The 144,179-nt window shown below is 39.4% G+C and overlaps 1 protein-coding gene across 1 annotated transcript; it reads left to right on the top strand.

Moving 5' to 3' along the window:
• Nucleotides 1–8,402: 8,402 nt before the first annotated feature.
• Nucleotides 8,403–76,488, top strand: cass4 (Cas scaffold protein family member 4). Its single transcript, XM_039735611.1, has 7 exons — nt 8,403–8,524; nt 43,100–43,540; nt 63,250–63,360; nt 63,552–63,680; nt 70,128–71,507; nt 73,360–73,443; nt 75,787–76,488. The coding sequence occupies exons 1-7, from the start codon at nt 8,519–8,521 to the stop codon at nt 76,201–76,203; spliced, it is 2,568 nt and encodes an 855-aa protein (XP_039591545.1). The 5' UTR covers nt 8,403–8,518; the 3' UTR covers nt 76,204–76,488.
• Nucleotides 76,489–144,179: the final 67,691 nt, after the last annotated feature.

Here is a 144,179-nt window from a genome sequence, read left to right on the forward strand (position 1 = left end):
TTTTATTCTCTTCCTTCATCTTTTCTAATAGCAGCTTTTTCACACCTACTCTCACGTTTTAACCTCTCTGATAAATTCAGCATTAAACAGCAGACTGAAATAGGTGAAATAGAGAGACGGCTAGCAGGCCATTTCAACAAGCATATTGACGCCGTTAAGATCAAAGCCTATTGCAAAACACTTCACATCCATTGATCATAAGCACACTGGTCTTTCTCTTTGTGTTCTTTCACAGAGCTTCACAAATACTTTTCAAGGAAAACGGAAGAATCGAATCTCATTCTCAGCCTAACATCACATCTTTCTCAAGGTCTTAATGACCAACTAACTTTTTAACTTCTTCCTTCATCTTCTCTAATGGTAGTGTCATTTTCCCCATCAATCTACACTCAATAGCCCATGAAGATCAAGTGAAAACTTTTTTTCTGAAAAGCTAGGAAATGTATTATATATTATAAACTAAAATCTCTTATTTATGCAAGTATTCATATACTTAATTCACTAATTTGTAAAATCCCCTTTAGCATCAATTAAAGTTTTGATTCTTCTTTAGTAAGTCGCTACAAGCTTTGCACACCTACCTGGCAAACCCTCTCAAGCTCCATTAGATTAATAATAATAATAATTCTTTGCATTTATATAGCGCTTTTCTCACTACTCAAAGCGCTCAGCAATTGCAGGTTAAGGGCCTTGCTCAAGGGCCCAACAGAGCAGGGTTCCTATTGGCATTTACGGGATTCAGATCGGCAACCTTCCAATTGCCAGTGTAGATCCCTAGCCTCAGAGCTAGTGTCTGTAAACTGCCATCTTCAGGTCTCTCCACACATGCTCTATGGGGTTTCATTCTGGGCTTTGCCTAGGCTACTCAAGGACAGTCATAAACCTGTCTCGAAGTCACTCCAGCATTCTCTTGGCTGTACAGTATGCTTCAGTTCATTGTTGCACTGAAAGCTGAACCATCACTGCAGTCTGAGGTCTCATGCACTCTGGAACAAGTTTTCTTCAAGAACCTGTCTTTTTTTGTCTGCATTCATCCTGCCTCAATTATGACCAGTCCCCATTTCCCTGCTACTAAGTAGCACCCCCATAGCATAATGCTCCCACCACCTTTAAATGCCGTTTGGCAAGAAACCAGGTTGGAGTCAGTCACTCTGCCATAAACACCTGATTGATGAGATGTTGAGATGGCCTCCCTTTCAACAGGTTCTCCCATCTCTGCAGAGCATCTCTGAAGTTATGACCATTGGGTTCTTCATCACTCCCCTGACCGAGGCCCTTCTTTCACAGGTACTTACTGTACATATATATATACGCAGTATGAAATTTATGATGTTGTGATGTTCATTATTTTTTGTTTGTGAGTTGTAGGTATTGTATGGTTACTAGCCTGTGGGCTTGGAAGAATTTCATTCTGCGGTGTACATATGACAAGAAACTTGAACATGACAAAACAATTTAAAATCTACCTAATCCAGTTTAGGATTGTGAGGGTTATGGGGGAGGAGGAAAGGGGTCCACCCATGCACTCATCTCCCCTCATACAAGGGATAAACTTGAACTTACAATCAGCACTAACTTAATACCATTTATGAGCATAAGCATTCTACTGGAGTAAGGTGAAACGTTTAAAAAAAACCAATATAATGTTTTTAATTGACTTAATGGCACAAGGTAACCTCAATGTAATGTACAGTGCAATAATCCAAAGCATTCCTGTAATCAACTAGCACCTTATCAAGGGTGGGCTTGTGCTTGTATTCAGTTCTGCCTAGATAGTCTTTGGTTTAAGAGGGCCGGAAAATGGAGAGATGAAATAACCAAAACATAACACAACATTTTTGAACTTATTTAATCCAACGTAGGGTCTCAGAGGAGTAGAGCCTATCCCACCAACACCAAGGTCAAAGTAGCAACCAAGCCAGAACAGGATGCCAGTTCCTTACATGGCCCACTTATACATGAATCAGATTGGGCAAATTTTCAGTTCCAGTTGACCACATAGTTCCTTGAGGATGTGGGAAGAAAATTGGAGTATTTGGTGCAAAGTGTTAAAAGCATACACACGTCATGCAGATAGTGACCAGACCTTGATATTGAACCCAAGATGTTGGATCTGTACTGGACTTTTTAGTTAGTGATCTTGAAATAAAAGACATCTAAAAATATTACGATGTCTGTACTGTGGTTGGACATCAATTGATATTGCATGGAAAACAGAGGTTGTTAAACTCTTATTAAGAATTGAATATTTTGTGTTTATTTCATTTACCCAATACTATTAGCACGCAGAGAATTATGTCAGCCTGCTCCAGATCTGTCCTTATAATCTACCCTGAGAGGAAGTTCGGCATGACATCAGTTTTTTTGATTACTCACAGGACATGCAGATGGAGTCTTGCCAGAGGGAAATTTCTCTTCATGCCATTTCACTTGATCTGCATGGAGTGAGGTGGCTGATGAAGCACAAATATTTATGGTCAGAGTGACTTCACTCAATTTTGACACTGTCTATGTCATGCTATAAACAGTTTCTTATAATTTTTCAATTTCTTTGAATTGAAAGAAACTTATAAGAAAAACAAAAAGAAAACAGTAGAATTCAAACTTTCATATAAAAACAGTTTCCTGAATTACATGCTTGAATGGCTTAGAGATCCTTTGTCACAAAATGTGGTAGTCTGCCATTGTGATCATTGGGCACCTACGCCCTTCTTGTCTGCTTGTTCTGGTTGGGAGGGCCATCCACTTCCAAAGACTTTGGACTCCCTGATATTTTTTTTTTAAGTTTTCAGTGTCTCTGCCTAATTACAGTTGAACAACAAACTTGTTGGTACAGCTATTTGCTCCTGGTGGGGGTCTCTTCCTTGACTTGCAGGTTTGGAACCTCATGCAGTGTATGAATTAGTTTAAGCAGATTTGAGAATATATGTTTTTCTCCAAAAAGCATTCAAATATACTGATTTCTGAGTAATGGATCTATTTAGTGTTATCATACAGTTTTAGTTACTTTTGTACTTGTTTTAAAGTGTAATTTTCTCCTCAGTAAATTTGCTTTATTTAACTAATAATATTTAAACAATAATAATAATTAAATTCAGCATACCATGCTTCACAAAAACTGAGAATAACACCCTTCCATCCATCCATTTTCTTAACCGCTTACCCAGGGCACACTTAGCTGGAGCCTTTTCTAGCAATCATCAGGTGGAAGGCAGGAACAGCTTCATCATATGGTAAACACACACATACACACTTAAATTATTACGCATTATACAGCCAAGGCACTGATGTGCTAGAAATTTTCTATTTCATTTGGCTTTCACATCTATAATAAATCTCTATATCTTTTGCAGGTAAAAATATAAACAGATGCTAGTAAGATTTGCTTCTGAAGTAATAATAATAATAATAATCAATCAATCAATATTTAAAACGAATAAATGAATGAGGTGTGCATAGTAAATTAAAAGTTGCTATAAGCTATTTAATCTGCAAGTGATTCTGTGAAGAAAAATTGTAATTGTGTGGTCACACCATACAGAATGGATAATGAATTCAAAGTTGGAAACAAAATCGCAAATCAAAAAATAAAGGGTCAAAATCCCAATGTCCCCAGGGTTAGCCTAAATGCTGAGAATTGCTTAAGTGACACAGATATGACTTCTTTTCATTAGCACATCTGAAAAAGTCAGACAAGACTCCTTTGCATTGTAGATACCAACTCTTTCTTTCTCTCTCTCTCTCTCTATATATATATATATACTGCTCACAAAAATTAGAGGAACACTTTAAAGAAACACATTAGATACATCAGATCTCAATATGAAGTTAAATATCTATACAAATAACGACAGGGCAATGTCTTAGGAACAAAAGGATGCCAAGTCTTTTAATGGAAATAAAAGTTTTCTGCCTACAGAGGGCTCAATTGTGTAGACACCCTAAAATCAGAGTGAAATGAAGATGTGGCAGGCTAGTCCATTTTTTCAAAAACTTAATTTCTGCTACTCAAAATGCTTTTCAGTATCTTGTGTGGCCCCCACGAGCTGGTATGCATGCTTGACAACGTCGGGGCATGCTCCTAATGAGACGACGGATGGTGTCTTGTGGCACTTCCTCCCAGATCTGTATGAGGGCATCCCTGAGCTGTTGTACAGTCTGAGGAGCAACCTGGCGGCGCCTAATGGACTGAAACATAATGTCCCACAGATGTTCTATTGGGTTTAAGTCAGGGGATCGTGAAGGCCATTCAATTGTTTCAATTCCTTCATCCTCCAGGTACTGCCTGCATACTCTTGCCACATGAGGCCGGGCATTGTCGTGCATTAGGAGGAAACCAGGACCTACTGCACCAGCGTAGGGACTGACAATGGGTCCAAGGATTTCATCCTGATACCTAATGGCAGTCAAGATGCCGTTGTCTAGCCTGTAGAGGTCTGTGAGTCGCTCCACGGATATGCCTCCAAGATCATCACTGACCCACCACCAAACCAGTCATGCTAAACGATGTTACAGGCAGCATAATATTCTCCAGGGCTTCTCCTGACCCTTTCACGTCTTTCACATATACTCAGGGTGAACCTGCTCTCATCTGTGAAAAGCACAGGACGCCAGTGGTGGACCTGCCAATTCTGGTATTCTATGGCAAATGCCAATTGAGCTCCCTGGTGCTGTGCAGTGAGCACAGGGCGCAGTAGACATTTGGGCCCTCAGGCAACCCTCATGAAGTCTGTTTCTGATTGTTTGGTCAGAGACATTCACACCAGTGGCCTGTAGGAGGTCATTTTGTAGGTCTCTGGCAGTGCTCATCCTGTTCCTCCTTGCCCAAAGGAGCAGATACTGGTCCTGCTGATGGGTTATGGACCTTCTATGGCCCTCTCCAGCTCTCCTAGAGTACCTGCTTGTCTCCTAGAATCTCCTCCATGCCCTTGAGACTGTGCAGGGAGACACAGCAAACCTTCTGGCAATGACACGTATTGATGTGTCATCCTGGAGAAGTTGGACTACCTGTGCAACCTCTGTAGGGTCCAGGTATCGCCTCATGCTACCAGTAGTGACACTGACTGTAGCCAAATGCAAAACTAGTGAAGAAACAGTCAGAAAAGATGAGGAGGGAAAAATGTCAGTGGCCTCCACCTGTTAAACCATTCCTGTTTTGGGGTCATCTCATTGTTGCCCCTCTAGTGCATCTGTTGTTAATTTCATTAACACCACAGCAGCTGAAACTGATTAACAACCCCCTCTGCTACTTAACTGACCAGATTAATATCCCATAAGTTTCATTGACTTTATGCTATACTCTGATTAAAAAGTGTTTCTTTAATTCTTTTGAGCAGTATATATATATATATATATATAATGTCACATTAAATGACTTTTGTCAGATTTCACTATATTATGACTAGTCAAAAACATGACTGAAAGTACTTGCCTATGTCACATTTACCGAACAATCTTCCAGCACTATTGTGCTCACCCCTTTTTCTGACAGCCAGTAGCATCTCCTGCTTGATAAACCCGGAACTTTACAAAGGATTAACTGCTGCAGCAAATTCAGCAGGAATCTTGGCCCATTTCTTTTCTATTTCCCCCTTTGTTGTGGTATGTAAAACAGTAAACATCAGACAGACAAGCTTCTCTACGTTCTGGTGCTGTACAAAGGTTCTTTCTTTTACTTTTTTCTATTTTGTTTTAGTACCTAAAACATGAGACATCAGACAGATGACCTTCTCTTCCATTTGCGAAGCTGAAAATATGTGAGTTTCTTATTCCTTGTCATAGCATTCTGTGCATCATGCTTCCAGATGAGCATTCATTGGTTATCGGCACTCATGCACACAGAGCCCAACCCTCCAACTAAAGAGAAAATCAAACCTTTTTGACTATATCATAGGCATTCATAGATTAATTGATCTTGATCACTGGGCATGTCCCATCCGGCAATCAGCTTCATGGGAGCACGTAACAACTGCCTAAGACACAAATCAGGTTATGTAAATGAAGGCTTCAACTGAAAATTGCTGGAAAAGTCACATAATGTGATAAAGGCTGCTTCATCTTAATACTGGTAGGTGAGGGGTGAAAAAATCAGTCTGGCCAAAGTGCCAGTCCAAAAGGTGGCTCATGCACATGTTATTTTAATGACATGCATGTTATGATTGGAGATTCTAAATTTGTCCTGTGAGACTGTACATGTGAGTAGACTTAACAATGAACCATCCAGCTTTGGTATCTGTTTGTGTCACATGCTATGGATAAGCTCCATTCCCTTAACTGGTTTAAGTGAGTTTGAGAATGTAACATTATATTAAATTTAACAAATATAATAATGAACATGAAATAAATGTGAGCATATAAGAATGTAATTTGAAGTGACAAATAGAAATTGAAACCCCTGCCTTTTTCTACTTGTGGTATATCAGTCAGGTCTCATAGTCACGGAAGCATAAAATAAACCAAGAATTTGTCTTAATTATAGCATCCACTTTGCATATCAATTATTTTGGGGGACTGGCATTTCTTTCCCTGTGCCCCATTTAAAGAGACAGACTGAAAACCTGGCCTCAGGCCTTTGTGTTTTGGGTTGTCTGGGAAACACCACCCATCTACCAAAGTATTTGCATGCATGCATAGAAATTGAGCAGTGTTGGCCAAAGAGTGGTAAAGAGGACTATTAGTGATCACAATTTAGAATATTTCACAAAATTATATAAATACTTGAAGAAAATACAATATACCACTGCTTAAAATAATGATGGAAAATTCAGATGACTTATGTATGTGGTCTGGTAATATCTGATTTGTTTCCTTACTATAATAAATCTTATAAGATAGATAGATAGATAGATAGATAGATAGATAGATAGATAGATAGATAGATAGATAGATAGATAGATAGATAGATAGATAGATAGATAGTACAAAAAAATATCAGCAGAAAGTATATAATGTGTTTTTCTGCATTAAAGGAAAGTATTATTGCCATGCAATCTTTATTTATTTTATATTATAGATAAGGGGCAATAAAGGAAAATATTAATCAACTGGTGGAGGGAAAATTGCAACAATTAACATCAATGCCATCTATTTAGCTATTACAACAAACACGAATTCATCCACTGTGCTGCATGTACCCCCATCTTTCTCATGATATTTAACTGTACAATTTACTGCATCTGTCTTTATTGCCTGCACAAAGTGCTCTCAATTCTCAACAGGGGAAGAGAGTTGTGGTGACTTAATAAGAGCTCTGTGCATGCAGAATGTGCTAAATAGCTGTGTGGAAAATTGGATTAAGCGGGTTCAGTAAATGGATTGATGAATTTACTGTATATATAATATCGCAATTTACAGTATTCATGTACATTAATCAGACAGTCCATCAATCCTTTAAACTTGCTTATCCAGAGGTAGGAGAAGCTGCTAGGCATTTTCCATCCATTCATCCTCCAACCCGCTATATCCTAACACAGGGTCACGGGGTTTGCTGGAGGCAATCCCAGCCAGCACAGGGCACAAGGTAGGAACAAACCCCAGACAGTCCACCACAGGGCACACACACCCACACACCAACACACACTAGGGACAATTTAGGATCGCCAATGCACCCAACCTGCATGTCTTTGGACATGAAACCGGAGCACCCGGAGGAAAACCACCAGACACGAGGAGAACATGCAAACTCCACGCAGGGAGGACCGGGAAGAGAACCCAGGTCTCCTTACTGCGAGGCAGTATCAGTACCACTGCGCCACCGTGTGCTAGGCGTTTTGAAATTTGAATTGTCTAAACTGGAGAATATGACCCTTTCAAGGTGTTCAACAATCATAGGTGTTTGATTTTAACAGGCCATACACGTACATGTGTATCAGATATATTGATGGCTATTCTGAGTTTGTAACAACTTTGTGAGTGAATTTAATGCTTAGGTGTTTGAAATAGTATTGTATGCATTACTTAGTGTGACACTCAGTCTTGGGGATGATGATGATGTGTTATTCTTAAAGCAAGAATGTGTACTGGAAACATGTGACGGTCGTGTGCGCTGTTAACCGTTGACTTCTACTCGGTGTCGATGAATCACTCCGAAATCTTCCGTGCAGTCATGCTGAGCAGCTACTAGTGTGCCCGTATGAGTAAGACCCCCAACATGCGGAGTCAGTGATATGGTGTGATGTGTACACATGTACGCGTAAAATCTGTCTGAGGAGTAGTCTCCTTGAAGTCCATCCAGTCTTAGAGAGAAGATACATCCGTAAGCTTGAGAGCTGAGCGGCGAGTGTTAAGTATACGCTTCAGAGCGAGTGCTCTTGCCCATGGAACTGGGCGTGTCCATAGGACCAAGCAACCAATGGAACGCTTGTCATTTTAATATTCTACACACCCCTCACCTCACTGTGTGCACGGCTGACTTGGAAGCGTAGACTCGCCTAGATGCCGAGAGCGAACGGCAGAGTACAAGCTATGTGCGATTCGTAGAACAAACCGCGAAACAAGCGAGCTAGCGAGCGGCGAAGACATGGAGGTAAGGGCGAGACGTCTCGCACGGTTACTATTCCCGCTTATCAAGAAATATTCCATGTTGCTTTTCTTAACTTTCTGCATTTGTTTTGATCTGAAACACCGTGTTATGCAGTAATAAGAATAACATAGAGTACAGAGCAAGTGTTGTTTTGTGATTTTGTGCACGGTAGGAATAAAGTCAACCCATGTCATTCATGTTGTCGGGAATGAGGTTACGTTTTATTATTTTCATTAGAAGTGTACAAAGTGGTGATGTTTACGAGTTTTACATTATTTCGTTGCTTTATTGATACATGTTATCACACGGTGTATTGGTATCTCTTTTTGTATTTGTGGTATTCATTTTCTCTGCAGTTTTATGTTGGTTAATTTTGTTAACAATTAATTTTGTCAATTATATTTTGCGCTGCCAGCAAAGCAGCTTGCTTGCTTGTTAGAATGTTTACTCAGGTTGCCTGTTGTTTCGTGTTCGCCCTCGTTTCTGAAGCCTTGTTTTTAAGTTCTCTTCTGTAGAGTTTATTGGACCATATCGAAAGTTTCAACATTTCACGCAGGCACAGTCAAAAGTGTTCGCTTTAGCGTGCAGCGGTATCTTGAGAGGAGTTAGGGGGGCGTTTCATCCCCGCCTCAGACGGGGCTACTTGACAGAAAGGTGTACAGTACGTTGTTCCTTAGTAAACAAAGGAAAATAACATCCCAGTTTTCAGTTACACCTAACATTGGACACCGTCAGTTTGCTTATTATCTGGATCAGTTCATTCACTGAGACAAAGTACTGTGTGTGAAATAGCACAGTCATTTTTAAAAGAATAATAGGGATAAGCCTAATTCTGATAAGGCTTAATAATAATACCTTTTAGATAAGCATTGATAGCAGCCAACTGCATTGTCACATTTTCTGCAGTTTTGTAAAACTGATATATTTTTGTGTTTGTGACGATTCCTGATTGAACAATGTAGAAGAGCTTAATGAAGTATTAATTCAAATTTTTCAACTGTGCCTTTTGTACAGTTGTAATGCCTGTTTAATATGTATTGAATGTTTTGAAGCATTGGTGGGATACTGGCTAAAATGAATGGTTTAAAAGTAATCATTTGAAAACTCGTAATTAGATTAACAGTCACCCCATTTTTATGGCAGTTCTAATTTTGGACAAGTGCAGCCATTTGTTAACTGCACTCTTAAACATAAAGGTTTCTTCAGAGTGATGTCTTGTGTCTTGGAGAAACCACATCAAGACCATCTAATTGAATGGTCTAGAGGGCCATTATTTATTTAGATCTGTAACGGGAACCATAAATTGCCAATGAATAGATGATAACAAATTAGTGAAATACCAACGAGTTCCTGAGGACTCTTTCTTCATACAATAACACAAGCTAAGTTCAGGTTTTCTGGATCTGTCAGAAGCTAGGCAGCCTACTATACATTAAAGATGTCCATTTTGTTCAACCAGTAGGAACCCTCAAAGCTCAAAGGCCCAGTTTCATATGCAAAGAACCCTTCCCCGAATGAAGTTGGACTTTGTCAAGCAATGGATTAGTGAGAAACCACACAGATCCAGTATAGTGCCGTTTAAGAAGAAGTGTGTAGATGAGGCCATCATTGTTAATGTAAATGTGGTTCAGGTTCTTTTTAATGCCAAAGTTAACTAGAGCATATGGAAGTACTGATACTTCCGTCGAAATTATTAACAGTTTAACTGTCCCTGTTACTTAATGCATAAAGAAATATATTACCATCTATTTTCTGGACCCATAATGGCACCCAAAGGCCCGAGGCAGAAAGCAAATATGAATGGATACCCTCAACACCTATTCGTACGGCATCAGATTTATTTGCTAATCTGCCTAATCTGTGTGTGTGTTTAAAATGTGAGAAAAAATTAGATTAGCTAGAGAAAGCCCACAGGGGCATGCGTAGACCACACATATCATAACTCAGGAGCAGTGGAGCTGCAGTGTATAGTAGCAGTGGTAAACACAGCAGCACAATCTGCAACAAAAAGACAAAGTGTTCAAACCATTCTTCTTTCAAAAGTACCCAGAATGTTAGAAAAAAAAGAAATCAAAAGAATTTGGAATAAAATCAAGAAAAGGCACAGATTACAGTAGAATTGTAGTGGGACAGCAGTTCATCTACTTTGTACAAAAGTCAGAATATGTCAACATCTCCAATCTTGGTAATGCAGGTGATCCTAAATTCACCTGCTGGACATGAAGGGTGTTGTTCAGAGAAGATGCCAATAAGACTGTGACAGCTGTGAATAAATATTACCATAACTGACCAGAGAGAATCTGCCAATATGCTAGTGATAGGCCAGTCATTGCACAAATATGACATCTGTAAAACAGTGACTAGAAAAAAAACAATTTGACAGCTGACAAAGTAGATGTAAAACCCTGCCAGTAAATCTAAAAATGGAATATGGTGCACTCTGAAAAGATTGGAAGAATACTGTTTGGTCAAGTAAAGCAAGAATTGAACTAATATTCCCAAATATAAGAGTAAATAACACTCGATAAGACATCATCCATGTAAAACTTTGTGATTATAATAATAATAATAATACATTTTATTTATATAGCACCTTTCCCATGCTCAAGGCACTTACAGATGGCAAAAAGTCATGTATTTGGAAAGTTGCTTATTGGCAGAGAGAAGAAATCTTCTGAAAATGGAAAGAAAATGTATGGTTAAAAAATAAAACAGGTATATCCCATAGGAAAATTGCCACACTTTGTAAAAATCTTGGTTTCTTCTTTCAGCATGGCCATGTCCATAATGCACAGCAAATACAATATTAAGTGTCTTAGAAACAAGCAAGCATAAGTCCCAAGAGTAATTCAGTAAAAGACAAGATTTGGATCTCAATGTCTTTGTCCACCAGTGACTGAATTAATCCTGAACTAGCTCGTCACTAACAGTGGACATATTACTCAGTCCAGAGGAGCAGGTTGATGTTTACTCTTTGAACAAAAGTGAGCTAAGGCACTTCATTTTTAGAATATTATTGGGTGATACTTTTCCAGGAAATGGCTGAATGGAATTTCTGTTTTGTTTTCTTTCCACGTTGTCTGTATGTGATGGTTACTTAAAAATTAAAAATGGTTATAGTAAATCTGCCATGCATATATCCTAAGCTAAAAATGGGAAACCTGCAAAACATTTTCAGGATGTATCAACTGAGTACTTAACTTCTTTGGCATTGTTGGCTCAATGGCTAATTGTTATGCTGTGGTTGAAGAAAACCCACTTTAAACTACAATGTCAGACACCCACTGTATCATTTCATCACATCATCACTTACAAGTGATGTCTTCCAAATACTCATTTCAAAACTGGAAAAGGAGAAAATAACAGGACACAAGCTAACATAGATGTGTACATAAAACAATAGCTGCCAGGATCTTCGCATAAACTATTTCTAAAAAAAAATATCAATCAACACATTATACTTGTTTTTTAGTGGATCCTGTTTTTACTTTTGATAGGCTATGTATGTATATATTGAGGGAGGAGTTCTTATAGTTCTCCCATATCTTAGCACCTGTTGTTAAGTTGCAGTCATCGCAGGAAAGGCACTTAACAAGAAAATGATGTTAATAAATTAAACATTGAGCTATTTTTTACAAAATGATCTTGTGTTTTCTTTACTGTCTTTCAAAGAAGGCTGCATTACTCACCAATATAAAATACAAGACATGATCTCGTTTCACATTAAGTCGTTGTCAGGATGGCAATACACATTGACAGAACAATCAGTTGCTGTTACAAAGGTATGACAGTCTGCTTAAGGCTATGCATTGTGCTGTCTTGAATAGTGACCATGAACTGCAGAATATACATTTAAAATCCCGAATAGTGGAAGGGACATTTTGAAACCCAGACATATAATATGTTTTGTCATGGAATTACACCAGTATCCATCTGAGGTCAAACATTTTGCCCTATGGTAACTACTGGTGGTTAGCCGCTAACTTGCAATGCCTGGATTACAAAGGCCCTTAGTAGCAGCTCCTTCTACGCTGTACTACAGTAGAAGAACATATATTTTCAGGCACACAGAGATTACCTGTAAGCACTGCAAGTGAAGAACTTCCTGGTGACATTAGCTGAGATCTGAGATCACCCTCCTTTTGATGTATGGCAAAACCACTGCAATCTGCTCATTCACAGTGCAAATCATGCCAATTACGCTAAGTATTTTGACATACAGCTACACCACAATCTGTCCTGGGTCACACATTTTGCAGTGGGTATTGCTGGTGGTCAGCCTTAAACCTGCAATACCTATACTAAAAAGGTTCTCAGAAGCAGCACATTCTACACTGAGCTGTAACAAAACTCTTATCCTTCGGAGTGCAGACTGCAAGTGGAGTTCTCTCTCTCTCTCTCCTACTCAGGACCCACCTTTCTCCACAGCATTTCCTAGTAGTACAAAGGGACAAATTTTGAAATTTGCAAACAGTAGGATTAAACTTGGAAATCATGTGAGGTTTGCCCTCCTGCAGCCCCTTCTAATGGCCATATGTGTGCCTACAGTCCTGAACCCCCACCTTTTCATTAAAAGGACAGACAAACTCCAAGTTATCTACTCATTATGTTTTGCTCTGTGCAGTCCCCCCATTATAAAACTGTCTCTTTATGGCTGGCAATGGATACATTTTGCTGATATAACAATGCAAAATGTTTTCAGTCTTTCTGATTCTCTGCCTTCATGCAGTTGAAAGTTTGGTCCAGCTAAGTCTCCTTTCAACCAAAAAAAAAAAAATCATTATATGTATAAATTGTGAGGTTTCTGAACTCTTTTAGGCCCCCCTTCCAATGGGACGCCACAACAAAGTGCGTCCCAAAGTGTGATTGCTGCATCTGTGGGAGATTGCTTGTCCATTACCAAGGCAACAGCAGGCTCACAGCACTGCAGTGGAGCACATCGTGGTCGCACTATAAGCGCCTGTCATCAATGGGTGATGCAAGGGACATTATAATTGCAGGGAACAGTATTACTTGGCCACAACCTTGCCTGTATGCTATGTCTGTGTATAGGCGAGTGGTAGATCCCTCTTCAGTAAATATCTGTGCTGTTCCTGTTTCAAGCTGAATAAAGCTGGTTTTGATCAAAATACTGAGTCTCATCCTTTTGGAGTGCAAGACAGGGACTCACATCTCACACGTCACAATATTAGAATATTAGAACACTCTAGACGAGAACAGGCCATTGAGCCCAACAAAGCTCGCCAGTCCTATCCACTTATTTCCTCCAAGAAAACATCAAGTCGAGTTTTGAAAATCCCTAACGTCTTACTCTCTACCACACTACTTGGTAGCTTATTCCAAGCATCCAGCATCTAGATTGTTCTGGATAAGAAATTATTTTGAGCATGTAAAGAAAAACTTCCTGAGGGATGCTTAATGTTTGATGAGAACAGGCCATTCAGCCCAACAAATTTACCCTTCTAACAAGTTTCCAACTGTGTCCCTATGGTTCTCTGTTCCTAATGTTTGTGATGAACTCACTCATTTTAAAATATAAGTCTCGATCCACTGTACTTATTCCCTTCATAATTTTAAACACTTCAATCATGTCACCTCTTAAATCTTCTCAGCTCTTTTAATCTTTCCTCATTACTCAACCCCCGTAGACCTGGAAACAGCCTAGTCGCTCTTCTCTGGACCTTTTCTAGCGCTGCTATGTCCTTTTTGTAGCCTGGAGACCAAAACTGCACACAGTACTCAAGATGAGGTCTCACCATTGTGGTTGAGCATAACCTCCTTGAACTTGTACTCCACAGATCATGCTTTATAACCTAACATTCTGTTAGCCTTCTTAATGGCTTCTGAACACTGTTGGGAAGTTGATAGCAACTTAACAATTTTAGTCTTTGCATCTGCACTCTTCCAAAATACTGAGAATTGTATTATATTATGGACACTTGACCCTAGTGGTTCAATCACCTCTACACCCTCAATTCTATCCTGATTATTACAAATACTAAATCCAGACAGGCTTCACCCCGTGTTGGTGCTTTAACATGCTGTGTTAAAAAACAGTCACTGATTACTTCTAAAAACTCCTGCTCTTGTGCTCCTCCATCTGCAAGGTTATCCCAGTTAATATTTGGATAATTAAAGTCCCCCATGACTATAATATCCCCCTGTAAACTTGCCTTTTTGATATTACTAAAAAGATGTGTGTTGAAATTACTGTCTGAATTGGGTGGTCTATAACACACTCCTAAAATAAGACCTCTTTCCCTAATATTTTCCAGCCACATGTCCTCACTGATGGGGCTCATCATCCAACTGAAGAGTTCTTACATTTAAACCCTGTTTGGCATAAACAGCAACCCCACCTCCTTTTCTGTTCTGTCTATCCTTCCTAAAAAATGTGTATCCCTCTATGTTACACTCATCCACATCTTGTTATTTAGCCAGGTTTCCGTTATTGCTATAATATCATAATTATGCTCTGCCACATACAACTCCGACTCACTTACCTTATTTTTGATACTTCTAGCATTAAGGGAAGCGATTTTTAATGTGTTACTCCTTCTACATTTACGTGTTTGCTTAGAATTTACGTTACTATGCATTTTTATTTCTACACCATTGTTTGTTCTTCCATGTATAGATCTAAATCTGGCCTGTCCTAAACTCCCTGCCCCCCCCCATTCCCTAGTTTAAACAATCCTCGACTAGCCTACACATACGCCTCCCCAATACATTGGTGCCCCTCCAGTTCAGATGTAACCTGTCACGGCGGAACAGGTCCCATCTGTTCCAAAAGGAGTCCCAATACCCCATAAACCTATACCCTTCTACCCTGCACCAAGATTTGAGCCATAATAAACTGGCGAAGGTAATGAAAGCTTGCACTGTGTGAGCCTTTCTTCTCATGGACTGGATATCATAGTTACCATGATAGTATGAACAGAGGTATTTATATAATTTTATTGAAGTATTTTTGGGTTAGAGTGATAATTTGAAACTTCCTCATAAATAATTGTGCAAGTGTAAATCTGTCATGTGAACTTATTAAGAACATTGCAGGATAGACACATATGACAACAGTTCAGATATCGTAAGGGACATAGATCATGTAATGTAAATTACAGAATACAGAAGATGGCAATTGGCAATTGAAAATACAAAGGGAATTAAATATGTTATGCCTTCAATGAAGCAATATTAAATAAATGCATATTTCAATGCATTTGAAATAGATTGAAGTAAGCCTGAATGGTGTGCATATGTTTAATTTTTTAGAACAGATTTTTCTAATTTTAGGGAAATAAACAGTCCTAACTACAGGGTCACGGGGGTCTGCTGGAACCAATTTTACAAAACAAGATCAAGATAAAAAATAGTGTATAGGCAGAACTTAAACCAATAGGTAACAGACATGCTACTCTCTGCTCCATTCTGTAGCCGCCTTATTCTGGAACAAAGATCACCCTTTTAGACTAATAGATGAATTTCTTAGGTGTTTTTCACAATTAAACATTTTAGTGAGGTTTAAGTTTTCTGGGCCTCCATGCCATGAGATTGTGGTGTTTTTTTCATAGGTTGTAAATGCTCAAAAATTTCTTTCATAGGTTGTAAATGGTCAAAAATTTCTTAGCAGTCATTTAGTGAGAAATGTGTAGCTTCAGTTCTTTTTATCAGGGAGCATTGTCTTGTTAATTTATTCATGTGTTATTTTAATCATTATGGATACTACAGATTAATAATAGACTGTACCAGTAAACACTGCTCTTAAGTTCTGTGTCAACCCGTCAGGAATGCTTTACATAAGTTGGAAACTCAAAGAATACAATTATGCTTTACATAACATCAGGTGGTCATGTGAGTGTATATTGTTTCTGCCATTGCAGCAGGACCAAAGACTGTGGTGGTGATTTGCCTCATTGTGCATTTTTCAAGTAAAGCAAACAAACATGGGAGTCCAGGGCTTCTGGTATTAAACAGGACACAGACAACAACAACATTTATTCATATAGCATGTTTTCATACAAATGATGTACAGTAGCTCAAAGTGCAGAACAGATAGTTCACTACTGCAAAATATACAAGCTCCAGATTTTGATAAAGGTGTTAGTTGTACTTATGGTAAAAATATGGTATATGAAGACACAATATTCACTATACATCTATTGTGTTCATGTGCTTCCTTTACATTAAGTAATTTCATACCATTGCAGTCTCTTTAGGACCATCTTTTAGACTGTTCTGCTATGCATGCATATTGACACTTTTAGGCCCATAAAGAGCCTAATGTAGGTGATGCTATTGTTTTATAGAGTTGTTCAGGTGAGATGTTTCTTGATTTGCATTCTTTTCAACATCTTGCATAAAGTTATTGATAAGCGTCCAGCTGTACTACAGTCCTACTGCAGCTCAAATCCAATAATTTCTCAAGCTTCTAATCATGTGATCCATTACCAAATACTGACTGGAATAGCATTTTCCAAACTACTTTTAAAAATACCTTGGTTGTTATGAGCATCAAACATATAAGAAATATAAAAATAACTTTACAGTGGTTAAGCCCAATGAAGCCATATTCTCTGATAGTGGCCTTCGGTTTTTGGAATTTGTGGGATGGTATGATGTGAAGCTGTAATACACCTGACAGTTACCTGGGATGTTTCTATTTGATGGCCTTATGTAATGACTTCATTATGGAAACATAGGTTTTTCCCGTTATGGTTGGTTTGTGTGGTATGTATTCCAAAAGCAGAACACCCTTTGTATTCCAGAAAACTTGTCATCATGACTTTACTGGTCTACTGCTGCACACAAAATATCTTGTTTGATTTCATGGTCATGGTGGTGAACCCACATTTCATTCCCAGTAACAATTCATGAGAAAACGTCAATGGAATTTTCTCCAAGAATATCCAAGTTTCCCTGGTGACATTCTTTCTGATCCAGTGTCAGCAATTGGGGAACCTATTGGGAGCTGACCTTTGACATCATCAGTTGAGTTTGGATAATTGTGGAAAATGTGCCAGTTGAAGTGACTAGTTCATGGGCTATAACATTAGCCCTGACATAAAGATCTTCCATAATAATGGATTACATTTTTTACAACATTTCCTATTGACTCCCTATGCCATTTAAATTGCTTGGTTCAAAACATCACCTAGTAGTAGAAAGGTGCATCATCACCAGGCGCAACAGTGAACCTCTCATGAATTTCCTGTGTTTTTTTCTCCTCATTTGTAAGTAATTTAATGATGGAACAATGCTCCAATTTGTCAATTTCTGCATAGACTTGCAGGTTGATGTGTTTGCAATGCCTTCTCTCTGAGTGCTTGCTATGAAATGACTTTAAATTGCATGTGTGGCATTCCAAGACATCACCTGATCTTCAATGACAATTTCAGATCTGTACCACAACTACAGCACATGATACTCAGGTAGTTAAATTATTGAACACTCCTCTAGTACATTCAAGTGCAGGTATAGTATGTTTACATGGTATGTCTAAATATATGCCTTTGTATTCTCAAACGTGAAGAATGTGCATGTTCATTCATTCATTCATTCATGCAAGAGAGAAAAATGTTCCTCTTCCAGGATCACTCTGAAGGCAGGTTGAACCAGATATAAGGGGAGAAAGACTGAGTAATCACAAGTTTTTTTTTTTACATGGAATTTTTATGGCAGAATTATATCATGTATTTGCCCCATCTTACTTTTTTGTATATACCAGTTGCAGTGATGTGGTGTGATTTAGTTTTTTCTTTTTTACTCCAGTTATTTAAAAAATCTTTGTTGGCATAGTTCATTAAAATTTTTTCGTTTTCTAATTTTTCCTCATTTTGCAGGCACATATTATGCAGCCAATTAATTATCTCCATCCTTCAGGTTGAAATGACTGCTAGCTTTAAGTAGCTCACACAATGAGACTGTGTAAGAGAAAGCAGTAAATTTTATCCACTGTATCTAAGGCTGCTTCCTGTGGAGTTAAACACATCTCTTATAACGTAACTGCCACATATGTGCTGAGCGCTCCTCCATGTGCAGTTACTTAACTGGCCTTTACTTTGAATATGCAACAAATTGTGATGCATATCTGAATTCCCTTTGGGATAAGTAATGGAGGCTTTGTATTAAAGGTTAAGTAATACAGAGATTATATTCCAATAGACAAACAGAACTAATGAATGAAAATCCTAAAAAGCAGTTAAAGTCAATCAGAGCTGCTCATAGGAGTTACCGAGTCCACATTTTACTTCCAAAGTAGTGCCCACCAATCCTTTGCAATTTTCATTTGTTTGCATTTTTGGTAGTACAGATTTTGTACTTTTAGGACATCAAACCATTAACTTGAAGTCAGTTGACTATTGGCAGTTAATCATAGAACCTATAGAAACATTAGAGTTAGAGGCAGCATTTTTAATTTTTTTTTTTTTACCTGTGAATACCAAACCAGATTTGTTAGTATGAAGTGAACAGATAGATAGATACTTTATTAATCCCAAGGGGAAATTCATATAATCCAGCAGCATCATACTGATACAAAAAACAAAACAAACAAAAAGAAAATATTATATTTAAGAGTAATAAAAATGCATGTAAAAACAGACAATAACTTTGAATCATGTTAGCATTTACTCCCCCGGGTGGAATTGAAGAGTTGCATAGTGTGGGGGAGGAACAATCTCCTCAGTCTGTCAGTGGAGCAAGACAGTGACAAAAGTCTGTCACTGCAACTACTCCTCTGCCTGGAGATGACACTGTTAAGTGGATTCATGATTGACAGGAGTTTGCTTAGTGCCTGTCGCTCTGCTACAGATGTTATTCATCTTAACCCCGGAATAAATTATTTGAATGCATACTGTTTTCTTTTAATGTTTATTTTTAATTTTTTAGGGAAATAGATACTATATGTCAGTGTGTATTATCAAGAAGACAGTATGAGAATTGCTATAAACAGAGATATCTCTTTGAAACATGACAAAGTAAAAGCAATATATCTGTAATTATGAGCTGGATTACTTTAGTTTCCTCATTAGGCAGTCATCCGTTTACAAGTAAATGAGAATTGTTGCATAACAAAAAAGATTGTGAGATTAGTAATCACATGAACTAACAGCATTATTGTGTTTGTTGGCACTAGTAATTTCAGTCATTTTTCATATAGTAATACATAAAAAATATGGAAACCCATCGGATACTGACTTTTGACATCATCAATGAGCATGAATGATTGTGGAAACTGTACTGCAATTGCAAATTATATTTTTTATACAACATCGAAATTCTTTGCCATGTAAAATTATTATCTTTCCAAAATGTCTTCATGTATTAAAGCAAACTATTTACAAGCATTTGCAAAACACAGGTTTGCTTTCATGCTACTGGAAGGTGCAAGTTGTTTACAATCAGACACATATAATTTATCCAACAGCTAGCATGCAGCCGAATTAGATGGTGTGCAGTTAGAATAAACTGAGGTTTTGGGGTCAAATCCATGATGATTTTACAATTCAGGACCCTTGTGTGGCATAATATCCTAACAGCTGCACAAGTAACTTACACCAGTATGATTTTATAATTAGGTATTTCTTACTGTTTTGGTATACTGCATTCTTTTGGAATAATGACCTATTTTTTGTAATTACTGTTGAACTCATCATTAACTTCAGCTAAACATCTGAATAACAGACCTTAGGGCCTTTCCTCTGTTGACTTTGCCATTAAAATGGGTGGCACTGGGCTGTTCTCATGATTCTGTCAGCCATCTTGTGTCCAGTCCTTATTGATGTATTTCTTTAAGGTGGTGGAAGGAATAAAATTACAGTTAGCCTTCACTATAGTTACTTCTGTTAGTTTATTTATATAAGAAAACCTTTCCAAAGCCATATGGAAAATTATCACTATTTAGAAATTAGTTGTCAATGGTTAATTTGTGGATATGTCCTAGAAGGTGACATTAGACAGTCGCCTCAATCCAGAAAGATTAAATTACAATTTCTATTTCTTTATTACTTGTCTTTAAATAACACAACCTTGGTTTTCTTTACATGGAGATGTAGGCTATGGTTCCATTAACTTTATCAGGTCTATTTTATGATCATGTGTATTTTCAGTTGTCATAACGATGATATTGACAGATGATTTGTAAATGTCTCTTAACACTAGAATTACCAGAGCCTACGAAAAAACTTGTAGATCCGTCCCACCTTAAATCGCTTCTCATCTCTTGTCCTTGTTCAGTTATATTTGTATCTTTTGTGAAAGTGTTTCTTTGATATTTGGACTTCAGGCTTAACACATTATAAACGTCATGTCTATATTTTTTCAATTATTACTAAAACATGAAAAACGTTTCTTTTATAACGATGTGTTTACATAGATCGTTTTAGAAATACATGTGTTCCAAATAACGATATAGTATTTGTAAAAGGTGTGATTTTGCTTGACTTCTCACTCTATACAACTCCAAGCAACTGACATGCAGGTAAACAGATGAGCTGAGAAAACTGTGTGCCGGTGGGGGATGTGATAGCAGACTGCTTGCTGCTTATCAACACATTTAAAGGACAAAAGACACTGACGGAGAGGTGAGAAGTGATTTAAGGTGGGACGGATCTCCGGGTTTTTTCGAAGGCTCTCGTAATTCTAGTGTTAAGTATCAAATTTAGTATCAGTCATACCATGTCAGTATAACTCTGCATAGTTGATTCTTGGAACTAGAGTAATGTCTATGATTGCCATTGTTGCTCCTTAATATTCATAATAGAGTTGTTCTAACCAAGGTGATTTGTGCCCTGGCACAGTGTTTTAACCAACCTGGTAGAGGAGTGAGGGGAAGTGAGTCTTTCTAAATGTAGAGGATGATAATGTGACATGTTTGCAGAACAAGAACTGTTGTCATCTGCCATTCATTGACAGCCTCCTGTTTCACAATAAAGCTGACGCAGACTGTATGTCTTACATGTTCCTCTTTCCGCTTTCTTATATATATATATACACAGTATCTGTATATGAGAAACACAAACTAATATAATATAAGATTTTGAGCACTGAATGGTGATCCCCATGTAACTGTAAAATAACAAAAGCTATTCAATTTTTAGTTAGTCAGAATGTCTTTTCAAACATGGAGGTACTGCCGGTTATGAAGTCACTGAGGCAGAAAGGCCGGGTCCAGGAGCCCCAAGACCAAAAGTGATGCCATATGCCCTCAAGATGTTGTTTTCCAGAAATGCATAGGGAAGGAAAAGAGGAAGTGTTGGAAGGCAGCATTAATGCTCGACATGTGGTGGAATTACAAGTTTCCAAGCCTTGAAGGTAAAAAATTAAAGGAACATTTTTTAATCCGAGTATAGCATCAAGTCAATGAATCTTCTGGGCTATTGATCTGGTCAGTTAAGTAGCAGAGGGGGTTGTTAATCAGTTTCAGCTGCTTTAGTGTAAATGAAATTAACAACAGGTGCACTAGTGGGGCAACAATGAGACGACCCACAAAACAGGTCACAGGTGGAGCCCACTGACATTTTTCATTCCTCATCTTTTCTGCCTGTTTTTTCACTAGTTTTGTATCTGGCTATGGTCAGTGTCACTACTGGTAGCATGAGGTGATACCTGGGCCCCACAGAGGTTGCACAGGTAGTCCAACTTCTCCAGGATGGCACATCAAAACGTGCCATTGCCAGAAGGTTTGCTGTGTCTCCCAGCACAGTCTCAAGAGCATGGAGGAGATTCCAGGAGACAGGCAGTTACTCTGGGAGAGCTGGACAGAGACGTAGAAGGTCCTTACCCTATCAGCAGGACCTGTATCTGCTCCTTTGGATAAGAAAGAACATGATGAGCACTGCCAGAGCCCTACAAAATGACCTCCAGCTGGCCAGTGGTGTGAATGTCTCTAACTAAACAATCAGAAACAGACTTCAGACATAAAAGGGTCTGGAGAAGCCCTGGAGAACATTATGCTGCCTGTAACATCATTCAGCATGACCAGTTTGATTGTGGGTCAGTGATGGTCTGGGGCATATCCATTGATGGATGCACAGACCTCTACAGGCTAGACAACCGCACCTTGACTGCCATTAGGTATTGCGATGAAATCCTTGGACCCATTGTCAGACCCTATGCTGGTTCAGGCGGTCCTGGGTTCCTCCTGGTGCACGACAATGCCTGGCCTCATGTGGCGAGAGTATCCAGGCTGTTCCTGGAGGATGAAGGAATTGATTCCATCGACTGCCCCCACACTCTCCTGACCTAAATCCAATAGAACGCCTCTGGGACATTTTGTTTCGGTCCATCTGACTCCACCAGGTTGCATCTCAGACTGTCCAGGAGCTCAGTGATGCCATGGTCCAGATCTGGGAAGAGATCCCTCAGGACACCATTAGGAGCATACCCCGACATTGCCAGGCATGCATACAAGCACTTGGGGGCCATACAAACAAACTACTGAGTATGATTTTGAGTTGTTGCAATGAAATTTAGATAAAATGAACTCGTCATATATATATATAGACCACCAGGGGGCGACCACCCTGGTTCCTTTGAAGCTCAACCCTATAGGGGCCCGTGGTCACCGCCAGGGGGTGCCCCAGTGCCTTGGAGACCCTGGACCTCAGCACTTCCGCCACACCCAGAAGTTTTGTGGGAAGAAGAGCAGGGACACCCGGAGTGCTTCTGGGGATGCAGTCTCCCACCGACATGCCCCAACTCTGCACGGGGAGCACTCAGCACCTGCAATAGAGGTCCTATAGACTGAAGGCACTCCTCCAGTTCGTGCAGGACCACAGACAAGGATAGGAAGTTTGCCGACAGTGAGCTTACCTGTCCGTCAGCAACACACGCCGGCGACTTCCTGTGGGCCCTTTCCTCCGGCCCAATCGAGTCTCTCCCTGGCACGTGATGGACATTCCTTTGTCCCACCTCTCTTCAGTCATCGGCGGGCACGCAAGACACACCATTCAATTGCGTGCCTGTCACGGGGAGGGACTTCTGGTCCACAGCCATCTCGTCTCCCCTCCTGTTGCGGCGGTGTGCTTGATGACAGCCTCGCTGCTGTCAGTGCCTCTCGAGCTGCAGCGGCTCCTTTTCTGCAGCTGCCACTGTGCTGTCTAAGCACCGTAGACCAGCATGCGTCTGCCACTGATGCGGATCCGTGCAGTCCCTGCCCACAAAAGAGAAAACACGCCGGTAAGCAGGGAACTCACGTTCCGGGTTCTGTCTAACCGAGGAGCGGCACGTGGGTGGGTTCCCCTGCTGCGCCGGGCCGTCCACAACTACTTTTTTGTTTCCAGGTCTCCGCCTTGGAACAGGCGGAGCATCCTGCCGACTACGCCAGTGTGGACTAAGCCCCGGACACAGACAGGAAAACATGTTGTAAACACCACCACACGTTTATTTACACCAGTATATACAAAGTTCAAGTGCCACACAACCCACTTTAGGGTTGTGGACTCCCAAAGTCCAGGCCTCTCACACTCTTCAGGCCGCCTCCACTCTATTCTCCAGACCTTGTCCTTCTCCTCACCCAACTCCAGCCCTGAATGAAGGAGAGGTGGCCCCTTTTATAATCATCCGGATGTGCTCCAGGTGTTTCCCGACAGTATCCCACCGACACACCCCAGGTGTGGCGGAAGTGCTGAGGTCCAGGGTCTCCAAGGCACTAGGGCGCCCCCTGGCGGTGACCATGGGCCCCTACAGGGTTGAGCTTCAAAGCTCTATACCTGTGGTCCCCATAGGAACCAGGGTGGTCGCCCCCACGTGGTCTGAGGTGGGCATATGCCCTCTTCCGGTCCTCCAAGGGTCGCCCCCCCAGACATCTGCCACAATATATACTAAGAGGCTTCACCCCTGCTCGCTTTGCTCGCCAACCCCCATTTTTGTTTTTCCAGATACACACTTTTAAGATTTTTTTTATTTGAATTGTTGCTATTTCATTAGTTTCACTTTTATTTAAGAACTTCTGTAAAACAATATTTGGAATCTTTCGAGTCCCAATGTGCTTAATCTTTTTAAATGAGGTTAGTGAGACATGTGTTTAATGACTTTGTATCATAATTCAGGATAGGTTTCTCCGTTTGGAATTTCAGCACAGACAAAATGATCTGCATCATCAGCAGTTAATAATTTTTTTGTAAAGTAACCAATAAATGCATGTGAGGTAAACTCCATTTTTGAAATTCTCTTGACTTAAACTTCAAAGCCTTAAAATATTTACATACTTTTGACTATATGTCTATATATTCGATCTCTATTCGCCTTTTCTTTATTCCTCCAAGTAATAATTTCCCTTTCTTTGCACTAATGCGATGTTTACTTTCTTTGTTTTGACACTGTCGTTTTTTTCTGCTTTCATATTCTGTATCTTGCTCTGTGTTTTTTTGAGTCTTATTGAATTACAGTTTTCATTTTCTCAAAACTGCTCTGCATGTGTTTGCCCCCCTTGTTTTTTAACCTCTTTTTTCAATGACACCTAGTCCATGGTAATTATTTTTTCCTTTTTCGAGTAATATTTTCTGTTTGTTTGTGCTACTGTGATCTTTACTTTTTTTTTTTATACTTTCTAATTTTCCTACTTTCATATTCTTTAATTTTCTCCACATGTGTATCGCATCTTTTTTTTGAGCCTTTCGAATTCCACTGCTTTCATAATCTCTAACCTGCTATGCATGTGTATAGCGCCAACGTCCGGATTGGACATGCTTTTTTTTCAGTTCCACTTGTTCTGAGCTGATAATTACTTTCCTTACTTTCTGAATTTGCACCTTGATTATTCTTTTTTTTTTGTCTCCCCAACGCTTTTGAGCCTCTTTTCTCCACACTGCTTTCTTCTTCGCTTAGTCATCTACGTTTCATTTATGACGTATTGTCCTTGTACGCTTTATATGCGCTGAGAGCCCTGGATCTGTGTGTGCTCAAAGTCAAAACATGACTGAGTGGTCTTATTTGATATTGGTTGTAAGTAGGGCGTAGAATCTCATGTTCTGCGTTATCGCAAGATGATCCTGGGTCAATCTCTTCCCACAAAGTCTCATGTTTAAGGTCCCCGCGATACGCTCCGTGGCCAATCTGTTTAGTCTCGCGGGTCTTTTAAGTGTCTTCTTTGATCATAATGTGAAGGTCACTTCTCGACGCCCTAGTGTTTCTCTCCAGGATTTTTTTTTTATAATATATATATATATACAGTATATATATGGGGGTTGTGTTCCAGAATCATGTTTATTTTTATATATTTTAAGCCCTTATAAACTCTCCCACACTCTTATAAAAAAATAGCATAAACCCTTTATATTCTCTTAGATATTAGGTAAGATTCGTTGAAATTTTGTATGTAAACACACTGTTTATATACTACGCACAAACATACGTATCGTATATCATTGAGGAATTTTTGTTTAATATGTTATACAGTTTTAAACACATTGTAATTGCTTAGTTAATATAAAAATAAAAAAATCTACATCTACAACATGTAAATACATAAAACCTAAATGTTATTTTAAAGATATCGAGCATCTCCAATACAGTACAACATATGTTACAGCCATTACGATAGACAGGCCACCAGCAATAAATATGTACAATGCAAGAAAAATTGTATTAAATGTGTGTACAGCTACACTAAACGTACGTACATTTACTAAGTACGTAGAAAATTAGTTATGGGTGCTCACCAACAATGACACGACGACTTGTCCGATAACGATGACATTTACTGCACAACAAAAAAAAAGCGTTATAGTATAGCTCTTCTAAAGGAGCCTCTTCAGGCAACTGTGTAGCACTGCCGTCGTCGTCTGGAGTTTGTTTTGCAGGTAAGGAACATCGTGATTGGCAGTTGCTGACGCTGCTTTTTCATTGGTGTAAGAAGGTTTTTTATACACTTCCATGGCGCCGTCAAGAGCATTTATAAATTGCATAGAACAAATCATTTGCAGGTCCTATTCTTCAGCCAATGTCTGGAGATCTTTTGCCACTCATAGAATGGTCGCGAGACGCTTGAGAGTTAGGCCGGCGTCATCTTGTTCTTCCTCGCTCCCTTCCTTCAACATATCCAACACTTTTACCTTTTCAGGAATCGTTAGCATCTTCCGTTGGCGCTTGGGCACAGCCCCAGAATCAGTAGCAGGAGCAAATCGTTTTGTAGACATAATGAAGGGCTTGAATACTATACACACAAAGAAACACGTTGATGCTGAATGAGAGAGACGAGATGCTGGCTAATGCAAATCGAAATCAAATTCTGCGCTCTCTGTCGTTGAGCCAATCAGCACCCAGGATCTTAACCGCATGCTCTGATTGGGTAGCTTCTCAGCCATCCGCCAATAGAGTATGAAATCAACTGGGCAAACCAACTGAGGAAGCATATACCAGAAATAAAAAGACCCATTGTCCGCAGAAATCCACAAAGTAGCGAAAAATCTGCGATATATATTTAGATAAGCTTACATATAAAATCTGAGATAGAGTGAAGCTGCGAAAGTCGAAGCGTAATATAGCAAAGGGATTACTGTGTGTGTATATGTGGTGAGGGTTTTCGAAATGTTTTCTCTGCAGTTTCTTATTTTATTTACACTCCTCAATAGCATTAAGAGAGCTGGAAGTCTGGTTAAAAGCATTCCATTTTTTATAGTACAGCAGGTTCAATATAGGGGATTTTTTTTGTGTGGTATTTTAAAGTAATACATTTCCAAAGTGTACACTGCTGTGAAGGCAGTTGTGGCAGAGGTTTTTTTTTTTTTAGCAGGATCTTCCTCTGTGCTCACAAAGGTATCTGAAAGTGCTAATTCTGACGTTTGAAATTATGGTCCAGTTCCAACTGGTGTGTTTTTACACTAAATATTGTTTTTATGATGAAAAGGTTGAAATTGATCTTTCAAACCCCACAGGACTTTAGCAAATTTGAAAAACAGTAAATACAATTAGCAACTTTTAATTGTTACCATTACTAAATGGTTTGTGACTACATTACTGCCTGACAGCAGTTGGACATTGTTTTTAATTCATAGATTGAAGTTTTCATATTCCTTCTCCTCACATGTGCCCAGGTTTATTTCTAGAGTTCAAGGGTATCCCATCAGGTTGACTACTGGTTTGAAGTTATTGTGGAGTGTGGTTCCCTTTCAGATTCTCTGACATTCCTTTAGGGCCTGATTCATGCTTTTTAAGCTATTAGATATTGGATACCTTTGGGTTTCCCATAATACAAAACCAAACAAGAGGCAATAGCCTCTTTGTGCCAAATAGTTGAGTATACTATTATTACTACTTATTGTAAGTGGAACATCAACATACAGTATGTCTTATTGAGTAGTTTTGATCATTGTAGGATGCTATGGTTAATTGAATATTGTAAACTACAAATGTATTCATTCATTTTCTGAAGTGGATTGTTTCTTAACAGAATTAGCAGGAAGCTGTTGACTATTGCAGCAGCATCAGGAAAGACCATACTCAACCACCTTGCGCTAATTTAGAGTCCCTGAGTAATGTTACTGGTGGAAGATAAAACTGGAATGTGGACACAGAAATCAGAAAACTCTTTCCAGACAGAAACCAGGCACAGATTTGAACTAAGTCCTCCTAAGATTTCATGTAGTAGCTTAGCTCTAACCAGTACACAACTCTACAAAAACATATTTATTGTTATATAAGTCATTAGCATCGATGAAAATTTACATTAACGTCAAGTGGCAAAGTACAATAGTGGTTAGTGCTCCTGCCGTGCAGCTGTCAAAATCAAGAGCTTGAATTCTGGCCTGCTTATTGTCTGTATAGAGTTTTCATTTACTCCTTATAAACTATGTGGGTTTTTCTTGATGTTTTTCACAAATCCCAGACACATGTAGGTTTTATTGATTGGTATAGTAACTTTAAATTGCTCAAATGTGAAGGAGTGTAGGTATGTGCAAAAGTGTGTTCTGTGATGGACTGGAAAGTTGATTGCTGCTGTCCTTTTAATGCTGCTGGAGTGAACAATGGCCTCCACAGCCCTGAAGTGAGTTGAAAAAATTGACTGATATTAATCGATACAGTAGATACTTTAATTATAGCTAGTAAAATCGTACTGATTTTATTTTGCAAAATATGTTCATGGGCAGCACATTTAGCATTGCTACTCAGTTAAGGATTTTCTGTGTGGAGTCTGCACATTCTCCCAGTGTTCACGGTGTTGTTGTGTTTTTTTTTTTTTTTTTACTCTTGCTCAAAGATATGTGTATTAATTAGAGACTGTAAATTGACTCAGTGTGGGCCCCATTCAGCAGTGGTTCACACTTTGTGCCCAAATGCTTCTTCTGTAAGCCAAGAACAAATATTTGTGTTTGAAAAATGGATGTATAAATTAAATTGTTCCTTTGATTAGAGATTAAAAGATATTTTTTCTGTAATTCTTCTTTTTTGGTTTAGTCCACAGGAGATCTGAAAAAGATGTTATTTCAACACTGTATTGTTAATAAATCAGGTGTCCATCATAATGGTTTGTACTGTTGCTACCTCCCCGTAAATGGTGTTGTTGAACCTTAATTAATACAACATACCAGTTCCAAATGTTTACATCTAGTTAAACTCCCCATTTTGTGCTCTTCACTGTTTTTATAGGCTGAAATTAAGGGAATAGACTCTTGCCACGCTGGATCAACAGCTGTTAGGTGGACCAGCTGTCAGATTGACTGCACTTTTCTAAGAAGAAAAGCATGTGCTAGAAACTCGGCTTTCTCACAGCTGAAAATCCCTCATGTTACACGCACCACCGATACTACAACCCACCCCCCATTCCCCAAGCAGAGAGTGCACAAAAATACACTCACCAGCCAAACAATCTGCCTTCTGTATTAAGACTTGACCAAGCTAGCTCATCGCCTGAGTCTATTGTCAGCTGGGCTACAGTTATTTATACTTCACATTCGCTTCTTCCCTGTGACAAACGCTAAAATGTTCCTATGTCTGAATCGAGACATCCCTTCCAAGCATCCTTACAAGCAACATTCTGTTAGAGTTTGGCCGAGTCCTGATCACAAGTCTTGTGTTTTTGGCTGAATACAACACTCATTTCTGAGGTCAGCAATAGACTGTTGCAGAATTAGTTATTCTGCAACAGAAGGATTAGAGAGTTTTTGATTTTCTTTCAGAAAGGGAAAGTGTAACTAAATACTTCAGCAGAGTAGGTGGGATTCCTGAGGTCTCATCTGATCAGACTGTGAATTTCCATTTTTAGGATTAATGCTATTGAAACCATTTGAAACAGTTTGATTTGGAAAAGGGATAGATATGACATACAGAGAGTTTACAAAATAGTAGCAAGTATAATGTGGTAATGGGATAATAAGATGTCACCAGTTTAGTCAAATCTAGAGCGGATCCTGTATGAAGGATCTTACAAATGCTGACATTCACCCCAAAGTATCTTTAAATTAACTTTATTCAGAGTGCTTCAGAAATGGGAGTAAATTACATTCCAGCCTTTATATATTAATTAACATCATCTGTCTAAATTAAAATGAAATGGTGCTACCAATGTGAAATCCTTTGATGTTGAAGGTTAATGTGAAATCATATCAGCCATGTATGGTTGGGCATCTTTTCTCATAATTTGTATTTACAGTAGCTTGGCTTTACAGCTATAGTTGCAGCTCATTTCCATTTTGCTTTTTGGTGTTTGAAAGTTGCATTAGCAGTAGCTGCAGTGCAGACTTCACAGATATAATGCTAGCTAATTTCTGTTGTTTTAGGTTTGCTGCATAAACCCACAGCTGAATTTTGTGACCACAACTTTACCACTTGTTGTAGCTGTTTTTTGATTGTATCAGTGGTGCTTCAGGAATGAAAAAAAAAATTCAAAAATTGCTTAGTTTGATTTGACTGACAACTTAATTTCCCCACAATTTAAATGACATATATTCAGATCATGTTATTCATTACTCTTCCCTTGAATGTTTAGTAAGCTGAATGAACTGTCCTCTCCAGGACCTTGGAGCTCATATTCCAACTCAGTCATAATGTCATTGTGGAGTTTGCATGCACTTGCCTGGTGTCTATGTGATTTATTTCTGTTGGTCCTTTCAAAAATGTGCACATTCAGTTTAAATGGTTCAGTGGGAGTTTGTGGGTCAGTGTGGCCTGTGATGGACTGTCAGGTTATCCAGGATTGTTTCCTGTCTTTATTCCAAAATGAACAGAATAAGTCTACATCCCAAATAAACACTAATGAAGAAAGTCCATCCATCTATGTATTTTCCTAATACATTTAATACAAATTTAGGTTTGCAGTAAATTGAAGCCTATTCTGGCAAAATTAGGGGCATAGCATAAACAAATGTTGTACAGGGTATCAGTCCAAAACAGATGGCACTAATTCATAAACATTGATTCATACAGGTTTTTACAGTAGCCATTTAACCTAACAGGCATGTCTTCAGTACGTGAGTGGAAGGCTGGAATGCTTGGGAGTAAAACAAACAATGGTATGGGGAGAAGAGACGGACTGGAAATGGGCTGGGTCTGCTAGAGCTCCAACACAGCAGAACAAACCTGTGAGCTGCTATGCAACTGTAAAGGAAACAGTGAGTTTGAAAATTGGACTGTAAAACAGAATTAAACCACACAGTGCATTTAATTTTCTTTCAAGAGTTTTCTCAGTGTAGTAGCAATTTAACATAGTATGTTATCCATCCATCCATTATCCAACCTGCTATATCCTAACTACAGAGTCATGGGGGTCTGCTGGAGCCAATCCCAGCCAACAAAGGGCGCAATTCAGGAAACAAACCCTGGGCAGCCCACCGCAGGGCGCATACATACACACACACACACACACTAGGGACAATTTAAAATCACCAATGCACGTCTTTGGACTGTGGGAGAAAACCCACACAGACACGGGGAGAACATGCAAACTCCACGCAGGGAGGACCCAGGAGGCAAACCCGGGTCTCCTAACTGCGAGGCAGCAGTGCTACCACTGCGCCACCATGCCGCCCTAGTATATTATGTTTAGGTTATTTTTGAATCAAGTGCAGTTTACCTCTTGATTTTTAATTGAAAAATGTATGAGTAATTACAATGATTTGAATCTTAATAAAATGTTTAGTTGTTTGCAAGCTGATTTCTGTGAGGCCTTTTGCTTTCACTATTGTTGCCTTCGATGTTGGTGTAATTAAGTGTATTTAACTAAGGTGTCATTATTAATGGTTCTGTTTGATTTAAAGAAACAAGGAAGAAGAGCATTTTAATGTTAGCAGAATAATTCATTGCTTTCAAATATTGGGTCAGCAAAGAATTTCCCTTTTTAAAACAGCTGTTGAAATTTTAAAAGATTGGTCCTTATAATAACAATGGGAGGAAGGTGGTAGACCAGTCCAAAAGTTGTAAAATAAATCGCACAATACATTGATCAGACCTGGAGAAGCAAATATTAACAACCAGCACCTGATGGCAGAGTTAACAACATGGCACGTGCACAACTCAGCAGGAGGGGCCCACTGCAGACATCCTGAGTGTGACATTGTTTTTAACTGCTAACATGGAGGAGTGGAGAGAGTCGTGTATCCAAATAGTAGTGCCTCTTGAAGATAAGAGGAATCTGCAGAATGAGATCCCCAGTTGCAGCACTGTTTATTCCAGGTTCAATAGTAAAATAATCTTCAGCCATATGTGAAAAATTATTTATGGTAGCTTCAACCATCATAGTTCTTTACAACAGTTCTTTACATATACGTATACTGTAAGACAGTTTGAGTTCACATCTACTTGAAGTATGTCTAGACCATGAAGCATGAAGTATACTGCATTTTACGCAGAGATGAACTTTAGCAGGTTTTTACAGGGAAAACAAGCATTCATTAAATGTAGTGAATTAGTGTGCTTACCAGGCAAGTTTACCTCAGATAAATCCCAAGCATCATCTTTTGTATTTGGCCAAAAATAGATGGGATTGTATATCCCAAGGAACATTGTTTGTAATTGTGACGTTGTCAGGAAAATCTGGATATTTTTGAACTCTTTTTGTTAATAAAACAAATTGTTTGTGGTGTTTCTCAACTATGAAAAGAAGAGTTTTATTTATTTTATTTTTATTTTTATAATTAGTGGTATGGTAGGGCAGGGATTAGCATAACTGACCTACAGATCCAGCATCCTGCACACATGTTCTTTGTGTCTATGTGTGTGTTCTTCCTGTTCTTACATGAGTTCCAACATCCCTAAACATGTGAATACTGGATTAATTGGTGAGTCCAAAATAGCCCAGTATGTGTGTTTGTGTGTGTGCATGTACATGAGCTAAGCCTGTAAAAGACTGAAACCTTTTTCAAGAATGTTTCCTGACTTGTGCCCAGTGGTACCAAGATAAGCTGTGACCATCTGCAATCCTGACATGATTTTAAGAACACTAAGTTATGTTTATTTGCATTAAGGGACTCCACTTAGTTCTCCATTTCTTGCAGAGGAGTTGAAGGGTATCTCCTTAGTCCCATACAGCTGGAGAGTGAAAGAGAAGTGATGTCTGTTAAGTCATATTTTTTTGATTACCGTGAGATTTTCATGGTTTTTGAAAGTCTATTTTTTGACAGCCTGATGGAATTTGTATGAATATGTACAAAGCTAACAAGAAATGATGACCAGAGATCCAGAAATAGAAAAAGTGGATCCCCAGACCTGTTAAAATTAATGCCCTTATTGGGTCTAGCCATTTAGATTTGAATTGCAAAAGTTTGAATTGTCTTTTTATATAAAAACCTTGATGCCTCTGACTTTTTTCTTGCAATTTCCCTTGGGATCAGCAAAGTGTCTATGTATTCATATGTAGTTGCATCTGCCAATTAATTTATTTTTATCATCATTCTACTTCTCTGTCACATAAATGTGTAATTACTTTTCATGTTAAGATGTGATTGATTTGCACTTGTGATTGGCTGGCAAATAAAGAAAACTGCTGAAACTGTCTGCAATTTGTGAAGGAGATCAGTAAAGATTAGAAAAAGATTCTTAGTAAAAATATACTATCATGTACTATATATATGTATGTCTCGCATGCGTGTATAAAAGATTCTTATTAGTTGATGAATGAAGCTGCCTAACTGGTAAAATGTTTAGTGAATAGGAATTGATTAACAATATTAGAGTAAATGACCTCTTCTTTTTGAATAACATAAAATACAATAAGATAATCATGTAATAGTACAACTTTAATAAGCGTATTATCTTATTCTGTGGTTGTCAGGTAAAAAGAAGAATTTTGTATTTGATAAACTGAAGGCAGCTTTAACTGTCAAGCAACTCCTGTTGGCTCAACATTGACTTAATTTTCTGATATACTCCTATTAGAAGCCTTGAGCAATATGTAGTGGTAGCCTGTTGTCTCTAGAGCACCCATAAGTTCACTTTGCTCAGCCTGAACAGGTGCAACTTAACATTGAGCAGGGGGTGTAAACTTCACTGTGCAAAGATGAAAAGAACCCTTTGTTTCTTAGAATTAGTTCCCTGAGAGAGGGCACACCATGTAAGGTGATGGAGTAAGCTGGGTGTTATCAGCTGGACTGGTCTGCACAGTCACATCATGCTTACTTTCCATTTTTAACAAATGAAAAAAGAAAAAACAAATAAGCTAAACAGCTGAAGGTCAGCAGCAAGTTTTAAGGGACAACCAAACAGCCTGACTACCCACACTCATTCATAATGTCCACTTGCATTTTTTATACAAACTGCATAGAGTATATTTTATGGCTAGCCACTCAGGTGGAATACTTAATTTATGCCATTTTGTTAAGTTAAATCAAGGCAGCAGATGATGAGGAAATGTGTTTCTGAGAGATCTGTTCTCTGGAAATGTTATTGAGTGAACTCTATTTCAGAAATTAGCAGATGTGGCAAATAGGAAAAATAAGAAAAGGAGGCAAGTGCTGTCAATTTAAGTTTGAGACATTTTTGCACCTTATCCCAATCAGTGACACTAATTCTTAATTATCCCAGGCATACAATTTCTGGTCACCTGATACATGAGACATTTCTGTGGAATTACATTTTTTTGAGAAGGAAAATTGTATTTTATTTTTACCTATAAATTTGAAGAAGTGCTGAGGAGGATTCTAGATTTTATTCACTGTTGAAGGCATTAAATAGCTGTTATAGGCCTTTCTTTCTTTCTAAAGATAGTTGCTCTTTAACAAGTGTAGTGTCAAGATTTTTTCCAGCTGCCAGTAAAAGTTAAGATGGCTTACTTCTGTCTTCAGCTGTCAGTGTATATGTACAGCTTTGGGGAGCAAGTGGGCTTTAAGCATTTCCAAAAACAGTATGATTCTTTGAAATTTATTTTGTGAAATTTATTTTTGCCTAAGCCAAACTCCGCATCACCAGAATGCACAAAGTGGAATTTAGGCCTGGATGTGACACCAGTCTATGACAGAAAATATGCTGTGCTCCATTTGAAGAAGGAAGTTTCTAATTGGAAATTTCATCCGAAATGCCCCCACAAGTTGTATTTCTTATTTTGAAAGTCTGGGCTGGTCTGTCAGATTATGACGTCAGTCCAAAATGGTGTACACAAAAAACCTTAGTGAAGGCTGTAGTACTATACTGTTTGTTAGCGTTTTTGTCTATTTGTGTCTAAATAAATCAGTCATAGATACAGTACTGTCCAACCTCTATTTGTGGAAGTGGTGCTACGGTGTTTGGATGCACAAAGTACCACATAATGTATTTTTCAGTACTTGTCTGTACTCCAAAAGAGTAATCACAATAAAGGTTTCCTGGAGGCATCAGTATTGTTTTTCCAAATGTTTTGCTGGAATGTGGTCAACATGGGTGTGATGTCATTCCCAGCTCCAATATCCAACTTCCAAGGTAAATGAAGCACAACAATACTCACACTCTTTGACACTGGGAAACCTGAGTGAATGATAAAGCTAACATATACTCGTAATTTGGCAGGAAATGGTATAATTTGCAAACTCCACACAGAGCAGTGAGTGGATGATGAATTAAATTAGGGTCCTAGGGTCTGCAACATTAATCTATAAAGCTTAGTATGTTGTGCATTAGAATAAAAATGTTCATTGCAGACTTGGATAAAAGTAAAAACAGAACTTCTCAAAACTTAAGACACTCAGAATTTTTGAGGGCAGTTTACATTTGATGTAATACCTAGCCATCTCTTATTGAACTCACTTGATCTACCTTAGTATTGCTGCTGCTGTTGCCAACCGAGCAGGACTGGTTACAAGGTACAAAAAAACCCTTAATTTGGCAACACTCCATCACAGGACATTGACACCATGCTTACATTTTTTCTACCTATATTAATGTATTATTATTATATAGTATGCCATAATCTACCACTGAAGAATTTTCTGACCACGCTTTTTCAGTTTTCAAGTTCACAGGGAACTGGATATCTGTTGCTCCATCACTCCCTCACTCACTCATTTCAGTCACCTTTTAGCCTAATATTTTCATCTTTGGGGTTTGAAAAGAAGCTGAACACACAGAGAATATTCCAGTTGTACCCAAGTGGAGACCTAGGCTCCCAGAGCTGTGAGGCAGTGGCCAAAACTAGCATGTCACTGTTCTGCCCAAAGTACAGTTATTGTTACACAATAATGTTTGTTTCATGCATTATAGTGGAGAGCTGAAAGGCAATGCATGTTCTTCCTGTTTCCATGTGGTCTTTCTGTAGCTGCTTTAATTTCATCCTACATCCTAATTGGTAAGTCTAATTTGTCCCAGTGTTGTATGAGTGTGAACAAACTACAATTAGTCAGGTCTTCAGCAACTAACAATAGTATGTCAATTAATGTAATTTTGTATATTATTTGAGTTGGAATCTACTACCTGTGAAATTGGTTAAATGCAGTTAAAGACATGCATTATCTGTACTCGGCTAACACATGGTAATTACATTCTGTTATCACTGCTATTTCTGAATATGACTCATTCATGAAGTAACTAAACAAAAGTTAACTTAGCCCTTGGACATTTGTGAAAGATGCATCTTAAATACTTTTTCTGCCTTGTTAAGAATTGCATTGTTAATTGATTATTAACATTTAGGTTCTGGTATTAGTATACTATTCCTGTAATGTAAAACTCTGTGATGCTCTAACACAGCTTCATTTTGTGACCTCTCTAAATATAAACTATGCATTCTATAGATAAACAAAATTTCCTGTGAAAACAAGTCATTTCCGTTTAGTTGAGTCAGACTTAAGTTTGTTAAATTGCATCTTTTTAACTGTGAATTTTGTCCCTACATAGAGTTAAGATCTTTACTTGAATTAGGATGTACATATGTTTAGGTTTAAACTGTTATTTTTACAATTAGTTACACGGAACCATTGATTATTATATTTTGTTAGGTTGAGATTGGGTTTCATGAATTTTTGGTACTGGTACATGTGCCTATTTCAAATTAGCATTATGTTTTCCCTTCTGTATGCCTTCTGCCTTCTCATTTCCTCCCAACTTGCCATTTTAAAGTGACAGTAATTATTCAGCCATCACACTTGGTCTCAGACCGTCAAGTAACAATCTTGTGTTGAGTCAAAACTTTGTTTTCTGGTCTCTTGAGCTTTGATTTTTTTTCTCTGCTTGTGTTTTATCTGACCTTATTTTTGAGTGTTCAACATCATATCTACTTAGTTACTTAAATCCTGTTTCTTGTCTGATTTACTTTTCAGCTTCTTGCTTGCTTTTTTTTGCAGTGTTCTTATTTGCTCCCTGGCTCTTATTTTTTATTAAATGCTGACTGGCCTTTTTTCATATGATCTGGTGTTCTTTTCATTCCACCATCCGATTTGTCTTCTTGAACCCTCAAGATGTCACTTGCCAAAGTCATCGGTGCATAATAACACCTAATGGCAGTGAACAAGCACTTTAAATAAGAAGGCAAGAGCTTGGCATATGGTGATGGGGGGCACATAATGCAATGTGACCATTAGACACAGGCATTCATTACAGTTTAAATTTATTAATTTTATTTTATGATTGGCATGCATTAAGTGCTGTGTTTATTAATTCATCCAATTATTAGACCATTGTAGTGGCCTGCTAGAATCATTATTGCATACCTGCTCCATAGGACATTGTGCCTTTTTTAGAGATGGGCAGCTAAATGACCTAAGAGAGGCAGCACCTGGGGCTAGAATTTATGATGCCTTAAATAAAAATTTTATTTTTAATAAATTAAGAAATAGTAAAATGTTTTTGCAATAAAATTGTTTGATGTTAGCCGTTTGGCATCTGGCTTATTTGGTTTTATGTTTTTATATTATTGTCTTGTATTATAATAATGAGTCAGAGTTATGTAAGTGGTAAAGCTCTTTACAAAAATTAATTTAATTAAATAATTACATCAGTTAAGTTTATTCTTATGTTCACATGGTACAATGGTATTCTTACTTGTATGTCTCCTCAGAATGGTTGACAAAAATACAACATTTGTTTGTTCTTATGGCTGACACCAGATTTAATTGGGAAAATAGCAATGAATACATTTCTTTGAAGTTAGGTAGAAAATAAGCAGTATCAGGTAAAAAAGTGATTAGCTCTGTGCTGGGTTTGAACTATGTGAACTTTGCACATGCTCCATATGCCTGTATAGAATGTTCCCAGTTTTCATCTCAGATCCGAAAGATGTACTGGTTAGAGTAGGAATATTAACTCTAAACTGGTCCTGTGTGATTGTGGGGGATATACATGAGAGGTCTTGTCCAGGATTGATCACTGCATTGACCCGTTTGTACCTGGATAGGATCTAGCACCCCTTTAACCCATGAACTGGATTAAACAGATTTAATAATATAATATTAGCTTATTTTATGGAAGCAAAATCAGAATTGGTTAAGGTATAAGCTATCTAGCACTGGGAAAGATGATATTGTAGTGGAATACATTTCAAATCAGTCAGATGCCCACTATAAAGTAAGCATGGTGGTTTCTTCCTCTTGTGGTGTTTCTGTTAGGTGGAGGACAGGCAGATGTGCAAGACAGGCCAGCTTAGTTGCTTTTTTTTTTGGTTGAGTGGGTGTTATTACGCATGCAGTAAATCGTAAATATTTTTACAAGTGTTTTTGACCCAGATAACTTCCAACAAGCTAGGAGGCTTAAATATTACTAAAGATTAAGTCTGTTTTTGAGTACATATGAATATTTGTTCTTCTTCTGATGCTCACAAAGATAAGCTAGACAGGTGTGATGCATCTTTGTTTTACTTTCCAACATTTTGATGGGGCTGCCTGTTGTTGCCGTGGCAGGGTTGTTGCCCCACTAGCTAGGTTAGAATTTCTGCCTAGTCACCATCTGTGTTGAATTTGAATGTTGTTTACTTTTATTACCATTGACTTGGGTGGAAACCTGTAAATTGGGCTAAGGTGATCATTGTACTGCAAGTGTAATTGTGTTGTGGTGTATTGTATGGATTGAGGATCATTTTTTTGCCATGTTTATGATGATATCAGAATCACTTTAGTGGAATGTTTGGGTTTGGACAGGCACTCAGGACACTACGTTTAGCATTCCATGTAGAATGTTTTCAATAAACAGCAGAAGAGTCAATGCCTGGGTCTGAGGAGAAAACAAAAGCTACAAATAAACAGTAAAGAGTTTGTAGAGGGAGGATTTGTCAGGATTAAAAGTAAATTAAGGCACAAATTACTGTCACTATGGAAACAACATCTCTTTCACACTAGCATGAATGTTGCAAACTAATTTATAAAATTGGGCTTTGCTTATTAATAAAAAAAGTGCACAAGATTTGTGAACACATGCAGGTCATGCTTCATAAATAAATAGATCTAAATTTTAAAGTGAACACTCATCATTTGTTAAGATGTTTCGGGTCTTTACTCCTACAGGTGTATCCATCCATACATTGAATTGTCCAACTGCTTATTCCAAGCCAGAATTCCATGGTGCTGGTCAGCATCAAATAAAATGTCAGAACAATTCATAGAATTGGTACAAGTACCTGTATATACAAGAGCACACTCACTCATACACACCCATACTCAAACCCTAGGATAATTTACACTTGCTAGTCAATCTGACCATCCATCCATCCATTTTCCAACCCGCTGAATCCGAACACAGGGTCACGGGGGTCTGCTGGAGCCAATCCCAGCCAACACAGGGCACAAGGCAGGAACCAATCCCAGGCAGAGTGCCAACCCACCGCAGGTCACACACAAACACACCCACACACCAAGCACACACTAGGTCCAATTTAGATATGCCAATCCACCTAACCTGCAATAACTTTATTTTTTTTTCAGGGAAAACTAGAGTTCCAGGTGAAAACCCCCTCATATATAGCCTGAAAATAGACAAACTCAACACATGCAGTTACTGGGTCAAGCGTCAGTCTCAGTCTTTTAGAGCTATGTAGCCACAGTGCTGACCATATTTGCTGCCATGCCATCTCACCCATGTGTTATGCCATGTGTTGTTTAGTTAGAAGTGAACCTGCACAATTAAAAAAATCTTAAGACTGACTAAGCACCTAAAGCACCTTTATTTGTCAAGTGGTAATGCCACTGTGTTTTCATAGTTTTTTAGCCAAGGAACTTGACTCCAGTTTGGGACAATGTACTTTCAAAGCTAAGTAAGTGCTTTCCCACTGTGTCCAGTTACTTGGTCATTTCAGGTTGAAGTGCTAGTGTAAATGGGTACTAAAGTGGTAGTTACTCAATAAACTGTTAGGTCTAAATCGTTTAAAAGTTTAGAAGAGTACTACAAGGTATTTTCTTCTTGCCCAAGTGTAACTTTTCTACACATCCTCTTTAGGTTTACAGCCACAGACATAAGGTCTATATTGAGAAACATTCATCTTGCCAACAGTAGTTCTGTTGCTAACAGATTACAGTTTAATATAACTTGTGCTTGTGTTAATGAGAATTCTTTTACTTTTTTTTTTTTTTTTCATTTAAAATGGAGTGATCACTTTAAAGCAGACGTTTTACATAAATGCTGAGATGTTGGACAATAAACCTATAAAAGTTGCCAGTCCTGGCTTTACCACTACTGTAACTTACCAAGTGTCCTTGGACAAGCCAATTGACCTACCAGTTTTCAGACCGTAGAGCTAAGTAAATAATGGAACTATTATGATTTTTTTATATTACTTCCAAGTGTAAGGTTTAGTTTATTGAGTAAGTGCGAAGTAAAACAAGAGCATGTTACAACAGTTTTGAAAGGTCATGTTCAAGCATTTCATATTTTTTCATATAGGTTATAAGTATATATGTTGACTGAATTAAAAAAAATAAAATAAAATCACTTATCACTTAAAACTGTTTTAACTTGAAACACATAACATTTTACGTTCCGGTTTGTCAAGCTTACCACTCAAGTGTATCACTGAGGAAACTCGCTATATTTGGAGAATGCTGTCATATGGCAGGTGTGCAATCCATGATCATTTTGCTTGTTGTCACCCCATAGCTATTGGTATTTAGGTAGCAGATGCAGATTAGAGATTTCTTCATAAAAGTAATCCGAGGAGCACAAGTCAAGGTCAACACTAATCTTTGACTAACATAACCATAAATGAAAGAAAAAAGCAAAAACTTAGATTTTCCGAATCAGACAGAAAAAAAGAAAAGTGATTTTGTTTCTTTGAACACCTTAGTTTTAACCCTTTGTGTTTGCAGCTACAGTGCTTACATGTTCTGCTCCCAAAATTACCAAACTGACATCAGTTATCATTAAACTCATTAGGGCAGAGTGGTGGCTCTGAGGCAAAGGATCTGCGCTGGTATCCCAAAGGTTGCCGGTTTGAGTCACTGTCAAAAGAGATCCTACTTAGCTGGCCCTTGAGCCAGGCCCTTAACCTTCAATTGCTCCAGGGGCGCTGTACAATGGCTGACCCTGCGCTCTGACCCCAAGGGGTATGCGAAAACTAACAAATTCCTAATACGAGAAATTGTATAAGGCGAAATAAAGAAAGAAAAAAAAAACCCTAAATGTTGTGTCACTTCCTGGTAATGAACTTGTATGTTGACACTGCTACTGGGCACAACAATTTCACCTATCTGTGTTAATCCATGCATGAATAATTATAAGCAAAACATAAAAATAATGCACTCTAATAAGAAAATTGCTACCATCTTTTTGGGATTAATAAAATATATATCACATTCTTGGCAATTGAGAGCATATCTTGAAACTGGAATTAAAGGGCTTTACTAGGAAATGATGGTCCACTTAAGCATTGTAGAGGATTTAGAACCTTTTCATCAGTGTTCCTGCCTTGGCCAAACTTGTACATGGGTTTCCTGATGGCCTGTTAAGCAGTCAGTATAGTTTTTTTTACTATTTTACGTGTAAACGTTTTCCCAATCTGTTAAATTCTAAAATATATTTTCCATGAAATTCAGATTGACAACAGCAATTAATGCATTTGGTATGTAGTTACGGACTGAAATGGACATCAGTTTGTATGCTGCTAGTTTATCAGTTCATCAGTTTATGAGCCCTTGATCAGATTTATACACAGCCCAATTTACTGTACCTTTTAGACTAAACTAATACTGTGCTGAATTTTCTGAAATACAATATTTTAATGGACTGTGAAATGTAATATATTTATTCCAAATGTAATTCTCAATAGACATATTTTTTGTGTATTATACACATGGCTGGGGGTTGTCAAGAAGTAGTAGTCTAGGGTGAGCTTCATGCTTGCATTTAGTGTAGCAGCTGTGAGCTGTATTATTAAGGGTAAATAAATTTGGACTTAACCAGAGTTTTAAGAACTTTCGGAAATGTGAATTGGTGGCATTGAGATGTATCCAGTGCCACACTAAGGTGTAATCATGAAGCGTGTGACCACTGTGGCACTCAAGAGTTAAAACTGTCCTGCATCACTGTAAGGTGCCTGAATAATCTACATTCAATCTTTCATCATGTCTCTGTGAACACTATTTTCTACAAGTACCTTCAGTTGTTCAGACCACACCAGTCATTCGCAGTGTAAAGTTAATCTGGCAGTTCCATATTTGTAGAAATGTACAAAAAATTGTCCATTTGTTAAGTGTGCTATTCCCACTTGGTGAAATCTCAGCTAAATAAATAAATGTTTGCATAGACAAAAATCAATACCACATACTCCAAAACTGTACATAAAATGAAAAAAAAAACCTCAATTACTTCATCTTCTTGTGTTAGGTAGACCAAAGTAGACTTGAAAAATCTAAATTATCTCTTAATTCATCAATTACCCAAAATGCTAAATTGTGCTTTAACATTTTTAAGACGTGTTATACATAAAGAAAGGTGCCAGGAACAGTTTTCAGCACCAGGATGAAGGCAACTCTTAAAAAAAGACACATTCCTGATTCTGCTGGTATATACTGTATGCATTGACTTCCTTCGCCTGTGAAATGCAGTAGTGGTTTAGAAACGACATATAGATTCTATAGAAGTCTCTTTCTTGGTTTTGAAAATTGCTAATTTCACTTTGACTACTGTCATCTCTAAATGCTAACTGCATCTCTTTGGCATAACTCCCAGCTTTCAGGGTTGTATGTGTCTTTTAACTTTGTTGTACATTTGCTTGCACTGAGATGTCTTACTCTGTCTCTGTTCTTCATTTCCTCCCCACAGAATTTGTTAGCCAAGGCTCTCTATGACAACAAAGCAGAGTCTTCTGATGAGCTGGCATTTCGCAAAGGGGACATCTTGACAGTGATTGAACAGAATGTGCTTGGCAGTGAGGGCTGGTGGAAGTGCTCTCTGCATGGACGGCAAGGGCTGGCTCCAGCCAATCGGCTTCATTTACTCTCCCCCTTTCAGGAAGAAGTCTTGCCTCTCCGAGGTTCTGATGGGAGCTACATAGAGAAGTTTCCTTCCTTTCCAGCCCTGGAGAAACCTCCAACATATAGTGTTCAGAATATCTATCAAATCCCAACGCCTGCCCGACCTGTAGGTCCAGCCTATGAAGTCATGGAAAGTGTCTACAAAGTTCCATTGCAGCATTCCCCAAGACATCCTGTACCATCTTCACTCAGACAGTCTTTGGAGAGCACATCAGAGGCATTGACTAAGGTGAGGCCTTGATATGAATAAGTGAAGAGGAAAAAGGTAGCAGAGTATTTAAGAAGATGTCTGTGTTTGCTGGAAAATAACAAGAAAGCTTTTCATGATAAAATGAACAGATTTTCTGTGTTTTCTATATGTTCACATGTAAACATTTAAGTAGTTTTAAAAATATAAATCACCATGCTTTGGTGTTTCACTTTTATAAGCAGACAGTTACTGTATTCTGCACTTATTTTACATGAAAACTTAGTAATACTTTATCAGAAGTGAAAAATATTTGTGAACAAGTTGCTTACCTCATGTTGTTTATAGTGATGGCCAAGAAAAAAAAAATCTCATGTTTTTATGCAACAGATAACAAATGTTCTAATACATTGGCCATCAGTGTGGGATAGCAGGGGCCAAGACTGAAAACAGCAAGCATGAAAAACATCTCAGGTTACTTATTGTATAATCTGCTTAATGTGTCTAGTTGTACACTCGCAACATCCATAGCACATGTACTTTTTGTTAAAATAGTGCTACATAAATACTCCTGGAAAACTAGAATAGTGCATGAAAGTAAAGCTGAATTGAGCTTTTAAATTGGAGACAGAGCTCTATACCTCCACTGGCCTCCATTGATGCACAAGGTATAAGCAAATATACTACCTAAGATTAATTTGCTTCAGCCCACACTACAAACAACATGGGTAAGTAACCTGTGAAATAGATTATAATTTTTTGATGGGGTATTCCTTTAAATATTCTTCCCCCGAAGAAGATGTCTCTAGATTCAGCCTTCCTACAGCTTTATTTAAAATCTAAAGTGGCAAAAGAATTGCTCAATAACCACCCTGACTAAAAATCCTAAATGAACAAGATAATTTAGTTATTCTCCAGTCTGATTTCTTATTTGACTGGTTTTCAATTACTCCAAGTAGTATCTCTATCCTTAGTTGTGAGTACATTTTCAGGAAAAAAAGGTTTGAATTGTGATTTAAATCAGATGATTTTAAACAACAGTGTGAAGAAAAGATAAAGATGCAAGTTTCTTTTACATGCTGTTCTCGAGAGGTCCTAAAATACGACAGTGTAGGTTCATGATTTCTTCCAGGGAAAGTACCAAATCTGGATGAACAAGGTCCTTAATAAATGTTTTAACCCAACAGCACATTAAACGACTTCCAGTCAAAGAGGATTAAAAACTTAACAACTGCTTTTGCTGGATGGCATTGCCTTGATGATGTCAAATTACACAATTAGAATTTGCAGGGGATGCCAAATTACATGACTACTTGCAGACATTTCAGCATAGATTTCACACTTCCAAAGTACTGCAAGCTTGTCACATTCTGACAAATAATAACATGTTACCTAAGAGTGCCTGATATAGCAAGTACAGCTGCAGTTTTTATTTTACCTCTTCCGACAAACACAAAGCATCAGGAGGATGAGCCTTTCTTATGTTTCTGTGGTCCATTATACTTCTGTATGAACATTAATTGGTTGGCAGCTCTTGCATACACACAAGTCTTTCTGACCAGTATAATGAAGTTGGTGAGGATGTCAGGCTATATGACTGGTGGTCAAGTGAGTGGGTTCAAATGCCCCTAACTCCCTAAGATTATAAAAATACGTTTGGAAAAGTTGTCTACTGTGACCAGCTTTAGTAGAAAAGCAGTTTTTAGGAGTTAGTGTGCTGTCCATGACTGGTATGTCTTTAGACTCACATGTGACTCTGTCCTGTGTGTCCTAGTCTACTGTGGCTGTTGCTATAGTATTTTTTGAGAATATACAAGAGAGAGAAATTTGTTTATCGCATAATGGTCTACACAAATGAACTAACAGTGCTTATTGTAGTTAATTTTCTCAAAGACCTTCAAAGTTCTTGCAGGTTTCTTTCAAATGTAGAGGAGGAGCAGCAGGCATTGATTGTATATTTATTACCAACATACCTCTAATGATTTCACAGGCTGCTGCCTGCTTCTCTGACTCATCACCATATTCAATTGCAGTTACATTCTCACCTCATTACTGAAGGAAATAACTGTTTTGATGTAAATATATTCAGATATTAAATCCAAACAAATTATCATTAAAATATTTTTTTTTAATTAATTATAGTGCAAAATCAATAAAAAACGATGGAGAAAAATGGTTTGCATTTTTTATTGCAGTGCCCAAAAATGTATATAAATTACATGAAATGATCAAACAATTTATTCAATGTATACCTGTGTAATTTCTACATTATGTTGGTTGCTTGATTATACTATTGCAGTCTTTATCTGTATATTTATTACTTATTAACTCCAATAGTACATTTAGCTAGGAAAAGCAGATCATATAGCATTACTCCCAGGATTGAGGAGATATTACCTAACTTGTTGTGTCATACTGTATTCAAAATTTTAAAGTCTATTCAGAAATGACCAAAAAAAATAGTAAAAAATAACATGAAAAGCAATGTTAGATTGCACTGTGGTACTACTGTTGAAATAATGAATGGATGTGATTCCTGACAGCTGTGCTTTCTATGTGGAATTTGCATATTCTCCCTTTGTTTATGTATATTTTTTCTAGTGTTACCTGTTTCCTCAAGGATTCCAAATACAGTAAAATAGGTTGAAGTTGCATTTCTCTAGTGGTGTGTGTGTAGCAGTGTATAGATGTACCTAGAGATTCACTGGCTTCTTATCTAGATGTGGTTCCAGTCTTAGGTCAGATGACATTTGGCTTCACTTGTCACCGTGAACAGGAATTAAAAAAGCATGAATAGTGATGAAGATGTTTGGCAGTACAGTTCTCCTTTAAATCAGCTGTGGAAATGGATGTATGACTAATGGAATGCCATCGTGTATGGATTGTTTTTAGTACTATATTAGACTTAATTTTTCACCTTCTGCTTTTATTCCATCATATAGAAATGAACACCATATCTGAATTCACATATTTTATTACTTTGTTTTCTATCTAGATTATGTTAACAGATTTTTTATAAGAATGAGGGACCGGAGAGATGGATGCCCCTTCATATTTGGTTTCTTCCTTGCACCTGTATGCTTTATAGATTGGCTTCAGCCCTTCACGCTGTAATATAATTTGTTTATGGGCATAAAATAGAACACTTCTGAAACATTTGTATGTCTGGTTCACAGCCATTGTAAGTGCATTTCTAAGGTAAAGTTTGCTGCCTCCATTCATTGCCTTTGGACTTAGAGCTAAGGAGTAAAAAGTTACCAAATAAACCAACAATCATTATTATGTTGGATTGTAGCAGAGTTTGTTTGTGTAGTTTTTCTTCTTTTCTTTTTTTCTCTTTATTCTATATCTCTGGTGTTTAAAGAGTTTGTTGATTAGATCATGGCAGACCATCCTTCAGGGCAACTAGCACCACAATTTCTTTTTACAAGACCATAGAGCAGTTTTGAGATCTTTTCCAGACACAGTTAAAGCTCCACAGGCAGCCAGGTTGTTTCCATTTCCATGGTGTTGTTTTCTGCTGCTCAGAGAGTGCTCATTTCCTGTTTATGGCTCTTAATGGTTTTTGGTGAGGGTACAGTAGAATGGTATTTATTAAATCCAAATTCAAATGTTGAGAGTCTTCATAATTCTTGAGGTATAGAACAATGTTGAAAAGAAAAATGTGTATTTTTTCTGTTGCCATAAACACATAAAATCAATAGGTCGCATGGAATATTTTTGTCTGTTTGAAGAACTTGTAGTGTAATGCCTGCTGAGAAATAGTGTAGGGGTAAAATTACATTTTAATTTCCTGGTCCTTGCTGTTAACAAATACCAGTATTAAAACTTTTAAGATGCTAGTAAATATCCTAAAAAACACCGGAGCCTTCCTAACTGGTTCCCTTTTTCAGGTTTATAGATGTTGTTGTTCCAGCACCTCGTTAATAACGTAACACGTACAATATACTAAGTGCTAGGTCTTAGAGTGACGTAAAGAAGCCTCCTGGAAGCTTATACAGTACATTGGCCTGAAATTAACTGCACAGCAGCCTGTCTCTTATCTAGTGTCGTTGAAAAAACAGAAATAAATGGACAGTGTATCAAGAATCTGTCCACTTCCACCTCCCAAGCAATTAGTATTCGGCAATCAGTTCAGTGGTTGTGACTGGAACTGGGGTTGACAGAGAGTACCCACATTTTAAAAATACTATCATACATTTGTCTCAGTTTTAAGACCAAAATTGTAATCTATAAATGTATGCATCTTATTTTCTGTAATCTGTTGTGGTTGTGAATGTAACTTGATCTGCCTTGCAATTAAATATTTGGCAAATCTCACATTCATCAAAAGAATGTACAGTATGTAGCATCATAGCCCATTTCCTGTCTTTATTGTTCTTTTTTGCCTGGAATCCTAAGATGCAAAATTGACCTCTTATTTAGGTCATGTCATGATAATATTGTGAATCCTTATGGTTTTAAAATATTTAACAGTTGCTTTCAGTTGTATAGTATACTACAGGGTGTTAATCCTCTTTAATTTGGCTGAAGTTAGGTCTGAAATCATATCCTTTAAGGCAAAATATGCCAATCTGTTACACCCAATAAGGAAATCCTTCTCTCAGTTTATCCAACCCAGATCTTTATTTGGTTATAGAAAATGATTTCAAGAGTCTCAGCAATCTCCACAGGAATTCTGGGAATACTTGGTTAACGTACAAAACACTAATTGGAACATTGTCCTGCTGTAACTCAAGTTTAATCCTTGTGACATGAGCCTGATGTTTGTTTATTACCTTGAACAAATGTTTTAAGGCATACATTTTTATTCAGATTTGTTAAATTTTTTAAAGTATTATTTCAGTGACCTTACTGCGTCATAATTTTTTAGATTTCCTTTTATAAAGCCTGCCATTTAATGTGCTTGGTTACTAGATCATGTGTGGTTATTAGGCATGTGATGCACATGTAAATGATCCATGACAACATGGTGGCCTTGATATACAGGGTGTCCACTCAGAATAAGCAAGTATCCAAACTTTAAGACCTCTTGAAGCAAACGCTGTGCAAGAGACTAAAGCGTAAACGGTCAAAATAAATTATTTAGTTGGTTCATTTGGTTTAGACAAGCAGTCTTATGCACTGGTTTTGGTTAACGATATAATTATCTCACTAGTTAAAGAACTAGAAAAAACTTAGTTAATCATTTTGCCTTTACAGAACATTGTTGTTTACTTATTTATAATGTTATATTATTTTGGATAACTATTATTTTCATGGAAAAATATTATTTTGGATATTTGTATTGTTTTCATTCCAGTTTTGCCATGTTATTTACTGTGTTTATGAACAGTTGCCTATTATGCGATTTATTTTACATGACTTCTAACATCACGATAGCCAGTTAAAAAACATAGCTGTGTGGGAACATCAGCATTCAAGTTTTTGAATTTAATTATTATGAATGACTTTCATGCTTTCATTGATTACTTTCCTCTTTGAATTAATTTTGTGATGCTTAGTAAACAGTCTTTTGACCTTGATGTTTTTTCGTATTTTGATGTAGGTATTGTAAATGTTTTGACTTCCTGTTTTAAGACTTTCAAATTAGGTTTTCCTGCAACTTCATATTCTCTTGGATAACATCAGTTTGTGAAATCTCAATTCAGTATAAATTAGTCCTTAAGCATTGCTGTCACTTAGAGAAATAGTCCTTGGCTTTAGTCTACCAAAGTACTTAATGTTAATATGGAGGCACTGGTAGACTACATGTTAAATGATAAGACCTTTCTTTACTGTTCACATTGTGAAAATCAAAATATATTGAAAAGCTCCACCTAAACTTGGACAGATAATTTAGGCTGGGGACCCTCTGAAGTAGATTAGAAGCAAAAACATTTTTTATGCAAGTAACCATACTCCTCAAAATTTAAAGTTATCTAAAGTGCAAAGTTCACCATCAAGCAAGTAAGAAAAGAATTGTGAAACATTTAATGGGTAGCTGTATCCTTATCCTTAAGAGTTTTTTCTTCATTTACTTTATCTTGGCTTTGATTTCATCCCCATTTAAGACACGCTAACTTCAGAGCTTACTTCTTCTGTTGAAACAATACTTTAATACTATCCTAATAAATAATATTTTTATATGTTTTGGACTTCGTCATGAAAAACACAGCCCTGATTTCCAACAGAGATTTTGGTTGCCACTGAGGTACTTGACGTTTGCTGCTTGAAAACAGTTGTATCCAAGAAACAAAAGATTATTCATTTTGTTTCTTTTTTTATTCTCCCAACTAGATTGGAATTGAGAAAGGACTAGAAATAACTATATGATTAATTTACGTTTTTAGCTAAAAGCATTGAGCTTTTATGTAATTTGTTTTTATATGTTAACCACACATTTTTTTATAGTGCAGCAGTGGTGTATTGTCAGTTTAGTCCTTTGCTTTTGTTCTGTGCACAAAAATTCAACAATTCTACAAGTTTTCGTGAGCGTTATCTTAACTTTACATCTGAAAGTAACATATGAAATCTGCATATCTTTTACAGTTTACTAGTTAGGGGCTGCTTAAATATTTTCCTAAATCTCCTTGCTGATTCTCTTATTAGAAGTTTTATGAATATTGGTATAAATATCTTTTTTCTTGGTAATTTTTAGTAATTATTCAGGATGATTAAACTAATGGTTACGTCAGGCTGTGCTTATTAAGACTTCGAAACTAAAAAACCAGCATTGTCATATGTAAACAAATGTTGCATGCTGATGTTGACATCGTAACAAATTAACTTTTAGAAGGGAGATCACTAACTTAGTATTACATTACATATGATAGAACAATATTTAATAAAACAACATTTGTAGTGCTCCTGTAGCCAACAATCAGCAGTAGTTCCAATAGAAATAAAAGCAGGAAAAACCTGAAAGAACATGGTATTTTCCAAATCCATTTATTTAACCCACTTAGTGTAATATAGGTGGATGGCCTGTGGTAAAGCATAAATAAATAGAAAAAATTAAGGGTGGGGATCAATTACTAATAACATAGTGAGCATGGCTAACCTGCATCATCACATTTGGTGGCAGTGGTGGGATGTGCTGAGGCAATAAGGAACCCAAGAGATTCAAGCCTAATGAGGATGTTTTTAGAAATTTGAGCTTTTAATGGACTTTACTTATTGCATTAATGTATAATTCTTTTAATGTCCTGATTTTTAAAGGGGGGCTTAGGTTTTGTTTTATGGGGTTGTTTTAGTGCTTTAATTATTTATTGGTTTTAGTGTAGTAAAGGGGCCATGCTACAGACCTGGGCTACCATTTGCATTGGGTTGAGAAAAGGGTGGTGCCCTCCGGTGCAACTGGCGACCTTGTGGATGGAGGTATTTGATAGATGGTCACTTGGCTCAGGTGACATTTAAATCAATAATTGTGCTGCAATGTATGCTCATTGCTACTCATGGGAGTGCAGAAAATCTTGGTCAAAACCAACAAAGCTAACTTTCCTTCTAGCAACAAGACTCCAACTAAAACATAATGGTTGGTTTTGTCACAGCTTATAGTTGACTACTAAACGACTAGACGAATAAAAAGGAAACATTCCAAATGTAAAGTGGTGTGAAAAACTTGGTTGTTTGCTCTCTCTCTCTGTAAAATTAGACTAGACCAATCACAGATCTGATTTTCATGTGATTGCCATCCTGTGCTAAGTGGGGAAATGATTTAGAAAGATGAAAGTTAACATTTACTGTGAAGTCTGTTTGCGATTACCTAATTACAACCATAGATCTTAATTTCTGGCATGCAACATTAAGAAAAAATGTCATGGCTACAAAATACACATTTCCTTTGTAAGGTGGAAACATGGAAATAAGGCACATAAAATTGCGCTGAAGGTAGTCTGACTATCACTGTCCTTCTAATGTATCCTTATTAGTTAAGATGTGAGAGATTTAGAGCTGAGCTTTCTAAATGCCAGTGCAAGCTTGGACACTCAAATCTGTCTTTCTGCCCTGGTACCAAGCAACTCTTACACAAAGGAGCAGCATGGGGGAGGGAATGCTGTTAGTGTGAACGCTAGATAAATCCATCTACTCACTCCTACAGTCAAGGGACTCTTTTGTTCAGTTTTAATTTATTGCTTATGCTCACTCAGTATGCAATGCTGATTAGATAAGTGGGCTTTTATCCAGGGCTGAGGGAATGAAGTTATTGAAAGAGGCAGACAATGGGAAGCTGGAGGTACTGTTGAAGCCTTTTAGTCAGACAGGGAAACACTATCATTCTGTTCTCTTGCAGTCTTACCCCAAAACTGACACCATTAACCATCTAACATATACATCTTGTTCTTTACATATTTCCCTTCTTTTATTGGCACTCTTCTTTTTCTGATAATATTTTCATTGTAATCCTTTTATTAAAAGAAAAAGTTTACATAGTTAAGTTTAAGACTGTGTAAGTATGTAAGCAGAGTGATGCCTAGGATTTATTTCCATATTACTGTGATCTGTTTGTTTTCAAGTTTAATAATATGCTTTGTGGTATAGTATTTCATTTTGCCTTTCCATCTTGTGTTAACAGTAATTGATTCTTTTCGGAGGGTACTCTTATCTGTGCAATATATTGTAAATCTGGACGCAAGTCAGAGAGCAAACCATTCAGCCCAAAACTGCATATCAATTCTTTTTGCATAATGTCTTTAGTGTAAATTGGAGATGTGAAGTTCACAGAAGTGCTGCATTAAAGAGTATTTCCAGGCAGTGTAGTCCATGTATTTACACATCTCTGTGTAAAGGCAAACATTTCTGGAATTATGTGAAATTTTGTCTAAGTTGTCTACCATTTGTTCTCCTTTGTTGAAAAACTTGTTTTAATGCAACAGCTGGCTTCAACATAACTTATTCCTAAACGTGATGTAATATTTTTAAACACATTTAATCCAATTCATTGTCGCGGGAAGATGGAGCCTCGGGCACAAGGCAAGAACCAACTCTGCAGAGGGCACAGCTCCATCGTAGGGCTCAAAAACCAACAAGGGGTTAACTTAGGATCAGTAGTTAACCTAACACGTTTGTCTTTGGGATGAGGGAGGAAAACCAGAGTGACTAGAGAATAACCCTCAAAAACACAGAACTCCATACAGACACTAACACTAGAATTCCTGAAACCTATGAAAAAACTCCTGGCGTACCCTAAATCCCTTCACACCTCAACCATCAAGATCTTTTGTTTTGTAAATGCATCAATCAGCTCAAACAGCAAGCAGCCTGCTGTCCCATCCCCTGCCTTGATGGAGCTGGGCTTGCGGGCAAAAAGGTCTCCCAGCTCAAACCAAGGCTAATTATTATGCATCTGGGGTGCCTCAAGTTGTATAGGCTAAATAATATAGTATATCATTGTTTGGAATACATGCATTTCATGTGTATTCCGTGTCTACAAAGATCTGGGTAAGTATAGGATGAAAGGTAATGCTAGAAATGTAAGAAATGCTGAACACATACCTAAAGAAGAAACTTTTTCCATGTTATACTAATAATGATGAGAAGTGTGTAATGTGTGAAGACATTAGTCTAAATATCAAATAAACACATGCACTTTTATGCAAGAATATAACCAAAGGAAATTAAAAGCATTCAATTTACATGTGGCTGTCAATGAGTTAAAAACTCAAGCTCAAATATCAATCGACAGGGAATTTATATGTGTTCTTGAACGGTGTAGCGGTAAGAACTGCTTCCTTATAATTCAAAGGTCCCAGGTTTGAGACCGGGTGCATGATGGTATTTCTTTTGTACACCAGGACATACAGAGGAATTTTATGTTGTATATTTTATATTGAGGTCACATAACCTGCTACAGCTCAGCCCTTTGCCTGGGACTAAAGTTGAGCCCATGTCCTCTGTTTTATCATTAAAGGGTCCTCTGTTCTTACTGTCAGACTCTTTATTACACAGACCTGAACAGAGTGTCCCATATCTCCATTATAGCCCTCAAATGTTTACACTCAATAGTCTGTAACAAAAATGCAGCTGCAATCTGGATCTCCGCTTCTGGTCAATGTCGTTGACTGGTTTCTTTCTCTTATATCTGTAAACTCGTTTGAACAGAACAGAAAGTATACACTTTGATTTATGCATTTTATATTTTAGCATTCCTTAATATGTCCAAAAAAGAAGCAAAGTAAAACAAGTGTGACAAAATAATACCAGTACTGCCTGGATGGATAGTGTCAGGACCCTCGTTATTTGTTTTTTGTAGGAATTCTAGTAGTCCCTGTTTTGTCTTTCTTTTTACCCCAAGGATTCTGGTGGTTAATTCAGCCTTTTGCCTTAATTGTGTTTTTATATAATTATCTGTACCATTTCCACTCTCATTTTGTTTATTTATCAACAGTGCTAGTTTGAGCTTCCTTTGTTAGGACAGCACCTGTATTGCATTAGGATAAAAGAGCACCTCAGAGTTGTTTTAGTTTCCAAGAATATGGATTCACCAAAATCCTTTTATTGTTGCTTTGAGTAAATACTCTCTTTGATTCTCCAGTTTAGAATGTCCTTTGATTTTTTCTGACCATGAATTTTGTGTCGCATTTTGGCATTAGTCACTAGTATTTGTGATCTTCCAGGTTTCATCTTTGCTTTGTTTCTGACCTTAACACTAGAATTACCAGAGCCTACGAAAAAACTCGTAATTCCGTCCCAACTTAAACTGCTTATTAAATCAAATGTGCTGATAAAGAGAAGCTAGGAGCAGCCGGCTATTCCATCCCCCCACCAATTTAGAACGTGCACGAACTTCTCTCAGCTCATGCCTTGATTGAGTATCTGGGAGTGAAGTGGATTTTTAGAGTGGAAATAATAGATCGTTATTTGACACACACGCATTTCATGTCTGTTCCGTTTCTACAGTAATCTGTGTCAACACATTGTTAAAACAGAAACGTTTTTTATATTCTAGTAGTAGATGACAAAATGTAGGCATAAACTATATAATGTATGAAGCTTGAAGTCCAAATAGCAAAGAAACATTTTCACAAGAATAATACAATTGCGCTTTTATTCAAAAGTATAACTGCAGAAACAAAAAGCTGCCTTAACATGCGACATTGACAGCATTTTATTGTAATTGCCTCCGTGGTTCAATAGAATTAGTTCCCGCTTGGGAATCAAAAGGTCACGAGTTTGATCCTGCGCCACTCCGTTTTGAGAAGTAAACTGCTCTTAGTCTTACTGCTTTGGAATAAAAGCATACATTTGATTTCAGTCTGTAACAGCCGGTGCAATTTATGATCCTTGTAAAGGTTAGCTTTTTTTTTTAATTCACTTTTCATTCTCTCAGTCGCATTCAGAATCAATCCATACATCCCCATCTGACAAGGCTGTTTTCACTAAAGACGCGCTATAGCTCTGCAGTGTACCACGATGCATACTAGCGCCCCAAACCCCCACCCCCCCCACCCACCAACCGGGGTCTGACACACAAACGCTGGCGAAGCTGCCTTCTTCGTATCTCACCGTCACTTGCTTTTCTTTTTATTCAGTTCCTGCCAGTCCCCGCATGTTGCTGTATGCTGTTTCTTTTGTACTCCAGGACACGCAGAGGAAAGAATGGTAAAGAGCAGTAACTTCGGCGCTATATGCAATAATCAGACACTCCCCATCTGCCCGTGTCGTTCAAACACAGGAACATATATTGGTGTAAAAGTATAACAAAAGTGCACTTTTATTCAACTGCAGTTTTTCGATCGCCTTTTTCTGTAAGAAGCAATGTACACACTTCTCTCTATGCTGTGGTTTCTATTACACACCTGAAAGAAAGAGACAATACATGTGAAAATATCCAGCATACAGCAACATGCGGGACTGGCAGGAACACTCAATAAAACTGAATAAAAAGAAAATCAAGTGACGGTGAGATACGAAGAAGGCAGCTTCGCCAGCGTCTATCTGTCAGAACCCTTTGTGGGTGCGTTAGTATGCATCGAGGTACAACGCAGAGCTATAGAGCGTCTATTCTGTTTCTTTTGTACTCCAGGACATGCAGAGGAGAGAATGGTAAAGAGCAGCAACTTCGGCTCTATATGCAATCATCAGACACTCCCCATCTACCCGTTGTTTTGTTATACTTTTACACCAACGTATGTTCCTGTGTTTGAGCATGCTCAAAAAATATACGTGTAATGCCACGAAAAGTGCACGCAGACACTTCATTTCGCAAACAAAACAAGTGCACTTTTATTCAAAACTACCTGTATAACCGAAGAAAAAAGAAAGCAAGCTACAGTAGGCGATTGATACGACAGCTTGCATGGTGCAATGCTAAAAGTGCTGATTTTCATTCCGTGCTATATAAAATCATCACATTCAAATATTAACAGTTCCCACACACCCAAGGACCGTCCTTCCTACATTTACGACACGTGTACTTGTTGCAGTGCACACAACTCTCTGTGCTATGGTTCCTATTACACTGAATGAGCACCTGACACTGTACTTTCTTCCCTGGGGGAAGGTCCGCATCAGAGAATTTCCAGTTCCTGCATAAAATCACATCCGATCTGACGCTGTTCGTTTTCAAATAATATTGCATTAGTGCGATTATATTTTCACATGTAATGTCTCTTTCTTTCAGGTGTGTAATAGAAACCACAGCATAGAGAGAAGTGTGTACATTGCTTCTTACAGGAAAAGGCGATAGAAAAAGTGCACTTGAATAAAAGTGCACTTTTGTTATACTTTTACACCAATATATGTTCCTGTGTTTGAACGACACGGGCAGATGGGGAGTGTCTGATTATTGCATATAGCGCCGAAGTTACTGCTCTTTACCATTCTTTCCTCTGCATGTCCTGGAGTACAAAAGAAACAGAATAGACGCTCTATAGCTCTGCGTTGTACCTCGATGCATACTAACGACCCCACAAAGGGTTCTGACAGATAGACGCTGGCGAAGCTGCCTTCTTCGTATCTCACCGTCACTTGATTTTCTTTTTATTCAGTTTTATTGAGTGTTCCTGCCAGTCCCCGCATGTTGCTGTATGCTGGATATTTTCACATGTATTGTCTCTTTCTTTCAGGTGTGTAATAGAAACCACAGCATAGAGAGAAGTGTGTACATTGTGTCTTACAGAAAAAGGCGATCGAAAAACTGCAGTTGAATAAAAGTGCACTTTTGTTATACTTTTACACCAATATATGTTCCTGTGTTTGAACGACACGGGCAGATGGGGAGTGTCTGATTATTGCATATAGCGCCGAAGTTACTGGTCTTTACCATTCTTTCCTCTGCGTGTCCTGGAGTACAAAAGAAACAGCATACAGCAACATGCGGGGACTGGCAGGAACTGAATAAAAAGAAAAGCAAGTGACGGTGAGATACGAAGAAGGCAGCTTCGCCAGTGTTTGTGTGTCAGAACCCGGGGATGGGGGGGCGGGGGTTTGGCGTTAGTATGCATCGTGGTACACTGCAGAGCTATAGCGCGTCTTTAGTGAAAACAGCCTTGTCAGATGGGGATGTATGGATTGATTCTGAACGCGACTGAGAGAATGAAAAGTGAATTAAAAAAAAAAAAAACAAGCTAACCTGTACAAGGATCATAAATTGCACCGGCTGTTACAGACTGAAATCAAATGTATGCTTTTATTCTAAAACAGTAAGACTAAGAGCTCAAAAGGGAGTGGCGCAGGATCGAACTCATGACCTTTTGATTCCCAAGTGGGAACTGATTCTATTGAACCACGGAGGCAATTACAATAAAATGCTGTCAATGTCGCATGTTAAGGCGGCTTTTTGTTTCTGCAGTTATATTTTTGAATAACAGCGCAATTGTGTTATTCTTGTGAAAATGTTTCTTTGCTATTTGGACTTCAGGCTTCATACATTATATAGTTTATGCCTACATTTTGTCATCTTATACTAGAATATAAAAATTGTTTCTGTTTTAACAATGTGTTGACACAGATTACTGTAGAAACGGAACAGACATGAAATGCGTGTGTTCCAAATAACGATCTATTATTTCCACTCTACAACTCCACTTCACTCCCAGATACTCAATCAAGGCATGAGCTGAGAGAAGTTCGTGCACGTTCTAAATTGGTGGGGGGATAGAATAGCCGGCTGCTCCTAGCTTCTCTTTATCAGCACATTTAGAAGACAAAGGGCGCTGGCGGAGAGGTGTGAAGGGATTTAAGAAGCGATTTAAGGTGGGACAGAATTACGAGTTTTTTGTAGGCTCTGGTAATTCTAGTGTTAATGCTCATTCTCCTATTAAATCGGAGTACAGTACATTTTTCATTTATTTTTTTTTTACCACGACCACATAGCAACTGATCTTGTTCAGTGTCTAAGCATCCAAAATTCCTAAATAACCAGGTGAGTTTTCATCTTAGCATGCTGGGTGGTTTCTGGATAGATGGAATAAAATTTCTCAGTTAGCCTGGCTTGATAAACCTCTTGAGTTGATGGAACATTGAAATGTAAGGTTTTTCCTCTATCATCGCCTTTAACTTAAACCTGTTTAGGTATAACTTCCTTGAACTATTCTTGAAACTTCTACCTGCTCACATTTTTTCACCATTGCCCTGGGGCTAGGTCAAACTTGTTTCTTGTTCATGCATATTTACAACTTGCATGTAGAGAGAGGACATGCAGATGATGGGTGTAACAGAGCAAGACGGACAGGACAGGGAGATATGGAAATAGATGATCCGCTGTGGCAACCCCTAATGGGAGCAGCCGAAAGAGAAAAAAGATATAGAGATTTCTAGTTCTTATACTGTTTCTGATCTGATACAGTGCTCCCTCCTCGATCACGGGGGTTGCGTTCCAGAACCCCAGAGAAAGGTGAAAATCCGCAAAGTAAAAACCATACGTTTATATTGTTATTTTTATATTATCACGCTTGGGTCACATATTTGCACAGAAACACAGGAGGTTGTAGAGACAGGGACTTTAAAACACTGCAAACAAACATTTGTCTCTTTTTCAAAAGTTTAAACTGTGCTCCATGACAAGACAGAGATGACAGTTCCATCTCACAATTAAAAGAATGCAAACATATCTTCCTCTTCAAAGGAGTGCACGTCAGGAGCAGAGAATGTCAGAGAGGGAGAGAGAGAAAAGCAGGTGCTGTTCGGGCTTTTAAGTATGCAAAGCACCGTGCGGGAATCATATTGTATATCACTGAGGAGTTTTATTTAACACGTAATACATGGTCTGATTGGGTAGCTTCTCAGCCATCTGCCAATAATGTCCCTTGTATGAAATCAACTGGGCAAACCAACTGAGGAAGCATGTACCATAAATTAAAAGACCCATTGTCCACAGAAATCTGCGAACCAGCGAAATAATCCGTGATATATATTTAGATATGCTTACATATAAAATCCACGATGGAGTGAAGCCGCAAAAATCGAAGCACGATATAGCAAGGGATCACTGTATTTCTGACTACTGTAGAACACGCATATAACAAAATCTTATCTTTCAATGAACAGTTTTTTTTTAAGCTGTTACTGATTCTGAACTTGTTATGTGGTAAATTATAACAAACATTTGAATTTTTTTTTATAAATACTTGCTTTATCATAATATCATATGTAAAATAAGCTACCCAATCACACAATCCTCATGTCATCCTTGCTTTATTATTATGGATCCTATACCTGTATATAACAGATTGAAACAGCTGGAGCCTCATGTATGAACGGTATGTATACACAGAAATGTTTCGTAAGAACTTTTCCACGTTCAAATCGCGATGTATAAAACCTACACTTGGCGTAAAGCCATGCACTTTTCCATGGTACCTCATACCTTTTTGTATGCAAGTTCTCCGCTCGGTTTTGCAGACTGGCGGCACCCAGCGTCAAAGCAGTGCTACTGTTCCTGTGTGGTTACTCTTTTATTTTCCTGAAGTGGCTTGAAACTGAAACTAACCGCTTATTGTTTATTAGTGTAATGCATCTGATTGTAATTAACTTGTAACAATATAATGGTCCAGGGAATAGCCATAGTATTCCAAATACCATAACTGGTTTAGCGTTGTTACTCTCACTGCACCTTCTTCTTCTTCTTCTTCTTTCAGCTACTCCCATTAGGAGTTGCCACAGCGGATCATCTTTTTCCATATCACTCACACTGTACCACTCGGAGTATTTATATCACTGTATCTGAGTGGGGAATCACAGCAGAAGCTGATCGGAAAGAGAGTTATCGGTATACAGTATCAAGCACACGCTGTCTCAGCTACGGCAAAACGTTTCAAAGCCTTTCCTGTACGGACCTTGCGGTTCAGAAACCGTTTCACCCCAAGAACTTTAAACACACTCAATCAAGTGCTCCTTGTAGAAATGTTTGTACTTATAAGTACAATCACCCCGCTGTAAATTTGCACTACAGTTGTAATATTACACAACCTGAGCCACTTTATAAAGCGCGTATTTACTTATGATGACGATATCATTTTTAAGATGAAATGCAGCAAAATATGTTTGTTCTACTGATAAAACTTTAACTTAATTTAAATAATCTATATTCTTCACTGGGACTGGCATGAAGGATAGAATAATTAAACATGTACTACGAAGATATTTCAATGTTTATTAAACGTTTTGAAGAATCGGCTCTCTAAGCTTACAGATGGCTTAATGTCTATTACAGAGCTGATTGTGTGGCGATCGGTTACTTGGAGAAAGAAAAGCAAGGACTGCAGGGGTGGCCATGCCAATATATATTGAATATAAAACAGAAAGAGAAAATAACGACACAGCTAAAAATGCAGCGGAAAATTTCGACAAAAGTTAAACGCTTGTGTCATGAGCACAAAGCGGCTATGCAGCGTCCGCAATGGACGTGGCCATCCACCATGCATAATATACCATATTGACATTGGCGGGTGAAGGGGCCACCGATTTTTTTTCTGCCTAGTGCCGCCACAAGCCTGGAGCCGCCAATGAGTACTGCTGCAATAAATTATTTCATCGAAGGTCGTGCACAATCACTGCACCGTGAAACCTATGTTTAATAAAGTGCTTTAACTCCTATCATCATGAAAATTATATCACATATACATCTCAGTATTTTAGTTATTCAGAGAGCTGTAATATCACAAATGTAATGGATTCTGTGTCCTGTCGGAGGAAGAGAGCCGGTTTAAGAAGCAAGTAGTGATTCACACACATAGAGCACATAGAAGATCATATACAAAACAAAGCATTTAACGTGCTACTTTAATTACGATGTGATTTGAGAAACTGATTAATTAAAAGATTTTAAGATGAAGTTTATGATGTTCTACTTTAATGACAAAATAAACTACATGATTAAAGTGGAAATTTCGAGATTGAAGTTGACATTTCGTGCTTTTTCCCCACTGTGTGCCTTTTTTTCTCTGTACCCTAATAAGCTTTCATATGACACTCAGACAGTGGGCCGCGACTCGCTTTTTCACGGCGACTTTGATATCTGAAAACTTCTTTTTTATTTCTGGCACTGTGCGACTTTGTGAACGTGAGCTTTCAAGTTTCTCCAACACGCTATGTCACTCGATCAGCTTCCTTTTGTTGATTATACCACGGTTTTAATAAACAAATAGTATGTTTTTCCTTTGCCTCCACTTGGTATTCGCTGAAATTCTTATATTTTCCCCTAGTGCTTTTCCCATTGTCTTTTCACAAAAGACTGAGCTTTATATTGATTTGCATATTCAAAGTGGCATACTTCTGGGAGGAGTTGGGGCGGGACAGAAGGCGCGTGCACGAGCGTTACTTTTCACGCTAACTGCGATTTATGGAGCAGAAGAACACAGAAGTTGGAGTATGCACAGATTTCTGCATCTGGATTTTTCTGTGCGTAAGCACATTTCGGCTTTTGTGCTTACGTCTTGTTATAGTGCGAATTCTACGCACGGCGTTATACATGAGGACCCTGGTCTGAATGTCCTTAACTTCTTAATTTAGGATGCTTGATTTTCTAGAAAGCTTGTTGTTTTTACATATGTTTATTTTAAGGGAATATAAAATACTTTTTATTAGCTTTTGACCAAAACAAAAATCAAATCACTGCACTGGATATTTTTTTTTACCTTTAAGTACTGTTTTTAAGAGATTTTTCTTGAGCCGCTTGGTGGCACAGCAGTTAAGTGCCATTTTTTTCACAGCTACATTCAACTGGATTAGAATCACAGTTTGTTCAACATCTGTGTAAAATGTACAGATTGTCCTCATGTCTGCATGGCCTGGTCTCTTTCAACACTGGTTATTTTTTTATTAATGATGTGAGCACTGGGTTCATTTCAAACTCTAAATTGGACAGGATGGACTGCATGTCACGGTAACGTTTTAATGATTAAACAGGTTGAAAAATGGATGGACTTTTTCATGTTCTATGTTCAGTTCCTTGCCACTGACCATGTGATCACATTTTATTTGTTAGATGTTACCAGAACATATGAATATACATTCACCATTTGATCATTCAGTAATAATAAAAAAGGTTAAATCAAAAGAAAGTAAATTGTGCCAAGAGTGTGGAAAACCTGTTCAATCATTCATCCCTCACCTAATCTGCTGAATTCAGTTCAGTGTCACGGAGGCTGGAGGTTATTCTGGGTCTGTTGTTTACAAAATAGTAACCAGTCCTAAAAAGGGTGGTTCAGCATGGCATAGGGGTTAGTACTGATACCTCACAACTCCTGAGCCCTCTCCTAAGTTTGAATCCCATGCCTGGTCTCTGTCTGTGTGGAGTTTGCACATTCGCTGTGAGTTTGTGTCCCATATTCCAGAGACATGTATGTGAATTGACAATTCCAGATTTGCACCATGTCAGTGTGTGGGAATATGGGCTTGAATGTAACCTGTGATGGATGAAAATGGCTGATTGTTTTTTAAACAGGCTTCATCTGCCTTTAAGTCAATTCTGTCACTGAAATTTTGGTAGACAATCTCTTAGCCCCGCACTGTTGTCTGTTTTATTTACATTTCCTCAGCTATCCAAATCAGTTTTTACCAACATCTTTAGGCAGCAGATATAACCATGTAACACTTTTTCAGTGAAGTGTCACTGTGGGCAGGAGTCAATTTTATCTGTGTAGCCCCAGAAGGCAACAGTGAACCACAACATCAGCCAGCTTTGGAATGCATGTCTTGTTGAAGCCGATGGCCCCTCCACCATATAATTGCAGTAGTCTGATAAGAAAATGGTCCATTACTCTAGCCAAAGAGGCAGTTGTTTATGAATCAGATTACTCGACCACTGCCACAATCTGTTACACATGTCAATTTTGAGGTATGGCTGTTTTGTTTTTGTTTGTTACCAGCATGACTTATATAGGAAGATAATGACATGTTGTATAGAAAACTTTGCATTAGGCAATTACTGGCTTTGTAATATCAGACTCTTGGCTGCATAAGGCATGTAACTTCATTTGGATGCACTTAGGACAGTAGTTTCATTTTGGTAACTTTTACATTTGAGAAAATTATGCAGCATGTTGCCTTAAACATAACTATAAAGCAAGTCATTCATGTTGTCTGTTTTAATCAAACTTTTGCCAGTACACATTGTGAAACAAGCCCACTTGAATTGACACAACTGCTTCGGTTTGCAACAAGTTTAAGTAAAATTTGTATTTGATTCAGCAGCTGCAAAAAAATTCCTGTGGTAGACTGAAGGAAACCCGTCACACCACACACGTGCATAGCAGAGTAGCAGATGCTATGAGGAGCCCGAGGATATATGTTTTTTATTAATGTGGTTTCATGCTTTTGCTGTGCAGGCCCTGCCATTCTCTGGAGGAACAGCAGGTTCCTGTTTGAGCTATCCTGGCAAAACTCAGAAGGAAGTATATGATGTCCCCACTCTTCAGAGGCGTTCTTCACAGTTCACAGTAAGTCCAAACATCTTTATACCAATAATGTGGTTTGTTTGCATTTTTTCATTAGCTAATGCTATTAGGTTACAAACTACTTCACATTTTAAAAAATAGCCATAGCCATTTGGTGAAGATTTATTTTTAATGTTGCTTTCTTCCTCTTGTTTAATAATTTGTTCTAATAGCATCTGTTCTGTTTGTCTCAGATGCAGTCAGCCCCACCTGGCATACGGAAGCATCCTCAATTTGTCTCACAGTCTGAATTAGAAAAACCTCCACACCAGTGGTACAATATTCCTGGAATGACTAAAGCGTGCATTGGAAATGAAGGAAATGTAAGTTGCAGAGTAAAACATAACAATTTCACTTTCATTTTCAGCAACCCTTTCATTTTCTAATGCACAAAAACTATTTTCTTACTTGATTTGTAGAAGATTAACAATGGTTTGAAAGAACAAGTCTTCAAGTGACATTTACCTCCAAGCACACACTGGTTCTCTGTAAAATCAGAGTAGAATCTGTTTTTTACAATAAGGGTGCTATAAATTAGTTTGTTTTGTATGCTTATGGGAATGGTGACTAGTTCTAGGAAATGTCTATGTGTAGGACTGACTGATGGGTGTTTAGTTGCAAGAGATAAACTGAACAAAGCTATCTGCAAGGGTCTTTAAATTGAAAATGTTTTATTGTTCTCCACGAAAATGTGTGAAGTCTGTGCATTTTGGATTATCTCAGTTGAATTACAATGTGAATTGCTATTAGCAGTTGGTATAGCAGGGTTCTGATAAAGTAGAGCTGTCGCATTTGTAAATGTCATTAGTGATAGTGAGAAGTGATTACCATTGATTACCATAAAGTAAGGAGAAATTAAGGAGAAATTAAGTATGGTCTGCAAAATGAAAAATGCTTGCAGGTAGGCACTTGAAGTTGTGGAAACAAAGAGTTTTGACAGTAGGAGGGCTTTTAATTGAGAAAGTAGTGTTTAATGTACAGTAGGATTGATTACCCAGATTTGTTGGTTCAGATAAGTTTCACTGTGTTCTTTCAGGGTAGCACTCCACTTTAGGTTTTAATACACCATTGTCTATGTGAAGAACACTTTGGGTCACTTAGGCAATTTCACACTACATTTTTTAAACCAAGCTAAGCTGCATTTTTAAACATTGTAATTTACATTTTACCTGTAAACTTGTTGCATCAGTCTGAGTCTAATCCAATAAAAGAGCTGCAGAAAAATGCATTGAATTGAATTAAATTCCTTTAGCACAATAAAATGAACTCAATGTGCAGACTTCAGATTACACATTTATACTGCAGATCTGTCCTTTGTTTTTTCTTGTGAAGAGTTTGACCAGTGGGAGTGTTTCTCCATGCTAAAGAATGAGCAAATTGTTAGTCATGTGTTTCTCTGGTGGCAGCAGGATTGGCTGAACCATTTAAATTAACTAGGCAGATGCCTGGAGTGACAGAAGCTTTAGGGGTGGCATTTTCCTAAACATCACAGACCTAACATAGAAACACTCAAGACTAAATAGCTCCTCACTGTAATGCACGTCTCTCAGCATGCTCAATACACCAACACCAACCCCAGTAAAACTCGCTATAATACAAGTATTTCATAGCACTTGAAACACCAACGGTGAGCATCTCACCCTGCTCTTTGATATTTTATACATATAGCAATGTCATCTAGAATCCAAGACATATATATATATATATATATATATATATATATATATATATATATATATATATAAAAGTGTCAATTAAAGCTATACCTAGGTTACTAGAAATACTAGAGCTAGCAATGGGTGGCAGATATTTGAAATTGCTAAACAGAACTTGTAGATTCAAGTGAAGTTTATATAATGGACTGAACTTTTGTTAGATAACTATTTTTTGTAAGGAGAGTCTTTATTTTTTGTATAGCGAATGTAATCCTTAACTCTTAAATAGATCAATACATAATCTGTTGATCCATGCACAATGAAACATGGCAATGAAGGAGCTTCCTGACATTATCAAGACAGCACCAAGCAAAAGAATGAGAACCATCAAATAATATTAATTTTTTAAAGAAAACAAAAAAATCCATGAAACAGAACCAAAATACATTTAATCAGTCATTGTTAGGGAATCCATTCCCGGACGGGTTTATCCATTCCAGGGAATTCAGGAAACCAGCATGTCATTCCCGGGTATCAGTGCACGGGCATCTCACATGTGAACGGTTTTAGAACGACTGACACTTATTTTTAATAAAACTACTGCAGTATGTTGACAATCAATAAAAGACTAACCTTATCTACAAGCAGTTCATGCTGTCATATAAGTACATGTATCTAGTTCAGGGGTGCCCAATGCGTCGATCGCGTTGCATTCGAAAATTTTTTTTTTAAAACGTTAGTCTATCATATATCCTCCCTATGGCATTTGCCACTTGGTTGACATACAGGGCGGCCCACAGGTACGATCAAACGCGCGAACTACTGCAAAACTCCGGCTGTGATCTAGTTAGCCTTCCAATTTATATCGACTAAAGAAGGGATTTAAAAAAAATGTTTGGGGAGGGTATGGGCTTTATGTGTAATTAGAAGAGGATTTTTTTCTCTCACAATGTCACAATCGAAGTGCGTTTGTCTGATCTGTCAATCTATCATTGCTATTCCAAAGAAGGAAAATGTGGAAAGACACTTTCAAACTGTTCATAAAAACTACGAAACTGACTTCCTTCCGAAAAGCGATCTGAGAAAGAGAAAAGAGAGGGAACTAAAATCGCAGTTAATCGGACAGCCATCATTTTTCACTCGGCTGAATTCAAAAACTCCCTGACTGTATTATTCGGCTCTACTTATTTATGAGAGTCAGCCTTTTCCCACATGAAGATTATTAAATCCAAATACTGTAGTGACCATAAATGTATTGAATTGTTATTGTGCCATAAAGGTTATTCAGTTATGCAAGGTACGACAAGATATATTTTATGTATAAAGTATACTCAGGTTGAAATAATTTTACTGTCAAATAATGTAAAGAGTACGCGACGTGTGTTTCGCCTGAATTCTGGGCTCATTAGGCTTACGCACTTACTGCACCCCCTCTCGGGAATCGAACCTCGGACGTCAGCGCTAGAGGCAAATATATATACTTTTTAATGTAGGTAGATCATTTCGACCTGGTTATTTTAAAAGTAGCTCACAAGCCAAAAAACTGTGGGCACCCCTGATCTAGTTAGTTGCGGCTATAAGAGTGTAGAAAGCATAACTTGTCCAGCGTGCTGTCGTCCAGAAGAGAGCGTACTTCGTGCAGAGTACGCCAGCTGCTGAGAAAGCATGCTTTGTCTCCACTGAAGTAGGCAGCACAGTCATCCGATACTGATACACTTGTTCTAAACAACGCCTGCGCTTGCTGTTACTGTGAAACACTGCCATTTCACCTGTTACTGATGCATTCAGTTTCTTGTCATCATTCTGTGGTGGCAAGTTTCTTGGCACAGATAATGCGGATGCAACAGACTGACACATTGCAATTTCAAGTTGCTGTTCAAAGCTGTTGTCTGACAGACGTCAATGAAGTCTTCAGTTTTCAACTATAACTCTGTTATTTCTTGATCGATTTTTACACTTTTACACGCTATATATGCGAACTTGGCCGTTCCCAGGAATGAAAGCCCGGGATTGGATTCCCTAGTCACTATCCCAACACAGGTCACGGGGGTCTGCTGGAGCCAATTCCTGCCAATACAGGGCACAAGGCAGGAACAAATCCCAGGCAGGATGCTAGCCCACCGCAGGGCACACACACACACACACACACCAAGGACAATTTAGGATCACCAATGCATCTAACCTGCATGTCTTTGGACTGTGGGAGGAAACTGGAGCACCCAGAGGAAACCCACGCAGAAACAGGGAGAACATGCAAACTCCACGCAGGGAGGACCCGGGAAGCAAACTCAAATCTCCTAACTGCAAGGCAGCAGCGCTACCACTGTGCCACCATGCCGCCCCAAGAGTACATTAACACAGTAAATCATGTATAAAACAAAGAAAATAAAAACACAGGCACTCAAGGCAGTCCTGCTGTCTGCTTGCTCCACAAAAAGATACCTCCGTCTTTATAGAGTTCTGACCAGAAGGGGCAGAGTCAGTTGCCATCATTTTGCATGGAGGGCACTGAGGAAGGATAGGGAGACAACATTGTTAACGACAGCACCCCCTCTCATCCTGGAGTTACATACCTCAGATGAGCCCGGAAGGCAATCTTCCGATGTGCATGCATGACCATATATAGCATTTATAGCATTATTACACTTTGCAATTACATTACAACATATTGAAAAAGAATTATAGGTTAGTAGTTTATCTAAAATCTTCTACAGTGAATACTGCCCAAAAGCATTTTATAATACAGTATGTAATTGCTTAGTCTGAGCACTGGCGAGTTAAGTGATTTGCTGAAGGTCACACATTGAGCCAACCCAGGAAATTGGGTTTTATAATCCAGAACACCAGCTAAAAGTCACATTTCCTAGCCACCACTACTGATGACACTTAATGTAAAAAAGGGCCTGTAATTTAGACTCCCATTTAGCGTGGAAAGAGACCAGGAGAGCTATCAGACTCTGGGTCCCCACAGAGGAACCTAGGTTGCTACTTTTTATAAGCTGTAATCATATCATCTTTATTTTATATGACATCCATCATAATTTACTTTATAAAGCAAACAGAATATATTTCATAGTAAATTATAAACTATAACATTTTTAAACACTTGACTATAGGAGCTAAGATGACTTCACATTAGTTTGGTTTTGTTGTTGGATGAGCCAAGGAAAAATGATTTACATTTAAAACTCCAGAGCAGAATGAGCTTGCACCTCTGATACTCATGATTGGAAATTAAAATTCCACTAATATGGAAGCCTGCGGTGGGCTGGCGCCCTGCTCTGGATTTGTTCCTGCCTTGTGTCCTGTGCTGGCTGGGATTGGCTCCAGTGGACTCCCGTGACCCTGTGTTAGGATATCGTGTGTTGGAAAATGACTGACTGATGACTGAATGACTACTATGGAAGCTTACTCTTAACAGTGGTATCTCGGTATACATCCGCTTTGGAATAAGTCCAATTTGGTATACAGTATGTCCTGTTTGGACCCGAAAAATTTTGCTTGGTATATGACCTTTGTTTGGAATACGACTTCCATGCTAGAACACCATGCGCTACCCTTGTTTACCTCTCTCGAGACAAAGCCACGACTGCCCACGAGCGTCGGTACACTAGTTGCTAGTATTCAGTGAACAACCTGTGCTATAATTGTATGTGAATTTTCGTGTGATTTTGTGTTTTTTCACTTAATTTGTATTGATTTTTGAAAAGTATGAAGGTGGCATGCGTGGACATGGCTGCTGCATACCATATTTTGAGAATGACAGTATCTATGATTGTGAAAAACAAAGACGTTATTAAAAAGTAAAGTGAGGTTAAATTTTCATTTATTTCATCTAATTGCTTTTTGTCAAGTCAAGTCAAGTCAACTTTATTTATAAAGCACTTTACCTACAACAGCCGCTGACCAAAGTGCTGAACACAGACTAAAATAAATTTTAAACAAAGACAAAATAATAAATAAGTAGATAAAATACAATAAACAAAACAAATTAAAAGATAGTAAAAACAACTAAACAGAGTTTACACAGAGTAAAATCAACTGCTCACACAGGATCAAATGCCAAACCAAAAAGGTAAGTCTTAAGAGCAGACTTAAAAATGGGCAGTGAGGAGGCCTGTCTAATGTGGATCGGCAGTGAATTCCAAAGCCGTGGAGCCACAACGGAAAAAAAAATTGTATTTATTTATTTTAGTATTAAGCAGTGTTTAAATTATTTTATACAACCCCATCAATATATAATATTCCAATAACAATAGGATTTTTTTTCATGGGAACGGATTGATCATTTTCCTTTTATTTCTTATAGGAAAAATTTGTTTGGTATACGTCCTGTTTGGTATAAGTCAAAGGATCTGGAACGGATTAAGGATGTATACCGAGATACCACTGTATTTGTCTTCTGAATTAACTTCTGTTATCATAAATTGCTTGTCATGCTATTTAAGGAACAGTTTACATAATATATACTTCCTGATTAACTATCATTTTGCCTCCATTATACAAGAACTTCTCTTAGTGAGTCATGGCAGCCAGTCAGAGAGTCATGGCAGCCAGTCACTGAGCTGGGCTGACCAGGCCCTTCAATTACCTGGCAACATTCTCCAGACTCTGCTTGGGAGTACTCGGACACTGCCTTGATATTTATTATCCTCCAGGAAGTCCTGGGTCTCTCTAGTGGTCTGTGGCTTGTACACCCGTCATGAAAAAATCCCAGGGGCATCCTAATAACAAGTTGAAACCGTCATAACCTGTCTTTCTTGATCCAAGGAAGGAGCAGCTCCATTCTGAGGTCTTTCCTTATATCCAAGCTTCTCATGGAGTGTATGCCCTGTAACCCAGCATAGGAACTTTGTTTTATCTGTTTATATTCATGATTAGATCTTTCAGTCACTATGCAGAGCTCATTACCATACAAAAATTGTATAATACAGAAAGACTCAAAATCAGTTAGTAATTGCCGATAATTCACAGTAAAATGATTTCTTACACTCTCCGGATCAATATTGTAAATCACATACTAAATACAGTTTTAAGAGTTAATTAATCTTTATTTTAATTCAACTCTCTGATCTTACATTTGTCACTCAACGCTCTTTACGTCCATTTCTCCAGGTCTATGCAGTTCCTCCAGCTATGTGCCAGGACCCCAGTTATGACATACCTGTTCCATCAAGTGAAGAGGGTCAAAAGAGGCTAAACGTTGGTTACAATACACTTCCAAATCCACGGAAATCTGATTGGATCTATGATGTTCCAGTTTCTCCAGAAAAGCAGGAGCTGAAGTCCTCTGGCCTGGGATCCTATGGCACACTGCCCTCAAAAGGTGGGATATGTGGAAGGCAACTTTTCTACGACACCTTGCCTGCTCGAACTGGAGAGAAACCCACTCCTCTCAACACAAGTTCTGTTTACGACATCCCAAAGTCCACCATTGACACAAGTGTGGAAAATAAATGTATAACTAGAACCAACAATGCTGATCTATATGATGTACCCCCAAGTGTAAAACAACAGGTATTTCAAGTTCAGAGTATGTATGATGTTCCCCAGTCTACAGGAGAACATTCCCCCCGCAGATCGTCCAACAATCCTGCACCCCTGCAGTCTCATATGACTTCTACCACATTCCCCATCATGCACAGGGAAGTGCCTTGCCCTATGTATGACCGTCCACGGGGTTCCATGGGAAGAGAGGGACAAATAATGGGAGGAGGGCCAGCTGATGTATCAGCACCCAAAGAACCAGTTATAGAAAACAGTGAGCAAGAAGAAAATTCAAGTGTCAAAAGTGCAGACAGCCAACGCAACAGCACAGCCTCTACATCATCTACCTCCTCTTGTGATTCTTTGCCACCCACATCTCTGTCACCAGAGCCACAGAGAGAGGTGACACTCACCTTAGAAGAAGCTATTATGAAGCTTGGCCAGCTTCAGTCAGATGTGTGTCAACCAGTGTCACGGCTTATGGTGTTCATCAGCAGTCAGTGGAGAGCAAGGCATCATCTGGCAGTTCACTTAGAAGAAGTTAGATCTGCAACTGAAGAGATTACAGCCTCCATGGCTCACTTCCTAGATTTTGCTCGAGATGTGAGAGGCAATGCTAAACATCTTAAAGACATTAGCCTACAGGCACGGCTCCATAAGCAGTTAGCTATTGTGGAGGATTCTGGACTTATCCTGCAGGAAGCTGCTGAAGCCTTAGCAAAGTTAGGATGGCATATTGACTCTCTTGTTCAAGAAGATACCCATACTGCTGGTACACCTGATCACCTCGATAGGTTTGTGATGGTTGCTCGAACCGTTCCTGAAGATGTTAAAAGACTTGTTTCCATTCTTAATGCCAATAGCAAACTTCTGTTCAGGCAGAATCCAAAGATCAGTGAAGTAAAGGACAGAGGGAAGTCTGATCCAGAGAAAATAAAGACAAATATGGATCAGACTCAAGAGTTCATGGATTCAGGTGTTGAAGACAACGACTATGTCCAGCTGCAGGTAACTTTTTTCTAATGTGCAGTGATTGTAATAAGCTAATTAATTAAATTTTTTGTGAGGTTTTACATTTTATTTTACTTTTGCCTGGTATAAGAGTGAGTGGCAAAGAGTAGTGATTTAGTGCTGCTATGTCTGAACAATAGGACAACGGTTTATGGTACTGGCTAATTTGCTTTCTGTGTTCAGTTTTCATGTTCTCTGTGTTTGTGTGGGGTTTTTCTTCAGATGCTATAGTTTTCTTTAGTAGATTGGCCCTAGTATACCTGAGGGCATGTGTTTATTTGACTGGTGCTTTATCCAGGGTTGTTTCCTACCTTGTTTCTGAAGTTGTGGGCACCCCTAAAATTGGAAACTTTTATCCAGATATGTGTCCTCTGCTTTTTATTCAATGGATAGGATTTGAAAAAAATCTTTATTAGACCATCTATATATGTTTATACTGGTTAGACCAATACCAGGTCACTGGGAGCAAGGCAAATATCAACTTTGGAGAATATATTATTTCATCACAGGACACACTCATATCAGGGCAGTTTTGAAACACTACTTAATCTGACATGCTTGTCTTCTGAATGTGGGGAGAAACCAGAAAACCTAAAGAAAACCCACCCAAAGAAAGTTGCAGGCTTCACTAAGAGAGCGCCTGAACTGGGATTTGAACCCATGTCACATAAGCTGGGCAGCAGTAATCAAAACACCACTGTGTACCTCTATATTATGCCCAAAATCATAATGGGAAAATAAGATAGACAGAAAGCTGTCTAGGGCAGCATTGTGATGCAGTGACTTGCAATATTCTGCACTTCCTGTGCCAGGTGTTGTCTACATGAACTTTGCACATTCTGTCCATGAATCTCTATTTTTTTTCCTCATATACTCCAGTTTACTCTCATATCCCCAAAATGTGCATGTCAGTCTGATTGGTGGCTATCAATTGGTAAGTTGATGTGTCCTGCATCACACTGACAGCCCATCCTAGCTTGAACTTTGCCTTGCATTTTTGTTGCCAGGATAGATGCTGGGCCCTTGTGAGTAATAGTTGTACTAAGCTCTTATGAGTATTACATTGAAATTAGTTCTTTTGGAATTAGGAGTGGTAAAATTTAGACTAAAATAATCTCAAAATACAGGACACCTATACTGTGCATGTTTTGTAAAATCTATTTATGTATTGCAGATCCAGCATTCTGTGTTTAAATCCTATGACTGTTCATTGTCTGCGTTGAAGTTTTCTTGTGGGTACTCAGGTCCCAGATAGATCCACAAATATATGTGTTTGAGGTTAATTTGTGGCTCTAAATAGGCCAAGTATGAATGTGGGTTAGTGCACGAGTGGACTGGCACTGCATTTCTGGGCTGGTATCTACCCTGGACTCATTGATGTTGACATAGGCTGCAGTCATCTGCTATTTGGAATAGGATTTTATGGATGTGTATCCATAAAATCGATGGTCTTCTGACAAACTGGGTTACTTTGTTTTAAACTTTTTCCTGAAATTAGTTCAGTTTTGTTTGTGCAGTGTTTGAGTTTTAAAATAATAAAATGGGAATTAAAGGACGGTGTGAATGAAATGCCACATAGCGATAATTTTACAAAAATATCAGTACTTAAATTTATAGAATTACTGATATGAATGAACATACTTCACCTTTTAAATATCTAATTTAAGACTATTACTTGAGGATAGATAGATAGATAGATAGATAGATAGATAGATAGATAGATAGATAGATAGATAGATAGATAGATAGATAGATAGATAGACTTGTTTCTAAAATGACCCAGGATGTTTGTTGTTTTCATATACTTCAAGTAGAGTTCTGGACTCATGTAGTTGAGATGTAATTTCAGAGGAAAGAAGAGTTTGAAGAGCAACAAAAGGCTCTGAAGCACAAGGCACCTTTGAAGACTCCATTGGCCATTCGTCCTCAGCAGGTATTTAACCTCAATACCATGTATTGTTCCTTCTGTATTTTTTGTCATATACATTGCCCTACATTTTCATTGTTCTCTATAAAGTCATCCAGCAAATAGGCAACTTTCTAAAATACTGTATATAACATTATGACAACATTACAGGTAAGTAAACACACTATATAAACACATTTATTATATAGACTTAAATTAAAAACTACAGGTTGATTTCAGAAATAATAGAACACAGTGTTCAAGTTTTAGTTCCTGCTGCAGAGCATGTACTCATTTAGTAGACGTTATTGAAATTAAGGATATCTGCCTATCCATTTTCTAAACCTGTTTAACCCAAACCTTTGTATTAAAAGCGTGCATTTTTAATATTCAGCTAAAAGCTATATTTATGTCAAAGCTCCAACTAATGCAGTTACTTGTTTCCATTAAATCATTCATTGTGGTGAGCAGCTATGGGAAGGTTTTGTGTTGCCTGGACATCTGCATGGGCTTCTGCAGCTAGCTCAGTTTCCTCCCATGCTGTAAAGATGAGGTACCTTGCATGGGTGTGTGCATGCTTGGACCCAATGATTCATCGGTGACGCTATATTGGACTAAGCAGGTTTAAGACAATAAATGGGTGGATGTATTTTAAAAATGATTCTTTTTGCAATATGGTTATGTATAATATTCTTGAATATTGTTAAAAGGGAACAGGTGTAGAGGGTCATCTGACATCGGTGTACTAATTTAAAGAAAACTTGAGTCACCAGAGAGCTGTGTTAAGGCTAAAAAGTAGATCAGGAAGAGTTAGGCAGATTTTTTTCGTATTGCTTTTAGGGAACAGTGGACAGGGAGCAGTGTTCTCCAGTGAACTCGAAAGGGTCAGTTGTAGATTGGGCAGGAAGTGAAGAGATTAAGTAAGGGTTGTCTTTTAAAATATCCTTGCTGCTCATAGGTATATTTTTCAGTCCTACTCACTGGAAACAACTGAGCCCTGCAGAGTGTACCCACTGCATGAAAGAGCACTTTTGACCCCATTATAAGGACCAACAACAGTAAGACATGATAGCCCCTCTTAGATATGTTGTTAACCTGAGCATGAGTATCTGTTACAGTGGGCCACCTGCCTTTCAAATGACAGGTTGACTGCTGAGCAACAGTTGCTTGCCTGCCGTCTACAAAAAGCACTTGTACACAGGCAGCTGCTCCCAAAGGTCACTTTTACTACAGAAGTAGGGACGTTTGCTAAGAGGAAGCAGAGCTTTTTGTTTAGTTAGTGTTTTGAAAAAAATGTCTTAATTAAGAGTTCTCTGCAATGTTTAAGTTACGAAAGATAATTTTGGATACAGGGATGCTAAGCCTGAAACAAAGTGGCAGTGAGCATTATTTAATGAAGAAGTTAGCAAAATGAGAAGATAGAAAATTCTGATTATCAAGATGGAAAATTCTGATTATCAGCTCCAGCTCACATACAGAGACAGGAAGTCAAGACTCAAAAGACATGACTTGAAAACCACAAACTGCAAAGTTTTCACTTTGCTGACAGCATTAAGCTGCCTGAAGGGGTCGATGTTGGAGTTCTGAAGCGTTTCAGAAGCAGTCTTAAGGCTGTGGGGTTTGAGGGGGAGTGTCTCCCTGAGTCTGTTTTTGTGTGCTTTTCTTCATTTGTTCTGCCCAAAGCATTCCTTCTCCTTTGCTTTGCTCTGGGTCTCTTCAGTTCCTCCATACCAGTATAATTACTGACTAGGAGGTGTAAGCGTGACTTTCAAATATTTATTTAAATGTATCCAAATGGCTCCTGTCTCTGTTCTGATCAATCATTTGTAATTGTCCCCTGCTGCACGGTGGTGCCCAGTGTATCAAACAGGAGAACTTCGTGTTTTCCACATTGAACCAAGATATCCCCATAGCTGCCAATATATTTCAGTCACTTTATTAAGTTATTTCACCTAATGGCTCGCATGATAAAGATACACTAAGATGTATAAACTAATCATGACTGGCCATGATTTCAAAATCATACCAGTGTTTTGTAATGTTTTCCATTTCTCCTCTTGCCTGTGACATCTTAGTCCTTCTGTTTAATGCCATCAGCACTCTCTAAGATGCAGTGCGGGTCACTCCATGGACAGGGTACCATTCAAGCAGTAGACAAATTTACGGTCATAAATACAATGAAGGGTGCTAGAAAGAGCTGTCCAACCTTTTTAATGTTCAGACAACTGCTTGAAATGAGATGGTCCTACTGATGGTGAAACAAGACATCAGTCAGCGAGTGTAACTGTCTCAGATGTACATGAGTGTTAAGTGACTTTCAGTCTTTTTTTTTTTTAAGTTGTTGCATTTTGTCTCTTTGGCACCATACAGGCTGAGGAAAAGGCAGTTTCTTCTACAAAAGGAAAGGAGTGTGGCACACAAGTCCAGATGGTGTCCTCAGAACACTGTCGCCTTTACTTTGGGGCTTTACAGAAGGCGATTGGTGTATTTGTCACAAGCCTCATTGATGGCCAACCGCCTGAGAAATTCATTTCGCACAGCAAGCTGGTGATCATGGTCGGCCAGAAGCTGGTGGACTGCTTGTGTAAGGAGGCCCACAAGAGTGAGTTGGGCCGGGACTTGCTGAGCAAAAGCAACCATCTGTGTGCTCTACTTAAGCAGCTGGCGGTAGCCACCAAGAAAGCTGCAGTTCATTTCCCCGACAAGATTGCTCTGCAGGAGGCACAAGATTTTGCCAAAGAGCTGGCACAAAGAGCACAGAACTTTCGGACATCTCTGCAGCTGTGAAATACCCAGTGGCAGAAGAACTTCTGGTTTTCCACTTTAAAATTTGCACCTGATACTTTGAAAAACATTTGGGCATAAGATGCTGTAAATACTTTGGTACAGAGAAAGCAATTTCTTGAAACTAGAGAAGCAGTCTAACATGATGGCAACAGGCTGTTTTCTAATAATCCTGCTCCTGCCATCCTGGAGTAGCCTGCAGCACACTTTAAGGCACGGGTGGGCAGATTCAGTCCTGGAGGGCTGCAGTGGTTGCAGGTTTTTGTTCCAACCCAGTTGCTTAATTAAAAACCAATCCTTGTCAATTCTTTAATTTCATGGCTTGTTAGTACTTTAACTCTGCCATCTCGTCATTCTCATATCCTAGATTTTTTTTCCTTTCTAAGGGTATCATCCAAATCATTTGAAGTCTAAAACAGACAAGTTATTCTTAGTCCTTCACTTTTTTCTCTTCACTTTCCTTCCAAGTATTTATATAAACCCAATAGTGCATGATAAATACACACAGGTGTAAATGGAAACAAGCTAAATGGAGAAATGCTGGTTCCTTTTGTCATTTGCATCTTATTGCTGATAAGGAGCAATTAAAAACCAAGACTACAGCTGTTTAAGACTAAAATAAGCAATAAGGGTTCGAAGTCTTTATGAGCGAGACCACTAAAGTGAAGCAGAAGTGTTACTTGAGCAGTAAGTGCTTCTTATTAAGCAATTGGGTTGGAACGAAAACCTGCAGCCACTGCGACCCTCCAGGACTGAATCTGCCCACTCCTGCTTAAAGGGGAAAGCTGCATCTCTTGTGGATGGCAAGGTAGTTGAATACATGAATATTATGCTAAATATATTTTTTTGTTTATATTGTGCATATTTTTGTCAAAATGGTTAAATAACTGAGAATACCAAGAGCTTTGTGGCAGAGTGAAAATCCCAGTAGCACCATCTCAGTGATCCCAATATTTGTCTGTCTAACTGGCTTGCCCTGTCTTCCTCAAAGGTGTTTTGTCCAAAGCCCCCTGAACAGGTCTTTAGATGTACAAAGACCTTCACACGGCTGCCAGCCAGCTTTGGGACATTCCTCTCCACCATGGTGTCATTAAGGCTCAGGTCTTATGCTATATTTATACACATTGAACCAGAACACCAACGGTTTGTCTTGTTGCTCAGTATTTGAAGCATTGCATCCAAACACATCAGAACTTTTTTGAAATGGGGACACAGTGGTGTAGTGGATCCCGGAGTCTTGAGTTCAAACTTTGTGCCTGTTTCTTGTCCATGTAGAGTTTGCACATTCTCCTTTGTGTTTTATGTGTGTTTTATCCTAATCCCCAAAGGCACATATGTCAGATGAATTGGCAAGTCCAAACTGACTGTATATGGGTTTGAACGAGATGGACTGGCTCTAGCCCCTCTGTGACCCTGAGTTGGGTTAGGCAGTTTTGAGAGTTTTCTGGGATGTAATATTTAAAAGAATGCACAAGCTTAAAAATTGGTACAAACAAGCACCTCCAAACAGACACAGGAGATTAAATAGCCATGAATCTTTGACATGGCCCTCGTACTGCCCACTACTGGAATAAAACTAAAGTCGGTATACTGAGGAATTGAGCCTGCCAGCCCAAGAGCTAGGTGGTCGGTACAACAGTCACTTGTATGCTTTGCCACCCTACCATGACACGGCTGTGATCGCTCAGTACTGTCAGCCTTGATCCCCTTCTCCTAATTATCAGGTCAGAGTGGCCTGAAAACTAAACCTGGCCAAATACAACACTGCAATAATAAATTTGAGTCGGTCAGTATTTAGAGCGCCTGTCATACACGTTGGAGCTTTATAGTCCAGATTCAGTGCCACTATATGTATCAACATATTTTATTGCAAAGTGCCACAGTGATGATCATTTAACCAAAGCACTTTAGAAAATAATAATTAAGTAAACTCAACCACCTTAGTACGCCAGCAGCGGGAGTCTCTTGCCGGTAGAGGGCACCCGAGCGCAGTTTGTATTCAGTGTCCACAGCAGAGCTGCTGCCACAGAGCCCGATTAACGCGCTTCAGATTTTATCTGTGGGCCGCTCCAGTGCGTTTCACTTCAGCTTGTCCTGGTCCACAGTGTGCGAATGAACCGATAAAAACCACATGGGCACCTCCATTACCGACACCAGCTGCCTGGCAAACTGCCAATGTCTGCAGCGTCGGGCTGTCAATTCAAACCGCTGTCGAAAAGCCAAATAATGGGTGCATTCCTTCCGACTATTTACAGTTTGACATGTTTTTATTGGGGGTGGTTAGGAGGGTTTTTATCACGTTATTTAATTTCTATTTTGATTATTAAATATTTCTTGAAGATGTAGCCTGTTGTTGATTTATGTGTGGTGTCGTTTCCATTGAAGTGCTTCGCAATTCGCCGTAAAGTCTTTTTCGGGGCCGTTAGCAGGAGGTGAAGCCAAGGAAACCGGTATCTGCTTTGAACTTGCGTGAGCGTCTGCTTGTGAAATACAGTAATACGATCAGCGTTTGGAAGTCTAAAGTGATGTTCTGCCTGTTGACCACTAGAGTGCGCCATTACTCCTTCACATAGAAAGAAAATGAAGGGGTTTCGGATTAATTTGTCGCACACCACTTAAAAAGTACAAAGTGCAGTGAAATACTAAAACCACCTGCAAAATTGTGAAAGTCAGAAGGAGACTTATTGGTGGAAAAGACAAAAAACTACATTAAAATGAGTACCAGATAGATCAAAAAGAATAGACTAATAAGTAGGCTAGAGGGACTGTAAAGAATGGCACTGTATACAACATTTTTATTTTCAGAAATCCAATCATTACATTGTCATGCCACTAAATCAGATAAATAATAACAAATACACCAGATACAGAGAAAATTAAGGAAAAATGAAAATACAAAGAAGACAAGATTCAACCCCCAACCAAGAGAAAAAGAAGCAAGACATGAACAAAAATAAAATAAACATTTTTAAGTGTAATCAAACACTTAAATTGCAAAAGAGTCAATCACAGGCCCAACATTCTTATTCTGAAATAATGTTAATGAGTTCTTGCAATGTTTTGAAAAAGTTTTTGGACATATCCTCTAAGAGAGAATTAGATTTTTTGCTAATTTGAGATAATGAATGTCTTTTATCCACTGAATTATAGAAGATGGGCTGGGATTTCTCCAGTTGAGCAGTATATGTCTGCATGCTAGTTGTGCGGTGTGGGCACTTATAATTGAATTCTTTCTGCGCACTTTAATGTCATCCGTGAGCCTACCAAATTTTGCCATTAAAGGATGTGGAGTGATGGTGACACTGAGGCTGTTTGAAAAGTATACAAATATTTTGTCCAAAATGGTGTTCGTTTAGTGCATATGTGATGCTGGAGCTCGATGGTAGCACTTGCCGGTTGGGTCTTGCCCTAGGTACATTTCAGACATTTTTAAACACATCATATGTGATGAATGAAAGACTTTCTGTTGAATTACGGAGTGCTCGCTGCATATACAGTGAACCAGATGTTATTGTATGTATGGCCGAAGTTCACTGCTTTTCTGAGATGCTAACTGAGAGGTCCCTTACCCACCATTACTTAGGGTCTTCAAAGTATAGACTGTTTATATATTGTTGAGATACTGCCTGAGTCTTCATCATGACTAACCAGAATGGCCTCTAGGATTGATGTGGGTGGGAGTTGTAGAAAATTGAGTAGGTTTCTTTTAACAAAATATCTAATTTGTATATAGGAAAAAAGTGTGTAGCTGGAAAGATGAATTTGAAGTGTAATTGTTCATTAAATGCACCAGGTATGTTGTTTGTATAAAGATCTCTAAGTGTCCTTATCCTGATTGTTTCCATGAGTTGAATGCTGAGTAGGTTTGAGAAGGTTGAGAAAGATGACAATCCTGTATCCAGAGCAACTGATAAGAGGTGCTCTGCTTTGAAACATGTCCTACATTTGTTTCATATTTTAATCAAATGATTGATAACTGGATTGCTGGTAAATTGATGATAGTGAGAATTGACTGGAGCACAGAACAGGGTGCACAAAGCAGATGTAGAGCAGGAATTGTGCCAGCAAGGCCAGCGAGAATTCATGAACTTCTGCCAGTTTCCAAGATTTTATTGTGCATATGTTTGCTGCCCACTAGTAGCTCCATGCCACCTTCTGCTTTAGATCTTTTGGATGTGTGGCCATGTAAAATAGTATTAAACTATGAGAGTGAATACTGACAAGTAAGAACAGAGTTTTATTGGGATTGACTCATTACACTGTTGTATCACAGTAACTCAATCTGTGTCACGTACATCCATCCATCCATTATCCAACCTGCTATATCCTAACACAGGGTCATGGGGGTCTGCTGGAGCCAATCCCAGCCAACACAGGGCACAAGGCAGGAACAAGCCCCAGGCAGGGAGCCAGCCCCACCGCAGGGCACACACCAGGGTCAATTTAGGATCACCAGTGCACCTAACCTGCATGTCTTTGGACTGTGGGAGGAAACCCACGCAGACACGGGAAGAACATGCAAACTCCACGCAAGGAGGACCCAGGAAGCGAACCCAGGTCTCTAAATTGTGAGGCAGCAGCGCTACCCACTGCGCCACCTCTGTGTCACATACACTTTCAGTAAAATTCTCAACAGTAATCCCAATGATCTAAGAGCTGTGTCAGGACAAAACACATTGGGAACTGATGCGCAGGAGGGGCTTAGACTTGTGGGCAGTTAAATACATTGAGATTAGCTCGGTACACCAGTCTAAACTGGATTAAGTATTACCACATCAGCAGCATCCCATGATCTCAGAAGTAAACACTTCAGTTTTAAATTGGAACATTTGGTTTTGCATGAGTTAATGTAGTGGTTCTCAAACTGTGGGGCAGGCCCCCCTAGGGTACACAAAGTAACAAAAAGGGAGTCCAAAGATGTGAAAAAAAAGAAAACAAGAATCAAAAATATGAAAAATACATCTATTGAAACCAAAACAAATTAACTTAAACTACATTCTGATACTAGAAAAATAAATACAGAGTTAGATAAATGTTGATAAAAGTTAAGCAGGTATAATAAAATATGCATCTATGATATTTCATTAATTAAAAAAAACATTGGTATTAGTGGGCTCCTTTCAAAAAACGTTAGGGAGGCACGATTAAAACTGTTAAGAAAACTCGGGTCGCAAATACTTAAAGGTTCAGAAACGCTGAGTTAATGAATGTTAATCTCCATAAATTTCAATTGAGAATGACTTCACCCCAGCACCACCACCCAAGCCATTTCACAGGCCACAGTGATGGACATTCACCAGCTCACTCCACAGTTGACCAGCCATTAGGTGGTGGAAGAAGACAAGCCACTGGACAATAACAGGAAAACCTTTGACACAGACAAGCATGCAAAGGATGGAATACAAATAAATAAAACTCAAAAGGCCAGGACTAGGGAGAACATAAAAAAGCATTACTGAATGCTTGAACCATGGTGCTGTAGAAACTGCCAGTGTATGGAATGAGGATCTGGATGTGGCTGGCTGCTCATTGTTGTGTGTTTTATACGCATAAGGTGTTGTATGAGGAACAGGCTGACATTATCAGAATATAACACAACACACTCAGCACCCCATGCAAGTGTAAGAAACCTGAATGGAGGGTTCCCTTTGGGTAAAAGTTATTTTGTTTCTTGCCTGTCCACTGCTTCTGTCTGAGGATCGCCATTTATACCCCATCATTTCTGTGTGTGAACCTGAAAAAAAGTGTCCAGGCCTAGCCACACTTTCTTCTTCTGTTTCCCCATCCCAAGTGAACTCAAGGGCTTTTCAGCTGTGGATGTTCCTGATGTCACTCATGGGGTAGGAAATACAGGGTCAGATTCTGGTGGTGAATCTCAGAATTCAGAGGAAACATCAGAGGGTCTTTTGATCCTGGTGGATCATGCTATAAAAGGGAGTGTGGCCCCTCGGTGACAGACCCTGTTCCATTCCTGTAGCAGTGGATCCCTTTTCCTTCAGCAATTATACATCTTGTGGGGTGCAGGCAGTGAGTGCCTTCTCTCTGCCCTATTTGATGTTTTACCTGTTTTTATTTAGAGTGTGTGTGTTTTTAAGCAAGCCAAATGTCATTCAGGATAACCAAGGGACAAACTTACCCTCAAAATAGAACCCAACCATTTCAGGAACTTGGGTGTATTTCTAATCTCTGAGTGGCTACCATGTGTCTCTGTGAAAGTTCTCTTGATGCTCAGGTTTCCTTTGATGTTTCTAAGTGTGCACATTATAGTTATTGGTAAATCCAAACTGGCACAGTTTGCATGATTGGACATGTGTGCATAAGCATGCAGTGCAGTGAACTGGCATCCATTCAAGGTTGTCTTGCAGGTAGTAATGGTAGGACAAGCTTTCTGACCCTGAGTTGGAGTGAATGGTTTGAAAAAATGGATTGATGGACACATCAAGGGTTGTTCAAAAGTGTGGCAACACTTTCTGTACTTTAGTCAAAGTTAGCAGGGAATGTGGTTCACTTAAAATGAAAAATGTGTGCACATCAGGCTCACAAGGCCTGACCATCAATCATAAAACTGACGTGTTCAGATTTGCTCTCCCATTATGAAGCTTAGGGTTGTCACTGGGGATGAAACACGAACCAGACAGTAAATGGAGTGGCGTCTTCTAACTTCTCAAAAGAAAACGTCTGAGGTTAGCAGGGGAAGACAACCTTACTGTTTTTTAAGATGCCTCAGACTCAAACCAGTACATTCAAACTTTTAAAAGTTACAGAAGCCATTAAGGTGATGTTAACCTCTCAACCTCCTTCGACGCAACAAAGTGTGACCAAACTGAAAAATCACAAAGTCTGAAAAATCACAAAATTTGGTGGACTGTTATTCCCCATCCACCCCAGAGCCTTGAACTTCCTTCCTCAGATTTCCACCTCTTGGCTGGTGATGACGAAATGTTTCAGATGACAAGTGGCTGTGAGCGTACGTTTCAGACTGGCACAAGATATGGGTATATGCTTTTGTTTCTGGTCATTGAAGCTGATGGAGATGACACAAAAAAATGACGAGGGCCCTGAATTCATCTAGCCATCCTGTAAGTGTATTTAAACCATCCTAGAACCAATTGCTGGAAATAAAAATGGTTTGCAAAATTTTCTGGCAACCCCTACACTAGAAATATCCAAATCAACTGGACTTGTCGTTGATCATTTGTGCCTGTTTGTTACAATTGCCTCATCAATCCTTGGGCTGTATGATTACAAAGATCTCATGTTTTTAAGTGGACTTTCTTTAAGGACATTCAGATATCTCACTGTATTGCTTCACATTTTGCAAAAAGCAGTGCTGGAAACTCTATAATACAGTACACTCTTTTCTATTAATACACTAATCCAGAAGACATAAAATATCCATTTAAGATGAGTACCTGAATTACCTCAAGACTTTTACGCAGTGCAGTAATTTATTTGGGTACTTCAATTTGAATTAAGGCCGTGTCACATTACTTTTCAGTCATAGCCTTCATTTATGTAAGCTTAGCCACTCAGAGACAGTTGGTGGCACGCTCCAGTGAATCCAGTGGTCTAATGTGAGATTCCCAGTGACTCACTCAGGCTAGTCCCCATCTTGCTCTGAGAAAGTCAAACATGTTTGTTTTTTTGTCTTCAGTTGTTGTGGCAGGCTGTGTGTGCATGAGAGCTGATAACAAATGAGTGCTCATGCCGAAGTACAATTCTTATAATGCCTCAACAAGGAGTTGGGAATGTGAGTGTTTTGAAGACCACAAACAAGCTCAGCTGTCTAATGTCTCATGTTTTATGTACGACTACAGAAGAAAAATGGCCCAAGATTACAGCTGAACTTGCTGTACCTGTTAACCCTTCGTACAGCACCGGCTCCGTCAAGCAGCACGCTATTGGCTGTCACAAAAGCAGGACTATGCTGGAAGGTGAGCACACAGTCAATAGATGTGACATTAGTCGTGTAAATTGACATGATGAGATCAGCAGCTCAAACAGCAATACTTTGATTGTGTAATGTGAAATCAGCTTTAGTTGTGTTAGATTAGCTTTATGCTATTGATTTTAGCTGCATGCCCTGGATATGTTAATCCCACATTATTTTCAGTCATAATTATTATCTATCAGTTTTAATAGTTTGTCTTAAACGTTGCCAGTTTTTAAATATAACACACGTAGATACGATTCCAAAGCTTTTATTCCAGTGAATCAGTGGAACAATTCCTATGACATAGACCTGGCCTGTTAATCGCCGCAGTCCTGCACGCCTTTAAGCGTTCCTGAGCTGAACACATCAGATCCCACACGTCTTCAGATTATAAGTATTGGATCAGGCCATACCTGGAGCTACTCCGTCATTTTCATCCAAGCCCCTTTTAATTGAACTCTTACTTTCAATGTGGTCACATCTCTTTCTACCTGCCTGGGCTGTGTTTCATTTTGACTTGATGTCATTGTGTTTTAAGTTCAAACATTAAAATACTAAACTGAGTCCATGTGTTCTGCCTCAGTACATCCAATGGAGGCTTTTTTCTGTGTTGGATATCCCATTGTGCCGTCTCATGCCTTTACAGACCTGGGTTCAGATTTTGTCTGGCTGTGTGTATGTTTGACACTCACTGCAATTTCACATACCAAAGACACGCAGGTGGATTGGTGGCAGTGATTGTGCCCCCTAAATGGACTAGGATCTCATCAGAAGGCGATTTCTGTACTCAGTGGAATAAGCAAGTTCAAAAAATGGAAAGAAGGAAATTCCGACTTTCAAAGCCCCTAACCTGAAACATTTTAATTTTTTTTTTTCTTATTTGCCATCACACTTTCTTTGTTTCCATAAGTGAAGTCTAAAAGGATGAGGTGTTTGTTTCTCGTCTGTAGTCCCTCATCACCCTCACTATGCCCTTGTGCCTTTTTCCGTGGTGGCGGAGCGGGCCTCTCGCACTTATGCAAATGCCGAGCCGGTGTCAGGGCGTCTTTCAGGCAGCAGTGCAGCTGCAGTCAAGTGTGCTTTGTTCTCCTGGCAGTGCGTGTAGCGTACTGGCATGACATTTGGTCCAAGTGACAAAGCACTGCACTCCATGGTGCACATCTCCGGGGTGGAAGTTGTGACAGAGTGGCACCAGGCGGTAGAGTGGGTGGCACGATAAACAGCTAGGCTTGGGTGTGGCGGGGCTGCTGTGCATTGTGTGGCAACATGTGAGGGTTGCCGCCTGTGCACATGCAGCAGTGGGCGAGAGGGAGTGCCTCGCCAGAGTGAGAGCCATAATGGCACAGCTCACTCGACAGTCTTGCAAGGTATTAACCGAGTTATTTAAAACCTGGCAAGAGGAGCGTAAAGCGTGGTTAAGTGTGCACCTCGGGACTGTGTGCATGGGTGTGCACATCACCCACCCCAGAGCGTTTTGGAAGGGCATACACGGGCGAGCCTGGACACGCCTGACTCCTCAGCCACAACAAAGCGTGGAGGAGCCTGCTTAGTCCCAGGGGAGGCGCACATCTCCCCCCAGCTCACACATGCACACCTCCTGCAGCTTGCCGTCATTCTGCCCAGTAAAATGCACTCCTTCTGTGTAACCGAGATCCTACCAGATATGACGCACGCTGCCCGGCGCTCCACTTTGGTGGTCATTCATGCAGCGTCTGCATGCAAATCTCACTTTATCTCTTCGTGGCCTCCAAGTGGCGAAGTGCTCAGAGGTGCACCTGTCACATCAGTCACTCAGACACTTTCATTTACTTTTTTTTCACACCAAGTCAGTTTTGGAAGTCGTCACACACAGTGCTCTTGCAAGTCGGTTTTTGAGGAGGGACTCCATGTTAATTAGGCACCTTATTGGTGAAAGTGACACAAATTTAATCGCACCTCTCCTGGCCCTGCTTTGCCTTTCAAAAACACTGTAATTATGGCGCGGGAGCACAAAAGCCCCTGACTGCCGATACACGCCTCAGCCAGCCCCCTGATCCAGACACACAAGGGGCTGCAAATTGCGGTGCTCATCCTGAGAGGCGAGCAGACAGATGGTGCCAAAGGAGCTGAAAAGGAGAGGAGAAGAGGCCCAAAATAGCAGTTGGGTGGGGGTGGGGTGGATACTCGGGGGCAAGTTTGAGCAGCTGTCGGGGTGGGGGGGGGGTCTGGAACTAAGAAACAAAGGCTACGTGTGGCATGGGAAGCATCCGAGCATGAAACACTGAGGGGCTGCCAAGCATATAAGTCATCCACTCTAAGATATGAGGAGCCAAAAATATTCATTGAGGTTGCCTAAAGTGTGACGATGCCTGGAATTGTATCATCACTTTCTTTCTTTCTTTCTTTCTTTCTTTCTTTCTTTCTTTCTTTCTTTCTTTTTTCTAATGTAGCTTACAGCCAAAGATGCTATATAAAAACCCCCATTCATAGTTTAGGGGCCCTCACACCAATGAAAGCCCCAGGCTGCTCTTCTCACTCTATGGCTCCTACCACATGCTGCTTTTAACTGGATTCCAGTCTCAAGTAAACACTCCATTATTTCCTGTTTCTACAATTATTGTGTCAAACCAGAAGTCCCCAGCGGGGTTGATTCCCTTGCTTGTCAGAATAACTAATTTGAGATCCAATTAGAAGCAATTAACTGCGCCGTTTCATTCTGGACATGCCAACTGGGAGATGAAGGCATTGGCTCATTGGCTTGCAGCTCTACATACCTGGGTTTGAATCCATCCAGATCGCTGTCTGAGCGGTCTTTACATGTTCCGTCTGTGTCAGTGTTGGTTTTCTTGTCCTTCCACCTCCCAAAGAGGAGCACTAGGTGGACTGACAGCATATCCCCTTGTTCTTTTTGTAGAATTTCTTTTAAAGTAACGACTGAGATCAACAGTACTAATTGCTTTCATAATTTAAAACACTTCAGTCACATCCCCACTTAATCTTTATTTCCTTAAACTAAGAAGGTTCAGCTCCTTCAGTCTCTCCTCTTAGCTCATACCTTCTTTGGACACTCTCCTGTGCTGCTATGTCTTTTTTGTAATATGGAGACAAAATCTGAGCCCACTACTTTGGGTAACACTTCACTAGTTCTCTGTATAATTTAGGATTAACCTCCCTTGACTTGTACTCAACCTATCATGAGATTTAACCTGAGATCCTACTAGCCTTCTTGATCGCTTCTCAGCTGAGATTCTGAATGTGGTGGGAATGCGGGAATGTGGCTGTCACAGTTTTTGAGTTAACTAGAGCAGGCAACCTAACCTTCCTTGGCTGTTTCAGTGATCTGACCTCCTCAAGTCTCAATCTTGAATTTGGTTAGCAGTCAAAAACAGTGTAAGTGTCCTCAGCTTCAGCCATCACCTTCTCATTTTAAAAGAGACAGCCCGTTTGCTCGTTCAAACCACTTCACCCAGTGATCTGGTGATGGATTAGCAAAGCCACAAAGATATCTACATACACATAATGTACGTTCTCTGGGTGCAGGCATGCGCACTTGTAGCCAGGGCCACAACATGAACAAGCCACTTTATTGTACTTTACCATATACCGTAGATCACCAAGGAGCATCACACCTGGCCATGCAAGTCAATTAAGGACAAACTACACTTCAGGGAGGAGAAGGGAAGGGAAAGAGAAGAGAGGAGATGAGAGGAAAGGCTGTCATTTCCAAAATTAGCTGAGCTCTTGACTTTCCTGGAAGTCGACTTTCTCTCTCTCTCTCTCTCTCTCTCTCTCTCTCTCTCTCTCTCTCTCTCTCTCTCACTGTCTGCCTCTCTCTTTCTGTGCCAGTCAACCCCCCCCCTGTACCAGCCCCCACATGACCTCCACCTTATTTGCATATGCTTTGCTTGGCAGTTGGCCTCATTGTTCCCTTGCAGGTGAATGCAAATGCCGAGGCCATTCTTTCAGATCTGGTATGCCAATTCCCTTCTAGACTTTTTGTAGATCACTTAGACATAAGTTCACATTTACAATTTTTCAACTGTGGATAAATTATTCAGAAACACTGGGCCCTTAGTTTTCAACTTATTGTTGGCCTTCAGAGTCAGTACATAAGCTACAGTATCATAAGTCCTAAACATCAAGTCCCCAAAATCAGTTGATAGTGAAATCATCATCCATTGATTATTGAACCTGCTTAACTTATATCAGGGGTGTGGAGGGGCCAGGACGTGCCCGTATAGCATTTGGCACCAGGCACAAACCAACACACACTTACACTCTTACCAGGACAATTTAGAGCTCCCCTGCATCTTCGGAATATGAAAGATAACCACAGTAAACCCATACAGACATGGGGAGAACATGCAAACTCCACACAGCAAGGACAAAGGACATGAACCCTGGTCTCTCTACTGTGAGGCAGCAGTGCCACCACTGTGCCACCCTTATTTTCTGTATTTTTTATAGAAATGAAATAAACTGGGCTGCCTTACCTGTCATTGGCCTTCCCCTTCTCCCTCATTTAAAAAGATGCACATGTCCGTGAATGGTGATGCATTGGTGAGGACTGCTGTCTCACAGCTTCTGGGTTCACATCCTAGGCGAGATACTCCCCATGTGGAGTTGGCATGGTCTCTGTGTTTGTGAGGATTTTCTTTGCATGTGCCATCTTTCCTCCCATACACTGTATTCAGAAAGCATTCAGACCCCTTCACTCTCTGTACACTTCGTTGTATTGTATATTTAATTTTAAATGGATACATTGCCATTTTTGTCATCAATCTACACTCAATAACACATAATAATACAGTGAAAACATGTTTTGACAAAGGTTTGCACATTTATTAAAAATCAAAAACCAAAATCTCTAACTCATTCAAGTATTTTTTTAAAGAGCTTCTGTAAAAATCCAAATCCATCTATCTATCTATCTATCTATCTATCTATCTATCTATCTATCTATCTATCTATCTATCTATCTATCTATCTATCTATCTATCTATCTATCTATCTATCAGACCCCCTGATTCAGCTCTATGCAGAAGCCCCTTTGGCAGCAATTACAGCTTTGAGTCTCAATGGGTTTATATCTTCAAGCTTTGCTCACCTGGAATATGCAGTTCATCCCATTCTCTTCTTCATTAAATTAGATGGGAAGTGCCTGTAAACTGTCATCTTTATTTCTTTTCTCAGATGGCCTATGAGGTTTACGTCTTGGCTTTGGCTGGGCCGCTTATGAACAGTCACAGATTGAACTCAAACCACTCCAGCTTTATTTTGGCTGTATGTTTCAGGTCATTGACATGTTGACATGCTGAAAGGTGAACCGTCACCCCACTCTGTGGTCACATGCAGCCGGGAGCAGGTTTTCTTCTCTATATTTGGCTGCATTCATCCTTCCCTCAATTCTAACCAGTCTGCCTGTCCCTGCCAGTGAGAAGAACCTTCACAGCATGATACTGCCACCACCATGCTTCACTGTAAGGGAATTAGGTAGGTGACATGCAGTGACTGGTCTGTGCTAGACTTAGGGCTTGGAGTTCTACTCAAAGAGTTCACTTTTTGTCTCATCAGACCAAAGAATCTTTTTCCTCTTGTCCTTTAAATGCTGTGTGACAAACCCCAAGTGAGAGTTGGCTGCTCTGCGATGAAGACCAGGTTTATGGAGTTCTGCTGAAATGGTCAATCTTCCAAGAGGTTCCTCCATCTAATGTTAGAGTGATCATTGAGTTCTTGGCACCTCCCTGACCAACGCTTCTCTTGCCTGGTGTAAAACAAAAGATAAATGTCTAAACCTTACAGCTCACCCCATATAATTCAAATATTGTATGTGATAAAACACAAAAAATGAGTCGTTCCAACTTCTTCAATCTGGCAGGTTGCCTAAGATGGTGGTTCTTCTGTTCAACAAGGATCCTGGGAGTAAGAGATGGGTCCAGGTGGTCAGTGAAGTCATTGATGGAGAGGTGTCAACCTTTCTGCAGAGGGAGGAGAAGAGAGATCATTATTAGGCAATGCCACCTCATGACTCGGTGGAAATTTTAATCACTCAAGCCCTTGAGCTGTTTCCTAAGTGCACACATGTGACACTGGTTGCTCTGTTTGACTGGATTGCCAACTCAATGGTAGCTCTTGGTGTTTCCAAACTTCTTTCATTTTACAATTATTGAGGCCACTGTGCTCCTAGTAACACTCAGAGCTTTAGAAATGTCATTATCCCTGATCTATACCATCCATCCATCCATTTTCCAACCCCGTAATTTTATCACAAAGGTTTACAGAGAGTTCCTTGGTCTCCATGGCTTAATTTGTGTCCTGACAGGCAGTGTGAATTGTGGGACCTAATAATAATAACAAAACAAATATTGTCCGAGAGTCTATTACAACAGGCTAACGTGAACACATATATGATGACAGGAGGCTAAATATAGTCAGACCACCGTGGTAGAATGAGTTAAATGTGCTCATGGACATCACGTAATGGAGATGATGGTCTCTAATCTTTCATCCTTGTTTCTGCCCCGAACTCTATTGAGTCCACAGTCAGTCTTGTAATACAGCAGGCCCTTTTTGATCAGTTTATTCAGGTGGTTCAAATCTTCTGGATTGGGAGAACATGCACAGTGGCTTGTTGCACACATTAAAGGCTCCTCAAAAAGAAGAGCCTGCTCTGGCCTCTTTGTCTGTGTTGTCCACCCAATCTAGTCCACAGTTCAGACAAACGCCCGGGTATCCTTAAGTCTTTGCTGCTACCTCTTCCTCCTCTTCTTCTTCCTCTTTCAACATCACCTTCTCCTCCTCCTTGTAGGGGATAAATTGTAAGTCAAACATTCACCATCAGGTTCTTTGTTGTTTTTAATGCTCGTTCCAGATGATTCACTCTGAACCATATCATCTTTCTGTACTCCTCATTTCAGTTGTTCATGTGGAGAAATCTCATAATTCATAAACTGGAATTGTACTTATTTGAGTTAACGTACCCTGTGATGGATTGCTTGACCATCTGAGTGGGTTCCATCTCTGTGCTTCTTATTGCCGTCATACTCTTCATTGCCCTGGGACACAAAATTCTCCATATTTTCCATTTTCTCCTTTCCTTTGGGCACCTTTAGACTTACAGGAGGGTCTGATTATGATCTCTTTTATACTCCTACTAGAACGACACTTAAACTACAATTTGCTTGAGAGGCCAAATTTACCTTATGCCATGACATATTTGACCCTAAACTCAATGTATTGTAAGGCTTCAAGAATCCAGAAATCTTACAACTGTTGGTTGTGCCCATGACCATCATGTCTCCCAGAGCAAAGAATGAAAACTGAGATGGACCATAATGTAAACAGGGTCTGAGGATCTGACACTCTTATTAACCTCTGAAAAGTTCATTCATGTAAATGCATTTGCCCATTGGGTAAAATGTCAGCCCCCAGAACACTTCAAATTCGTAGTTCCTAGTTGTGATTTCAGTGTCTTCTTGTGGAATCCAGTTCCCCATTTTGGTGTTAATGGGTCCCAGCAGCAGCTACATAATAACAATGGACAGCAGTTTTTTTTGTTTTTTTTTAATGTAGTGCTTTTGTAGACTCTGAACTCAGAAGTCACATCTTGACTTGTGGGTTCCTCTTCAACTAAATTGTCTTTATGCTCAGTAAACTAATGCCATGTGATGATCTGATGGACATCCAGCAGGCCTCAGCACTTTTTCCTCTGGTTGTTCTGTTCAGGAAGGTCACACCTCATGCAGACGTGCTGAGCCAGACGTGCTATTCTGGTTTCAGAGTCACGTCTGGCCCCTCGAGACCACACATCATATGGTGTTGATCTGTTAAGTTTTACCACAGGGGGTACTACCCCCAAATCCATCTTCACCGACTTGTTCTCAAGTCTTAAAAAGTGAGGATAAGAAATCTGAAACATGATTTAAAAACACAGGGATGACAAATGGCTTTGCCCCTTAGTACCACGATAATTTTGATTTGAGTGTATGAAGAATATACTGAAGCTCATAATGACTAAAGTAAATGGTGTTTATACATGAGTTTAGGTTTTTCTAGTATTGATCGTAACTAAACATATTTTTAAGCAGGTGTTTTTCAAAATGAGGAGTACCCTGGTATAACAGTTAGTGCTGCCACCTCACAGCTTCAGAGTCGTGGGTGCATATCCTGGCACTGCCACTGTTTGTGTGGAATCTGCATGCTCTGCTCTGTGTTGCTTTTTCTCCCACATCCCATAGATGTACAAATCCTGTAGATCTGTAATTTTTAAATAGTCCCTGTGTGTGTGAGAGTGTGCCCAAAGTTAGACCAAGTTGGCTCCTGTCTGTCACCCTGTTCTTCCAGGGTAGGCTCCAATTGTCAGCACCCCGGAACTTGGTAAGTGGTGAGATAACAGACGGATTGGGGACTGTTATTCAGAATCACTTAATGCAAGTGTGCAACATCTTTCATCATCCTAAACACAGTCAATGTCAAAAAGGTTTTAAACAACAAAAGTGACAATCAGGTCCATGCTCGCATTTGGCCCCTCCACATGCATTGTAGAATTTAAAGCAGCATTCACATTTGCACAACCATTTCTGTGACATTTCCCAAACTCATTTCCTGTCATATCTCCCCGTTTGGTATCACAGCGACTGTTTAAATAATCCCAGTTAAAAGCCTTGTTGGGGATAAATGGCTGCAGGCCAGGTGTTTCGAGCAATTCTCATAAAGTCTCTAAAGAACCACAATGTGTGCTGAACTGACCCGGCAGTCCTACCCACTGAACAGCACCTTAAAGCCACAGATGACTGGTTGCCATATTGTTGTATAAGTGAGACAAACAGGTCTGTGCATGTGACCTCGAGGCAACAGCAGGGAGATACTGTGAGGCAATTCATAAACGCCACAGGATGGGGCAACAGCACCTTTGTCTGGTTACGTCACTCTCAGTCTGCACCTCATTATGACACTCTGTTCAGCCTGGGAAGAAAAATAAAAGCAGCGCTTTGCTTTGGCTAAGTAACAAAACCTTCTACACTGAGCTTCTTGGAGGTCGTGTCGTAACACAGCTCTGATAAGCCGCTATGAGTCAGACTTGTTTGGGACTCCAGGGAGAGCCTGAGAGGAGACAAGCCGAGCTTCTAATTCCTGAAGTGGACCTGGGCAAGAAGGGGCAAGCGGCTTGTCACTGGGCAAAGTGGTGCTAATTCACTAAGTGCTCCCTGAACCATTTCAAAACAGGACAGCGGCAGACCAACACCATACCATTTTGTCATAGGCAGAAGAATGGACTACTCCATAAAATGTCTGTCCATTCAATCAACACCACTGAATCCAGTTTAGGGTGTAAAAAGCCATAGCCTATTCCAGCAGCACTGCATGCAAGGCAGGAACAAATACTAGACAGAACACCACTCATGGATACCTCAACACTAAGGCATGCTGGGCCACATTAGAGTGATCAATTTACCCAAAATCTTTTGGATGTGGGAGGAAGATCCATGTAGGTGCTGGGATAACATACCAAGCTCCACAAATGGTCCCTGGAACTTGTCCCAGCCTTAGCGGTCAACAATCAGCCTCCCTTCACAGCCCAAGAATATGTCCATTCCCCCAGATATTTGAAAGGACCAGACTCTTTTGTACTTCACTGTCACGATGAAATAGAAGAGCTGGCACCCAGTGCAGGGACTGTTCTTGCCCTGTGCTCATTGCTAGCTGGGATAGGCTCCAGAATGCTTCAGATAAGCAGAATATGAAAATGGATGGATGGATAGATGAATGGTGGCTGAGTGGTGCAGCACAACAAACTGAAATGGCTCGAGCATTTTGCTGCCCCAGACAAAGCTATAAATGCGCCCCCCACCCCATCATATTGACCCTTTCCATGAATTTAGAGTTTCATAAGTGCAAGATTATTGCTGTTTTACACTTTGATCTAGTATTATCTGTATAACAGTTTATTTGTAACCTCTTAGTTTAAAATGATCATGATCTGATTTATATATGCATTTTTTGCAGACCTGGGGTAAGTATTTGTTTTGATAAACTTCACAATTCTTGGTAAATGATGCCAAAGAAAATAGCAGTTTACTACTAATAGAATGTAGATTTGACTTAGCATTTTAGTGCTGAGTAGTGAACACAAATATAATAAAGGGTGGTGCATTGATAGCACTGCTGCCTCGCTGTATGGAGACCAGGGTTTGCTTCCAGAGTCCTCCCTGTGTGGAGTCTGCATGTTCTCCCCGTGTCTGTGTGACTTTTCTCCTACAGTCAAACACATGCAGGTTAGGTGAATGGTGACGTTAAATTGGCCCTAGGGTGTGTTTGGTGTGTGTGTGTGTTCACAGTGCGATGGGCTGGCACCCTGTGCTGGCTGGGAAAGGCTCCAGCACCAGCAGTACCCCGGGTTAGAGAATTACATGACAAATATAATAATATGGCAAGAAAGCATAATAAACTGTACAGTAGGTTAATTGATAGTAGTTCATTTTACAATGAGATTATCAGTTTGAGGAAATAAATAATAATAATATTTTTATTTAAAATTCTTTTCATCCATACATTTTCTTAACCTGTTTATCCAGGGCTTTGGTCACAGGGCAGATGAAGCCTTTCCAAAAAGCACTGAAATTCAAAATGGCTTCTTTCTTGACTTCATCTCTTTTTCTCTCTTCATCAACTTAGAAACAATTTTTTTAAATGATTGCCTGGGCTAGCTTAAGCTCCCTGATTAAGGAGGCTGAGAAATACATTAAATACATTTAATACATTACATACAAATCTCTGGAGGATGCCAGACAACATTACGTCTGGACATGGATTCTGCACATTTTGTCATTTTATATACCATACTAGGGGGCTTACACCCTGCTCGCTTCGCTTGCCAACCCCCGTGGCCTGTGCTATGTGCCAGCCACTTCGTGACTTTGCTGCTCGCATTGCTAAGAGGGGGCTGAACGCACCCCAAGGAGATGGGGTCGCTCTTCCTAAACTCCCTCATAAACGGTGATACAATGGGAAACAAATACAGTTTTTTGTTACCTCCTCTTTGCTCGATCAGCTGCTGGTTTGCTGCGTGATCTGCAACTCATGCGGCACTTTGAACATTTAAAAGCCTGTATATGCAGAACTTTGTGTTTTATTTCCAGCGCTGGGTGTGGTTAAATCTCTTGGCACAAAGTCTCGTGTCGCGGGACGTGAATTCTTCATATTTTAGTTTATAATTTATAAATGGAATAAGAATCTGAAAATCTAAGAACATCACATGAAAGTTCGATAAATTCTGAAAAGAATGATACCAAACATATATATGTAGGTTTTAAAATAAGCCTGATTTAAAGCGTGACATAAAAACATCACATAAAATCTTTGCACTTTTAGGCTTAGGATTTTATATACGTATATGGAGAGCAGATAGATATATATTTTCTGGTGTATAAAATTTTAGAATCAACCAGAAATGTTCATGTTTTTTATAAAAATATATCAAGACAATATTAAACTAATTTAGTAATCCTGCAAAGACATTACTAGTGTTGCTAATGTCATCTGTAACAAAGAAAAGATGATTGTGGGATGCTGGCTTTAGAGGCAGAGTTTAGAAGGAAAAAGTCATATCTGAAACTAGAAAATAAAAAAAAGATTAAAATGATCAAAGGAGCACAGACATTGGACAGAAGAAGACGAGAAGAGTGCATTAAGACCAGATTCGTGTTTTCTCTGTTGCAGACGACACTGATATTTGATATGTGATTAAGGATGAAGCCAACTGAGGACCCGTTAGGTGTTTTGGTATATGGTACACTGTTATTAATCTCCGAGGGGATGTTGTCTTTTCGTGTGACCTTTGGAGCTCAGAGAGCAAAATCAGCCATTGTACAGCACCTCTGGAGGGTTTTTCTGTAATTTTCATTAATTTCACAAATGTGCATGTTGATATTGATACGGAATAATACTAATTAAGGTAATATAAAATAAACATAACATGCAGAACATTAAATTTGCAATTAAAGAAATGGCAGAGTTTTAGTGTATACTGACCAGTTTAACGACTTGGAGTGTTTTGGCTCCTCCCGTGGTGCGGTTAAATGTTGCGAGTATTCATAGCAGGCACATAAACATTTCTTTTAAAACATAAGAGCAATGCACAGTGCTTTTAAAATCCAGGAAGAATGGAAACAAAAACCTGTGTATGCATTCAAAATGTGCAGCAACCCAATGTCAAAGTGAGAGTGAACAGTAAGATAATGAACAGACTTTCTGAATGGGAAACAGAAGTAAAACTATGAACTTCCACCTGAAGAAAATGAAGAAACAATAGTAATAAGTATGAAGAGATCCCCTGTAAAGCCGAGTAGTATGCATCTGGAGACTTGGAAGAGCACCATTAAGGGCTCATGTAGGTTAAGACCAGCCTTTGCTCGTATATGAAAATAATAGAAAACAATGTAATTGGGTTAATGGGGTCAGATTTATGAACTGAGATTGGGTGTTTGTTAAATTAGGGTCTGTATTGTTTAAAACATTCTGCCCCTTAAATTTTGCCACCCTGGATGAGCACCACATTCAACGGAATAGTAGAGCTTTCGGGCCTTCTATATGGTGTTTGCATGCTCTCCCTCTATCCTTATAGGGGTTTTCAGTCTCCCCCTATAGTTCTAGGGCCATTTTCTATTGCCAGTTTATAGGTGCATGTGAGTGTGTACACACTATGATATTTTGTTGTCACATCTAGGGCTGCTTTTAGTATTTTGCTAATTTCTGCTGGAATACATTTGATATAACAAATGCAGATGTGGACAAATTTAGGGACTGAAGCTCAGCGTGCCAGTTAACTGTTTAGTGTTCCTGAATTGTTTAAGTAGTAAGCAGGGGCTGTACACAGACTTCAGAAATGCAGAGGCTCTCTCTTTAGGGTTTTCCTACTCACTTAAATGTCAATTCATTATTGTCTTCAAACAATAAAAGGCTTTGTTTGGAAGTGACGATGTCTCTTGCCCACGTCTCAGCCCCGGCACTCTGCTACAGTGATAAACAGCCCAAGATCTTCAATTTGCTCTATCTTTATAACTGTGCCATGCATCCAGTGCCATGGAGAACAGATTAGGACTGAGGGATGCAGTCCCTTTGTCTGGGTGCTGGTAACACAGGACAGATGATTTGACACTCAATTCTAGCAACTTTTTAAAGGTTTCTAATGACAAAGCATGACTTTCAAATAGAGATATAAATCAGACAGACATTGATCAGGCACAGTAGTGTCTTAGTGTCCTCAGACACAGTTTTAATATTAGGCAAGGATGAATAAGTACTGCATGCTTGGTGACTTGAAATGAGCAGCTCTCTGACTGTTCCTGGCACATGTGATATTGATGCAGCTGTATTTCAGGTCTCCTTAAGCTAATTAGACAAGTCTTGCTGCTGATAATTGACTTTATTGTACTGTATAATGTCACCTACTTACATGAAAATATTCTTCTTCTTTTGGCTGCTCCCTTTAGGGGTCGCCACAGCGGATCATCTTTTTCCATCTCTTCCTGTCCTCTAAATTTTGTTCTGTTACACCCATCACCTGCATGTCCTCTCTCACCACATCCATAAACCTCCTCTTAGCCCTTTCTCTTTTCCTCTTGTCTGGCAGCTCTATCTTTAATGTCCTTCTCCCAATATTCTCTCCTTTGCGCATATCCAAACCAACACAAACTTGCCTCTCTCTCCCAACCGTCCAACTTGAGCTGACCCTCTAATGTACTCATTTCTAATCCTGTCCATCCTTGTCACACCCAGTGCAAATCTTAGCATATTTAACTCTGCTCCCTCCAGCTCTGTCTCTTGCTTTCTGGTCAGTGCCACCGTCTCCAACCCATATAACATAGCTGCTGTCACTACCGTCCATCTCCACCTCTCCAGGGTCTCCTCAACCTGCTCCCTACTATCGCTACAGATCACAATGTCATCAGCAAACATCATAGTCCACTGGGAATCCTGTCTAATTTTGTCTGTCAACCTGTCCGTCACCATTGCAAAGACCTCACCACTGTCACACTTCCATCATACATATCCTATACAACTCTTACATACTTCTCTGCCACTCCCGACTTCCTCATACAATACCACAACTCCTCTCGAGGCACCCTTGCATATGTTTTCTAAAGGTCCATAAAGATAAAGATGCAATGTAAGTCATTCTGGCCTTCTCTATACTTCTCCATCAACACCCTCAGAGCAAACATCACATTTGTAGTGCTCTTTCTTGGCATGAAACCATACTGCTGCTCACTGATCATCACCTCACTTCTTAACCTAGCTTCCACTACTCTTTCCAATAACTTCATGCTGTGGCTGATCAGTTTTATGCCCCTGTAGTTACTACAGTCCTGCACATCCCCCTTATTCTTAAATATCGGCACAAATATACTTCTTCTAAACCCCTCAGGCATCCTCTCACTTTTCAAGATTCCATTAAACAATCTGGTTAAAAACTCCACTGCCATCTCTCCTAAACACCTGGATGCTTCCACAGGTATGTCATCTGGACCAACAGCCTTTCCATTTTTCATCCTCTTCATAGCTGTCCTTACTTCCTCCTTGCTAATCAGTTGTACATCCTGATTCACTATCTCCACATCATCCAACCTTCCCTCTCTCTCATTCTCTTCATTCATAAGCCTCTCAAAGTACTCTTTTCATCTTCTCAACACACACTCCTCACCCAAACCTGCTGCACATCTTTCCCATCTCTGTCCCCCTGTCTAGCCAATCGGTACAGGTCTTTTTCTCCCTCCTTAGTGTCCAACCTCTCATACAACTCATCATACACCTTTTCTTTAGCCTTCACCACCTCTCTCTTCACCTTGTGCCTTATCTCCTTGTACTCTTGTCTACTTTCTGCATCTCTCTGACTATCCCACTTCTTCTTCGCCACCCTCTTCTGTATACTCTCCTGTACTTCCACATTCCACCATCAGGTTTCCTTTTCCTCCTTTGTCTTTCCAGATGTCACACCAAGCACCCTTCTTGCTGTCACCTTTAGTACATCTGCTGTAGTTTCCCAGCTGTCTGGTAACTCTTCACTGCCACCCAGTGCCTATCTATCCATCTCCCTAAACTCAACCTTGCAGTCTTCCTTTTTCAATTTCCACCATTTGATCTTTTGCTCTGCCCTCCCTCTCCTCCTCTTTTTCTTGATCCCCATTGTCATCCTACAGACTACCATCCTATGCTGCCTAACTACACTTTCCCCTGCCACCACTTTGCAGTCTTCAATCTCCTTCAGATAGACTCTTCTGCATAGGATGTAATCTACCTGTGTGCATCTTCATCCACTCTTGTACGTCACCCTATGTTCCTCCCTCTTCTTAAAATATGTATTCAGCACAGCCATGTCTGTCCTTTTGGCAAAATCCACTATCATCTGACCTTCTTCATTCCTCTCCTTGACACCATACCTACCCATCACCTCCTCATCTCCTCTGTTCCCTTCACCACCATGTCCATTGAAATCTGCTCCAATCACCTCTGTCTGTCCCTTGGGTACACTGTTCATTAGTTCATCCAATTTACTCCAGATTTCTTTTTGTCATCCATTGCACACCCAGCTTGTGGGACATATGCACTAACAACATTCATCATCACACCTTCAGTTTCCAGCTTCATAATCATTACTCTGTCTGACACTCTTTTAACCTACAGGACACTCTTGACATCCTGTTCCTTCAGAATAACCCCTACTCCATTTCTCCTCCCATCCACACCATGATAGAACAATTTGAATCCACCTCTGATCCACCTTGCCTTACTCCCCTTCCATTTAGTCTCTTGCATGCACAATATATCAACCTTCCTTCTCTCCATCATATCTGCTAACTCTCTCCCCTTACCAGTCATATTACCAACATTCAAAGTTCCTACCCTCAGTTCCACTCTTTTCCTTCCTCCTCTCCTCTTTCCTCTGGACACACCTCTCCTCTCTTCTTCTCCTTCTTCGGCCAACAGTAGCCCAATTTTCATCAGCACCCTGTTGGCTAACAGTACTGGTAGTGGCCATGGTTAAACCTGGGTATTGTTGTCCACATATTGATCTAGCAAAATTTTACACCGGATGCCTTTCCTGCTGTAACCCTCCCCGTTTATACAGGCTTTGGACCAACATGGAGAAACACACTGGTTTGTGCATCCCACGTGACTGGAGTTCGAAGACTTTTATCTAGTATTTAAAAAAAGAGCAGGCAAGAGGACGCATGGGCAGCTCTGGCAGTTAGCAAACGTGTGTCCACTTTGTCATACCTACAAGCCTAAATGACCATTTGGTATTCCCAAAAGTGGTGGCAGAGTGACTGTTGTTACTGCCTAGTGGATCAAGCATCCTGACTTCAGATCCCACAAGTGGTGTGTACATTCTTCCCATGTCTGAACAGATTTTCCTTCCACATACAGCAACATGAACTTATTAAGTCAGCTGACAAATCCAAATTGACCATGTGAGTCAGCCCAGTGATGTACTGGCACCTGCCTTGCACCCGATGTTGCCTGTAACACTTGTGGCTTTGAGAAAAAGAAGTATGCTTCCAAATACGAAATATACAGTTTCATAAGTCTCTCTCTCATTTTTGATGCAGTGAACCATTTTATTAAGCTGTGCTCTTTTCTCAGATCCTTCATACGTGTGGTTGTAGCTTGATGCTTTGTCTTGATGCCTTGTGCTCTCAAGTTCTCACCGCATTTTTTCTGATTGCTTTATGATGTAATTGCCATTTCATCATCAACTGATCATTTTTTTGTAATTCCATAGCATGTTTCCATTTCTTTATTCATGCGCTGACATCTTATTCGGTGGCTCTCTTGACTTTCATTGTTCTCCAATTGCAGATAAGCCCTGGCAGTTAGACAATCACAAACCCAGAGGTACACTGGTAATTGTCAAAAGGTCAAAAGTTAGAAAAAACAAAAATAACCAAATAACTTGGCTGAAATCTGCACACAAAAATCTTGCATCCCTATTAAAAATTCAACTAGTTAACACTCCAGAAACATGGAAACTGATTCCACTGCACCATCATTTTAAACAGTGGTCCTGTGACAAAATCTGGTTGAACGCTCAATGTGTGACCAGAAAATGTTCAAAATGATGGCACAAAATGACAGTGCAGTGATGTCACAAAAAATAACAGGAAATCAATATGCTCAAATCACAATAAATATACCAAATTACTGCAACATTGAAACAGAATGTTAAAAATGTAGATTGGTAACAACACTTAGTTGTGACTTGTAGTATGACATCCACTTTTTATTCACTAGCCTCCCAGGCTCTCAGTATTTGAGAGGCTAGTCGTCCAGACTTGTAAAACAATGACACCTCTAAGTTGGTGACGGTGAATTTGAGTATCCCTCTAAAAGCCTTCTTATGGGTGGAAAAAGGGGAAACCTTTGTGACAAAAGTCTTTTTTAATATGGTATTATAAAGTACTTTGCAATACATGACTTAAAGTCTTTCAAATGTGCAATGGGCTATCTCCTTTAGAGCTTGCATAAAATTCAAACAGTTGGTCAGAGTCTTAACTGGAGTGGCCACTTTCTTAGCCAGCCTTGAGAAAGCAGAGTGTCTTGAAATGTCGTTACTATTTAGGGCGTCAAGTAACCCCCAGGTCAATTTGTTAGGTTGTTGGGGGCCTTATGGCCCTTTTTACTGAGACATACACACATGTTTTGTTTTGTTTTTATGACCAGTCCGCACATTCAGAGCTCTGCATTGGGATCTTATTGCCTTAAATAAGGTCATAAGCTTTGATATAAATTATAACCTGAGGAGCGCTTCACTCTTGGGTCCCATCACTTGCTTTCTTCCCCTGCATCCCACCCTGGTGAGGACCCATGACATCACTGTTCCCGATGAAGATTCCCTTCCCATAATAGCCTCTAATCTGGAATGCCTCTTAGATAAAATGCAGCTTTTATCAGCTCATAGGCTACTGCTATAAGAAAAATGTCACTCACACCGTTACTCAAATAACAGAGAGCTTGATATTTGTCTCATTCAATTCCTTACTCATTCTTTCTTCCATATTCATTTGTCGATTAAAAGTGTTTCATTTTCGAGACAACTTAGGGAAATGCTCATGATCAATTAAAGTGTACTGATAAATCCATTCCAGTTTTATTTCCAGCACTTTTGGGTTCATTTTTCAAACAGACAAGAGAAAATTGTAACACTGAAGGCATTTAATTATGGAAACAACAAATGAAGGCTAATTGTACCCTGAAAAAATAAAAAAGGTTAAAAATGCCCTCTTATTTTTTTTTTTACCGTAAAATTAACCTTTTTTCCATTTCCAGATAGACACTGATACAGCCCATCACTAACACTATAATAAAGTCAACCACTGAAAAGGAATGCATTGCAGCGGAAACAGGCCTCACCGCCTCCATGTTACTTTCAGAATGTCGCTTTGCTCATGTAACAGTGGGGAGGAGAGGATCAGAGGAAAGTCAGCGTGCTCTCTCAGCTCTCACCCAGCAGTGACCCTGGGGTGAAGAAGTGTCCATATGGCCAGAGCGTGAAGTGCTTTATGCAGGGGCAGAAGAGGTAGGTTCATTGTACATTGATAGAAAGCCTTTATGTGAACGTCATCGCATGGCTTTAATGTACACGTCATTTTCTCATTCTTTTATTCTTTTTCTCAGTATCCCTTCTCGTCTTTCCTCAGTGCTTCACAGTCGTCTTCTTCTCATATCTATAGCAGTTTTACTGTGCCAAAGCACCACCTCTAGCCGTTATATTTTCACTTAAACACATTAGACTCTCAAACCAACCAACACACACATCCTCTCCTCCCGTCCGATTATCTTTAAAAGTTGCTGGACACTAATGAGCCCAATGTTTTCCTTTGACGTCCCAGAGGTAGATGCAGCGTTCCTCTGGCACCTAGAAAGGTACTTGCTTCCAATGTGATTTTAAAAATGTTCCTGGAAGCAGCAAATAATATGAATTGAATTTTTCCTCTTAATTGGTTGAATTTCCTCTTCTTTCATGCTTCGTCCCCTTCTACAAGCCTCTACCAAGCTTAATCTATGGTTTCATGTTTTTAGTGTTTTGATTTGAATCACATGCTTTTATCGAAAGATGTTTCAAATTACTATAAGGTAGGTGAGCCAGCAACTTTTGCAGAAAGTAACTGTGGACTGAAGCAAGTGCTGCTGAGGTGACCTTAAAAAAAGTTTCATTACAAAAATAAAAATACACTGAAGGGTACACAGCATTAGAAATTACAGTTGGTGGTGTTACTTCTGTTATGAAGGCATAAAAACATAATTGTGGATGACCAGGAAAAGAAAAGGCAAGAATAATTGCCAAAACAAGTCATTCACAGAAGGTGTGTCTGATCTTTCCTTTAACTCTAAAATGTTAAAGCCAGAAGCTAGAAGTCTTTCACCAAAACAAACCCCTAAGCACTTATCGCAATCGCGTCCACAGTCTTGGATGACCAGGGCGTGCACATCTTCAGTCTTTTATACCATTGCACCGATGACATTAGCATCATGACAAATCATAACAGCTTCATGCTACATGGAACCCAAGATAAAATAATAACAAGGTTCAACTAAACTTACTTATTTTGCATGTCAGAATTAAAAACATGAAATTGTCAATTTCAAAGATGTAACTAACAAGCCAGGAACTGATACTGCATGATACAATGTCACAATTTTGGAAATTAAATGGGGCTCAGCCATCAAAGTCTTTTTCTTTACTCACTTTGCGGGTCATGCACTTATGTACTTAGAATAAGATAGTCATAGTCTGGCCAATCAAAAAAGCCCATAATTCAATTCATCACTCAATGCTCATCTCTTATTTGACAGTTGTTATTAGCGCCCCTCAAAGCCACATGTGGCTCATGTTCCAGAATATATAATAGTGTTGTAAAGACCAAATGTGATCACTCGACAGCTGCACTTCTGCTGGCCACCATGTCATTCAGGTTAAGCAGCTCGCATGAGCCAGTTTCTGTGAGCGCTGAGGGCACTGGCTACATACAGTATGTACAATGAGGCCCTGGCATCAGCAACACCAGAGTTCATCCTCCTTCACAAGAGAAAATAGTGGCCCTTTGTCTAATACTCATTTGCATGCACAGAAATGTGCAGCCACCAATTTGTAGGACAGTTCAGAAAATATCTTACAGCAGAATTGCCCTAGAATAGGACCCCCTAACACCCCCCCCCACCACCACCAACCTCCATTTGGCTGGTGTGCAGAGTGAGGGTATTCATGCCTAACAGCAAGGGGTCTGTCATAGTGTGCATGGCGTGGGAGGCCTCCTGTCACATTTATTTCATATTTCTGCCTGATTAGAGTGCACATCCTCCCATGGCACTATGTACTTCTTTAAGCCTTTTGGCTCTAATAATGATGGAGTTTGGCTATCTGGTCAGTACTGCTGTGTTGCCAACTTTCTACGGAAAGACACATTTCTAGGTGTCAAGTTACTGAAACATGGAATGACAAACGTATGCATGCTAAAGTTCATTTAAATGAGGCACATCCATTGTCCAGAAGCAGTTATTGTTCTTACATTATGAAATAATTACAGCATAGTAGGTATGTGGCACATCTATATTAGACCCTGGGGGCCTTCTCCCCATACAACTTCAACCTGCACTCCCACCCAATCTGGAGTCTGATCAGGCAAACAGAACAACTTTTATACTGGTAAGGGTCTTGATGTCTTGTCAAGAAGGATGTTTTGTACCGGTTATTGCAGTCTGCTTTAAGGTAAAATACATGCACACTAAAAGCAAATGATGGATCCAGAGAAAAAATATTTAATAAAAGTATGAACCACTCAGCCTGTGGACACACTCCCAGGATACGGCATAGGTGATCTCGATATCCAAGTGCATTTTGTGAGAGGCTCCCCAGCTTGCAACAGTAAGCAGTCATCTGTGCAACAGGAAATATATACAGTAGGATCAAAGACTTTGCAGATGTTATAGGGTCATTGTTGTCATGTGTGCTGAGTATAGTGAATTTCTTAGATGAGTGTGCTAATTAACATCCAACACCACGCTGCACTCCATTGCTATGATCAGTATGTATAACATCCATGCCTCAAAATGTCTGTCTCTTTTACCTCAAGACCTCTATCTTCCTAATCTGAAATAACTGCTGTGCCTTAAAATCACAATTATACTACAAATTGAACTTAAAGTGACGGTATTCAGCCCTGTTCTATTTTTCCACTTTTTACTTTAACAACAAGGAAACATGTTGAGTTGAACAGTCCTATTAGGGTTTGAGTTATTAGTTCATTGTTACATTTTGCCATTTCTCTGTAGAAAGATCTGGTGTGCTTCACAGAACTTCACATTCAAATTGCATATGAAAATGCTAACTTCACAATGAAAACACATGATAGATAGGTAGATAGATAGATAGATAGATAGATAGATAGATAGATAGATAGATAGATAGATAGATAGATAGATAGATAGGCACTATATAATAGATAGATAGATAGATAGATAGATAGATAGATAGATAGATAGATAGATAGATAGATAGATAGATAGATAGATAGATAGATAATCCCATTTCTATCTTCCTATTAAATAATGGGAATAAGCACTAAGCCAGAGCAGTTAAAACTGTCATATTGTGGTGTCACACTGGAACTATCATCTAAGATTATATATACACTTCATTTGTGTCCGGGTTACAATGATTTTCTCCATATCCGCAATGTGTGCTCTACGCTAAGATGCTTACAAAATTACAGCCTCTTTTTTATGGATATTTTGAAATGAAATGCAAAAAGCTCAAAGGCAGACATTTTTGCCAATGAGCATCACCATACTTGCTCTGTCCAGATGATAAGACAAAGACTCCCGGAGCATCATACTTAGTGAGCCGCAGAGTGGCAAGGTCTGGAAAGCCCCTTGTACGAGACGAAAAATAGATTAGGCCACCAGCAAGTGACCTTTGTTAACCTCCTGCTTGAGGATAAGGCTAGAAAAACCATTGCGATAGGGCAAATATCACACAAATCAGTGTCACGCTGCATCAGGGCCTTCTGAGTGAGATATTTTGCTGAAGTACAATATACTGTCGGTCTGGTTGGATTAAATGTGACTGCTTTCCATTTACTATTGTGATTCATTTATGAAAGCTCCTCATAATAACTGCTTTCTTTTCAAACCACAATTTCCTGCAAGGAGGAGGTATCTTGGCAACTTGACAAATTTGTCACTTATTATTGAATTTTGTGGTTAAAATGTGTGGGAATTTGCACTGTTGGAGCAAAAAACAGATTTCGAGATTACTATTGACATAAAGTTTTCACTCTCTATGCAATGTACTGATTGAATTAGACATTTTAAAAGCTGTAGATTATAAGTCAAATGACATTATTATAACACTCCAAAATGCATGAGCAAGAGTGAATTTGGAATTCTCTTACAATCCAATGGAACTCACTGTCACCTTCCACTAGTTTGGCTCCTATGAGGGGCTCATTCATCTTGGAGTTCTGCTGTGCTGTCTTGCCACAGATCATGCCAAGATTGAAATTGGCCAATTCTAAGTTTCCTCGGGTCATTTTCCCATTTTCAGTTTCATGGAACTATTTCTTCTTCTTTTGGCTGCTCCCGTGAGAGGTCGCCTCAGTCAATCATCTTGTTCCATGTCTTCCTGTCCTCTGCGTCTTGCTTTGTCACATCCACCACTTGCATGTCCTCTGTCAGCCACTTAAATGACTGTAGATGGAAGTCACATGAAGCCATTTGTCCTTATGCTTGTACCTCTAAACTGGCCACCTACATACAATGGGCACAGTCTTTGAGTCATGATTGTCTTTGAGGGCCTTCACCTCATCTCATTATAGCCACATTTTTAAACATGTTTCTTTCATTTTATTTTTCTTAATGATAGTATTTGCATTTGAAGGATATGTTTGGTGTCTTTAAAGTTGAAGTTATTTCTTCACAATGAGGGAATGCATTAACTTGTCACATGAAATTGTGCTCTAAAGTTAAGCATTTTAAAAAAATGTAAAAAATTCCTTCTTCAGTTTTAAAATGGGTCCAAATGTGAAAACAGAAGTCTGTGATTCCTATATTTTGACTTTGCCTTCCTTTTGTTTGTTTATTTTCACTGACGTCTGTTTTAAAATTGCATTATTCTCCTCTGACGTCAGTCAGCAGCAACTTTCTAACGTGGCCACTTCCTCTCAGCTCATGAACTTTCAAGGGGCTGTTAATTGAGAGCTTATTAAAATTGCACAAGTGATGATTTTTTTATTGTTATTTTTTTTTTTACCATTGTGAGAGTGATATGATGCCATTTTGGGCTGTTCTGGTCATGACGACACTATGCATTGTTAGGCATGTGGTGCACACGCTGTGTAATGGGAGACATCCATCCATCCACTTATCAGACGAGTGCCATCATGACGGCTATATTTTTTAAAGTTGCTTCATAATTTTAAGGACGTCTGAGTTTTGAGAAAGTAAAGGGGATATTTTCACAAGAGCATTTAGTTTATAATCTGCTGTTGGCTAAGCTGTTGTTTATCCAACTGAGTTTAGTGTTGCTCTGTGAACTTCAGTTACCAATCTCTGGTGTTAGAGTACCAACCTCTGCTTTGTCTGACAATTCCACTGATAATGAAAACAACAAGATCTCCTTAATCTTCATGCGTAAGCACTGTTACAGAAAGTTCTCATACTGTATGTTGTGACACTGACAAGGAAACATCCTTAAATAAGAAATTTCATAACTAAGAACCTGAAATGAATTAACACACACCACGTTTACTTAAATTACAAACCAAAAGTCACAAATCAAAAATAAAAAAATCACAATCTTTAATTTTCATAGCCTAAATTCTGAACTGATAATATAACTGGTGTAAAAGACTGCAAAGCTTCAGACACAGGAGAGCACAAGAGGGAGCTGAAGAAGTTCCTGCTGCAAATGAATGCCATCTCAATCAGCTATGGCATTCAGGGCCCTTACAGGACTCGTAGGTGGCCACTGATTGGATTAATTATTAATCCAATTATTAATCAGACTACTAGGACAGCATTTTTGCACTGAAGAAATATAGCAAAAGTTAGACGTCTTATAACTTTGCAAGATGGTGAGAAATTAGTTCACGCTTTTGTTTTCAGTCAGCTAGAATACTATAACGCACTCCTCTCAGGACCACCCAAAAAAGACCATCGATTAAAACGGGTGCAGAATGCAGCTGCCAGAATCCTAACTAGGTATAGAAAATCCGAGCACATCTCTCCAGTTTTGATGTCACTACACTGGTTACCTGTGTCATTCAGAATTAACTTTAAAATACTGCTTATGGTTTACAAAGCCTTAAATAATCTCGCTCCATCCTATATTTCAGAATCTCTTTCACCATGCACTTCAAATCGTAACCTTTATTTTCATTTTTTTCATTTTTATTACTATTTAATTTAATACTGTTTCTTTGTATCAGTATACTGCTGCTGGATTATGTGAATTTCCCCTTGGGATTAATAAAGTATCTATAATGAATCATTTAACAGGAGTGTCTCCAGAAACGCTACTGGGGCTCCTTTATACCAACAGCAATACATCTGTATAATGCTGCACTATCTATCTATCTATCTATCTATCTATCTATCTATCTATCTATCTATCTATCTATCTATCTATCTATCTATCTATCTATCTATCTATCTATCTATAAAATGAGTCTCTACTTAGAATTCCAAGAGCTAAACTTAAAACAAGTGGTGATGCGGCCTTCTGCTGTTATTCACCTAAAATTTGGAATAGCTTACCGATAGAAATTTGCCAGGCTAGTACAGTGGAGCACTTTAAAACACTGCTAAAAACCCATTACTTCAACATGGCCTTCTCATAGCTTCATCTTAGTTTAAACTTGATATTCTGTATATGCATTGAATTATCATTATTATTCATGGTGGCTCTGTAACCCCTATTTTCTCTGCTGTTCTTTTTCCGGTTTTCTTTGGTGGCGATCTGCGTCACCACCACCCGATCAAAGCACCATGCTCTCCCTAAATTGACGGATTAAAGGCCAGAAGTCCACATGACCATCATCATTAAGTTCTTCCATGTGAACCCTGAATACCATGAGGACTGATTGAGGTCATTCATGTTGGGTAGAATGCCTAGACGGGGCTGGGTGGTCTCGTGGCCTTGGAGCCCCTGCAGATTTTATTTTTTTCTCTCCAGTCGTCTAGAGTTTTTTTCTGTCTTCCCTGGCTATCAGACCTTACTTTTATTCTATGTTAGTTAGTGTTGCCTAATTTTATTTTCTTATATATTCTGTCTTTTTTCTCTTTCTTCATTATTATGTAAAGCACTTTGAGCTACCTTGTTTATATGAAGATGTGCTATAGAAATAAATAAATGTTGTTGTTGTTGTTGTTGTTAATACAAAACCTGACAATTTAAAGCCCTACTCAGTCAGGATTAGTTTTGCACCAGGAGGTGGTGTAAAGTAATTATTAGCAGAGGACGTCTGTACGTTTTAAGCCCAATATGGATGGAATTAGTGTGACACCAGGAAGTGGGATAAAGTCAGTGGGCTAGTACACACTGGCGCTCTACACTGGCATTTTCCTGCTCTTGCCTTTTGAGATCTGGTAGTCAAAGTATGTGGGCCACAATAGCAACTTTTATTTAGACCAATCTCACCTCCGGGGGGACCACCCCCTACTTTTTAATATAAATTGTGCATAGCACAAGGTGATATCCCATCACCCCCATTATTCAGCACGCACAACAAGAAGTGCCACCAGTTCTTTTTTTCTCTTCAAGCATTGAGTAGGTAGACATTACTGGAGGACCTCTGTAATTTTAGCCCTGTCATAATGACAGTTTAACTGACACGTCAATTCTCTTGGGACTAGTCTAACCTGGGGTTATTTTTAACAAACTTTTTGTTAAAATCTTACCTGAGAAATGAACACACGGCCTGTAAAAAGTTACTGACATGAGTGATTCGGGTGTGACTAAAGTTACAGAGGGCTTTCAGTAATAATTACTTGTACCCCTCCTCCTGGTGTAAAATGAATAGGGCTTTATTGATAAAAGTTAGGTGTAAGCAGCGATGATAAAAGGACAACAGGAAACAAAATGAAAACAGATCAACAACAAATGCGTTCCTGAGCATGATTTCTTTTTTTATGTCATTTTTGTGTAATGCTTTTCCAGGGTTCGACTGCACTGTGTTTTTGTGGAGTTTTCTGCCCCCATTTCTCAACATATTGCTCTTTGCTTTCAAAACTCATAACAGAAATTCACTTTATAAAAAGAAATGGACTTTAAGCTGAACCGAAAATAAGGTCAAAAACAGGAATTGGTCCAAAAGTCTCTAACTAAGGCAGGCAATTGAGTACTTTGAAGAACATCCCAATCAGTTAATTCTCTGTATCTTAGTCTTAGGTCTGCTTTAGAGTAATATGTTTTCTCTCCCTCTATTTTAGTGTATCTTATGCCATCAGGAATAAATGAGAACTTCATATTGAAACTTCAGTATCATACTTGGCTATTTTAATTATGGTTAACTATTTTGTTCAAGGGATAAAAAAAATCAATAGGGAGACTGAATTCCATTTGCACAGGCATTGGGCAAAAACAAATGTGAAACACGGGGGTCCTTAAGAATGCAACACCTTTTAGAGATATATAAGATGTACATTACGGCGAGATCAAGACCAATGATTCAGGTTTCTTTTTCATTTTTTTTCTAGCATATTTGTTGCTAATATACGGATATTTTGTACACTTTAGTGTTTTTCTGTGAAGGACATTTCATTTTTAGCATTAGTTTTGATAACAATGATTTTTATTTTTTTCTTTGTTTAAACAATGCCTTTCCTTCACGTGACCACAATCGTTGCCCCTGATGATGTCATTGGATGTGGTGGTATAAAGACTGTGGTGATGGCGCACTGTTTTATCCCAGCCTTGTTGCTGCTGTTTCCCTTTGTTTAGCTTAGCCTTTCAAAGCAAGTAGTGAGGCTTCATTTCAGTTCTGCTCTTAACTTCATAAAAACATTTCTTTTGGTTTCTCTCATTAACTTTGACGCTTATTATTCACATTATTCTGGTTGTAACCCTTGTCTGTCTGACTGTGTCGTGTTCCAGGCCTTCTTTATCATCTCCCAGTCTGTTTTAATCTCTCAGTAATCCTTAAGTGTTTTCACATTTCTTTAACAACTTACGTACTGGTGGCAAATACAAAAGAGGAAGGCACATAGCAACAGGGCATTGACAGGCAGCAGAAAACCTTTACATGGTCCAAATGTTGCACTATATTTGTTTATCAGGGTAAATGTGCAAGGTACATTATTTTGGCAACACTGTGAGAGTCTGTAAAATGTTTCAGAAACCTGCTGCCATTACAAAGCACTGATTGACTTCCCAGTAGTGCTGAAGAAGGCTTGAGATTGGGACCACTGATATTTCTTGAAATAGCAACTGTGGCCTAGAATGTTGATAACACTGGCCAGAAGCTTTCTGCGGACCCCCCATACCCCGCCTGTCTCTTTGGAGGTTGGCTGTGCTCATGCACTCATGGTGCACAGAGTTTATCTTATCTTAGACCCCAGTGAAAGCTTGCTACCAGCTTTCTAAACCACCATTACTGGTGCTCCTATCACGGACCTGTTTGGTGAATAATTATTTAGCAGGCTATTGTAAAATGGGCACAGTGACCACAAGAGAAACGGCTAAAAGCCTCTCAAGTATTTTTCCATTCAGTTTTTCGCTGGTTACAGATGACTATCCAGGGCTCTGGCAAGTCAAAACTGCCAAAGAGACGATAAGTGAGTGTCAATGGAGAAAGAATGAAGGCAATTAGTTGATAAGCAGCTATCTCAATGTGCTAGCCGATTTAAATCCCCGAAATAGCCACAGACATTTGTCCTTAAGTTGGAAGGCCACCAGAGATGGACTGGAAGGCTGCAATCTCAGCACAAGCGTTCCTCTCCCCTCAGATTTATTTTTACATTTGTGATTTTATTCCTCATCAACACAAGATCCACTTTGTTCCATCACCTTTCTGTCTTCAACCTTCCTACATACTGTTCTTATCCAGAGGACACCTAAAGATGGGGTTCTCTTTAAAAGGCTGAAACCATATGCTTCTGTTTTTTGTTCACATTAGTTTGACAAAAGGGAAACAATTATCAAAGAAATCTTCCTGAGGCAGAAGCAGATAGTCAAATGGGTTGGCCTTTTTTATCATCAGTGTGAGCAAAGCCTCTGACAAAGTTTGATTTAAAAAAACAAATACGAGGGTGATGATCTGAAGTTGTACTTCATCTTAGGAAGTCACAGTCCTAAACTGTTCTTCTCTGGGCTGAGATCTGCCAAGCTGACAGCAAATGCCACACAAAACTCCTCCTCCATGGCTTCACTATGTGGCGTTAAAAGCTCATCAAGTTAAGGTCATGTTTATACAGTGCGCCATCCTAGCCTGTTTCATGTTCTGTCTGTTTGACTTTATGCTTATTTAGCAGTACAAATTAGGTTGCTCGCTCCTCAGTATAAATCTCTTCCCCCGAATTAAAAACTACATTCTGCATAAATACATGAAACCCTCGAAGAGCTCCCGTGGCTGAGATTTTGTACTTCTGTCATGCAGTACTGGAAAAGCTGGGAATGTGACAACTGCCAGAGACAAGTGACGGCAGATAAAGTAAACAGACAGGCAGGGAAAAAAATAAGCTCACAGTGGGGAAAAGGGGGGCTTGGCATGAGAATGACTGGGTCTGTGTGCCGCGATTGTCCAATGTAGTAGACCTTGCCTACACACATTCAACCCAGAGCTTTACACAAGACCCTTCTCTTCTCTTTTCGCTTTTTTACCAAAAATATATGCAACACACGAGTGAAAGAAAGCAATCAGAGTTTCAACTCAAAACTAAAGATTTAAATGTATTAGTTATTACATCTTTTTACTTGTGGTAATCAACCTTTTGCTACCTGTCATACTACACTTGCTAAACAAACAGGCCCTTGCCTAATGTTACTTGATTATCTTAACCTCTTTTTCTATAAAAGCATCTGCCAAGCACAGACATGTAACTGTAAATGATAATCTTCACATCAGGTAGCCCCCACTGAGCTCCCAGTAAACAAACTCGGGTCCCAGTCCCGACTGTGTCAGCTGGTCAAGCCAAAGGAGATGTGACTAATCAAGTCTGTGACTGGAAAGACATTTCTTTTTCAATGTTGGCTTATTCCATTTGAGCGTCACTATGCTCTCATTTCACAGAATCTGTCCCTCTCTTAATCATCTGTTCCTAATAAATAAAAATTTTATTTGATAAACTACACACATTTTAAAAAATAAAAAAGTGTAAATAGATCATTTGCAACAGTTTGGGCACTTTTTCATTTGTCTCAAGTGTTATTCTGGTAAAGAACTGTAATTAGGAATTGCAGGCTGATGACAGTTCCAGGGCCTAACAAATTCCATTGACTTTTCAAAAATTGTGCAGCACTCAACAACCAGTTAGCAACTTAGCAAATGACTGAGGATCTGAAAATTAAATTAATTGATACCTATAGAGCAGGGGATGGCTAAAAAAAGATATCTAAAAATACCATGTAGCAATTTCTCTTATCCAAAATTCCATTAACAAATGCCAGTTAAAGGGAACTGTGGAGATCATGACAAGATCTACAAGATCAAAAAAGTGACAGATAGAATAGGTCATGCAATGTTCAGGAAGACAAAGCAACACCTCCACTTGGCTGCAAGGGACCTTCAGGTGTTTTAGCTAAGTGGTGTTTTAGTGCAGCATGACTTACATGAACATGACCTTCATGGTAAGGCCATCTGAAGGAAACCTGCAATCTCATCGCAAAACATTTTGGAACCAAATGCTATGGACACATGACATTAAAATCAAGCTTTCTTCAAAATAGCCACCCTTTGCTGTGATTACTGCTTTGCACACTCTTGGCATTCTCTCGATGAGCTTCAACAGGTAGTCACCTGAAATGGTTTTCCAACAGTCTTGAAGGAGTTCCCAGAGGTGTTTAGCACTTGTTGGCCCCTTTGCCTTCAATCTGCTATTTTGAAGAAACTAGAATCTAAAACATGTTTTCAGTTATTTCACCTTTTTTTGTTAAGAACATAACTCCACATGTGTTCATTCATAGCTTTGATGCCTTCAGTGAGAATCTACCAATGTAAATGGTCATGAAAATAAAGAAAACACATTGAATGAGGAGGTGTGTCCAAACTTTTGGCCTGTACTGTATATATATATAAATGTTTATGCGTAAAAGTGTATGTGTGTCTGCCTGGCCCGGAAGTGAGATGCGGAGTCGGGGTAACAGAAAACTCGCTTAGCCGCCAATAACACAAGAGAGGTGAGCACATCAGCAAAATGAAACCTCAGAATAAAGACAAAGTTGTTTAGCCACAAACATTGGCAAAACAGTATCCCTTTTACTTTTCCTCCCGCCGCTAATGCACAAGTGAGGTGAGCACGTTGGCAAAACTAAACCTCCTAGGAGGGAGATGCCCAGAGTAGTTCCTTTCAATTACCTGACATCTCTACATTTCAGTTTTTTTTCTGACAATTTCAATAGTTTCTAGGACCCCGGGCTTTTTACAGCATGGGCTTACACAGCTATATATATAGTATATATACAGTGCCCTCCACAATTATTGGCACCCCTGATGTGTTCTTAGGCTTCAAATAAATTCTTTTTTTCCCCAAACAAATATAGGCTCACAACACAAAAAAGAGAAAAATCCAACCTTTAATTGAAGTACATTTATTCATTGGGGAAAAAAATCCCACATTAAGAAATAATTTTTTCACATGAAATCATGTGTGGCACAATTATTGGCACCTCTAACAATTCCTATAAAATAAATGTAATTGAAGCGTTTTTGTAATTTCTAGTTTTGCTTTTAAAGTTGATTAGAGTAAATTGGACCTTTTAATTAGTAATTAATGACATCCGGTGTCCCTGGGGTATAAATATGACATGACACAGAGTCCTATTGCTCTTAGCCACTCTTCAACATGGGAAACACAAGAGAACATGCTGTTCAGGTAAGGCAGATGTGTGTCCACCTTCATAAGTCAGGTAATGGCTATAAGAAAATAGCTCCTCGCCTAAACCGTCCTGTATCTACAGTCAGAGGAATAATAAAGAAGTGTAAAACAATGGGAACAGTGACAAACAAGGCTGGACGAGGACCCAAGTTTATCTTGCCACCACTCACAGTGAGGAGGATGGTAAGAGAAGTAAAAAATTCTCCAAAGCTCACTGTTAGAGGACTGCACCAAAGAGTGGTATCTTGGGGGTCACAAAGTCTCCATGACGTCTCCATAAGACGCTATCTCCATGCTGACAGGCTGTTTGGGAGAGATGCAAGGAAAAAGCCTTTTCTCACCTACAATCACAAACATAAATGTCTGGAGTTTGCTAAGTGGTACTGGGCTTCAACTGGGACTGTGTGCTTTGGTCAGATGAGACTAAAATTTAGCTTTTTGGCAACAAACACTCTAAGTGGGTCTGGCGTGAATCCAAGATGCGGAAAAGCACCTCATGCCCACTGTAAAGTATGGTGGAGGATCTGTGGTGCTGTGGGGCTGTTTCTCTTCCAATGGCCCTGGGAACCTTGACATCATGAACCCCTTGAAATACCAGGACATTTTAAATCAAAATCTGGTGGCCTCTGTCAAAAAGCTGAAGATGGGTCGTCATTGGGTCTTCCAGCAGGATAATGACCCTAAACATATGGCAAAATCTACACAAAAATGGTTCAGCGGACACAAAATCAAGCTCCTTCCATGGCCATCTCAGTCCCCAGACCTCAAACCCATTGAAAACCTGTGGGGTGAGCTGAAGAGGAGGGGACCCAGGACTCTGGATGATCTAGAAAGATATAAAGGAATGGTCAAAAATCCCTGTCTCTGTATTCTCCAACCTTGTGAAATGTTATAGGAGAAGATTAAGTGCTGTCTTGTTGGAAAAAGGGGTTGTACGAAATATTAACAGCAGGGGTGCACACATGATTTCATGTAAAAAACATATTTCTTAATGTGGGATTTATTTCCCAATGAATAAATGCACTTAAATTAAAGGTTAGATTTTTCTCTTTTTTGTGTTGTGAGCCTGTATTTTTTGAGGAAAAAAAAATAATTTATTAGAAGCCTAAGAACATATCTTAACCAGGGGTGCCAATAATTGTGGAGGGCACTTGTGTATATATATACTACCATGGAAAAGTTTGGCGTCATTCATAAATGTTCATGCTTTTGATAGAAATTGATAGTTTTTATTATCATGATACCAAGACAAATATGGCCAAGGCATTACCAATATTTATTAACGAAATTACTGCTTGAAATGAATGATTTCTAATTTATTATTCACATAAGCCAACACGCAAACTGACGCTGTAACAGTGTGGTGTTAGGCAGGCAGTGTGGTGTAGTTGTCCAGTGGACTTTGGACCTCAAACCCTAAGGATGTGTGCTAAAATCCCACTACTGACGCCACGTGACCATAAGCAAGTCACTTCACCTGCCTGGGCTCCAAATGGAAAGCTGTGATCAACTGCATCTGAAAAGCTCTAAGTCACCTTCGATAAAAGTGCCACCCAAATCAGAAGTAATAAAAATGACAGCAGCAAATATAGCAAAACATTCATACTCAAAAAAAAAAGACTTGTCGGCAGAGTGGTGGCTCTGAGCCTAAGGATCTGCACTGGTATCTGGAAGGGTGCCAGTTCAAATCCTGTTGCCTCCAGAAGGGGTTCTACTCTATTGGGCCCTTGAGCAAGGCCTTTAACCTGCAGTTACTCCAGGGGTGTTCTACGACAGCTGACCCTGTGTTCTGACCCCAAGGGGTATGCAATAACTACATTTTGTTGTATCTGCACAATGACAATAAAGTTGAATCATTTCAAAAAAGGGAAAGTTTAAATAGAAAGAATGTAAGAAATAAAAAAAGGATCATTATCCGAGTTCCATTATAACATCGGTTGATCTGCCTTTGTTTTTGTAGTGATATGAGAGCAAAAACAAATCATGCAAATAAATAACAAATTCCATGAAGAGCTATTAAAAAAGAATGGCTGCCTCGCAAACCAAATTTGAGGGCCCCGTAGTCATACCAGCGGATGCCAAAATGGTTAGTACTTCTACGCTGAGCCTTTTTAATCTCTATTTAAAATTTATTTGATTGGGTTATAGTATCAGTTGTATATGCCATCCTACGTATTCTCAGAGGCTTGTAAAAGGTCTCATTGGTGTTGAGCATTGAGTGAGTTACCCTGTTACTGCCAGCAAAGCATAAAATAATGCTGCCTGCCATTATGTGAAGGCCCATTCTTAAATAACCATCCATCCATTTTACAACCCACTTAATCCAAACACAGGGGTCTGCTGGAGCCAATCCAGGCAGGAACCAATCCTGGGCAGGGTGCCAACCCACCACAGGACACACACAAACACACACTAGGGCCAATTTAGAATTGCCAATCCACCTAACCTGCATGTCTTTGGCCTGTGAGAGGAAACCGGAGCACCCAGAGGGAACCCACGCAGACACGGGGAGAACATGCAAACTCCACACAGGGAGGACCCGGGAAGCAAACCCGGGCCTCCTAACTGCGAGGCAGCAGCGCTACCATTGCCAACCGTTTCATCAAAAATTTACAAAGCTCAAGAGACCCCACTCAAGCATGGCAAATAAACACTTTAGACATGAACTGGCCTTTTTGAAGTTTGACATGATCTGTCTGCCCTTAAGATATGTTTTGAATTGTACTTATCTGTAGAGAGTCAGAGTTTCTAGATGTGTGCTGTGTAATTATATTGGAGTTTTACTCAGTTTTTTTCTACAAGGTTTCAGGTAATGGGAGTGCACAAACAGGAGTGAGCAGTGCATCAGATAAACTGATTTGTGTTTTCTAAGAATGAATGTAATGAAGTAAAATGAAGTTCTGCTTAGAGAGTGTTGATGAGTTGCATGAAGGTTGGACATACAAATAAGACTTTTACTGTAGTTGGACGACAGTTCTACTTCTACCACTAAAGGTTTCACATTCGGTAGGATCGGTGTTCAGCTGACTGGATTTCTTATAGTGACCCAGTTTGTGTCTTCCATAGAAATCACTCAAGCCTTCAAATTTACAAGGAAACTTGTTTCAGCCCCAAACCCCAAATTGGTGCCTTATAAGTCTAGTGCGTGAGAGAGGTGCTAAAGTATTGGCTTCTCATGCTTCACCTGAACTAAAGGGCTCTACTTTTTTTTGTAAAGTACTGCTTTTTAGAGCTTCCATTAAATACTAAACTTCACAACTCAGTTTAAGGTCCAGGGACCAGAATCTATAACAGTAGCAACAGCTGCAAAGCAGACACCAACTTGGGAGGGTGCCAGTCCACCCCAGGGCACGTGCACACCCATTCTCACAATAAGAAGTTAAATTAAAGTTGTCAGTTAACTTAACCTGCAAGTCTCTGGGTTATGAGAGGAAAAGTGCAGTGCTCAGAGAAAACCCTTGAGGACACACTGAAAATGTGTAAACTACAAAAAGCTATGGGCAAAACTGGGAGCCGAATGGGGTCTCCTGGCAATCACACTTTTACTCAAAAGTGAATTATGTCTTTTTATTACAATGGACTGGCACCTGTTATTTAACTGTGTAGGCTTGATGGCCTCTGCTGAATGTAGCTAAAGGAGTAGCCCTCCATGAGCCGTCACAAGTGAGGGGCACATCTATTGTGTCTTCAACTGAAAATTACAGGATGTACTTTTTGAAGTTTTTGTTGACTCTTCTAAGCACCTGGCAACCAACCGTTATGGCTTAAGAGAACCTCTCTAGTTCACTCTTTTCTGATTTGTTTGCCAAGTGCCACTCTGCCTTCAGAGGTCCTTTTTGAAGCTGCAGCCAGTCAGCCCGCTTTGCCCCTTGACTTTGTGTACTTTGGGTGGAACGCAAACAATTAGCAGACCTGGTGCACACTGCTTGATGTTTGGGGAGGGAGAAGGACAAAGAAAGACAGACAGATGAATAGCAGGACATCAGCTGGCACAAAGCTTTTTCCTCCATAGAGAGAAGAGGAGAGTGAGAAGGAGAAGGTACACAGGCATACACAAAAGGGGCCGGGGCTGCTTGCTTGTACTTATCACTTGGTGTTTTCCCTGCTCCCTGTCATTCGACTGCATGTTATCTTAATGGTACCCTTTTCTTTTCTTTTAACCTTTAACAAACCTGATTTGATCATAATTGCCAGGGATGTACTTATTTGGGCACTCAGAAAAAAATCCATCCAGCTTTGAAGAAAGTACTTGAACAATCCATCAAAAAAAAAACTCCATGATATAATAGCAGCCAGAGGGCTGAAGTGCCATCCCTATTAATAGAAGCAGTGGCAGACAGCAGAGATATCAGTGAATGTCTAACAGGATCACGTTAGAGGGCAGGATCTGCAAGACACCCCTGTGGGGTTTGGGGGCACCATTAAGAGGACACTTTACAATATGCACAAGAGGGAAGTAAACAAAATGAGGCCACTTAAGAACCAATGTCTTTCATGGAAGAGTGAATAAAATAAGTCAACCAGTGCCTCTTCACTGCATGCCACCATTTAAAAGGCAAATAGCTCTGGCACAGTCCAGATATGCAAGGTTGGCAGTGGCACTGTGGTTAGTCCCACTGCTCCAGGGACCCAGGTTTGATTTCTGGCATAATCGCTGTCCATGAGGAGTTTACATGCTCTCCTACTGTCTGCTTGTTTTCAACTTCAATCAAAAAGACATGCAAGTTGGTAGAAATGTTTACTATGAATGGGTCTGGTGTGAATAATCATGAGTCTTATGATGTGCTGGTGTCTTGTCCAAGACTAATTTGTGCCTTGTATGCAGTGCTGTTGAAACATGTACAGGAATTGTGACCTTTAACTGGATAAGCTGGTGGGAAAATCGATAAATAATTTAATTTAACACAGTTATTCTCATGTCTGCTTAATTTACTTCACAGTTATGGGAGGCTGGAGTAATATAATATAATATAATATAATATAATATAATATAATATAATATAATATAATATAATATAATATAATATAATATAATATAATATAATATATCCATCCCTCCATTTTCCAAACCCACTTTACCCTGAGCAGGGCAGCTGTGAAGTTGGAGTCTGTCCCAGCAAGCATAGCGTACAAGACAAGAACAATATAATACAATATAATATAACAAAGCTTCATAATGGAATAGCGCGCCCATCCAGAGCTGTTTTCTGCCTTGCTCCTAATGCCTAAAGCCACTTGGATGAATTTCAGTCACATGGTCCAGAATTTGATTAACTGGGTTTGTGAATGTTGTATTATACCATAACAATTAGTATATAATTATTATATTAGTTTCAAACTCACTTAATCCAAAAGAAGATTCCACAAAAGTAAGAGTCTATAGGAGCAGTACTGGGGGCAAATCAAGACACAGGCTTGGACAGGGTGCCATTACCCCCAAATAATATAATATAATATAATATAATATAATATAATATAATATAATATAATATAATATAAACTATCCCTTTTTGAGTTTGAGTGTTGATGTGTGCATTTATTGACCAGGATTTGTTCCTTCCTTGCTCCTGATGCTTCTAATATAGTTTATAGAGTCCTACAACAATTTAATGAATTAAGGAAATATTATATAATAGTGCAAAGATGTGTGGTATGCTCATTGCTGTTCATAGATATTTCTTGCTTCACACCCAGTGCTGCCAGGATAGACACCGGCCTTTGGCAACTGTGAATTGGATTATCATATCATATTATATCTAGAGTCTTCTAGAAGGTTTCTACTTTGGGCCCAATGCTGTTGGGATAGGCTGTGCATTCTTGCATCCCCAAACAATGGGATTAAGTGAGTTAATTAAAATGTAATAAATATACTGCTCAAAAAAATTAAAGGAACACTTTAGCATCACAGTCTAACACCAAGCCAATTAAGCTTCAGGGATATCAGTTTGTTCAGTTAGGAAGTATAAGTGACTGTGAATCACCTGCAAATGAAAGTGACAACAGGTGCACTGGAGAGGCAACAGCAAGACAACCACCAAAAAGGTCATCTCATCCGCCATCTCACCAGGAGCAAGCACAGACATTGCCAGGAGTGGGTATAGGCACGTGGGGGCCATACACACTACATTATGAGTTGCTGTGATTGTAATTTTGACTTTGATTTTCTTTTTTTTTTTTTTATAAATTTTATTACAATCCATACAAAGCAATCAAGATTTTACAAAAAGAAAAATTGAGTTAAGAACAGATCGACTTTGATTTTCAATGTGATTTGATGGGATGGTGACTTTGGTTTCCATTGATCGTTGATACGTCATTTTGTTATAAAATGAATCACACAATATTACTCTATAAAGATCATCCACTGGGATATTTCATTCATTGAAATCCAACAGGTGATTTAAGTGTTCCTTTAATTTTTTGAGTAGTGTATATATGTAAATAAATATATATATTAATAACAGGTTGGACAGGTGTAGCATATACAGGTACTCCTGCCATAAGTGAGTTGCAGTCGTCCAGACACGACAAGACCAAAGCCTGGACCAGAAGTTGTGCTGCATATTCCACCACATAAGGTCTGATCTTGCGAATGTTGTACAGAGTGAACTTGCATGAACAAGAAACAGTATGGTCCAAAAAATATAGCTGCTCATCAATCACCACACTAAAGGTTGCTTACTGACTTGGCAGGTGTTAGCGGCAGTGAGTCAAGCTGTACAGAAATGGGGAGTTGAACAGAATGGCTGGCCGGTATCACAAGAAGCTCAGTTCTTGCCAGGTTGAGCTGTAGAAGGTGGTCCTTCATCCAGATTGAGATATTAGTAAGACATGCAGAGACTCTAGCTGATACTGTATTGTCCTCTGGAGGAAACAACAGGTACACCTGTGTATCATTCATATAGTACTTGTAAGAGAAACCATGGGAATGGATGATGGAGCCCAGCAAGGTGGTGTACAGAGAAAACAGTTGAGGACCCAACACCAATCCTTGGAGTACATCAGTACATGTCTGGTGTGCCTTTGACAACTCCCCTAGCCAGGACACACTGTAGGATCTGCCTGAGATGTAGGACTAAAACCATCAGAGAGCAGTCACAATGACGCCAAGGTCAGAGAGGATCAGGACCGATGACATGGTAGTAGCTCTAGCAAGTCATAGCTGGTCCACCACAGTTAGTACAGCCATCCTTCAAAGTGTTCCTGTTGATGCCGGACTGGTTGGTATCGAGAAATCCATTTTCTATGCTGTGGTTGTAAAATCACTTCAAAAGAAACCCACTGAATCAACAAGCTAATTAAAATGGCAAGCTCAGTTATAGCACACACTCTGTACCCCCTGGAGGAACTAGAGAAGTAGAGAACTAAAACCAAACTGAGTGCCATTATGAACAATGGTACACATCATCTCTCTCTGACACACTCACCCTAAGGACTTTTAGCAAACAAAGCATTCAGCAGGGGTGTGTCAAGAAAAGCTACACAGACTCATTTATACCAACAGCAATATGCCTGCATAATGCCTCACTGGGACCAGGACAGCAAAGTCAGGTGTTTTCTTTCTTGCTTTATAGTCATTCTGGTGTGTGTTCAGACCAAAGTGTATGTGTGTATGTATGTACTTACTTATCTACCTATGTATGTATTTATTTATTTAAAGAGCTTCTGTAAAAAGCCAAATTTCTCCCAAAGGATAAATCAAGATCTATTATATCATATCATATCATATCATATCTTACCTACATTTAAATATATATAATACAATACTTCACTGAAGACAGCGTCAGTGTTGCCCTGTTTGTTTGGTAACCATGGTGTACTGTGATATGTGAGAGATGAGAGCCTACTGGCTGCGAGCCAGAAACCATTTTCCGTCTAAAAACGTGAACTACTGTGTATGGATTCTGACAGGTGTAACAGAAACTTGACTGTCTGTATCCTCAATGAAAACGGCAACCCAGTAGCATTTCAAAGAAACTGGGCGGTCTTGTTAAAAAAAAAGGTTGATGCAGATCAGTTTTTAGATATTTAGCTTACAGACCTGAGCAGCAAAGGACAGTTTACCAGAGGTATGGCAGAGAGAAGCGGCAGAATTTTTTGTAAAGTACAATTCTAGTCAAACAGAGTCTTGCAGTGATTTTAACTGTCAGATCTTTAAACATTACATTATAGAGATTCAGCAGAGTACTCTTTCCTGTCAACTTCTATCCCTTTCTGTGGACACCGTGTCACCATTGTGCCTGGGTCACTGTCACTGGCGCTCTGACATCCTATTGTTCCTGCTGTAATTGTGCTGTCACACTGTGCCAGTCTCTCTTTCTCTAATGTCCTGCGGGTTGCATAGTTGTTCATGGACGGCTCTGAAAGGGGATGCCGACTCACTCACACACACACACACACAACATGCTTTGGCTAAGTATACAGTCCAGAGAAGGGCAAGGGCTGTCTCTTGGTCAAGTCAATCATTTGTAAGAAGCACACGAAAATTTGAAATGCTCCTTAGTTTACATATTTGAAACTGCAGAAAACATTAAATAAAAGGAACAGGAGAAGTGCACTTATAAACTAAAATGTATAAAAAGGAGTGTAAAAAACTAAGACTATATGGAATACCATGCAAAGGTACAACACTCAGTAATCTGTCTGATAATGGAATGTATCAGCAAATGATTTGGGGGTGAAATGATTTTTCCAGTCATATGCACTGACCCACTTCCTGAATCAACTTACCGGTAATCCAGTTCAGCATTGTGAGTCTATCCCAGCATCATCAGGGCAAGGCAGATATTAATTCCTGGTCAGGGTCCACACATGATGAGCTATTCATTTGTGCATATTTATAGAATCTCCACAACTTTAGGATGTGAAAGAAACCCACAAGCTGGGAGAACAACCAGACTTCACATAGTCAGTGACTGGGCTGCACTTTACACCCTTGACTCTGCTTCTATAAACTGTATTATCTGTCTCCCCTGTTTACATACAATGTCCATTCTCTCCATGGCTCCAAAATGAGCACAGCTTTCATTCTCAGTGTGCAGTTAAATTTAATATGTGTGAACTAAGGTCCTTCTAGCAGGCTTTCTGCAAATCAGGTAGCTTTTAGGTGGACAAAATGCTGTTAGGAGGCAAAAGGAGATGGAACAATGCTGGATATACAATGATTTTGTACCATTACCCACACTGCACTTCAAATGGCCAGCATCCAACTTTCACTTTATGAGTCCCACTCCCTCACAAATGCTGCCACGGACTTCAAAGCTATCTAGGCCCAACAACTGCTACCCTGAGATAAAAGAAGGTGGATGGACTTAGAGTCAAATTCTTAGCTCATGGTTTAAGTGTTCATAATCTGAAGAAAGACAGATAAAAAAGTGAGGTACATCACAAGAGCAACCTATTCAAAATGAGTTACACAGTGCCGTGGACAAGAAAAAACAACAAAACGTGAATGTTAATTAAGCCCATGCCAATGTGCATTTTTATGTCGGTCTTGGTGAATAGCTTGCTGGTGAAAGGGTTAGTGCAGCTGACTTGTAGCTCAACAGCACCAGCTTCAGATGTCAGGTGTCAATTATAATGACTAACTATGACAGGTTCCTAATTGTTAGCGACTTTAATTTTCATATCGATAACCTGTGTGACCCATAAGCAAAAGAATTCATCAATCTCCTGCACTCTTTTGATCTGAGCAAGCACTTTAGCCAGCCCACGCAATAGGTGGGGGCACACATTGGATTTGGTGATTACTAAAGGATTGAAAGCTGATGTGAAGCAGATTGTAGGTATTGGTTTATCAGACCATTTTTTCTTATTATTTAATGTAGAAATACTGATAGCTACAACTAGTAAGAAGCTTATTGTTAAAAAACGCTATTTTGATACATCTGCAGCTTCAAAGTTTGCTAACATTCTAAACAACCAGTTAGTTTGTAGTGGTTACTACAATAGTGATAATAATGTAAATAGCAAGGTGGAAAGTTTTAATGCTAAAGTGAGAGCTGCTGCTGACTGACATAGTCGCTCCTCAAAAGACAGTTAAAAAACCCTCCAGCACTCTTATACCATGGAAGACCCAAAGAGTGTCTGATTTAAAGAAAACATGTAGAAGAGATACTTTATATTAAGTGTCCATAATTACACTGTAACTACTATGTAATTACCTGTATAAGTACAGTACAACTACAAGTTATTACTCCATACTTACTGTGTAATACAAAGTAATGTTATAGTTAATTACTCAGTTGTCATTGCTATTCCACAGTTTATATAATTACAATGTAACAGTTTATCACTGATCCAAAAACAAGTGTACTTACATAGTTACATTGTATCTGTACTTTCAAAATGTAATAAAAACATCAGGGTATGTAACTACAACTGTGTAACAGATGTTCCATGGTCTGATCAATTGTAATGGAGAATTGCAGTGATAACTATATAGGTTTTTGATGATATTTCAAGATCTGTTTTAAATGGTGAAAACACCTTTGCAAAATAGTTAACGTTTTTGCCTCCTCACAGATCCCTTATCCTGAGATGGAATTCTGTCTGGAGGCTCCAGACCACCCCGGGGACCCTGTGTTAGGATATAGCGGATTGAATAATGGATGGATGGATATATGTGTAAAATTTGTATGTTCTACCCATGTGTCCCTATGTCTTCTTCATGGGTTTTACTGCCACATAGCAGGGACATGTAGGTTGAGTTACATGGCCATATGTGTAAAAGCATGACTGCTGGTATGTTTGACATTGGGCCTTGTAATGGGATGGCTCCCCACCCTGGGCTGTTTCCTGCCTTGTGCCAGGTGATGCTTGGAATGGCTCTGCAGCTCTGTGTACCTTGATTGAATGATGCAAGTTTGGCAGTATTATGTTAGGGATGGGTATAATAATAGCCCAAAAAATTAAACAATAAATAGTGTAACACAACTACAAGAATGTGACAAATGCTTGTTTAAGCAAAACATGTTAAGGAGGTGCCCCTCTAGATTTTGGGAAAAAGCGTTAACCATTTTGCAAAGGTGTTTTCACCATTTAAAAAAGATCTTGAAATATCATTGAAAACCTATGCAGTTAGCACTGCAATTCTTCATTACAATTACCCAGACCACTGAACATCTGTTACATAGTTGTAGTTACATACCCTGATGTTTTTATTACATTTTGAAAGTAGAGATACAATCTAACTATGTAAGTACACTTGTTTTTGGATCAGTGATGAATGGTTACATTGTAATTATATAAACTGTGGAATAACAATGACAACTGAGTAATTATAACGTTACTTTGTATTACATAGAAAATACGGAGTAATAACTCATAGTTACACTGTACTTATACAGGTAATTACATAGTAGTTACAGTGTAATTATGGACACAATGTAAAAATGGAGAAAAACTAAACGAAAATGATCAAATATTGAAGGCTAAAATAACAAAACACTACAACATAGTCCGTCTTGAGAGGCAGTGCTACTTCTCTAAAAGTATTAATAATAATGCTGGTAATCTGAGAGTTTTATTCTCTACTATTGATCATTTGCTAAACCCATGTCACTCAATGGAATGTCTCCAAAAAACCTTCCAGTAAAATGTGTGAGGCTTTTGCTATAGGCTATTATTTAAACACATATTTTTTATTTCAACTGTGGAATGGCCAAATGGGAAAGGCAGCTTGATGGACGAGGTCTCCAGGACTCTAAACAAATCCAAATCATATTATGTGATATCATCTACTGTTAAATTCTGCTCCATACATCTGAAATGTTTATTTTTATACTGCATTGAGGATTTGTTCTGTTCTGTGTATTGTATTTTATTGTATTGACCCCCTTCTTTTTGACACCCACTGCATGCCTAACCTACCTGGAAAGGGGTCTTTCTTTGAACTGCTTTTCCCAAGGTTTCTTCCATTGTTTCCCTACAAGGGTTTTTTTTGGGAGTTTTTTTCTTAGAGAGTCAAGGCTGGGGGGCTGTCAAGAGGCATGGCCTGTTAAAGCCCATTGCGACACTTCTTGTGTGATTTTGGGCTATACAAAAATAAATTGTATTGTATGGTATTGTAATAACATTACAAATAATATAGTACATGCCCCAAAGCTGATCCTATTAAATCCCACCATTCCATTCTTAAGACTGCTTTTGTTAAACCCTTGCTCATGAAAAGTAATCTCAACTCGTCTGTTTTTGATAATTTTAGACCTACATATATCTAACCTGCCTTTCTTAAGTAAAATTCTAGAAAAGACAGTCATTACACAGCTAAATGATCACTTGAATAAACATGCTGCTCTTGATAAGTTTCAATCAGAGTTTAGAAAAAATCACAGTACAGAAACTGCACTAGTTAAAGTAAAAAATGACTTGCGGGTAAATGCGGACAGAGGCTGTTTATCTGTTCTCATCCTCTTAGATCTGAGTGTCACATTTGATACTATTGATCACAATCTTTTAGAAATCACCTTAGTCAGTGGGTGAGCCTCTCTAGTAATGTATTAAATTGGTTTGAGTCTTACTTATCAGGTAGAAAATACTTTGTTAGTTGTGGTAATTATATTTCAAAGACAAATGATATTCTATATGGTGTTTCAAAAGGATCTATCCTGGGTCCATTGCTCTTTTCGATCTCCATGCTTCCATTAGGTCAGATTATTTCAAAGCATAACGTGAGCTACCACAGCTATGCTGATGACACACAACTGCATTTATCAATAGCGCCTGATGACCCTTACTCTCTTGGTTCACAGACACAATGTCTTACCTGTGTTTCTAAATGTATGAGTAGTAATTTTCTCAAACTAAATAAGGAGAAAACACAAATCTTAGTTGTTGGCAAAAAATTGATACAGTGAAGGTATTAGAAATAATCTTGATCTATTGGGTTTAAAATTCAAGAAGGAGCTATAGCTTTCACATAGCCACAAATTTAGTGTATCCTCGATGAACTATATATGCATTATCATTTTCTTCATGGCTCTGCAATCCATAGTAATCCCTACTTTCTCTGTTTTTCTTTTTCAAGTCTTTCTGTGGTGGCGATCTGCGCCATCACCACCTGATCAAAGCACCGTGCAGTCCTTACGTTGATGGACTGAAGGCAGTACCCCAGAGGTCCACATGACTATCCTCATCAAATTCTTTCACGTGAAGCCTGTAAACCATGAGGACTGATTTAGATCATTTATGTTAGGTAGAATGGCCAGTGGGGGCTGGGTGGTCTCATGGCCTCGGAACGCTTGCAGATTCTGTTTTTTCCTCCAGTCTGTCTGGAGGTTTTTTTGTCATCCCAGCCATCGGACCTTACTTTATTCTTTGTTACCTAGTACTGCCTAAACTTATATTTGCTTTTTTTTATAAACTTTTCTTTCTTCATCTTGTGAAGCACTTTGAGGTACCCCATTTGTATGAAAATATGCTATTTAAATAAATGTTGTTGCTGCTGTTGTTGTTATTAGATAGATAGATAGATAGATAGATAGATAGATAGATAGATAGATAGATAGATAGATAGATAGATAGATAGATAGATAGATAGATAGATAGATAGATAGATAGATAGATAGATAGATAGATAGATAGATAGATAGATAGATAGATAGATAGATAGATAGATAGATAGATAGATAGATAGATAGATAGATAGATAGATAGATACTTTATTAATCCCAAGTCTATTAAGTCTAGAGGTTCCCTTCTTAACTACCCTCCTGGTCATTTTATTAAGTTGCTTATGCCAGTTTCAGTGTCACAGGGACTGAACTTATCTGGGCAATACTGGGTGCAAATTAGGGACAATTCTTGTTAAATACCCCCACAGTCCTCTAGCACACACCCACACTAACTCACATCAGGCTTAACAAAGAACTCTGAAAGTCTGAGAGTGACACTGACACAGACACAGTGAGAGAAAGCTTTAGACTTGGTAGTAGCACAGACTGAAGAAAAAAGAAGAGAAAATGACGGAGTAAGTCACTTCCCGCATGGAATACAGTCCACCACAGGATAATTAGTAACTTTGCCATTTTCTTCCATCATTGCCATTTTTCTGAAGTGTTAAAAATTGGGACAGTGGATGATGTGAGGACAAAGTGAGGAAGAGGCAAGTTGCTTAAAGATGTGAGGTTTCAGATTCCTTCTAAGTCAGCAGTACACATCTAAAGGCTTGTTAAGATGATGAGCATGAGGTAGACAGGATATGGAGAATTGGAGAGAAGTATTAGCAGGAGAAGACTGTGGAGAACAGACTTTGGAGTCAGGAGGACAGTTCAGGGCAAATGCTCGCTGAAGGGAGGAAGAGGAAAAAGGTTAAGTGTAGGAGATAAGATGGAGAACACTTTGGTATGATACTGGGCAAGTGGACAAGCAAGCAAGCAAGTCAGCCTAATGGGCAGACAGTGACATTGTGCCATAGAAATTCCTCACTTGTAGCATAATCTGGTTTCTTTGCCCTCACAGTCCTTCCTCCTGTATATTTTATTATTATAAAAAAAATTATTATCTATAAAAAAACTCAACGTGATAAATGCAGCTCCACTGGCATTCTGGGGGTAAAGACGCACAAGGTGGCAGTCTCTCATTTATATTCTAAAGCTACTATTTTCATCGTGGGGTGCGTAAAGTGCCAGGCTTATTCCCAAAACATTAGGTGGAAAGCAGCCCTGAGCGGGATGTCATTTCACTAAAAAGTCACGCTCATAGCGGTCAGTTTAGAGCCACCAGTTTAATCTGGCCCACATATCATTGAGATATAGAAGGAAAAGGAGAATTCCTGGAGAAAACTCCACTGAAACAGTTAGCAAGCAGGAATTTTGAACCAAAGTCCCTGGATGTGTGAAACAGAAACACTGACCACTGGGGACAGTAGCAGAAGTTGCTTTAAAGAAAAAAAAATACTGTATATAAACATAGATGACCTTCTTAAACCTGCTTAATCCAATTCAGGGTCACAGGGGACCGGAGCATATTCTTTAAAACATGTTCAAACTGCACCAGCAGCTCTTTGTTTCCGATGCCATCACAGGGTGTGAGACACACAGTTCTGCCTACTGCCACACTGTTTCATCTGTTGAAAGGCCAAGCAGCAGCAAAGCAATGGCCTCATATTTCTGCCCAAGCTGCTGTAATGAATACTCTGAAGATACACAACACACCGCTTGACATCTTTTTGGTGCTCGGCCATCACCTGCTTGTAATCCTGCCAGCTTCTGTTTGCCTCTGTAGCCCACTTCAGTCAGAATAAAACACAAACAATGACTGAATTCTTTCTGCTAAGCCAGAAGCAGAATTTTTCCTCGGCTCCAAAATGGCAACAAGCAATCACAACAGAAGCTGGCTTCAGCGGGGTCAAGCAGCCTTTGAAGGCATGCAGCGCTGGGAGAAAAGTAAACGAAAAAGGGAAATGCTGTGTGTAGACAAGACAAAGAAGGCTCCACGCCTTGGATTTGAAGGCCAGCAAGGCAGGCCACAGCATGTTGGCTATTCTCAGTTTTATTGATCATTCAATATGAACACATCAGAAATTTAAACAAATCTAAATGGCAAAATAAGAACGTAGGAAAGTGAAAAGAAAAATCAACAGCCAGCCTTTCATCTTCTATACCTGCTGTATCCGGCTCAAGGTCGTCAAGTTAATGAAAAGGTGAGCAGAAGGGGTGACACACACACACACAGTGTCTCACTCTGGACCAGTTTGGAATCTGCAGAACCTCCAGACTACTTAACATTAGTGTCTTTGGACTGTGGAAGAAAATTAATAAGGAGATGGGGAGAACATGTACATTGTACATAGAACACACATCAGGCAAGAATCAAGCTTGGCTAAAGACAGTAAGTTAAGTGGAAAGGAAACACTCTGCTCCCCCGTGAACTCAATTCAGTACCACCTAGCAAAATATGCCCTTATTGATCACACAACAGTACCAAGGATAGTAGGCCAAGGACTGATCTTGCTGACCTCTGGTTATAAAAATGGGCGTTTAGGACATTCACTCACAGTCTGTATTATAATAACAATGATAAGCATTATCATAATAAATTGAATAACGATACATTTTATTTATAGAGCACCTTTCCAATGCCATACACAGCTTTCAGTAGAGAACAGACAAGGCATGGCATGAGATTGTTGAAAAATGGTGTGATAATATTATTAAAAAAGATGTAATGATGTCATTACCTGTGTTGAGATATCTAATACAGTCTGACCTAGGTAGTATCTATCTATCTATCTATCTATTGTGAAATAAATAGCCTTGACACACAAAAAAGGTTTGGGGGCAGCCACCCATATTCGTGAAGCCTGGCTGCAAAAAGGCAAATAAGTAACAGAGATGTGTACAGAGTGGAGTCCAAAACAGAACTGAAGTTACAGCAAAAGCTGTCTTGTATTTAAGGCAGGCGGGTGGAAATGACATCATTGAGACCCAGAACCGTAAGTGATGTTCTTGGGGCTAGAACCAGAAGTGACATCATCGGGTCTGAATCAGGCAGAATTTCCATGTCCGGTCTGCTGAGATAAAAGGGGAAGGTTTAATGCACCCCACCACCCCCTGGCCTGGCATGGAATTACTTTCTTTTGGTCCATTTAGCTGCCTCCCATGCACATGTGTGTGACACTATCTATCTATTTATCTAGACTATGTAATGAATATTACACAAAGTTGGCAACCCTTGCACCCTCAAAATCTTGGCTGATTTGTAAAATTACAGAAATTGATATTTAGGAAATGGGCACCACTGCAGTGTTTTACATAGCCTTTAACAAAATTTTCTAATGCTGTGCACATTATAATAATCGTCCATCCAACCAGTTCTTGAATCTAATATTGGCTGGTGTGAGACTTTCCCAGACACCACCAGTCGGAAACCACATCTTTATAAAGTTCACACGTTTATTATTCATAAATAAACACAGTCCCAAATTACCACACAATTTACACAGCAATAATCACCCCAATTCAGTCCTTTCTTAGTCCTTAGCAGCCTTTACTCTCCTCATGAGAGCTTTGTCCAACTCCCTCTTCCGACTCTGGCTCTCAGATTGCTGGATGTGCTCCAGGTGTCTAATGACGTCCTTTCGGCAGCACTTCCTGGTGTTGCGGAAGTGCTGCCCTTTGCTCCGGAAGCACTCCAGGCGTCCCTGGCAGGTTCCTCCGCCATCTTGTCGAGTGTGGCAGAAGTAACTTTTTCCGAGTCCTACGAGGCTCGAGGCGCCCCCAGGTGGTGGCCACAGGTCCCAGAAGCTCTTTGTTCTTCTCCCGTGGTCCTCTCCTGCTCCAAGGTGTTTGCCCCCTCGTGGCCCTGAAGCTATTCTTGCGACCTTCCGGTCCTTTTAGGCGTCCCTGCCGGGTCAGAACCCCAGTCATCTGTCACACTGGTCAGGGCCTAGAAGCTATACGAACAGCAGTGATACAAAGCAGAAACCATTAGGATGAGCATCTTTTGCAGCCTACCCTTAGGCACAGGCTCATAGCCACTCCTTCTGGGTCAGGTAAAAGATATCAATCAGCTTAACCGGGCACATCTTTGGGATGTAAGATTAAACTGACATATATCAATAGAGTCAACTATGATTTGCAAAAGCAAAACAAGGGTTTGGAAGTATGCTAAAGATATATTAATTCATTCATTCCTTTTCCAAATCCACCCATCTGTCACGCAGTCACCTGCACACATTAATAGGGTTGCCAGTGTAGAGTCACACGTTAACCTCACCTGTGCTTCTTTGGGATTTGAAAGGCAAACCAGAGTATTACATGAAAAACACACACAAGCAGTTTTAAGAACATACAAACTTCACACTGACAGCAACAGACCAGTATTTGAACCCAAGGCTCTAACATGCCAATTCTGAAAAAAGGTAGTGGGGTAAAGTATTTATATATTAAACCACTTGATACAAAGCACAAAATAGCCCCAGACAAGGTGCCAATTCAGCACAAGTCTACTAACACACACAACTAACATTCTTTTACAATGGGCCAATATAAAGTAGCCAATTAAACAAACCTGCATGTCTTTGGGAAGGAAACCCCCCACAAACACAAGAAGAACATGCAAAAACACATGGCAATTAACTGGGCAAGGGATACAGACCTAGGATGCTGGATGCATGCAGCAGCAGCATCTCCATCCCCTTCAAGATGCCTGTCCATCCACTATGGTACTCACAATATATAAATATACAGTATACTGTATATACAGTACATTTAAACAAATAATATGCATTTGGATCCGCTTGGTGGTTCATTCACTTCTTGCAAAACACGACACCCCAGGTTACTCTGGCGAGGGTGCTCTAATCAGATGGCCTATGAAATGTGCTTCACTGTCAGCAGATGTCGCTGCTGTTCTTATCTAGTCTCGCGTGGCCATGTTGACACTTACCTTGTGAAGGACCAAAGCCATATTATATGGAGTAGGTGGTCCACACCTCCGATTCTTTGGTGATGTATGACCTTCCTTTGTGCTTAGAGTGTATGACTTGAGTTTGCAATGAAAACAATCAGTCAGCCTGAGCAATGTGCTTCACTGTCAGTAGAGGTCTGCTCAGTTTTTTTTCTTGCCAGTAATGCCACGTGTTCACAGAACTGCTTTTTTTCTATCAGCAATGGCACGCGCCACCACTTGTGTGAGAAGGACTTGAAGCCCAGTTACACAGCCGAGGTAACCCGTACATCAAATTCATGGATCATGTTCTGCATATCATGTTATAAGCTGTTGAGCAAGACCAAGATCAAGGTAAAAGGCCTAGTGATTTGTGTATTTTTGTGCAACAGACTTACAAGCCTTAGTATTTTATATATATATATATAGATGGATTTTTGAGATTATTACATTTAGTGATAGTATTATACGAATAAGTGATAGAAAAGCCTCCACAGGTTAATAATGGCTTTTCAGTCATTTTAGCCAGAGGAGTATTTTTGTAAAGCTGTTAGTAAGCGGTAGGTGCCAGCCGCACAGAAAGCTCTTGTCTGTGTGCCTACGAATTCCAGGAAGTGTCCAAAGGTAGGTAAATTTTGAGTATTGTTTAGTTTGTTTACTTTTCAGTGGAGTGTCGGAACACTCCGCTCACTCAGCCTGAACAAGGATGTCAGGCTACAGACGATAATTGGCCACAATACTCTGTGCTCATGGGCACCAAATATAAAAAACCTCTGACAAAAAAACCTCATTTTTAAATTTGTTTCAGATTTTTTAAGAAGTGAAATGCAAGTAAAATTAGATTGCAGACTGATTCAGAGGAGCTTGTTTAGAATGAGAAGGAAAAGTGTGGCATTATAAAATCGTTCACCTTGAAAGTGGCTATATAACAAGTTTTAAAGCAGGAGGGGGTTTATATACTATTTGAAATTGGAAAAAAATCTAATTCTCACTTAGAAGATCTGTACAAAACTTTTTCAAAACCTGGCAGGATCTATTTGATAACATTTTAGAATAAGCATTTAAAGCACTAAGGAACCACATTCTCTCCCCTCTTTCTTCTTTTGTTTACTCTATTTATCTTTATTCATTTATTAATTTATCTATTTACTTATTTTTACTAGCTTAAAGGTTTACTCTGCTGGTCTAGCTCTCACTCTCATGGATGGGGGTTGATTTGTTTTGAACCTATGTTTGTAAAACTTGACTTATTTGTATGGAATGTCATTTGATTTTAATAAAATCAATAAAGTCGGCTTAGTATATTGGGATTCTCCATCCAGCTATATCCTAACACAGGGTCACAGGAGTCTGCTGGAGCCGATCCCAGCCAGCACAGGGCGCAAGGTAGGAACTGGGGCGGAGTGGTGGCTCTGAGGCTAAGGATCTGTGCTGGTATCCTGAAGGTTGCCAAAAGAGATCCTACTCTGCTGGGCCCTTGAGCAAGGCCCTTAACCTTCAATTGCTCCAGGGGCGCTGTACAATGGCTGACCCTAACAAATTCCTATAAGGCGAAATAAAGAACAAAAAAAAAAAACAAAACAAATCCAGAGCAAGCACACACTAGGGACAATTTAGGATTACCAATGCACCTAACCTGCATGTCTTTGGACGGTGGGAGGAAACCGGAGCACCCGGAGGAAACCCAAGCAGACACGGGGAGAACATGCAAACTCCTTACTGCTTCCCTATATTGGGATTATCTGAATGGGGATAATGCAGGGGTGAATTCAATTGAACTGATTTACAGTAAAATAAGTTAGCATACCTGACAGAGTGGAACTTGCCTGCTCTCCCTGTGTCCTTCTGAATTTTTTCCTTCCACGTCTCAAAGCTAAGCAGTTTGGATTACTTGTCATACACTCACCACCATGAGTGTGGCTTGGCCTGGGCTGGCTTAGCAGTCAGGGTTTGGGTTACCTCCACAGTCTTGAACTTGACTAAGAAGGCTTGGCAATGGAAGGATCAGACAGCAAGAAACCGGAGCAGCCAGCCCATGAACTACAGCTGAAGGTAAAGAGCATGAGGCTGTCCTTATCTGCAACAGTCAAACGGCGGTCACACACAGCGCCACATATCTGCGCTGGGATGGACGTTTGCACACTGAGATAAGTAAACTTAAGCCAGGAATGTGGCAGGTTCAAAAATCCTGTTACAAAAAAAAAAAAAACAATAAAAAGTAAATAGCAGGTTTCAAATTTATGATCATCCACTTAACGTTAAGCAGATAGGAGAGAGAATGGAATCCCGCGAAGCCAGAAAGGCCCGGGGAGTCGCCATGGCAACGCGCGGCCTCAGCTTTCGCATCTCCCGCATTGAGCGTCAGGTGGGCGCGCTGGAGTGGGGTGGGGAGTAACACAGCATGAAAGGTCACAACGTCTGCAGGGCATTAAAGGCAACCGACAGGTCGCAGTGTCCCAAGATGATCTCACGCCGAAGAATGAAAGAGAGTAAATAAAATTACGTGACAGCATTTGGAGACGGACGGAAAATGTGAACATATCGAGGAGGAAACAGAAAAATGACAGGGAAGAGGCGCTTCATCCGGGCACAAGAGCGAGAAGAACGCGGCCAGCTTGGGAACGCGTGCCGCGAGGTGCCGGTGAGCGGCGCATGCGCGCATTCACACTGGACTTCAGGGCCAATAAATGCTGTTGACAACCGAGGAGTGCGGGCATTTCGAGTTTGGTGGTCTGATTTTAAATCTCATATAAGGGTGGCGGTGGATTATCTAAATCATACCCCCTAAACAACGGGCCAGTTTTCAGTCTCAGCAAGTGAAGGTTTTTATTATTAAACCAGCCCAGTGTAGATTTTCATCACGGGAAGAAAGGAAAATCTGCTCAGCTCACACTTTACTACGTTTGCAGAAGCTATGAAGTAAAAGGGGGTTTTCTAGTTATGTCGGTGCTATCAGTAGGGCAACCAGATAGATGATGGCTCTTCTGGGGAAGCGGTGGGTTACTGGGGAGTGGGGACTTGGGGGACTCTCAGTTTTACAAGGCTGTGTACAAATACCATTACACTGCTAGTAAACAGGATAAAACCACACAAGTCCATCCATTTTCCAACCCACTGAATCCAAACACAGGGTCACAGGGTCTGCTGGAGCCAATTCCAGCCAGCACAGGGCACTAGGCAGGAAAGAAACCCTGAGCAGGGCACCAGCCTACCACAGGGCGCACACACCAAGGACAATTTTGGATTGCCAATGCACCTAACCTGCATGTCTTTGGACTGTGGGAGGAAACCCACGCAGACACGGGGAGAACATGCAAACTTCACGCAGGCAGGACCCAGGAAAGTGCCACCGTGCTGCCCCCACACAAATCGAGCCTTCAAAGCTACTCATATAATAAGGCACTTTATTACTTGTGTACAAACCGGATTCCAAAAAAGTTGGGACACTATACAAATCATGAATAAAAACTGAATGCAATAATGTGGAGGTGCCAACTTCTAATATTTTATTCAGAATAGAACATAAATCACGGAACAAAAGTTTAAACTGAAAAAATGTATCATTTTAAGGGAAAAATATGTTGATTCAGAATTTCATGGTGTCAACAAATCCTAAAAAAGTTGTGACAAGGCCATTTTCACCACTGTGTGGCATCTCCCCTTCTTCTTACAACACTCAACAGACATCTGGGGACCGAGGAGACCAGTTTCTCAAGTTTAGAAATAGGAATGCTCTCCCATTCTTGTCTAATACAGGCCTCTAACTGTTCAATCGTTTTGGGCCTTCTTTGTCGCACCTTCCTCTTTATGATGCGCCAAATGTTCTCTACAGGTGAAAGATCTGGACTGCAGACTGGCCATTTCAGTAATCGGATCCTTCTCCTACGCAGCCATGATGTTGTGATTGATGCAGAATGTGGTCTGGCATTATCTTGTTGAAAAATGCAGGGTCTTCCCTGAAAGAGATGACGTCTGGATGGGAGCATATGTTGTTCTAGAACCTGAATATATTTTTCTGCATTGATGGTGCCTTTCCAGACATGCAAGCTGCCCATGCCACACGCACTCATGCAACCCCATACCATCAGAGATGCAGGCTTCTGAACTGAGCGTTGATAACAACTTGGGTTGTCCTTGTCCTCTTTGGTCCGGATGACATGGCGTCCCAGATTTCCAAAAGAACTTTGAATCGTGACTCTTCTGACCACAGAACAGTCTTCCATTTTGCCACACTCCATTTTAAATGATCCCTGGCCCAGTGACAACGCCTGAGCTTGTGGATCTTGCTTAGAAATGGCTTCTTCTTTGCACTGTAGAGTTTCAGCTGGCAACGGCGGATGGCACGGTGGATTGTGTTCACTGACAATGGTTTCTGGAAGTATTCCTGAGCCCATTCTGTGATTTCCTTTACAGTAGCCTTCCTGTTTGTGGTGCAGTGTCGGGCATCCAGTATGGTTTTACGGCATTGACCCTTACGCACAGAGATTGTTCCAGATTCTCTGAATCTTCGGATGATGTTATGCACAGTTGATGATGATAAATGCAAAGTCTTTGCAATTTTTCGCTGGGTAACACCTTTCTGATATTGCTCCACTATCTTTCTGCGCAACATTGTGGGAATTGGTGATCCTCTACCCATCTTGGCTTCTGACACTGCCACTCTGAGAAGCTCTTTTTATACCCAGACATGTTGCCAATTGACCTAATTAGTGTTTATTGGTCTTCCAGCTCTTCGTTATGCTCAAATTTACTTTTTCCAGCCTCTTATTGCTACTTGTCCCAACTTTTTTGGGATTTGTTGACACCGTGAAATTTTGAATCAACATATTTTTCTTTTAAAATGATACATTTACTCGGATTAAACGTTTGATCTGTCATCTACGTTCTATTACAAATAAAATATTGACATTTGCCATCTCCACATCATTGCATTCAGTTTTTATTCACAATTTGTTTAGTGTCCCAACTTTTTTGGAATCCGGTTTGTACTTTAAACAGGTCCTTATGCATCTGCTAGGGGCATATTGCTATTTCACAATGCTATCTGGTGCCACTTTGACACGGCTTGCACATATGGTAACTCAATCGAATTAGAAAGCCCAATACAGCTACATGGGTTGTATTTTATTATGTTGAATGATATACAAATAGGCCCTATGCTCGCAGAAATTGTGTCTGCTTTACCTTGAACACTTATTCTTTTTGGCATCTTTATGATTTTTGGTTATTGATGTGCTGAGTAAATATCTCTGCATCCTCCACATGTTTGTCATATTAGGTTGTTGTTCTTGGAACCAAATACATCTTTTTCAGAAATTTAAATTCTCTATAAATGCTATTTAAATATACTTGGGGGCTTTGCCCTCTGCTCGCTTTGCTCGCCAGCCCCACTTCATATTTCTGCCGCTCACATATGTGGATTTCACTTTCACCAAACAACAAATCTTTTAATTCTCACGGATACACCTCTTCATTGAGAAGAAACATTACTTTGTTTCCTTGATGGCAACATGAATTAGAAGATCTACAAGTCTTCAACTTAAAGTTTAAATCCAAACAATATATTCAATCTCTTTTCGCTGTTCCGTTATTTCACAGAGTAATAATTTCTGTTTGTTTGCGCTAATGCGATTATTACTATAATTTTTTGGGGACTTTTTTTGGCGAATTTTAGTACTTTCATTATCTCTAACCTGCTCTGCATGTGTATCGTACCAACGTTTTTGAATTCTTTACGACACTCTACTTTGGCATCTACTCTTTGTCTTTTATTTCCAGCCTCGGGTGTGGTTAAATCTCTTGGCACAAAGTCTTATCTCATGGTATCTCTCTGAAAAAGTCACGTCCCGTCCCAGGCTAAAAAGTCTCATCTTGTCCTAGGATTTTTTTATTATAATAGAGAGATATATATGTTCTATGTATATATATACAGTATATATACATCCACCAACCGGATCATCCCTTTTATTCGTTGCCTGACAAACGTAAAACTCTTGCAAACAGAAAGAAAACTGTGCATTCTCTCACGACACCCATTCTGGGGTTTCTCATAAACTAAAAACAAAAAGATCACTGGTGTCTTATCTTGTGGCTTGCTCTGGCCTGGTAAGATGCCACTTCCATGGAAACCCGGTTTTTATGGCAGTCGGACGGGGTTAGCTGTGCCCTCATTGGGAGGCTTCTCCATACTGTGAGGGAAGAAGAAGGAGAAGATAAAGTTAGCAGTAGCTCCTCCTTTCATTTCGGTGGGCTATTGCATACCTGTACTGAGCTCATGAAGGAGCCCTACGATGCACCTATGTGACAATACCTGTTAGGTTGTCGAAAGCTTAGGAGTAAAAAACTATTTTAAAATACGTGACTCATTTTCTCCCTTTGCTTCCATATACTATTTACAGTATATACTATATATATATATATATATTATAATAAAAGCAATCCCCACAAAACATAACACAGATAAGAACTTCTGTATTAGATAATAGAGAGCTGCTGCTGTTGATAAGCAGGGAGTTGTAGACCTACTCAGATTGTATCATAGGTTTATATTTACAGACATTACCAATTGAATAGAGCAGGTCCAGCTTATAATGTCCACAAGTGGAACATACTTGATAGAGTTTTGTTTCTTAATTTGACTGCACCAGCATTCAGAATGGTTTATCATTAACATACTGGTACAGAGTAAATAATTTCTGCTGTCAAGTTGGCCAGTGTGATGTACCTTTTTCCCCAGGATAGTAACAAGGATGAATTCAATCAGGATTTTAATGCCTGGATCATAAATTTAGGTTGATTTGTACTGTGCTCTCTTTTTTCATCATTGTTCATTTTCATAAATCTCCAGTCCCCTTCCTACTTTTTCCACTCAGCCTGATAAAGCCCACCCACCATTAAAATAGCATTTGAAAAAAGAGGTGTAAGCCAGTTCCCCATGGTATCCAAAAATATCACAGTACCTAAACTTACCATAATTCTCATCATAAGATGTAACAATTCATACAACCTTAACATTTCAAATTATATGGAGCCACACCGGTTCTGAATATTTTCCATCTTACTTTTATCCTTGCTCCGGATCTTCTCCTCTTCCATCCTTGGAGTCGCTTGTAATGAGCACAAATACTTAGTCATAGTGATGGATTAAGCACATGGCTAAAACAAGCTGTCTAGAGCTAAAAGCCTTGATATTGCACTTTTGCAGTTCCCAGTTCATAAGTTTCATAAATAAAATGTATCTGATTAGTCTAATATTGTATATTTTGGACATAATTCATATGATTGGTGATGTTTAATGTATTGAAGGATGTATGCTCCAAAATGCTCTTTCTATAATGACTTACATATTGTTTTGTACAATAACTGAGAAACAAGTCCTATTTAAAATATGGGACAAATGAAGACTTTAAAAAATTAATCAGGACACCAAAACTGACTGCTCTGATAAATACAGGACATCTGATAACCCTTGCCATGAGGTTCATTGGCAGCTATGCAGTGAGACTGTAAGTGAGATCTCTGATGAAGCACAATGGGTCATTTAGGGGTCGTTCTTATCTGCTCTGTCTTGTGTGTGGAGTCTGTATGTTCTCCCATTGTCCTGGTCCCCTCCCATAGCCAGCTTCATACCCAACTCAGGACCAAGTCTGAGTAAGTGAGTGTGAGTGGGTGCTGCGGTCAGAAAATAGATGGCTTCATCTCCTTTTTGACAAACAAGTGCAGATTTATTAGCACAGCCTTATGTGCACACACACACTAAGTATACATTGACACAGTCGCTCATAAGTACACACAATATCATGAGCTCCTGCACTTACTGTACATCGTTAGGCTCACAACAAGTACGAGAACAGTTTTCATCTGTATAGAGGAGACTGTGTCTCTCCACACAAACAGAATATTGTAAAGGGAACTGCAAGTACCATCAGGGAAGAAGATAACAGAACTGCAGTATGCTGTCCTAGCAGGCCTTACTTCTGTTTAACAGGGGGTGGCTCTCTGATTTACCCCATTGGAGCACCATTCTCACCTCTCCACCTCCCACCAATGAGGTTTAGCCCAAACTCTCCCACTGACAGCAGACTTAGTGGAACCTCTGTCAGCGGAGAGTGATAAAGCCTCACCTGTGGTCACTTCTAAGGTCAAGGCAGTGCTTCTGGGGCTATAATAATACCAAGGGAGAGCACCACCTCGGGGTCTCTCATATCCCTGTAATCTTGAAACCTTGGTTGTCTTTAAAGGGTCTAGTCAACAGAGAGCTACTCCCAGTTAGGGTCTGAGTGCTTCTTCCTGACAGGCTGGAGAATAATAACTGGCCATCTACCTTAAAAATATGCCATATGCTGACCCTACTGAGTAGGAAGTGGTCATTTCTGTTGCCATTTCTCACTTCATTCTTTCCATGATGCCCACAGATTAATGGGTTCTGGGGCATTTCGTACGGTTACAGTACTTTATTGATTGATTGATTAATTCGTTTATTCAGTAATTTATTTTCCAAACCCTTAGGTTGGGAGCATGCACTGATACAGCGCCTAGGTGTCGTCCTTTTTCCCAAACTGGCATATAGAATTTCACCTCTGATCTTCTCCAATGCGACCTTTCCTGTCTCAATTAGGGGCACACATGGGTGCTATTTTTGATCTTTGCAGCCCCTTACTAGTGAGGTATCCCTTCATAATGCATCCTCTGTATCATCACATGTACTTAATCATGAGAACGGTGTAGTATGCACAGGATGCTGTAGCTAACACTGATTTGGAAAGCTATCACATTGACCCACTATAATGAAATTTAGTGTCAGTCAGTTGAATAACATCAAGTGGCATGGGCCTCTGTTTCTATACCTAGGAATGAAGAAAGGCAAAAATTCTAAAATACGATGATCATCCTCATAAATAATGTTCATAACAAAAAAAGGGGGCAGGTGGGCTGTAGGAATGGCAACATCATATATACAGTTCCCTTTGGCTAAACTCACTTGAGGACCACAGGCCCCTCCATACCTAGGGAGCTCATCTGCTCTTATGATGTCTTGGTGTTAACGCATGGAGCCATTATTGTGACACATTGGTCCACAGGGGCGTTTCCACTGACTCTCTAGCTGCCTCATTAGTATTTTGCCATGAAAGCAAGCAGGTGAGCTCAGAGTATAAAGGCAATCTGGCAGCAACACTGGGTGAAGCAGCCATGTTAAAAGCATAACATCAATATTTAGGACCCAAAGGGTGTAAAGTAAATTGGAATCTTGATGGAACTATTACATTTGTCAACGTGAAAAATTCAGTTACTAGTGAAAACAGTAACTATGATTTTCTCAGCATTATTTCACAAAGTTAAAGTAAGAAAAGTGCCTCCATAGAAAAACGGAATAAAACGACTCTTCCATTACTAATCCAGGTTGTCCAACTCAGGTTTAGCAGGCAGCATCCACTGCAGGCCTTAGTCAAAGCCCCACTCAACATAGATGTCTTAAGGAGTATCAAGTGAAAAACCAGCAAACAACACAGGAAGAACGTGCAAACTCCACACAGAGAATGATTAGGCAGGGATTTGAACCTCTACAGCTATGAGCCATGAGAGATGACCGTCGTGCCATATTCTTTTGCATATTGTAAGTGCTCTTTACATATCTCTCTATTATATAAAAAAATCTTGTGACGAGACAAGACATTTTCAAAGAGATAATTTCACATCCTGCGAGATGAGCCTTTGTGCCAAGAGATGAATTGAAAACCTAACAGGTCCAAGCGGGGGCGGAAATAAAAGACAAACAGTAGAAGAAAAGACAAAGAGAAGAAGACAAAGTAGAACGTCATAAAGATGTTGGCGTGATACACATTCAGAGCAGGTTAGAGATTATGAAAGTACTAAATTTTCAAAAGTCTCAAAAAACTGATAGTAAAGATCACATTAGCACTAACAAACGGAAATTATTACTCGGTGAAATAACAGAACAGCGAAAAGAGATCAAATATATGGACATAAGTGATATGACAGAGCTACTACAAGTTTAATTTTAAAGAAACTACATTTTGGTCAGGTGTATATTTATGATCATGGAGAAGTGATGCAACATAGAATCGAAAGAGTTAAACAATCGGATGTACAGGGGGTCCTTGGGATACAACGTCGCGACATACGACGTTTCGAGTTTACGACGCTCATTCCCATAAAAACTTAAAAAAAAAAATTGAGACGTGAGTATTTCGGATTACGCTGTTAGCATCATACTTACAGACTTACGGGGGTGAACTAGTTTGGTACGCGGCATATGAGTGAGGGAGTTTGCAAACTACAGTAGTTTTGTTGCATGCTGTGAAAGTGAAAGTACGCGGTTTATGAGTGAGAGAGTCGAACTTACAATGCTCACACCCATAAAAACTTAAAAAAATTGAGACTTACGGATTACGCTGTTTTCAGATTAAAACATAAAACATAAAAACTTAAAAAAATTGAGACATGAGTGTTTCGGCTTATGCCATTAGTGTCGTACTTACAGACTACGTGGGCAAACTAGTTTGGTTATGCGCAGTGGAAGGATACGCAGTAACACAGCAAGGGAGTTGGCGAACTCGTTTGGTTGTACGCG

The sequence above is a fragment of the Polypterus senegalus genome, chromosome 14 (genome assembly GCF_016835505.1).
Source record: "Polypterus senegalus isolate Bchr_013 chromosome 14, ASM1683550v1, whole genome shotgun sequence".
Lineage (NCBI taxonomy): Eukaryota > Metazoa > Chordata > Cladistia > Polypteriformes > Polypteridae > Polypterus > Polypterus senegalus.

What these genes read in the sequence shown, in the direction of transcription:
- cass4 (XM_039735611.1), top strand. An exon ending in GGCGTTCTTCACAGTTCACA is followed by an intron (nt 63,361 to 63,551) that starts GTAAGTCCAAAC and finishes TGTTTGTCTCAG; the next exon opens with ATGCAGTCAGCCCCACCTGG. An exon ending in GCATTGGAAATGAAGGAAAT is followed by an intron (nt 63,681 to 70,127) that starts GTAAGTTGCAGA and finishes CCATTTCTCCAG; the next exon opens with GTCTATGCAGTTCCTCCAGC.